This window comes from Bos javanicus, chromosome X, assembly GCF_032452875.1.
Source record: "Bos javanicus breed banteng chromosome X, ARS-OSU_banteng_1.0, whole genome shotgun sequence".
NCBI lineage: Eukaryota > Metazoa > Chordata > Mammalia > Artiodactyla > Bovidae > Bos > Bos javanicus.
Genome location: NC_083897.1, coordinates 59,661,251 through 59,805,429, shown reverse-complemented (window position 1 = coordinate 59,805,429; position 144,179 = coordinate 59,661,251). Strand labels below are relative to the sequence as shown.

Below are 144,179 nucleotides of genomic sequence, written 5' to 3'. Positions count from 1 at the left end.
TGCTCAAAATCCTTCAATGGTTACCAATTGCCTACAAGCAGGAGTAGGCTAATTTTTTTTTTTTTTTTTTGGTAAGAGGCCACATAGTATTCTTAGGCTTTGTGAGCTTATTTGTTCTCATTGCCACTACTTATCCCTGCCATTGTATAGTAAAAGCATTCATAGAAAGTACATAATACAATGTGTGTGGATGCATTCCAATAAAAGTGTACTTACAAAACCAACCGAGGATGGGGGTGGGGGGCGGGTTGCTACAGGCCAGAGTTTGTCAACCCTTGGCCTACAGAATTAATTTGGCATTCAGGACCCTACCTGCTTCTTACAACCTTGCCTTCCACTTGCTCTCAACTATTGGTTCACAGATTGGCCCCTGTACACAGAGGTAAAGCGACATCAAAAAACAGACAAAGCACTCTAGATTGGTAGATGGCAGATTTAATGAGCAAGGGAGCTTATATACTAGGCTTATCTTTGTGTATGGGGGGAGGTCTGCAAGATGCGTAGATTCCTCCAGAATCTTCAAAGTTTATATTGAGGCCTTAACTGGGTTTAGTAACATGGCCTCACCACCACATTACTGTCTAAAGGCTGTATTCTGGGGATGGCTTGTGGCCTGGGGAAGACAAGTGGAATGCACATTCCAAGGATAGGGAGGAGCCTCCAGTTGCTCAAGTCTAGATTGCAGGTCAGCTGGTGGTCATGTCCTCCAATACCAATCATCCATTGAACACTCCAACCAAACCAGATGATGCTCTGTTCTCTTTGTTTACCCTAGTTCCTCTATCTTAATTGCCCTCCTCTTCAAGCTCTGTCTGTTGAAGTCCTGTGTATCTGTATTGATTAGGTTACTTTGCAAGCAACAGAGCTAACTTTGGCTGTGGTACAGACTGCAGAAACCCATCAATATTTTCTTTTTGGATGCCCATTTAGATGTCTTTTTCTTTCTGGATGCCCATTTAGATGTCTTTTTCTTTCTGGATGCCCATCTAGATTACATTTCCCAACCCACCTTTCAGTAAAGTGTAGCCATGTAATTGAGTTTTGGCCAGTGGAATATGAACAGAAGTGACATGTGCTATTTTCCATCAAAACCTCCCACCTTTGATCCTACCAGCTGAATGTGGAGGATGCCTGTTTTAGTCAACTCAAGCTGCTATAACAAAATACCATAAACCGAGTGATATAAACAACAGAAATTTACTTCTCACAGTTCTGGAGCTGGGAAGTTCAAAATCAAGATGCTGACTGATTCAGTTCCTGATGAGGTCCCTCTTCTCTGTCTGCAGATGGCCATCTTGCTGTATTCTCACATGGTAGCGAGATCATCTCTCTTTTTTAAAGAAGTTGAATATTTGATTATTAAATTGTTTATTCTCCTGCAAGGCTGTTGCTTCACTGTATAAAAATAGCACCAGCAAAAACAGTATATTGCAAAATTAAGATAGTAATATTCTTCACTGGACACTATACAACTAACAAACTTTTCTCCACTGGCAGTTATTTCTAGTGGGAAGATCATTTTGACCAAAATCCAAGGATAGTTATAAGCAAGTTACAATGTCATATAAGGTTTAAGATAACCATGTTATCCTTGAATTACATAATTTTTGTAATTAGTTTTCCAGAGATAGTTTCAGGCATTCTGAATATTATAACTGGAGCCTAGACTAAAAATCACAGGATGCTATGGAAAACATGCACAGTGTTTATCTGAAGTCATTAGAAAGTTAAGGGGTATTTTCTTCAGGAAAAAATGTTACAAGTAGTTTCTTTTGCTAAAAGTTGCTTTTTAAATAATTATCCACCACTAATTTAAGACAACTATGCTAGATTGGAGAAGGCAATGGCACCCCACTCCAGTACTCTTGCCTGGAAAATCCCATGGACAGAGGAGCCTGGTGGGCTGTAGTCCATGGGGTCGCTAAGAGTCGGACACGACTGAGCGACTTCACTTTCACTTTTCACTTTCATGCATTGGAGAAGGAAATGGCAACCCACTCCAGTGTTCTTGCCCGGAGAATTCCAGGGACGGGGGAGCCTGGTGGGCTCCTGTCTATGGGGTCGCGCAGAATCGGACACGACTGAAGTGACTTAGCAGCAGCTTTCACACTTTTCAAAGCACCAAACTCCTCTTGTTTGTTTAACTTTGTCTCAACTTCAGGCAGACTACAGTAAACATCTCCCAAAGCTTTCTGTGCAAAATTGCTGATTCCCACTCTTTCAACACCATCTTCTGTTGTTACCCATTCGTGTTTTCCTGTGAATTTCCGCACTGACAGCACAGCGGGGCCGGTGCTCAGTGCCTGGACGGCACCCGCCCGCGGTCCCCAGGGCCGCGCGAGCAGGGCACGCTGGGTGCCAAGATGGCGCACAGGCTGCCGACCGCCGCCCGCACGCTCTGCACCCCTCGCAGCGCCATGTTTGCACGGGTGCAGAGGGTCTCCACGCTGCACCTAGAGCACTCCGGCCGGCGGGGGCGGGGCAGGCCCCCAGATCATCTCTTTTATGTCTGTTTTTATAAGGGCGCTAATCCCATTCTTGAGGGCTCCACTGTCATGAACTAATTACCTCCCAAAGGCCCCACCTCTAAATACCATCACATTGAGGATTAGGGCTTCAATACATGATTCTGAGGGGAGACACAATTATTCAGTCATAGCAACTCTTAAGACCTAGAGGAGAGCAGAACCAAAGAATGGAAAGAGCCTAGGTCCCTGAGTAACATGGAGTGTCGTCTTCCTGCTGACTGACTTTAGATTGATATGAATGAAAAATAAACATTCTTTAAAGCTACAAAGATTTAGGAGTTTGTTTATTAAATGAATATACCGGCTAATCAAGGAATACACTTGAAATGCAATGGTTTAGCTCACAGAAGGAAAAACTAAACAACCAGGTCTTATAAACAAGGCATAGTCTGGAATCTAGATAAAAGGAACTAATGGACCCACTTTTCCAGGCACCTTTGGCACTATGAATCAGCTCCAACTCTTTCCTGTCTTTGCATTGCTCAGCTCAAAATTCAAATTCCTGGGGGGAGCCAAGTCCAGTTGGCTTGGACCTCATGCCCACTTGGTGACCAGAGAATCTGTGGAGGATGGTGGCTCAGAGGGTAAAGAGCCTGCCTACAATTCGGGAGACCCAGCTTTGATCCCTGAGTCGGGAAGATCCCCTGGAGAAGGGAATGGCAACCCACTCCAGTGTTCTTGCCTGGAAAATCCCATGGACAGAGGAGCCTGGTAGGCTACAGTCCATGGGGCCACAAAGAGTCTGACACGACTGAGCGACTTCACTTCACTTCACTTTACTTCACTTCAAGTGTTACATACAGTGGGGAAGGGGAGTAATCCAAAGGGAATTCCAAGCTGGCACTGGAATGTCTGAAAAGTAGCAGTAAACAGTATGCTTTATGTGGTCCATGTAGAATTCTTAATTTCATTTATTTTATTTTTCAAGTTTAGATTTTTCACATGATTTTTTAAAAAATATATTCTAGCTTTCAGGTGACATGTACTATGTTGTCATTTATTTTCTTGAGTATTTATAGTCCCTGTCATACAACTGCAATAACTGGATCACCATGAGTCTGTTTCTATTGTTTTTTTTTCCTTCTTGGGTTCAATTATTTGTATGTCAGTTAATTTTTTAAAGAACCTGCCTGCAGTGCAGACATGGGTTTGATCCCTGGGTTGGAAAGATCCCCTGGAGGAGGGCATGGCAACCCATTCCAGTATTCTTGCCTAGAGAATCCCATGGACAGAGGAGCCTGGTAGGCTACAGTCCATGGAGTTGCAAAAAGTTGGACATGACAGTGATTAACACTTTAACTTTCACTAACTTTTTACTAACTTCCAGACTTTGTGCCTGGAAAGCCATACATGCTTTAGATGATCACATGTCACTCCAAAGAGGTTTCACCTTATTTTCTGCAAGGCAGCAGAAGGGCAGATTACCTTAATCCAATCAACCACTGAAGTGACTTGAAGCTGTTTTACAGGGTTTGCTAGACTCAGTCTGCCTCTAGTTTGCCCCATTCCAATGATGTAGCTCTCTGCTGCTGCTAAGTCACTTCAGTTGTGTCCGACTCTGTGCAACCCCATAGACGGCAGCCCACCAGGCTGCCCCATCCCTGGGATTCTCCAGGCAAGAACACTGGAGCGGGTTGCCATTCCCTTCTCCAATGCATGAAAGCGAAAAGTGAAAGTGAAGTCGCTCAGTTGTGTCCGACCCTCAGCGACCCCATCGACTGCAGCCTTCCAGGCTCCTCCGTCCATGGGATTTTCCAGGCAAGAGTACTGGAGTGGGGTGCCATTGCCTTGGGGTCCCAAATGAGAGCCAGAGGGGGAATGTTTCATAAGGACCTTCCTCCTTGAGAAGTTCTAGACTCCAACTTTTTTTTTCTCAGCTCTCTGAAACTTTCCCAAACTCCACTCTACTTTTTAGCCACTCTGCTTAACTTCTCTAATTTGTTGCCCCATGCAACTTAATTGGCAATTTTCTGAAAGGAAAAAAACCTGGGCTGAATGTCATGCTCACTTTTCTGTGCTTCTCCTATCTCCAGATGGTGGCCACTTAAGACTTTGGCACAACATAAACTCCAGTTTTTATCCCTCCAGTCTTGTGATATTACCTAAAGCTCTGATGGCCTCTCTGCCTCTTCAGAGTCATCCTCTACTCAGTGTCTGGGCCAAGAATTAACATATCCTAAGGGAAAAAACAACATGTAGGAAGTTGGGCTTACTTTGATGAGTTTCCCTCCTTTCTGGAATCTCCCTTCCCAAGTCCTGGCTCCCTGATACTTTCAAAAAGGATTTTGGTTTTTGGAATTTTACCTGATTTTTAAAGTTACTCTCAGCAACAACATTGATCTGCTACAAGTTGTTCCATCCTGAATCAGAAGTCCCTTGTATGGTACAATGTTTTCATAAGTATTGGGCCTGGAATTTTCTTGTATATTTCTCTAATTTATGTACCCATAACTGAATTGGAAACCAGATGTTTGCAATTCCTTAAATACGTAATGTTTAATGATGATGGTGCCAGTGTGACAATGTGTGTATCAGTCAGATTTTAGTGTAGGAAAGAGAAGCCACTCTAAGAACTTTAAGCAGGAATGGATGTCTTTACCTCTTTATTACAAAAATGGAATTATGTAACCTGTTTTATTAAATACAGCATATATCATGACATATATACACAGCATTTTTTTTAGTTTGATCTAAAATATCTCATAGTGTAGATGTACTGTAATGAATTTAGCCATCCTTCTATTTATGGAAATTCAGGTAGTCTCCAGGGTTTTATTTTTCTTGCCAATGAAAATAACACTGCAATAAATGTCTTTGTGGCAGTGAATCCTGATGCTCTTATTTCTGTACAATAGAATTTTCTAAGTAAGACTGCTGGGTCAAAGGGTATATGTATTTTAAAGCTGTAATAGATACAGTTAGACTGCACTTTAGAAAGTTTATAACAATTTACAGGAATGAATTTAAAACAGAGAAATGAATACTTACAAAGTTGCCAGAAGGTCTAAAGGAGGAGAGTGGAGTCTAGATTTAAAAGAATAGTTCTAAAAAATACTGAACTGAAACCTCAAGGGACCTCCTCCTTTTGATGTCACCTCTAGAGCCCTGCCAGAATCAAGGGCCTGCCATTGTCGCCTCGGTATCTGGTACAGCTCTCTCTGAGTACCCAGGGAGGTGGATGAAGAGCATCAATAACTGCGAACCAGTGATTAGAAATTACATTGAGAAACTGCTCTTGCTGCCTTTGCTGGGGGTAACTCCTCTGTTCCTCTTGATACCCAGGAAGCTGGAAAAGAAACACTGCAGAAAATCCTCATATCTATAAGCAGGGCTACAATTTCTAGCTTGTCAACCCACTTCCAGGGACTTCCCTGGTAGTTTGGTGGTAAAGATTCCACCTGCCAGTGCAGGAGACATAAGAGATATGGGCTTGATCCCTGGGTCAGGAAGATCCCCTGGAGAAGGAAATGGCAACCTGCTCCAGTATTTTTGCTCGGGAAATCCCACAGACAGAGGAGCCTGGCAGGCCACAGCCCATAGGGTCGCAAAAGAGTTAGACAATACTTAGTGACTAAAAAACAACAACAGCCTATTTCTATGTGCCAGACTTTTACATAAGTGAATCTAGGTAGGTGATATCTAATTTACATGCAAAACCCTAGCTGGGTGGGACTCTGTGGTGGAATGGACATGGAGTAAACCAATCCATACTGCTAGCTACATTCTATAGTTATTATACATTATTATATAACTAACTACCCAATTTTACATAATGCTGGGCAAGACATTAATTAGGGGCTATTCTCTTGATACCACTGGACCTTAGAAGTGGGAGAAGAGACAAAGAGACTCTTTACAAAACAGGAAATTCATATCACTTAAAGAATTATGGTAAAAGAATGTTTGAACAACTCACCAGTAATCCAAAAATGCATATTAAAATCAGATACCATTTTGGGGGAAGGACCTGTGAAATTAACAAATATAAATTTGAGACAAGATAGAGCTGATGACAGAGCAATAAAATGGACACTTTCATTTTATTCACTGTTAGAGCATAAATTGGCCCAAATATTTTGGAAAATAAATAGACCATGTGTGTTAAAATCATTATTGATGTTTGTATACTCTAACCCAGTAATTTCACTTCTGGGAATCTATTCAAAGGTAATAATCCTGATATACTGAAAAGAAGTTTATATTAAAAGATATTCATTGTAGCATCACTTATAATAGAAAAATGGAAGCAATCTAAGTTTATAAAAATAGGGGAATGGTTGAGTGAATTTTGGATCATACACAAAATTAAATATTCCACTGCCATAAAATAATGCATAAGTGAAATGATAATGATGTTAGTCAGAAACTTTCATTTTAATCCATTAAATACTAAAGGCATAATATCTAAGATCTATGACCTTTTAGGTCTATGACCTAAAAGATGATGCTGTTAAAGTGCTGCACTCAATATGCCAGCAAATTTGGAAAACATAGCAGTGGCCACAGGACTGGAAAAGGTCAATTTTCATTCCAATCCCAAAGAAAGGCAATGCCAAAGAATGTTCAAACTACCGCACATTTGCACTCATCTCACATGCTAGCCAAGTAATGCTCAAAATTCTCCAAGCTAGGCTTCAACAGTATGTGAACTGAGAACTTTCAGGTGTTCAAGCTGGATTTAGAAAAGGCAGAGGAACCAGAGATCAGATTGCCAACATCCGTTGGATCATCAAAAAAGCAAGAGAGTTCTAGAAGAACATCTACTTTTGCTTTATTGACTATGCTAAAGCCTTTGACTGTGTGGGTCATAACAAACTGTGAAAAATTCTTAAGAGATGGGAATACCAGACCATCTTACCTGCTTCCTGAGAAATCTATATGCAGGTCAAGAAGCAACAGTTAGAACTGGACATGGAACAATGGACTGGTTCCAAATTGGGAAAGTACATCAAGGTTGTATAGTGTCACCCTGTTTATTTAACTTATATGCAGAGTACATCATGCAAAATCCTCGGTTGGATGAAGCACAAGCTGGAATCAAGATTGCCAGAAGAAATATCAATAACCTCAGATATACAGATGACACCACCCTTATGACAGAAAACGAAGACTTCTTTAAAGAAGTATTTAAAGAGCCTCTTGATGAAAGTGAAAGAGGAGAGTGAAAAAGCTGGCTTAAAACTCAACATTCAAAAAACAAAGATCATGGCATCTGGTTCCATCACCTCATGGCAAATAGATGGGGAAACAATGGAAACAGTGATAGACTTTATTTTGGGGGCTCCAAAATCACTGCAGATGGTGACTGCAGCCATGAAATTAAAAGACGCTTACTCCTTGGAAGGAAAGTTATGACCAACCTAGATAGCATATTCAAAAGCAGAGACACTACTTTGCCAACAAAGGTCTGTCTAGTCAAGGCAATGTTTTTTTTTCTGTTAATTTAAATTTATATATTTTAATTGGAGGCTAATTAGTTTACAATATTGTATTGGTTTTTCCAGTGGTCATGTATGGATGTGAGAGTTGGACCATAAAGAAAGCTGAGAGCTGAAAAATTGATGTTTTTGAACTGTGGTGCTGGAGAAGACTCTTGAGAGCCCCTTGGACGGCAAGGAGATCAAACCAATCAATCCTAAAGGAAATCAGTCCTGAATATTCATTGGAAGGACTGATGCTGAAGCTGAAGCTGCAATACTTTGGTAACCTAATTCGAAGAACTGACTCATTTGAAAAGACCCTGATGCTGGGAAAGATTGCAGGCAGGAGGAGAAGGGGATGACAGAGGATGAGATGGTTGGATGGCATCACTGATTCAGTGGACATGAGTTTGAGCAAGGTGATGGACAGGGAAGCCTGGTGTATTGCAGTCCATGGCGTCACAAAGAGTCAGACAGTACTGAGAAAGTGAACTTACTGACTGACCTTTTCAAGGACCTGCAAATGTGCTTTACACTTGATGAAAATTATTGGCTTCAAATTATGTAGGTAACTGCAAAATTAAAGCCAATAAATGTCTAAGTAAATGTAAAAAAATGTAACACATTAATTTTATAAATTATTTCTTTTTGTATTCAGAAACATTATATCAGAAAAAAATTGATGGTTAGATTATATCAGTTTGTAAGAACTCCTGAGTATACATGATCTCTAAGAAGTCATAAGTTCTAAATTTCAAAAGCAGAATTTTAAAAGTTACTTCAATTTAGCAAAAAATATATTTAATGTAGGATGTGAGTACATGTTAAAAGTATAAATTGAAATATATAGAGTAGCCCTCCAAAAGTAAGAGTACATGGGGTTTAGTATGGTCTTAAAATGCTCTAAGAAATGCCATGTTTTTAGTACCTAGTGTGTGCCAAGCTCTTTATATGCATCATCTTTAATCCTCACAACAGTACTGGTTTGTAGCTCTGTTTAATCATCATTTCTTTCATAAGAGGAATTATGCAAGTATCTCAAGATCACATGGCTAGGAAAGGTGAAGCTGGAATTCGAAGGCAGGTTGGCTTGACTCCACATCCTGAACCTTTAAGTTTATGTATGTTATAGTGTTATTTTTTTTTAAAGGAGCTTACACAATTGTATATGCGGTTTGATTGTGACTTTAGAAAAAGTACAGTATTCATTAAGAACAAAATTTTTCTGATTTTTACTGTTCTGCATTTTCTAAAATATTTTTACAAGTCATGCAACACTTAAAAAAAATTGAGTTGGAGCATACTTGCGCAACAGTGACATCCTGTGGATATATGGGTCATTGCAGTCTTAGCTTTAATTTCAGTTGGGGAGCTGACTGCTTGAAGGCAGCGCTGAGCTTTATGTTGGTCAAGATTTCTGGGCTGAATGTGGCAGAAAACTTGGTCAGGATTCCACTTTTTCTCTCAAAATTGGAGAAGAAAATTTATAATGTCATTTTTTTTGGCAATTAAGTAGAGTTTAATGTGATTTTATTATATTTAAAATATTGTTCTGGGAAGGGTCTGTAAGTTTCACAAAATTGCCAGGAATCCACAGCAGGAAAAGTTCACTAATGCCTTGATTGAGTGTATTCTAGACAGGCTACTCCACTAGCTAGGTCCTGAAGAGAAGATCACAAGAAGCGGAGCTGCCACTGACTCATAGATAAATAAATAGACAGATAAATAGGTGAATAAAATACTCTCTAATAGCTTCTCTGCATCCTGAAGCAATATAGCAGTCATTACGCTCCCAGCCCTGGATCCATGTTGCCTGAATGTGACTCTAGCATTTCCTAGCTTTGTGATCTTGGCCAACTCACACAACCCCTCTGTACTTTATCTTTTTCTCCATCTCTAAAGTGAGGATAAGAATTGTCCCGTCTTAGGGTTTTGTGAGAAAGAAATGAAATAATACACTTACAGTGTCATTTGGGGGGTGCTTAATGATTGGTAATTATTATATTGCCTGCTTCCCAAAACTAACCTTCCTTTAAGAATCAGTATATAACTTGTTGAGCATTATAAGCAAAGAGAACTTTGTCACTATTACTAAATTCACAAAAGAACTTTCAGTGGGATCAGGTTTATATGAAACATTTAAAGAGAAGTTGAAAATTGCCGTTCAGAGCCTGTACTGGAATCAGGAACATCTGGCTTGAGCCCAAGCAAGTTACCTGATCTGTCTATGCCTCATTTGTCAAAGATGGAGAAAATAATAGTATGTGCGTCATAGAGTTTTTGTGATAATTGAAAAGTGAGAGTGCCTTTCATGCTTGTAGCACATGTAGAGCTCACAGCAACTGTTAAATTTTGTTGTCCTCCTTATCCTCAGTGGGGTTACATATGACATGGCAGCCCTTGTGGCAAAATGTGTATGATTGTCTAATATCATTTCTTGTAGTTTTCCTCTCCCATTCTCAGTCATCTTCCCCTACCTCCCTTGCTTCTTAGGCTCTCACATGACTTCCTGACTGCAAAGAGCTACTTGTCCAAGCCTTGTTCTGGATGATTAACTAGGAACACATCATTCTGGACCTATTTTTATAATTGAGGGCCCAGCCCTGCAGAACTATTCATACTGTGTCTTGAAAAGAATGCATAGATCCCAGGGTAATGTCATGGAAAGCCTTGGCCACTTTCCCATGATGTATATAATTGGAAGTTTCCTGTAGTGTTTAGCAGTACAAAAAAGAATGATTAAATATTAAGGGATTGTGTTTCTGCTTTTGCAGCTAAAGTTAAGAAGGAATCTAGAAATACGTGTCTGGCTTCACAATCAGTCTTGTGGGGAGAGAGGGTTGGATCCCTTTGGATCCTTTTGTTCCATGGCTCCTTAGGAAATAAAAATCATCCAGAGATGCCTGAATTCTGTAAATCACTAGGCTTCAATACAGGGAACATAGAATGGGAACTGATATAAGCTTCAATAAAATCCAGTAGAATCCCATGAACGTTTTTCAACAAGACCCCTGAGGAACAACATTTAATCAGACAATGTAACTGATGTTTCTGACACAGTGATTCTAAAAGGTCCATAGGAATGATCCCTAAGACTGTACTCATAAATGAATGTAAAATTTTTGCAATTTTTAGACTCACAAGGAACCCAAGTGGTTTTGAATCATTGTCATTTATCATCACTAATTATACTGTCACTGAGGGAGGTCTAGAGATCCAATGGATATTTTTGAGCTTATGGATAAATCCAGCGGTCTCACCCTATGATGCCTTTTAAGACACCTTGACTCTAAAGCTAGACCATTTGTTTTCACAATCTGGCTCCACCACATAGTAGTTGTGCATCCTTGGGCAAGTTACTTGACCTCTCTGTGCTTCAGTTTCCTCATCTATAAAAAGTGGGTGATAGTAATACTGCAAATCCCATAGGACTATTGTGATGATTCAGTGATTTAGTACATGTAAAGCCCATAGAACAGTGCCTAGTACATAGTGAACCTGTTCAGTTCAGTCGCTCAGTCGTGTCTGACTCTTTGCAACCCCATGAATTGCAGCACGCCAGGCCTCCCTGTCTATCACCAACTCCCCGAGTTCACTCAGACTCACGTCCATCGAGTCAGTGACGCCATCCAGCCATCTCATCCTCTGTCATCCCCTTCTCCTCCTGCCCCCAATCCCTCCCAGCATCAGAATCTTTTCCAATGAGTCAACTCTTCGCATGAGGTGGCCAAAGTACTGGAGTTTCAGCTTTAGCATCATTCCTTCCAAAGAAATCCCAGGACTGATCTCCTTCAGAATGGACTGGTTGGATCTCCTTGCAGTCCAAGGGACTCTCAAGAGTCTTCTCCAACACCACAGTTCAAAAGCATCAATTCTTCAGCGCTCAGCCTTCTTCACAGTCCAACTCTCACATCCATACATGACCACAGGAAAAACCATAGCCTTGACTAGACAGACCTTTGTTGGCAAAGTAATGTCTCTGCTTTTCAATATGCTGTCTAGGTTGGTCATAACTTTCCTTCCAAGGAGTAAGCGTCTCTTAATTTCATGGCTGCAGTCACCATCTGCAGTGATTTTGGAGCCCCCAAAAATAAAGTCTGACACTGTTTCCACTGTTTCCCCATCTGTTTCCCATGAAGTGATGGGACTGGATGCCATGATCTTCATTTTCTGAATGCTGAGCTTTAAGCCAACTTTTTCACTCTCCTCTTTCACCTTCATCAAGAGGCTTTTGAGTTCCTCTTCACTTTCTGCCATAAGGGTGGTGTCATCTGCATATCTGAGCTGATTGATATTTCTCCCGGCAATCTTGATTCCAGCTTGTGTTTCTTCCAGTCCAGCATTTCTCATGATGTACTCTGCATATAAGTTAAATAAGCAGGGTGACAATATACAGCCTTGACATACTCCTTTTCCTATTTGGAACCAGGCTGTTGTTCCATGTCCAGTTCTAACTGTTGTTTCCTGACCTGCATACAGATTTCTCAGGAGGCAGGTCAGGTGGTCTGGTATTCCCATCTCTTTCAGAATTTTCCAGTTTATTGTGATCCACACAGTCAAAGGCTTTGGCATAGTCAATAAAGCAGAAATAGATGTTTTTTTTGGAACTCTCTTGCTTTTTCCATGATCTGATGTTGGCAATTTGCTCTCTTGTTCCTCTGCCTTTTCTAAAACCAGCTTGAACATCAGGAAGTTCACGGGTCACGTATTGCTGAAGCCTGGCTTGGAGAATTTTGAGCATTACTTTACTAGCATGTGAGATGAGTGCAATTGTGTGGTAGTTTACGCATTCTTTGGCATTGCCTTTCTTTGGGATTGGAATGAAAACTGACCTTTTCCAGTCCTGTGGCCACTGCTGAGTTTTCCAAATTTGCTGGCATATTGAGTGCAGCACTTTCACAGCATCATCTTTCAGGATTTGAAATAGCTCAACTGGAATTCCATCCCCTCCACTAGCTTTGTTTGTAGTGATGCTTTCTAAGGCCCACTTGACTTCACATTCCAGGATGTCTGGCTCTAGGTCAGTGATCACACCATCGTGATTATCTGGGTCATGAAGATATTTTTGTACAGTTCTTCTGTGTATTCTTGCCACCTCTTCTTAATATCTTCTGCTTCTGTTAGGTCCATACCACTTCTGTCCTTTTTTGAGCCCATCTTTGCATGAAATGTTCCCCTGATATCTCTAATTTTCTTGAAGAGATCTCTAGTCTTTCCCATTCTGTTGTTTTCCTCAATTTTTTGCGTTGATTGCTGAGGAAGGCTTTCTTATCTCTTCTTGCTATTCTTTGGAACTCTGCATTCAGATGCTTATATCTTTCCTTTTCTCCTTTGCTTTTTGCTTCTCTTCTTTTCACAGCTATTTGTAAGGCCTCCTCAGACAGCCATTTTATTTTTTTGCATTTCTTTTCCATGGGGATGGTCTTGATCCCTGTCTCCTGTACAATGTCATGAACCTCATTCCATAGTTCATCAGGCACTCTATATATCAGATCTAGTCCCTTAAATCTATTTCTCACTTCCACTGTATAATCATAAGGGATTTGATTTAGGTCATACCTGAATGGTCTATTGGTTTTCCCTACTTTCTTCAATTTGTAGTAACTGTTAATTATCATTATTAACAAAAGAGAGACAAGTGTTTATGGAACTCAGTAAAAATATCTCTTTAGAAGTTTATATATTTTTATGTAAATTTTATTTATATAATTTTATTCATGTATTTCTCAGCTACTCCTACCTAGAAATTTGGAATCTCATGTCTATTCAGGATTTTCGAGCTTTTCTTGAATATGGCTCCTTGAGCATCCATCCTAGCCCTCATCAGAACACTCCTGTGAAGTATCTGCTAGCACTGTAGGGAGATCTAGAAGGCCCTCACTTGCATGAATATTTCCATCAGGTTACCCAGCATTCCACAATTAGGGATTGTTTCCTTTGGGTAGTCACCAGGTTTTCCTGGAGCCCCTGTTAAGATGCAAGCAGCCTTGGAGGCATAGCACAAGAGATGCATTAGTGGAATGTAGCAAGGATAAGAATGGGCTTTGTTCGAGCCAAATGGCCTTGGGTTTGAATTTTAACTACATCACTTATTCAGAATCAGACTGTCTGGGTTTAAATTCTGGCTCCACTGATTAGTGGCTGTGTGACTTTGGGTAAGTTACTTTAACCTCCTATCTTTATGTCTGCAATTCAAACAGTATCTACGTTATGGGATCACTGTGCAGATTAAAGGAACTAGGGATTCCAAGATAGGGATGCCGGCCATATCAAAGTACTCAATAAATATTATTATTGTCTAACTTATCTGAGTCTTGGTATCTTCCTTTACAGAATGGGGGGAATAATAGCTACTTTCATGGTTATTGTGAATATAAAATGAGATCATATACATATAAAAATGTTTACTATACTAAAAAAAAAGGCAGACAAATAATGAGTATTGGCAAGAACAGGTGGAGAAACAAGAACTCTTATGTATTTATGGTGGGAATGTAAAATGGTATAGCTTCTTTGTTTTCTTAGCTTTTTAAAAATTTGTTTGGCCTCCATGTGCAACTTGTGGGATCTTAGTTTCCTGACTAGGGATGGAACCTGGGCCCCCGACAGTGGAAGCACAGAGTCCCAACCACTGGATCACCAGGGAAATCTCAGGTATAGCCTCTTTGGAAAACAATTTGACAGTTTCTCAGAAAGCTAAACAGAGTTATCATCACATGACCCAGCAATTTTATGTTTAGGTATATACACAAAAGAATTGAAAAAATATGTCCACACAAAAACTTGTACACATGTTGGTAGAAGCATTATTCATACTAGCTAAAAAGTGGAAATTACCCAAATGTCTGTCCATTCATAAATGAGGGAACAAAATGTAATATATTCAATAAAGTAGAAAATTATTCAGTGATATTAATAAAAGCGAATGAAGTACTGATCCATGCTACCATATGTATGACCTTTGAAAACATTGTGCCAAGTCACAAATGACAGAATATTGTATGTGTGCATTTATATGAAATTTCCAGAATAGGCAAATCCACAGAAAGTAGATTGGTGGTTGACAATGGCTGGGAGGAGGGGAAGAATAGAGAATGACTGCTAAATGGATACAAGATTTCTTTGTGGGGGGTGGTAAAAATGCTCTGGAATTGGACAGTGGTGATGGTTTTACAACTGTGTGGTTATATATATCAAAGCCACCAGATTGTATGCTTTTAAGGAGTGAATTTTATGGTATGTGAATTGTGTCTCAATAAACCTGTTAGTTTTTTTAATGTCTGCCATGTGGTAGTCATCATTTAACAGAAGTCATTTTTAGCCACCAACACCTCAGCTCTTACTTTAGGATTCCAGAACAGTTCCCTGAATGAATGACACTCACGACAAGGAAGATTGCTAAGGGAAAATGGATAGATTTAAAGGGTGAGAGTGTGTGCAGAGTTGAGGGGAGGGAGTTGGGGGTTTCTTTTGGAAGGAAAGGCAGTGAAGGCATTCAAGGAGAACAGAAGAAGGAGACAAACTTCACCTACTTTGAATTTTGCAGGGAGTCAGCCTGCAACCTTTCATATCGTGGACTGGAATCACAACTGATGAATGTTCTGGCATTTAAAGCCATCCTGCAAAAAGGGTGATATGTGTTGTTAGAATGGAAAAAGGAAGAACAAAGAACTCAGAGGCAAAATCCGAGGGTATATGAATCCAACTTTGAAAGGTAGAAGAAGGCAGTAAGTAATCTGTTGAGGACGAATTTATCCAGAGGACTGTTTATTAATCTCTGGGTCAATGCATTTAGGTCAGCACCAACTCTGCTACAGGTAGGATCAATTTAAAGGATTAGAAGTGTCTCTAAATCCTAATCCTAGTCTTGGGCTAGGGATGCTGAAGAGTAATTTTAAAAACGGTTTACTATCCCTCTCAATTATTTACCCCATTAATGGAATTTATCAACAGACTGGAGTCCTTGGCAGGATTATGAATGCATAGAGGATGCACCAAAATGGACACACTGAGTAGCCATGCCAGAGATTTGCCTGTGCAGATGGTAAATTGAAGACATTTGAGCAGTGAATTACATGGTGAGTAGTTGACAGCTCTTGTTTATTAGAAAGATTGTAGTGGGGAAAAAACACAGCCCACTTGGCAGCTCAGACTTCTGACTGAGATACATCAGTTTTACGGCAATATGTAGTGGGGGAAAAAAAGAAACAAAATAAAGAATGAAAGAGGAGAAAGGATGAGAGAAAAGGGTTGGAAAAGGCGCTTTCAGGACACTTTAAATCAAGATTTGGGCTCAAAGGCTCTCATCCAAGTTTTCATTTAGTTACTCTCATGATTCTTTTTTATTTCTTCCTGATGTTGTCTGACACAAGCTGTTAACTTGACTCAGGCTGTAACTGCAAAGATCAATCATCCATAGATGTCTTCAGCTTGACAAGCTAGGATGAAGAACCATTTTCCTCAGAGCTATTTGTCATAGTCTTTCTTTGTACAGGTTTAAAGAACAGACATTTCCCTTGTGAAATCAGGCTTCCCGTCACATTATGAAAGCTACCAGAAATAAAATGTTGCATCCCTATGCTCTAGTTACTTTCCATGGAAGCCCGATTCCATGCAGGACTTCAAACCTGAGTTATCTGGGCAATAGCCCCAGAAGAGCTGTGGGTCAGTAGTATTCAACTTTTAAAATTTCATACCTTCAAACTTTCAGTTATATCCATATTTCCTTTTAACCTGAAGGAAGGCTTCAGCAGGCTTGTTGTGAAGGTGGTGTTTTTCACATGAGAACTTTTGTTTTTAAACCCAATGAAGAAGGCTTAGGGTATCCTCTCTCACTCCTCCCTCCCTCTTCCTTTTTTTCCCTTCCCTCCTTTCTTCCTTGTCTTCCTCTCTTTTCTGTCTTCCCACATGTTTTCTCAGACTAAGTTTGCTTCTGAAAAATTTTGGGATCAGGGATTAAGACTAAATTCTAGAGCAACACAGAACTTTCTGGTCTCCAAGGGAGTCCTAGAAGAGTTAGAAATACCACCCAAGGCATGAAATAGAGCCCAGGAAGAATGGAGGGACAAATCTTCAGCTTGGAAGTTGTTAACAAAGGGCAACACCTAGACAAATACAAATAGAAAGGTATTTTCTGACATGTGCCTTGAGGAAGGATCTATGTTGTAAATGTGTAAAATTGAAAAATGCTACACAAAAAGAGCAAAATTTTAATTTAAATTTTTATTATAAGAACACTTAACATGAGATCTACTCTCTTAACAAAATTTTAAGTGTAAAATATATACTGTTAACTATAGGCACTGTGTTGTACAGTAAATCACTAGATCTTTTTCAACTTGATTAACTGAAACTTTATATTCATTGAACAACAACTCACCATTTCCCTCTCTCCATAGCCCTCAGCAACGACTATTCTATTCTCTGCTTTAATGCATTTGACTATGTTAGATAGCTCATATAAGTAGAATTATGCAATATTTGTCATGGCTTATTTCACTTAGCATAATATCCTCCAGGTTAATCCATGTAATTGCATACGGCAGGATTTCCTTGTTTTTAAAGGCTTAATAATATTTCATTTTATGTATATACCACATTTTCTTTTCTATTTATCCACCAATGTACATTTAGGTTGTTTCTGTATCTTGGCTCTTTTGAATAATGCTGAAATTAACATGGGAGTTCAGATATCTCTTTGAGAACCTAGTTTCAATTCATTAGATATATATCCAGAAGGTGGACTACTAGGTTATATGGTAGATCTATTTTTAATATTTTGAGGAATGTCCATACTGTCTTCCACAGCTGCTACACCATTTTACATTCCAACCAGCAGTATACAAGAATTCCAGTTTTTCCGCTTGCTTATCAACATTTGATATCACTTTTTTAAAAAAAAATAACCATCTTGACAAGTGAGGGGTATCTCATTATGGTTTTGAGTTGCATTTCCCTGATGATTAGTAATACTGAGCACCTCTTCATCTACCATCTGTCTATATTCATAGACATAGCATTTGTATGTTTTCTTCAGAGAAACATCTATTAATGTCCCTTGCCCATTTTTAAATCACATTATTATTATTTGCTGTTGAGTTGTAGGAGTTCCTTGTATATTTTGAATATAAACCACTTATCAGATTTAGAATTTGAAAATATTTTCTCCCACTCTGTAGGTTGCCTTTTCATCCTGTTGATTATTTCCTTTGCTGTGCAGAGCTTTTCATTTCATGTAGGCCTACTTTTTTGTTTTTGCTTTTCTTTACTGTGCTTTTGGCATCAAATCCAAGAAGTCATTGCCAAGACTAATGCCAGGAAGATTTCCGCTTGTTTTCTTCTAGGAGTTTAATAGTTTTAGCTCTTACATATTTAGATTTTTGATCCATTCAAGTTAATTTTTGTATATAGTATAAAGCAAGAGTCCAACTCATCCCTTTTCAGTTTTCCCATTATCATATGTTGAAAAAACTGTCCTTTCCTCACAGGACAGTGAGGACAGTGTATTCTTGGCTCCCTTACTAAAGCTCAATTGACTCTATATGCATGGGTTTATTTCTATGTTCTCTATTCTGCTCCATTGGTTTATATGTCTGTCATTATGTCAACACCACACTGTTTTGATTACTGTAGCTTTGTAATGTATTTTGATATCAGGAGTGTGATACTTCCAGCTTTATCAGGATTGCTTTGGCTATTCAGGTTTTTTTGTGGTTCAATATGAATTTTAGGATTATTTTTCTGTTTCTATAAAAAATATTGTAATTTTGATGTGAATAATACTGAATCTATAGATTGTTTTGTGTAGTAAGGACATCTTTAGAATACTAATTCTTCCAATCCTTTTTCTGGGATATCTTTCCATTTATTTGAGAGTATTCCTTAATTTCTTTCATCATTGTCTTATAGTTTTCAGTGTGAAAGTCTTTCACCTCCTTTGCCAAATTTATTCCTAAGTAGTTTATTATTTTTTGATGCTATTGTAAATAAGATTGCATTTTAAATTTACTTTTTTGTATAGTTCATTGTTAGTATATAGAAATGTGACTAATTTTTGTATGTTGATTTTATTCCTGCAACTTTAATAAGTTCACCTTTAAGTTCTAATAGGTGGGGTTTTTGGAGAAGGCAATGGCACCCCACTCCATTACTCTTGCCTGGAAAATCCCATGGATGGAGGAGCCTGGTAGGCTGCAGTCCATGGGGTCGCTAAGAGTCCGACACGACTAATCGACTTCACTTTTCACTTTCATGCATTGGAGGAGGAAATGGCAACCCACTCCAGTGTTCTTGCCTGGAGAATCCTTGGGACGGGGGAGCCTGGTGGGCTGCCGTCTATGGGGTCACACAGAATTGGACACGACCGAAGCAACTTAGCAGCAGCAGCAGCAGCAGGTGGGGTTTTTGTTTTGTTTTGAGTCATTAGGGTTTTCTGTGTATAAGGTCAAGTAACCTAGGAACGGGGATAACTTTACTTCTTCATTTCCAATTTTGACGTCTTTTATTTCTTTTTTTTTGCCTAATTCCTCTGGCTAGGACTTCCAGTACTAAGTTGAATAGGAGTGGTAAGAAAGGGAATCCCTGTCCTGTTTGTGATCTAGAGGAAAAGCTTTTAGTGTTTTACCCTTGAGTATGATGTGAACTGTGAGCTTATTATATATGGCCTTTATTGTTTTGAGGTACATTCCTTCTCTACCTATTTTGTTGAGAGTTTTTTTCATGAAAGGGTGTTGAATTTTGCCTAATGCTTTTTCTGCTTTTATTGAAATGATAATGTGATTTTAATTCTTCATTTTGTTCATGCAGTATCATATTTATTTATTTATGATTTTGAACCATCCTTACATCCCAGGGATAAATCCAATTTGATCATGATATATAAATCCTTAAAGTGCTTTTGAAAAACAAACTTTTTAGAACTTGGACTGGGTAAGCATTCTGCTTAGGTGGAATGCCCTGATTTATAACTTAAAAATGCCAACCTTACAACTGGAATAGACAGCTGATCACTTTGATCTGAGAAGTGCCAAAACTCCCTTTATTTTTCTCTTCAAAAAGTGGCCCATCCCCCTTTGCCTACCTGCTACTGATGCTTGAAATTGAAATGATAATATTATAGATTAATTCCTTCATCATAAACTTCTCCCCACCCCATGTTTAAAAACAAACACCATTTGTTGGGGAGGAGAAGGGGAAAGTATCAAATATTATTTTACGTATCAGTGGAAATCACTTAAAGAGTTTCTTTCTGTAGAGTTGCTTTTCCTGTCCATTCATAGAGGGAGCAAAGAAAACCCAACTAGAAGTTTGAACACAAACTTTGCCTGCTGGATAATTTGCCAAAGCTGGTTTCTAACCAAGGCCTAAAATAGAGCCTTTTCAAGAACATGGTAATATAAAACATTTTATTTGTACTCCATGTCTCCTCTTCACTATTTTATTCAACAAATATTTTCTGAATACCTATAATGTTTCAGGCTGGGCATGGCCCTGGAGATAGCATAGTGAGCAAAAACAAGCAGGGACCTTACAAATTTGACTTTATCAATGGCACCCCACTCCAGTACTCTTGCCTGGAAAATCCCATGGATGGAGGAGCCTGGTGGGCTGCAGTCCATGGGGTCGCACAGAGTTGGACACGACTAAACGACTTCACTTTCACTTTTCACTTTCATGCACTGGAGAAGGAAATGGCAACCCACTCCAGTGTTCTTGCCTGGAGAATCCCAGGGATGGGGGAGCCTGGTGGGCTGCCATCTATGGGGTCGCACAGGGTCGGACACGACTGAAGCGACTTAGCAGCAGCAGCAGCAGCATGTTGATGGACATTATTGCCCCTTTCCTCCTGATGTGTGTATAGTTTCTTTTCCTGGTAAAATTTCTTGGCCAAGCCTTATATGCCCCCACTTTTTTTTTTCCTGGAGCTACAGGCCTGGCTTACCAGGTGGCACAGTGATATAGAATCCTCCTGCTAATGCAGGAGACTCAAGAGACATGGATTCAATCCCTGGGTTGGGAAGATCCCCTGGAGGAGAAAATGGCAAACCTTCTCCACTATTCTTGCCTGGAAAAGTCCATGGACAAAGGAGCCTGGGAGGCTACAGTCCATTAAGTCACAAAGAGTCAGACACTACTGAGCCACTGAGCACTCACACACGCCTAGGACAAACCAGGTTCTCAATGTATCCTTCCTCATAATGATGATATGATAGTGAATAGTTCAAGGAGTCCAGATTTTCAGTGTGGCATAACTCAAGCAAGGGTGGGGGGAACTTCACATTGTAAGTACTTGATAGAGGATTCTAGACCAAAATTTTAAATGATCAGGAACTGGATCTGCCAGATAGAAGCAAGTGCTAAACACTTCAGCAAAATCTAATTAGAACAGCAAAGCCTAGGGAATGTTAATGAATTCAGAAAGCAGTTTAATAGTGCAGAGGTTTAGAAAACCTCTTACAAGTACTGCTTGGAAGAAATACAGAATCCCAGGATCAATGTAGGTCAGAGGAGAAAACGACTTGAAGATCCTTTAGTTCAACTGAGGGAGTAAAAGAGAAACCTAGAAGGGGTAATGATATCTTCAATGTCATATGGTGAGTCAGTGGCAGTCCTGGGTTAAGATCCATGTCTTCCAATTCCTAATGCAGTCCTCTTCCCAAACAGCAAGGAAGAACTAGTATTTACTGAAGGACAGCTGCGTGCTCAACATTCTATCTTATTTAATCCCTTACCTCAAAGGCATTAAATTTACCTCTTATTTTGTAGATGAGGCAGTTAAGAAGGAAAACTAATGTGCCAAAGGTCATACTCCCAAGACTTCCACTCTCAAAGACTAGGATTAGCTTCATATAGAGTACAATGTGATTGGAGACCCATTCCCCTAGTTGTGCAATACTGCACCCTGAGTGAGGGGTCCCCAGGTTTGGCTGGAACACCGGTGGCAAATTTCTTCCAGTTGGATGATAAATTTCTGTTCATCCCTCCCAGTTTACTCCATCTGTCCCTCTAATTACCTATTTTATTATTTCAAGGGGAACAAGAGATTTTTAAAAAAACCACCAGTGAATCATTCAGGTTCCATCTGGGTAGCACAGAAGGTACAATAAGGATGGTCTCAGTGATTTCATAGATCAGGGGCTGTTGGCAGGCAGTGCTTGATCAATTGGGGTACAAATCCCCATCCTGCTACTATGTGCTCTTAGGAAAGTTACCCTTTCTGAGCCTTAGTTTCATCATCTGTAAATGAGGGTAATAATAGTACCTACCTCAAAAGGTTGTGATGAGTTGATTTTATTTTTTGTTTGTTTTTACTTAGTTATCACTATCATAATTTTATTTTTCATTGAAGAATAGTTTATTTACAATGCTGTACCAATGCCTGTTGTACAGCAAAGTGACTCATATAGAGTCACTTGTATACATGTATAGACTCAGTTGTATACATATATACATTATTTTTTATATTCTTTTCCATTATGGTTTATCACAGAATATTAAATATAGTTCCATGTGCTATGTGTTAGGACCTTGTTGCCTGTCCATCCTATATAAAATAGTTTTAAGTCTGCTAACCCCAAACTCCCAGTCCTTTCCTCCCCACCCACCCTCTTGACAACTACAAGTCTGTTCTCTTTGTCTGTGAGTCTGTTTCTGTTTTGTAGATAGGTTCATTTTTGCCATACTTTAGATTCCACATATAAGTGATACCATATGGTGTTTGTCTTTCTTTCTGACTTTCTTTTCTTAGTACGATAATCTCTAGTTGTTCCCGTGCATGAGTGCTTAGTCACTCAATTGTATCTGGCTCTTTTGTGACCCCATGAACTATATATAACCCACCAGGCTCCTCTGTCTATGGGATTTCCCAGGCAAGAATACTGGAATGTGTTGCCATTTCCTCCTCCAGCCAGTTGCACCCATATTGCTGCAAATGAAATTATTTCATTCTTTTTTATGGCTGAGTAGTATTTGGAGAAGGCAATGGCACTCCACTCCAGTACTTTTGCCTGGAAAATCCCATGGACGGAAGAGCCTGATAGGCTTCAGTCCATGGGGTCGCTAAGAGTCGGGCACGACTGAGCGACCTCACTTTCATTTTTCACTTTCATGCATTGGAGAAGGAAATGGCAACGCACTCCAGTATTCTTGCCTGGAGAATCCCAGGGACAAAGGAGCCTGGTGGGCTGCTGTCTATGGGGTCGCACAGAGTTGGACACGACTGAAGCAACTTAGCAGCAGTATTCCATTATATATATATATATATATATATATATATATATATATGTGTGTGTGTGTGTGTGTGTGTGTATATATACACACACATATATGTGTGTGTATATATACACACACACACACACTACATCTTCTTTATCCATTCATCTGTTGATGGATATTGAGTTTTAAAGATAAAGTAATACATGCAGAATTTACCCAGTGTTTGATACATAGCAAGAACTCAGTAAGTCTTAGCCTTTTATCTCCTAGTGCTAATTTCTGATTTAAATGTACAACTTCTGGGAGATAACCCATCAAACTAGGTATGTTTGGGGAAGAAGAGGCAGTTAATTGGCCTCCTGGCTCTGCTGCTGTCAACAGAGCTCTGCTCCCCATATAGAATGGCCTTCATTCTGCCGAATCCTGGTGGTTGAAAGAGTGAGGTCCTAAAAAGACAGATCATACAGCTCAGTGTTGTTGTCCCAGTACAAAAATAGGGACCTCTCCCATGCTACTCCAGAGAAGGGTCTGCTCCTAGACTGACCTGGCTCCCAAGTTTTATCATGCAAAATAAGGGATCAGGGCCAGAGGATGGAGAGAGAAGTGTGTGGCTCCTGACTAGAGCTCACCTTGTAGTGCTAGACTGAGAGCTCTTTGGAGGCTGAGTCCCCATCTCAACACCTTGTCCATTATAAATCTCACCCAGATGCTTTCACCAGAGCACACAGAATGCATCTATTTCAGGGGAGGAAGGTTGCATTAGATCATTTTTGAAAGTCTAGGAATAAATTTGATGTCTTTATGCATATAAGCAGTGTAGAACTACCTTTCAACACCTCCAAAGCAAAGTTGGAAGTTTCCCCTTCAAACCTACATACCCCCAGTTCATGCTGTTTTTCGAGCTGTCTCCTCAACTGTCATTCTTGACCGTCCTTTCCATGAGTTTTCACCTGCTCACAGATGATGGAGCATACTATTGTGATAGGTCTGTAAGATCCAGCAGATGTTCCTCTGGCTGGTTTCTTAAAGAGTCAAATTTTCTCATAAAATGAGGGATGAAAGTCAAGTTAATAACCAACAGACCTAGCACAGGCAGAATTGTTGCTGGCAATAAGCAACCAGTTGTGTTTGCCCAGTTCATACCAGTGCTGATTATTAGCCATGAACAGTGTCATACCATTATTTTGATCTTTGGAATTAACAATTCACTAAGGATTTTCCTCATTAGCATCACTCCCAAGCAAGTAATTCTTTTTCTTTTTATATCTAGTGAAGCTATTCTTGACCTTAGACCAAATTTAATGTTTTATTCATTGATTTCACAAACATTTATCTGGTATCTACTACATGTTGGCTAGGCATTAAGGAGATGAAGAAGATCGCTAGGAAATCCCTTTACAGGGGGCTCTGCTCCCCATAGAAAGTTGCCCTCATTGCCCACCCCTTATAGTTGAAAGTGTGAGGTCTTGTAAATACAGAGATATCAAACATTTCAGTATTCTTGTCACAACATAGACCAGAAATAGGGACTGTTTATAAATCGAAGGAACACCTTACCTAATGGGTGTAAGTATGAGGCACAGGTGGAAAAACAATGAACTCAACCTGGGGGTGTTAACTAAGGCTGAACAGAGTGGTGAACACTTCATTTGGGTTTTGCTGGAAGAAGGTTCATCAGGAGAATCTGAAAGTGGAGTATGGGAGGAAGGAGGAGGACATTCCAGGCAGAAGGAATGGCATTTTCCAAATCCTATGCTTGACAAACTATGTGATACATGTCTGTAGGACTGTAAAAATTTTACTATAGCATCAGATGAGAATAGGGAGATGGAGTATAGAGAAAAACAAGGGTCAAATGCAGAAAGGCTTTGCATGCGTTGTGTTGAAAGAGTTCTCCACATATACTGACTCCACTTCATTAATTCCCCTTCAGTGGGACTTCCCTGGTGGTCCAGTGGCTAAGACTCCAAAGCTCCCAATGCAGGGTGCCCAGGTTTGATCCCTGGTCAAGAAACTGGATTGCACATGCCACAACTAAAAAGATCCTATGTGCTGCAACGAAAAGATTCCACATGCCATAATGAAGATCAAAGATCCCTGGGGCCAACGCTAAGGCCTGGAGCAGCCAAATAAATAAAAGTAAATAAATAATTTAAAATACATTATAAAAAATTCCCATTCATTTTTGACTCATTGTGGGTCCTTCCACTTGCAGCCTTACTCTCTGAATCCAAATCTGATGGACAGATACCTTTCTATCTTTAGCTTACCTGACTTCTCAACAGAATGTGAGATGTGATAAACACTTTTCATCCTGAAAGCGTCATCTTCCTTGGATTGTAAGACACCACTAGCTCCTGGACTTTGCTGTTTTTCCATACTGTTCATGGAAGTTTTGATTATGACCTCCCTTTTCTCTGTCTGAACTTTGTGTTGTGGGTTCTCAGGGCTTTGTCTTCTGACTTCTTACTTTACTCTGCAACTCTCTTTTGTTGATCTTATACACTGCCATGTCTTCAGTTCAGTTCAGTTGCTCAGTCATGTCTCCTACTCTTTGCGACCCCACGAACTGCAGCACGCCAGGCCTCCCTGTCCATCACCAACTCCTGGAGTTCACCCAAACTCATGTCCATCGAGTCGGTGATGCCATCCAGCCATCTCATCCTCTGTCATCCCCTTCTCCTCCTGCCCCCAACCCCTCCCAGCATCAGAGTCTTTTCCAATGAGTCAACTCTTCACATGAGGTGGCCAAAGTACTGGAATTTCAGCTTTAGCATCAGTCCCTCCAAAGAACACCCAGGGCTGATCTCCTTTAGAATGGACTGGTTGGATCTCCTTGCAGTCCAAGAGACTCTCAAGAGTCTTCTCCAACACCACAGTTCAAAAGCATCAATTCTTCGGTGCTCAGCTTTCTTCATAGTCCAACTTTCACATCCATACATGACCACTGGGAAAACCATGGCCTTGACTAGACAGACCTTTGTTGGCAAAGTAATGTCTCTGCTTTTGAATGTGCTATCTAGGTTGGTCATGACTTTCCTTCCAAGGAGCGTCTTTTTTTTTTTTTTTTCAAGGAGCGTCTTTTAATTTCATGGCTGCAGTCACCATCTGCAGTGATTTTGGAGCCCAAAAGAATAAAGTCTGTCACTGTTTCCACTGTTTCCCCATCTATTTGCCATGAAGTGATGGGACCAGATGCCATGATCTTCATTTTCTGAATGTTGAGCTTAGAGCCAACTTTTTTCACTCTCCTCTTTCACTTTCATCAAGAGGTTTTTTAGTTCCTCTTCACTTTCTGCCATAAGGGTGGTGTCATCTGCATATCTGAAGTTATTGATATTTCTCCTGGCAATCTTGATTTCAGCTTCTGCTTCCTCCAGCCCAGCGTTTCTCATGATGTACTCTGCATATAAGTTAAATAAGCAGGGTGACAATATGCCATGTCTTCAGTTGCCCTCTATCAATTGATTGCACTCAAATTTATATATCTAGCTCAGCTTTCTGTTATGAGATCCAGTACATCAAATTGTTGACTTGCTACTTGGAACTTGCTACTTGGTTAGTCTACAGACAATATCAGTTCGACATGTCTAATTGAATACGATATACTTCCCACCCCTTCCTTTAGTGTTCTCTATCTTGGAGATTTGTATCATTTTCCAACCAGTTGCATAGCTCAAAATCATCTTGGAGTCCTCCTTTTTTCTCCCATTACCTTCTACATCTTATCAGTCACTAAGGTATTATTGGTTTTACCTTCTTAATCTCATTTATATTTTTAATCCTTACTACTCTCTTGGTGTGCCTCCTTTCCTTTTTTAATTTTTAGTTCAGTTCAGGTCAGTCGCTCAGTCATGTCTGACTCTTTTTGCAACCCCATAAATTGCAGCACACCAGGCCTCCCTGTCCATTACCAACTCCCAGAGTTTACTCAAACTCATGCCCACTGAGTTGGTGATGCCATCCAACCATCTCATCTTCTGTCGTCCCCTTCTCCTCCTGCCTTCAATCTTTCCCAGCATCAGGGTCTTTTCTAATGAGTCAGTTCTTTGCATCCGGTGGCCAAAGTATTGGAGTTTCAGCTTCAGCATCAGTCCTTCCAATGAATATTCAGGACTGATTTCCTTTAGGATGGACTGATTTGATCTCCTTGTAGCCCAAGGGACTCTTAAGAGTTTTCTCCAACACCACAGTTCAAAAGCATCAATTCTTTGGTGCTTAGCTTTCTTTATAGTCTAACTCTCACATCCATACATGACCACTGGAAAAACCATAGCCTTGACTAGATGGACCTTTGTTGGCAAAGTAACGTCTCTGCTTTTTAATATGCTGTCTAGGTTGGTCATAACTTTACTTCCAAGGAGTAAGCATCTTTTAATTTCATGGCTACAATCACCATCTGCAGTGATTTTGGAGCCCCCCAAAATAAAGTCTTTCACTGTTTCTATTGTTTCCCCATCTATTTCCCATGAAGTGATGGGACCAGATGCCATGATCTTAGATTTCTGAATGTTGAGCTTTAAGCCAACTTTTTCACTCTCCTCTTTCACTTTCATCAAGAGGCTCTTTAGTTCTTCTTCACTTTCTGTCATAAGGGTGGTGTCATCTGCATATCTGAGGTTATTGATATTTCTCCCTGCAATCTTGATTCCAGCTTGGGCTTCATACAGCCCAGCGTTTCTCATGATGTATTCTGCAAAGAAGTTAAATAAGCAGGGTGACAATATACAGCCTTGACATACTCCTTTTCCTATTTGGAACCAGTCTGCTGTTCCAGTCCAGTTCTAACTGTCGCTTCCTAACTGGCATACAGATTTCTCAAGAGGCAGGTCAGGTGGTCTGGTATTCCCATCTCTTTCAGAATTTTCCACAGTTTATTGTGATCCACACAGTCAAAGGCTTTGGCATAGTCAATAAAGCAGAAATAGATATTTTTCTGGAACTCTCTTGCTCTTTCAATGATCCAGCAGATGTTGGCAATTTGATCTCTGGTTCCTCTGCCTTTTCTAAAACCAGCTTGAACATCTGGAAGTTCATGGTTCAAGTATTATTGAAGTCTGGCTTGGAGAATTTTGAGCATTATTTTGCTAGCGTGTGAGATGAGTGCAATAGTACGGTAGTTTGAACATTCTTTGGCATTGCCTTTCTTTGGGACTGGAATGAAAACTGACCTTTTCCAGTCCTGTGGCCAGTGCTGAGTTTTCCAAATTTGCTGGCATATTGAGTGCAGCACTTTCACAGCATCATCTTTTAGGATTTGAACTAGCTCAACTGGAATTCCTTCACCTCCACTAGCTTTGTTTGTAGTGATGCTTCCTAAGGCCCATTTGACTTCGCATTCCAGAATGTCTGGCTCTAGGTGAGTGATATTTTTTAAGGCTTAAAAAATAGTTATTTATTTGGCTGCACTGGGTCTTAATTGAGGCATGTGGGATCTTCATTGTGGCATACCAGCTAGTCTCTAGTTGTGGCATGTGGGCTCCATAGCCCTAAGGAATGTGCGATCTTAGTTCCCCAACCAGGAATCAAATGTGCATCCCCTGCATTGGCAAGCAGATTCTTAACCACTGGACCACCAGGGAAATCCACCATTTCTCATATGGATTACTACAATAGCCTCAAAACTGGTCTCCCTGCCACCTTTCAACCCATTCTCTGCCCTGTTATTTGAGTAATCTTTAAAAAAATAGCTATCTTATAATACCATTTCTCTGCTTAAATCTATTATCCACATGATTAAATCTAAAAGCTTATAAATGATATATAAGACTCTTGGTGCCACAGACCTGAGCAGAACAAATGTCTTGGAATTCTGAGAATCTAATATCAATATATCCTTTTCCTTTTTCCACCTCTGGTCTTTACTTCATATTGTTCCTTTTGCCTGGAAGGCTACCCCCTGGCAACCCCATTCACCTGGCTAACTTTTCTTTGAAGCTGAACTCAGAGAGACCTCCCTCCTCTTCCCTCTTCTGTGTGTGTTAGTTGCTCAGTCATGTCCAACCCTTTGCGACCCATGGACTGGAGCCAACCAGGCTCCTCTGTCCATGGGATTCTTCAGGCAAGAATACTGGAGTGGGTTACCATTTCCTTTTCCAGGGGATCTTCCCAACCCAGGGATTGAGCCCATGTCTCCTGTGTCTCTTGCATTGCAGGAGGATTCTTTACCCACTGAGCCATGAAAGGAATGGCAGTCCCTCTTCTACTCCCCTGAAATTTGGGCTTGGATGACCCTCTCTATCTTCCTCTGTCTGGGCTACTTCAATCATAGCACGTTTTACTCTGCTTTGCCATTATCTATTAACATCTGCATCTGGCCCCAAGAGGGCAGTGTGGTCAAGAAAATTGGACATATTTGAAACTATAATAATAATAATATCACTAAAATAACATTAATTATGTTATTATGTTAAAATATTAAATGTTAAAAGCATTTGCTGTATGTTTTAATCCATGTAATCCTTATGTAATCCTATGAGATGAGCAGCTATTGCTGAAGTTGAATCAACAGTAATTGGGGATGGATTGAGTGAGAGGCAGAAGAAAGACTCTCAGCTGATTGCTAGGTTTCTGACCAGAGCAAGTATAGATGGAGGTGTCATCTCCTGAGATAAGGATTACAAGAACTAGAGGAACAGGAAGAGTTTGATCAGGGTCAGGGAGAGAAACTTACAGTTTAGGGACTGCCATTCTTTTCATGGCTCAGTGGGTAAAGAATCAGCCTGCAATGCAAGCAACACAGGAGACACGGGATCGATTCCTGGGTTGGGAAGATGCCCTGGAGGAGGAAATGGCAACCCACTCCAGTATTCTTGCCTGAAAAATACCATGGATAGAGGAGCCTAGCGGGCTCCAGTCCATGGGTCGCAAAAGGTTGGACACAACTGAGCAACTAACACACACATTCCTTTCATAATTTTTATTTCCAGAAGCTTCAGGAATAATGGGAGTAATATACCTTTTCTTCTGATTGACAGGCACTTGGACACCCCACTGTCAGTCTCGGAACAACAGAATCACCTTGCAGTATTTCTTCATTAGCCTGCTGGAAGCAGGAGGGCTATGTTCTTGGCACCCTGGCCTTTCTCCCACCTTATGCTCTGGTTCGTGACTCTGGGAAGACAGCGAGGACAACATGGCCTTGCATCTTTCAAGCTCCTGTGGTGTTTGTGGCTCTTGGTCCTTATGTCTCTCCCACTACAGGTGTGGGCGCCACCCTACAAGATAGGGGTGGTTGGCCCTTGGACTTGTGATCCATTGTTCTCAAAGGCCCTGCCTGAGATTGCTGCTCAGTTAGCCACTGAGCGTATCAACAAGGACCCAGCCTTGGACCTGGGTCACTCTCTTGAATATGTGATTTTCAATGAAGACTGCCAGGCTTCCAGGGCTCTCTCCAGTTTCATTTCCCACCACCAGATGGCCTCAGGGTTTATTGGACCTGCCAACCCTGGCTACTGCGAGGCAGCCTCGCTCCTGGGAAACAGCTGGGACAAAGGGATTTTCTCCTGGGCTTGCGTGAATTATGAATTAGACAGTAAAAATAGCCACCCGACTTTTTCTCGGACCCTCCCTTCTCCCATCCGGGTGCTGCTAACTGTCATGAAATATTTCCAGTGGGCTCACGCTGGAGTCATTTCCTCAGATGAAGACATTTGGGTGCACACAGCCTATCGAGTTGCAAGTGCTCTTCGGAGCCGCGGCCTACCAGTAGGGGTCGTCCTGACCACAGGACAAGACAGCCAAAGCATCCAGAAAGCTCTCCAGCAGATTCGCCAGGCAGATAGAATTCGCAGTGAGTGCTTTCTCGGGGCTCAGCTTTCAATGTGGCTTCAGTGAAAGGTTTCTAACCCTCACAGCCTAGGATAGCACATTACTCCCCAGTTCTTCATGCATTTTCCCCCTTTCAATCACACTCAGGCCCCAAGACTGTCCTGCTTCAACAGAGCCTATTTTATGAACTGAGTACAAGTACAAAGACCTCTGTGGTTCAAATGCCCTTGGGTGCCAGTGCCTGCTTTCAGCACCTCAGTGGGGAAGATTAGCATCAAGAGCAGCTGTGGCCACACACCCTCCATGCTCTTAGGACCTCGGCAGTTTCAGATCAGCCGAGAAGGGGTGTTCTTAGAGCTTTATTTTTGTCCAGTCTAGTCACTGAAGTGAGATTTCCTTTTGATTCCCTTCTGGGTACTTTCCCTCATAGGTGCCCGGTGCCCCTGGTTCATCACCTCTCACTTAGAACGTGTCTTCTCTGGACTCCAAAATGCACACCCACCCCTTCTTGCTTTCCAGTCCTTGAAAACAGGGTTTTTCTCTCTCTGCAGCATACAATGGGCTGATATGGAGGGACATAGCTGATAAAAGAAAGCATATTAAAATGAGAAACCTACCCAAATTGTAACCATTCCCCTTCCAAGAGAAGTTTTCTGTTCAAAGATGATTCTTGCAGAGACCATGGAGCAACTGTGAAGCAGCCAACTGACCCACTGACTGAGGGCAAGTTGGGTGCATTTTGGGGAAGGGGAGGACTCTTCCTGATCTTCTTAAATCAGATGGATGTGTTCTACATATACTTACTGCAAGCCCTTGTGACACTGGGTCCTGATTTTTTTTTCTATTCTAATTGTTTAATCTCCACCTTACCTTTTTCTGGAAAGTAGCAGTGATTTGTGGGAACACTGCTCATCCGCTATTGCAGTCATTCCATCACTTTAAGACAGATAGCTCAGAAACTACTTGTCAAACTGATTACTTCTAGGATTAGTCTTGGTCCCAGTCATTTCCTTAACATAACAACGCACTTGTTAGAGAATGGTCCAGCTTGGGGCTGGCCTGTACCTAGAAGCTCAGTTTAAGTTTTGAGTGTCTCCAGTATTGGACCTTAATTATGATCATTTTGGGAGGATGAGGGCAAGAATATTTAATTCCAGGAACTACAATAGTCTGCTTCTAGCTGTAGTCTACAAGATCCTATAAATGTTAAGCAATCAGTATGGCTCTGATTACTTCATAATAGAGCCTGATACTTTCAAAGCAGAGCACAAAATTATTTTCAAAGATATAAAGCCATTTCCAAGGAAGAGTCATGCCAGAAACAAGCTAACATATTTAATATCATAACTTTATAATATGTTACAAATCTTCATGAAGCCCAGTGTCTCCTGCAAGTTTACATTCCATGAGCATTTCACATCCCACCCATTCTAAATAGTGTACTCTTTAAAATGACATTTTGTTCCCTACCATGAAATGTTAAATAAATCCAGGCCCCAAAGCTCTTTGGGTTTTCAGACTGAGAGAAGTTAGGATTGAGTGCTCAGCACCCACAACTCTTTTGAGGCAGGGAGGTAGCAAATACACTTATTATCGCCCTACTATTAGAGATTCGTTCCCTTAGGTCAATGGTTCTCACTCCAGCTGCACACTGGAAATACCTGGACATCTATTCAAAATGATTGGAGCCAGAGTGCCACCTCCGGATATCCTGATGTTCTGGTGGTGAGGGCCCAGCAAAGGTACTTTAAGTAGCTTCCCAGGTGCTTGCAAAATAAAGCTAGAGTCAAGAACCATTGCTTCAAGTTCATGAAAATGCAAATAAACTTTCCCTACTTCAAGTTACCAGATATTTTTTCTTAATATGACTTTGTTTAATCAGATTGTTTTCTGTATAACAGTGTGAATCAGCTTACTAAGGGAATGAAAATTTTAAGATGGGGGTGAGACAGTAGATGGGGGCAGAATGGAGGTGGGATCCTGGAAACCTAGAGAGGACGGTATGTGGTTATGGAACAAAGGAAGACCCTGAATAGGGAGAGAAGCAACAGAAAGTGCAATAAGGACTCAGAAAGACAAAGTGAGTGAAGACAAAGCTGTGCTTGCAAGGATTTTACCCTGGGTTTCTGACAAAACATAGGCAGACTCAGATGAGGCATGCTGGGACCTCAGCAACATGAATCAGAATGTGGGTAGGTTGGGGGTGGATGCAGGGAAACTGAGCCATTGGTTGATCTGTGGTCTGAGTATGACCTCTGGCAGTTCGGTGTGCAGTATCCAAGAGTGTGTGGTACTCACACTTGGCACAGCTAGTTGTTGGTATCTGAGGGCACCCCAAGTGGTGCGTGGGATATGGTAGAAGGATTTGCAGAAGAGGAGTGAGTCTTAAGGTAAACTTAGTGTCCACTTGATCATTGACAGTAGTGTACCAGCCATTAGGAGCATGAGAAGCAGGATTCAGAGTATGAATGTAAATTGAGTATCGGGACTTTAGCCACGAAGCCTGAGGTTCAGGGCACATCTCTGGTCCCATCAGAGAATGGGAGATCTGGTGAGAAACTAAGTTGGAAGCTAAGGAGTATGGTGGTGATTTTGTCACTAAGTCGTGTCTGACTCTTGCAACCCCATGGACTGTAGCCTGCCAGGTTCCTCTGTCCATGGGATTCTCTAGGCAAGAGTACTGGAGTGGGTTGCCATTTTCATCTCCACGGGATCTTCCTGACCCAGGAATTGAACCCGGGTCTCCTGCATTGCAGGCAGATTCTTTACTGACTGAGCTATGAAGGAAGCCCCAATGAGTATGGATTGGGCCAACAGAACAAGAGAGGACAGTTACAGTACACCAGATTCAGCACATACTAGATCAAATCTCTGTTGACTAAACACACACACACACACACACACACACACAATGTGAGAGTTGCGAGTTAAGTTTTATCTGGGGCAATATGTGGACAGCAGCCTGGGAGACAGCACCTCAGATATCTCTGAGAAACTGCTCCAAAGAGGCAAGGGGAAAGGACAGCATATATGTGATTTTGGTGAAGGAGGAGTACATGCAATCAAGCACATATTTTTTTGTAGAAAGTTTCTGCTGGTCTTGGGAAGCCTGTTCTAGTCTTAAGAAACAGCCATCACCATGAATGATTTTAGTGCTTTTCTAGATACAAGGAGATACAAGAATTGGGGTCATAAAGTTAGCTCCTGAAAATATCGAACTATCTGAGGACCTGTCCTGCCAGTTTGCTGGAGCACAGAGTGCCTCATCTCTGCTTTCCACCCTGAACTCCTTCAAGGGGTGTTGAAGGTCAGCAGCTGGAGCGGCACATGATTCAATCCTTGTAGAGGTAGATGGCAAGCACCCATGACAAGTGCCAATTTGTGGTTGACATTTCTAGCTGATTTTCTAGCACCTTTTGACTGGGACTAGAAATATGGTAATACTGTATATAGTATTTATACAGTATAGTATAATATGGTAATAGTATTCCTAGCTGTTAACTATCATAACTGAAAAAGCACTAAGGTTTTTGTGGTGACCTCAGCTGAGAAGGACTGAGCAAGGCAGGACCTGGCCTCTTCCTTATTCTGCTGGATATGAAGCTACTTCTTAACACTATGGACCCGCAAACAAACCTTCAGGGTAGGACCTTTTGGGATGTACAAAATATAGTAGAAAGGGATCCCTTCCTTTGGAGAGGACTGGCAATGTTTGGAAGTAATGGAAATAGTTGGAAGACTGATTTCGTCTGACCTGCTCACAATAACAGTGACCACAGCCCCACGTGACAGTGGCAGTGGTGGTGGCATGAGACGTAGTGGTGGGGAGCGAGGGTAGAGAAAGTTAGCTTATTGCTGGCTGGTATGCCACTTCTCTTTCACATAAATTTATGTTTCTGGTGCTCACTGGGCTTCTGGGTGGCTCAGTTGTAAAGAATCTGCCTGCTAAGGCAGGAGACATGGGTTCAATCCCTGGGTCGGGAAGAGCCCCTGGAGAAGGAAATGGCAACCCACTCCAGTATTCTTGCCTGGAGAATCCCATGGACAGAGGAGCCTGGTGGGCTGCAGTCCATAGGGTTGCAAAGAGTCAGACACAACTGAGTGACTGAATATGAGCATAAGCATGAGTGCTCACTGGCACCTTACTGGAGTCAGAAGGAATATATTTCTTAGAAACCGGTCTAAATTGTGCTTATACGACAGCAAGACAATGATAAAATTTAATTGTAAAGATGATCATAACAATAATAATGGTTGTGGGCTTTCGGAAGGGGAAACAGCGGGGGCGTTATTAGAGGCTGCCACTGAGACAATGAAAACTCTACAGTTTACAAGGTATTTGCATATAGATAATGTCATTTAATCCTCTGGGTTATCCAGGAGAAAGGTATTCTCTTTTAAGTTTTACAACACCTGTGGCTCTCACATAACAAGTAGGTAGATACAGACATCACTAAATCAAAGAATGGGGTAAATGAAGTCCCAGAGAAGTCGGTATTCCGTTTCTCCCAGATTGTCAGCTCATTTCCTTTAAGCTTCAGAGGCAATTACCAATTATCTTTGTTTCTGAAAAACTCATGAAGGAGAGATATTGATCAAAGACAACGGCCTCAACTTATGGTCAGGGCTGCTGTGTGTGGTTATGGAAGTTGGCCCTACACAAGGGAACCTAGCTGAGTGGACATGAGGGCCAAAATTCGTTCACTCTCCACTTCTTAAACCATGAGTTCTGTTGGAGGTTTTGATCCAGTGGCAGGAAAAAGCATCTTTCACAGGCTGAGCACCTGTGGAATTGCAATTACCCAGAAGTTCTTTTGCTAATTCTCACAAAGACTAGCAGGAGGCCCCACTGAAAAGCTCTTTAGAGAACTTTTCAAATGGCTATTTCAATCCCTCCTCCCTTCTCCTCACCTTTTTGCCTATCAATGCTTGGCTGATTGTGAAATCCTTTCAATTTGGGTTTACCAGGCTGTTGAACCATTTGGGGATTCCTTTAAATCCTTCCAAATTGGGAATGCTTAGTTACAATATGATGTTCAGTAACTAGGACACTGTCAGAATGTCTTTCTCTTGTTCTTCAAAATCAGATACCTTATTACTACCTCATTGTCAGGGATCTGGCCAGCCTCTGCCATCTGTTGAAGATTCTTTTTTTTTAATATAAATTTATTTATTTTAATTGGAGGTTAATTACTTTACAATATTGTATTGGTTTTGCCATACATCAACATGAATCCGCCACAGGTATACACGTGTTCCCCATCCCGAACCCCCTCCCACCTCCCTCCCCGTACCACACACACACCAAAAAAAAAAAAAAAACACCAGTAATAATGACAACATGATAAAAGCTAATATTTATTGAGTATTTACTATATGTTAGTCATTTTGCAAGGGTTTTATATGGGCCATCTCATTCAATTTTTGCAACAGCCCTGTAAACTAAGGCCAATTACTATTAAATGCACTTTATGGGTGAGACTTTGGAGTCTAAGAGAGATTAAATACTTGCCCAATACCACATAACTAGTGAGTGGACAAAGGCTGGTAAAGAATCTGCCTGCAATGCAGGAGACTCAGGTTTGAACCCTGGGTCGGAAAGATCCCATGAAGAAGGGAATGGCTACCCACTCCAATATTCTTGCCTGGAGAATCCCATGGACAGAGGAGCCTGATGGGCTACAGTTCATGGGGTTGCAAAGAGTTGGACAGGACTTAGTGACTAACACTTTCACTTTCATGGATGATATTTGGAGGCTGCTGCTGCTGCTAAGTCGCTTCAGTTGTGTCCGACTCTGTGCGATCCCATAGACAGCAGCCCACCAGGCTCCTCTGTCCCTGGGATTCTCCAGGCAAGAATACTGGAGTGGGTTGCCATTTCCTTCTCCAGTGCATGAAAGTGAAAAGTGAAAGTGAAGTCGCTCAGTTGTGTCTGACCCTCAGCGATCCCATGGACTGCAGCCTACCAGGCTCCTCCGTCTGTGGAATTTTCCAGGCAAGAGTACTGGAGTGGGGTGCCATTGCCTTCTCTGATTTGGAGGCTAAGAGAGGTTAAATGGTTGCCCAATATCACGTAACTAGTGAGTAGGAGGGCTAGGCTACGTATTCAGGTTGATCTAAAGTAGTGCCTCTTAAACCTAAGTGTGGGCAGAATCCCCTGGAAGGCTTACATCCCTCCTCCAGAGTTTCTGACTGGGCGGGGTGGGGGGGGGTTGGGGGTTGGGGGTTGGGGTGGGGAAGTGCTGGAATAGAGCCCTAGAATTTGCATGTCTAACCAGCTCAAGGTAGTGCTGATGCTGATGGTTCCGGGATCATACTTTGAGAATCACTGGTTTAATGAAAGACTTAAGCTCTACTGCCTCTTATGTACTTGAGGAATGCCCCTAAGGCATACTCACTTCAGATCCTGTGTTCCATGGTGTATAATGCAGCCCTTCCATTTTTCTCTCTTAACTTTTGGGCCGACTGATGAAATTCTTTTAAGTGCCTCCAAGTGATAAACATTATCCCATTTTTCCTACAGTAGTAACAATAGTGATAGTATAATACTATGACCAAGAACCTTAGTGCTGATAGGGAATTTGGTGTAGTTAATGTAAATCAATGTGAATGGTGAAAGGACAACTTGCTCTCATGAATGGGTCCACTATCAGTGATGATATAATTATTGAAGACCCAGCCCAAGAGAAAATCTATAAACATCTAGGCTTCCTGCATTTAAAGCCCTCATCTGGGCTTCCTTGGTGGCTCAGTGGTAAAGAATCTGCCTTCCAATGCAGGAGACACGGGTTTGATGCCTGGGTCAGGAAGATCCCCTGGAGAAGGAAACGGCAACCCACTCCAGTATTCTTGCCTGGAAAATCCAATGGACAGAGGAGCCTGGCGGCCTATAGTCCATGGGGTTAAAAAGAGTCGGACACAACTCTTGTGTGTGTTTGAACATACACACACACACACACACACACAGATCTGCATAGCGGTTTAGGAAAAGTTGAACAAAACATATGTTGCAAGATATGAAGGAATATTAAAAATGTAAGCTGGGCAGTAATGTGAAGGCAGTAAAAGTACTTGTAATATCAGTTTTACTGGGTATGAAAAAGCATGATCTAATACAGACAGAATGGCCATTGAATGTAATATGTGTCTGACAGCATGCTGAGCTACTTGAACCAGTTCAACACTGGTGGCAGTTACGTAAGTGGTGGTCTCAGGACTTAAGGCTAAAAATGTGTGTGGTGTCCTTAATTGATAGAAATAACCACACATCATGTACTGTGGTGTTCTAAAAGTATGGTTTTTGGGGGCATCCTGCACTGAATCACACTTTGGGGTGGTGGTTGGGAAACATGCAGATTCTAGTTATGTATCCTTTTTATAGAGTGGGTGGGGGAGAGCTAGAGGAGAATGGTGTGAATCTGCTTCTATCAGGCTGTGGCCTCATGGGTGTGAATCCTGGGGGAATGTGAGACCTGGGATAAATCACACTGGATACCCCCTTCCCACTCTGGACTGCTTATTCTCTCCCATCTCTCTCAATATCCGTTAACATGAAATAGGTTAAGATGAATGCTAGTGGTAGGAATGGAGAAGGCAATGGCACCTCACTCCAGTACTCTTGCCTGGAAAATCCCATGGATGGAGGAGCCTGGTGGGCTGCAGTCCATGGGGTCGCTAAGAGTCAGACAGGACTGAGTGACTTCACTTTCACTTTTCACTTTCATGTATTGGAGAAGGAAATGGCAACCCACTCTAGTGTTCTTGCCTGGAGAATCCCAGGGACGGGGGAGCCTGGTGGGCTGCCGTCTATGGGGTCGCATAGAGTCGGACACAACTGAAGCGACTTAGCAGTAGCAGTGGTAGGAAATGTCACAAAAGGTTAAAATGAAAATCAAGGACAGTAGAATGGAGGGTTTCTGTGGATTGGGAGCAGTGTTGTAGGCTCAGGGTTGTAGGTTATTCACAGTGTGAATAGGACTTCTAAAGAACTTCTTCAGCACTAGCTAGTGAAAACATTTTCATCTCACAAGATGTGAGACTGGGCTCAGATTTCTCCACTAAGCACTCTATAGCCAGGAATCTGGGAGAAATAAACTTTGCTTTTGGAGAAACACAGTTTCTATATCTCAAGGAAGTATTAGATAGAGTATTTTAATATAGGAAGAGAAGTAGGAGTTGAGTGACTTGGGAATTAGCTTCTAGAGTTTCATGACATTTCCTGCTGCTAGCATTGAAGGGTTCTGAGCACCCTGCCATAGTGTGTACCACAGTATGAAGACATAGCTGTTAGACAACTCAAGTGGGGCTCAGGTGGCTCAGAGAAAGTGCTAGTATCATATCCTGGTGAGATGGGAGCTCAGGAGGATGTGTTTCCTGGTCCTTGTTTAGGCCATAGAGTGGCCTGACAGTTAACAATCAGGACGGAAACTTACAGATTAATATTATTCAATGATTACCTGTTGACCTAGACCTTGCCAAGGATTTAAGGTTTCTGTCTACTAATCCTTTCCTGACAACTTACAGGTAAAATCCCATTTTAATGAATGTCATTTTGAGATAATAAAGCTATTTAGTAAAATAATCATGTAGAACAGGTGCATCCATAAATCCTTATTCACGAAGCACACAATCTATTAAATTAAGCTGGTGTTGTTTGAATTCAGTATTTATGCTTTCTGTTTTAATCATGTTCAATAGCAAAGTCTTACCTTGCAAAAAATAGAGTATACTGTGATTGTTCCCTCTTGAGTCTTCCATTTCATCATCTGTAAAATGATGAGGGAGTAAGAGGAGGTAGATGGTCTCAAAGAGTCTTTCCAGTCATAAAAATTCTGACTCTTTGCCTGAAATGACCTCCGTGTGGGCCAATGAAAGGAAAATTAAAAATAGAGGTTCAGGTTGAGGGTAAGGTCTTGAGCATAGTTAATGGCACAAGCATTAAAGACAGGCATGTTAGTATCTACCTGCCCAGCAAATATCCCTTTGAATTGTTCCTCCACACTAACAATCTGAAATGCCCATGTCTCACATCTCAAGGAACCCACAAAAGATACCCAGTTCATAACTTCTGTTTCTGAAATTTTCAAATATTCATTGTATACTTGGTGCATAATTATGTACCAGGATACAGAAATAAATAAAATACAGTTTTTTTTTTTTTTTTTGCTTCAGGGAACTCATGGTTTCATAGTAGAGGCTGACATAAATAAATAAGGGCAATACATCTTGTAAGTGCCATGATGGATGTCAGTTCAGTGTACAGTGGGGATCTAAACCAGTGTCATAAGTTGGTACCCTGGAAAAAAAGTATGGCAGATGGAGATTTGTCTGCAGGAAGCTTATTGGGGGATTGCTTTCAAGGACAACGTCTGTGAAGGAGAGACAGCAGTAGGGTTGGAAAGAGAGAAATTAAACTGTCATGCAGCCACAACAAAGGTCCCAGCCAGTCCCAGGGGGAACTCTGCAGCTGGGATGGCCTTTCAGAATTGTCCAGAATTAAGGAGTGTTGGCCTTTATGCCTCCATATTGACCAGTCACTGGGCATAGGCTGATGCAGAGAAAGGCATGCAGTGTTGTTGACTTAAAAAATACAGTCACAACCTGAAAGTAGAGAGTTATTTTATTTGGTGGGAATGTTCAGGACTCTGAGCCTGGGAGACAGCATCTCAGTAGCTCTGAGAAAACTGCTCCAAGGAGGCAGGAGGGGAAGTCAGGCTATATGCAAGTTTGTGACAAGGGGAGCAGGCAGTCTGATCATCAAAGATCAGGTGTCAAGTTAAGGAATTTAGCATTCTGTGTAAGGGCAGATGCAAGCCTCTGGGCTCGCTGGATTCACTCCCTTCACATGCAGCTCAGCCTTTGGGGGCAATCCTGTGTCCTTGTTCACCTTGCTTCTTGCATCCCCAGCTCCTCAGCAATCATGGTGGGGGGCGGCAGCATCCGGTGGATTGCAGTTTTGGGAACCCTCATTCACATTTGGAGGCCAGAAATCGCTGATGGCTGTGACATTTCTTGCTGATTAATATGGCAGGAGATATTTTCATTTCACAGTGTGATAATAATTGTTTAACAGCCAGTTTATGGGGGAGGAGGGAAAAGCCCTGATTTGTAGCATTTGCTGATTCCCATGGTTTTGTAATGCCCACCATGGCCAATTTCAAGCTACCAACATGACATTAACTAGCTCAGAAAATCCCTGAAAATATAACCATTGGCTCTTGTGAACCAGCATGAGCCGGCTCCAGTACACTACTGAGGGGATACAATCTTGGGAAAGGTGGTTCTCCTCACCTGAGACCAGTTCCGAGGGAGGTATCAGCTATTATCTCCAAACAATCCCAAAAGCTAGGAGAAAGAATGTTTCATTACTGAAGGTTGCATCTGGCTGGCACACTGCAGCACCCGGTACACATAGTGTATGTTAAAATATTTGTTGTATTTCAACCAACACAAAGCACTTAGTTTTATATGTTTTCCATTCAGTGAAGTAATTTTAATATTCCTTTCCCAGGTGGCGCTAGTAGTAAAGGACCCGCCTGCCAATGCAGGTAGACATAACAGACCTCAGTTCAATCCCTGGACTGGGAAGATCCCCTGGAGAAGGAAATGGCAACCCACTCCAGTATTCTTGCCTGGAGATTCCCATGGACAGAGGAGCCTGGCGGGCTACTGTCCATAGTGTCACAAAGAGTCAGACACGACTGAAGTGACTTAGCTCAGCATGCATGCACAAGTTAATTAAATGAATTTTATCTCTCTTGGGTAACCTTGGTCTCATCAATTAATCTGTCTTTGTAGAAGAAAGATGCCAATACTAACCTACTTGCCAGAGGTACTGTTGGAAGAACTGGCCAGCTACCTGAAGCACCTGACAAAACTCAATTTCCCCCTCAATGGACATGTGACTGTACCAACTTGACCACAGTGATTCGTATTTAATGGTATAGCCAGATTTAGGGAACTCTGGACCTTCGGTCCTATTTTTTCTTCTAAATCCAATCATTGCCTTGTCAGACCTCCCTGCCACTCAATTTCCCCATTATACAATGTGTGATTATGAATCAGGGAGGTTGAATTCCTTGTGTGGTTCATGAACTAGCTCCCAAGATATCCCTAGAGTCTTCAATGGAAAGTTTGTGCATCAGAATATATGTAGAACCTCTCAGGATAATAATACTGAAGGAGCTAAAAGGTCATTTGAAAATTCAAGTTATGGTGTATGTGTGGGTGGGTGTGTGTGTTTGGTGTTTAAATCAACTTCATAACTTACTAGGTATGCCTTAAAAAATGAAGGATACTAGCTCTACCTCAAAGAAGAAATTTTCTGGGGGTATTTAACAACTGCAAAGATTTTTGAAAATAGAGGAAGCAATATGTAAATGCCCAACATCAGTCATTGAACGTAGTTTAAGCATACTCAGTTCCTGAGATTAAAGTTTCCATGTAAGCATGTATAATTAATATTTACCAATGGCAGTAGGGTCTTTGCCTTTCTTCAAGGAGCTCAGAGTACTTGCCAGGCATTATCTAATTAAACCACTCAATGTACCTGTGAAATGCATTGGAATCTACATTTTAAAGATGTGGGCGCTGAAGCACAAGGGGACTTAAACTAAACTCATTTAGCGTGCCAAGGGCGAAATTGGATATAAGACTTTCAGTCTCATTATCTAGCTGCCATTCTTCAACCGTGGCCAATCCACTCTATTCTAGCATAGCCTTGCCAAACAACATAGTTTCATAAGTCTAGGAAGAATTGGAGTGAATGCAGAGTAACTCCAATTATAAGGAAGTGGGATTTTCAAAAATTGAACAGATCACCTGTAATATTATAGCAGAGTATGAGTTAGTGCCATTCATGTTCTATAATGGCCTTGGTAAGTGTGGGAACACTTGGTCAACATCTGTTAGAATGTATGTTTGTTGGAGGTAGGCAATAAAAAGCAACAGTGGCTATGGGAAAATCTCCCATCTTCTTCTAGGTGTTTTATTCTTAGGTATAATAATAGTTACCATTTATTGAGGGCTTCCCTTGTGGCTCAGCCACTAAAGAATCTGCTTGCAATCAGGAGACTCCGTTTCGATCCTTGGGTTGGGAAGATCCCCTGGAGAAGGGAATGGCTACCCACTCCAGTATTCTTGCCTGGAGAATTCCTGTGGACAGAGGAGCCTGGTTGGCTACAACCCATGGGATCGCAAAGAGTTGGACATGACTGAGAAATTAACACACACATACACCATTTATCAAGCACTGTGTGTTAAGCCCATTATATGGATTCCTCCTTCAGTCATCACTACTATCCCCTGAAGTAAATATTTAGGCAGAGAGAGGTTAAGTAACTTACCAAAGGGTGGGCATACAGCTAGTAAGTGGTGACATTAGGATATAAACCTAGGTCTTCTAACTCCAAAGCCTTTCATTATGCTACCTCCCACTTGGTAACTTTGTTCTTATTCCCGTCTAGTGTTCGACACTGCAGCCTGTAAACACGTCTGATTTTTCCCTATTGCCTAATCAGAGTCCCTGAAAATACCTCAGCCTCAGCTCAAGGTTTCAATATCTTGCTCATCTTGAAGACATAAGATAGATATCATTTACAAATTGGTTATAGTACATTTATTTGTTTCTCCCAATCTGTAGTGTTTAGTTCTGTATCTTACTAACATTTTGCCGCCATAACCTCCCTGCTTTGTTGGTTTCAGTAATCATCATGTGTATGCATTCGACTTTGATTGGGGGAGAGACTCAGACGCATCTCTTGGAATGGGCTCACGATCTGCAAATGACTGATGGCACCTATGTCTTTGTTCCCTATGACACCCTGCTCTACAGTTTACCTTATAAGCATACCCCCTACCAGGTTTTAAGGAACAACCCAAAACTCCGGGAAGCCTATGATGCTGTGTTGACCATCACAGTAGAGTCCCAAGAAAAGACCTTCTATCAAGCCTTTGAGGAGGCAGCAGCTAGAGGTGAAATTCCTGAGAAGCTGGAGTCAGATCAAGTAAGTGCAGATTCACAAATTAATCATGATCAGAAAAACTCAAAAATCAGGAAGGTAAATATTTTTCCTATCAAGTGCCTCTATTCCTGAGGAAACTCAGTCAGTAATAGGCAACTGCACACAAGTTAAAAACACCTTTTGTTTGCAAAAAACTTTTGTAAAACAAAGACACATCATTGGAGTTTTTATTTTTATTTTTTATCTTCAAGCTACCCATAATGACAGCATACAACCATGAAAAAGAAACAAAATGTGTTTAAGAATAGGGACACAAAACTTTAATATATACTAGTGCTAAAATACATATTATATATATATATATATATATATATATATATATATATATATACACACACACACACATATACATATAAGTGCCGTTCAAAGGAGCCTAGTAAAAATGAATCCTATTTCTGACCCAAGTTCTGATCAATTCAACAATAACAGCTGGTATGTAAGAAGATACTGGCTTTATTATTGATAAAGCTGGTATTGGGGAATACAGCTTCTGTCTATGTGTATTAGAGTTTCCCACTATTGAATCTGAAGATTGATCAGCCTTCTCCATCTAGTCACCAGCATTACCAGACCTCTATATTCCTGCCCCATGAGGGCATGCCTTTCATTTAAATGTGTAACCTAAAAGAGCATAGTGGAGTATGTACTCCCTATAGGGAGCTCACTCTTAAGAGAAAGAAGTTAGGATGGCCTGGGATACACATGTTTAATTCTGTTTCCAAATGGATCAGTCAAAGTCACTCCTCCTTTGTGGGAAGGAATGAGTAAGGTGGTGAAGAAGTTAGGTGTTTGTTTTGCTAGTAGGGCTGTCTGTATATGAAAGGAATCTTTGGGAATGGGGAAGAATTCCTCCCTAATAATATATAAGAAATAATATATATAGATATATATGTATAGTTGAGTATATATATAAACATATTTCAGATTCAAATCACAGCCAGAGGGACTAGTGGAAGAAAAAATAGTGGAGACAGGAAGAAAGCAGAGAAATGAATGGACAAAAACAAAATGGATCAAAAAATGGACAAAAGACAAAAACAAAGAGGGAGAAATAAAAAGAAGACAAGGAATATGAAACAAAGATGGGGAGGCCAAAGATAGTTACATCAGAAAAAATATAGAGGGAGTTTTTGTTTGTAGCTTAGAGGCCAGACATAGAAGGCACTCATTTTTAGAAGTATTTAGAATGGCACATAAATAAGTTGAAAAGTTCTAGCATTTGCTAGCATAGTGTATTAGTTATAATGCTCTGGCTGTAACTAACAGAAAGCTCAACACAAGATAACCCAAGTAATTTTTTTTTCCAAAACTGGAAGATATGGGGACTTTAGGGTCAGTTAATTCAGCTGTTCAATGACATTATCAGTGAACCAGGTTATTTTCACTTTTTCACTTTACAACCATTGTATGCTGGCTTGCCCTCATGCTGGTTACTCTCCTGGTCCCAAGATGACTGCTACAGTTCCAGACAGCACATCCAAGTGGAACTGTCTACAAACGGAAGTGAGAAATGTCCCTTTCTTGTGTCTCTTTTTAAAAGTGAGGAAATCTTGCCAAGAATCTCTTCAAGCAGACTTCTCGCCATACTTTCCTGATCAGTCATGTCCCATACTCATGCTAAATTGAATAATTTAGAAAGAAGAATGAGACCATTGTGACTGACCCTATGGTTGCTGAAAAAGTATGCACAATTAAAATTGAGATTCAATTAGCAAGGAAGAAGGCTGTCGTGTAGGCAATTGATTGTGCCTAACACATTCTCCATGATCGTCTCCTTTGTGTATATTATTTATTCCTTTATTCTGTGCACTGCCTTTCTATCTGAATGGATAGAAAGGTCAACCCTAGGTTTTCTTATCTCTTTCTGTCCTGAGTATTGATAGCAAAGATTTTGCTGATTCTTGTTCTAATAAAAAAAGTAACTAGCACAGATATTAACAGTTTTGGATTTGAACTTTATTGCCACTGATAAGTTTATAATAAATCTTTCTTTTAGGAGACACACATATATTTATTAAAAACAATTCATTGATTTGGTAAAGAGTGGCAAGAATCCTGCAGACTGCCAAGAATGGTTGCTCAAGCCAGTTGTTTGGTGTATTCACAGGCAAGCAACCAGATGGTGAATTTTTGTACTTTTTATCCAATGATATGGTATCATATAGATACAAGACTAAATCATTTTTTTTTTTACTTTAATCACAGGATTGAGGGACATAGAAAGAAGTGTGTGTGTGTGCACGTGCACATGGGTGTGTGTATCTGTGTGTGTAATACGTGTATGTGAGCAGATATTTTGATACAAAAATTTCAGACCTTTTGCTCTTAATAGTTGATCCAATCTCTTTGAGCTGTGGAAAACATAAGGTAATTAAGGTAAAAAAAGACACCATTAGTTTGGTTGCTAGGCAGCCTGTACTGTGCTTTAGACAAGGAAATAGAGCGAAAACAAAGACTCTAAAGCTTATATATAAAGAAAGCTTGTTTAGATGCATTTCTGCCCCCACTTTGCAGGTGCCTTGGCTTTGCCTTCATAACCAAAGAGTGATAGAAGTGTAAGATAATTATTTTCGCATCTCTGATAAACAAAAACCCCCTTTCCCCTAAATTACCTTGCTAAAATGTGTTTTTAAAGGCAGCTAGTATAGCAGAAAGAGCATATGGTAAAGAGTTAGACAAACTTGGTTTAAATCTCAGCTTTTCCTTTTGCTAGCTGTCTACCCTTGGGGAAATTACTTAGATTTTTGAGTCTCAATTTTACCATCTGTAAAGTGGGTTAGTAATCTACAGCTGTTAGGATTGTTGGGAAGATTAAACAAAGCAATATGGGTAAAGTGACTAGCAGAGTGCTTGACTTACAGCTACTTCCTTTTCACCTTTTGTTTTTGGTTAATGACCTTATTGGTTGATGGTGACCTAGCCTCTAAGTTACAGTCTGACTTCAGCTTCCTACTCTCTTGAAGTTTTACGATTATTGGCAAAGAATTGCTCAATAGTTCCTTTGCTTACCCCTGGACTCCTGTTTTTTTTTTTTCTTGTTCAATCAACAGATCAACAGCTATTTATTACGCACATACCATGTGCCATGCACTATGCTGAACTTCAGATAAGAGTAAACAAGACAGGATTTTTGTCAGTAGAATTGGAGCCAGTTCATAAAAGCCAATTGTGTGCCTCTTTTCCCAACACTGTGTTCACTGGCATCATATTGGTAGATTGAATCAGGCGTTGAGAATATTTATGCCACATAAATTGGTAAATGCTACAAGTAAGAGGTAAATGCTACAAATAAGAGGTTTTTCCCCTTCTCTTAGAGCTATTGCTAATATTTACTAGCACATTAATTGTTTCCAATCTTATGGGGCTTAAATTCTAATGAAAGAGAAATTGTAAATGAGTAAACAAATATATGAGAAAGGTGGCTATATTTTTCCCTTGCCCAATAACTTCCAGTGGAGTTGAAAATTCAAAATATAGAGGCTATATTGCTTAAAGCAATGGTTTGCATCCTTTTAGTTTATACAATTGCATCTCCAAAAAATTAAAAACAAACAAACAAAATTATCAAAGCAATGCATGCACATAGTTTTAAAAGTCAAGAAATACTAAAATGTTTTGTATCAACAAGGAAGTCCCTAGGCCTTCCTCTCACTCTTCATCAGAAACAACTACTTTCATGTCTTTTAGTTCTCTCTTGTGGTATTTATATTTCTAAATATCACACTGCTACTGGTTTCTTGATTACTCTACTTTGGATATTATTTGCTCATTTCCTATTATAGTTAAAGATTGTTAGCTCTTATATACTTTCTTACCCTCCTTCAGACTCTCAATACAATTATGTCACACCTTTTAGTTAAATTCATATTTTATGTTTTTAATATTTTACCTGTCTAAATATCACTCATATATAATCCATGTGGTATACTATAGTAAGAATTCATTTCAGTTATAACTTTTGATTTTTACTGGAGTTAATAATTGTTTTATTTTTATTTTTTTTCCTTAATTTAGATTTCCAAGTCTTTCTGCACTGTCTGATAAAACTATAGAATCCTTTCAAAACAATTTTATACATGGCAAAATCTGTTAAATCCCTTATCAATTTCATTTGTTTTTCCCAAGGCTCTCTGTCCTCCTATTCCAATCTAAACTTGTTGCTCCCTAAGGTTGCTGTACAACTATTATGATAGGATCTTCCTTTTTGCCACTTTGGAAATTCCTTTTTCTCTTTCTTCTGTGTTGGATTCACTATTCATGACTCTCATGACTCCCATTTTCTTGTTTACGGTCTCATTTTGGTGGAGCACATCCTTTAGCAGATTACGAGAAAGATAAACGGGAGTTAAACTTTCAAAATTTTACACTGTGAACTTTTATTCTAGCTTCACTATTGATTGATAGTTTGACTAAGCTTGTCATAAATATAGGTTGGCTTCCCAGGTGATGCTAGTGGTAAAGAATCTACATGCCAATGCAGGAGACTTAAGAGACACGGGTTCAGTCACTGGGATGGGAAGATCCCCTGGAAGTAAACCACTCCATTATTCTTGCCTGGAGAATCCCCATGAACAGAGGGGCCGGGTGGGCTACAGTCCATAGGGTTGCAAAGAGTCAGACACAGCTAAGTGACTTAGCACTTCAGTCATGTCCGACTCTGTGCGACCCCATAGACGGCAGCCCACCAGGCCCCGCCGTCCCTGGGATTCTCCAGGCAAGAACACTGGAGTGGGTTGCCATTTCCTCCTCCAATGCATGAAAGTGAAAAGTGAAAGTGAAGTTACTCAGTCGTGCCCGACTCTTAGCGACCCAATGGACTGCAGCCCACCAGGCTCCTCTGTCCATGGGATTTTCCAGGCAAGAGTACTGGAGTGGGGTGCCATTGCCTTCTCCCAGTGACTTAGCACAGCATGGCATAAATATAGATTAAAAATTATTTTCTATTCGCACTTTGAAGACACGGCACTTTGTCTTATTTCCATCATTGGTGTTGAGAACTCCAGTGTCATTCTTATTCCTGATCCTTTTATGTAATGTGTTTTTACTCCTCCTTATCTTCCCTGGAAACTTTTAAGGTTATCTCTTTATTCCTTATGTAATGAAATTTCATGATTATGCCTGGATTTTTGACATGTATTGTGCTGTACATTTGGTAGGGCCTTTCAATCTAGAAGTTCCTTCTGCCTAGAAAATTTTCTTTCTTTTTTTTTGATAATTTCCTCAACAACATTGTCTTTGTACTTTCTGGAAATACCACTAGTTGATATAAGATTGCCTGGGTTGATTTTTTTTTCTGGGTTGAATTTTTAAATTGTCTTATTAGTTCCCTTGTATCACTCGTATCTTTGTTGTTAGTGGTTTTTCCTGAAAGAGTTCCTCAATTTTGTGTTCTGACTCTTTTACTGATTAAATTTTTTTGCCATCATGTTTTTAATTTCCAAGAATTAATTCTTGTTTGATTCTATTTTGTTATAGCATCCTGCTTTTGTTTCAAGAATATATCATTTTCTCTTATTTCTCTGAAGATACTCATTATAGTTTCTTTGAGGTTCTCCTTTGCTCTTTGTGTCTCTCTCAGTTCCTAATTTTTCATACTTCTTTGTTTTGGTCTCTCTATTTAATCTTGGAAGCTTTCCTTAAGTGATGATCCTGGCTGTCTGGTTATATTTAACAATGAAGCTTTAAAAGAAGGATTTGAAGGTTTATGTCCATGGAGGGCATGTTGACCTGTAGGTTTAAGTATCAGGGAATTGACTTGCCAGCTGTTTTTTTGTGTGCGTGTCAATATCTGTAGATCTTGCCTCTTGGGCTAGTCACTTTCTTCAGAGAAGAATGCTTCGATCTCCTTCTGGGAGTTGTAATCCTGGTTGTCACTGTTCTAGGAGCCATGTTGGGAGAAGTAGACTGGGATTTTCATCATTAAGTATGAACACTTTAGCTTCATAATTCATTTTTCTATGGCTCACCTCATTTTCACTGTCCTTTGGGTCAAGTGTTCCAGCTCTGGAGCTGCTCTGAATCAGTTTAACCTGTTTCCTGCAGAGATTCGGCTCTCCTTGGTAGAGGTAGATGGCAGAAATCTAACTGTTCTGTACACACACATTCAAAGCTACCCCTCTTTTAGTGCTCTGCCTAACCCCCACTTCTGTGCATAGCGCCTCTAACTCCTAAGCCCTTCCAGGTTTCACAGGGGCAAATCTCCTTGTTGCTTACCAATATTCCCCTCTTCAGGTACTTAAATTTAATCTCCCTCCAGTCTGCTAAGCAGGTTTCTATCTTCATATTCTGTGGTTCAAGATTATAGATGTCTCCTAATACCATTAGTGGAGAAGGCAATGGCACCCTACTCCAGCACTCTTGCCTGGAAAATCCCATAGACAGAGGAGCCTGGTGGGCCGCAGTCTGTGGGGTCGCTAAGAGTCAGACAAGACTCAGCGACTTCACTTTCACTTTTCAGTTTCATGCACTGGAGAAGGAAATGGCAACCCACTCCAGTGTTCTTGCCTGGAGAATCCCAGGGATGGGGGAGCCTCGTGGGCTGCCATCTATGGGGTCGCACAGAGTCGGACACGACTGAAGCGACTTAGAAGCAGTAGCAGCAGCAATACCATTAGATGTGGAGGTTTACTGTTTCTGCTTCTTGTTCTCCTTGGTGTTTGGGAGTGATGTTTGAGAAGGGGAAGAGAGTGAAGAAAAAAATTTGATTTTTCTGTCTTTAATAAGGAAGCCATGAAAGGAAAATAGAAGTTACAAAAGGTATACATGATACTCTTTTATTGGTTAGTTTACCATCCATTAATTAATTTAGCATGTATTTATTAAGCTCAGTTATAACATGGTAAGTAAGAGCATGGGCTCTGAGGGAAAAGTACTGCAAATTTACTTAAGCTCACCATATCTTCACTAATTTTAAATTGGGAATAATAACAGTACCTACCTCATACAATTATTGTGAAGATTAAATGAGTTAATACACATAAAAGAGCTTGGCTGGCACCTAATGACTCCTCAATAAATGTTTATTGTTATTATTAATGTTGTTATTTTTATGATGATGATGGCCTAGGCATTCTGCAGGTAATGTAATGGAAAGCAAAATAGAAACAAGATCTTTCCCCCAATAAGGTGAACAGGTTTACCATTTCAGGATGCTAAGGACACTGGGTCTAAAACTGGGACTCTGTTATTTATTGGTGATGAAATCAAGACTGGAACAAGGATCTTGAATACTAACTTCTAGGACGATATTACCAGAGCCCTGTGCTCCTCTTCTGAAATACAAGCAATAGCAGCTATCATGTAGTCCACGCTTATTTTGTAGCAGGTAATTTACATAAATGGTCTCATTGAATCCTCAGTCCAAGCCTATAAATGAGGTATTATCAAGTGTATGGGGTCGCAACGAGTTGTCATGACTAAGCGAGTAAACTGATTGAAATCCATATATGGGTGATGAAACTGAGGCTCAAGGTAACTTGTCCACCGTCATACAGCTGGCAAGTGGCAGAGCTAGGATTCCAACTCAAGTCTAATACCAGAAGTACCAGAACCTGACCATTCAACCACACAATAGCCTTTTAAAAAATTAGATCATTTCCCATGTCTAGTACTTTACTCAAAGTAACATTACTAAGAGACTCATACTTTGATTTGAATGGATTTATTGGATCTGTTGGGGCTCCTCTGGTGGCTCACTGGTAAAGAATCTGCCTGCAATGCAGGAGACGCAGGAGACATGGGTTTGATCAATGGGTTGGGAAGACCCCCCTGGAGGAGAAAATGGCAATCCACTCTTGATTCTTGCTGGGAAAATCCCATGGACAGCGGAGCCTGGTGGGGTCGCAGTCCATAGGGTCGATGGAGTTGGACACGACTAAGCACACACACGCACACAGACACACACACATTAGATTGTTTTCCTCTAATAGAGGAGGTGATAGGACATTATGGAAACATGTAAAAATAGAAAAATAAATCTGAATGGAGAGATTGGGGGGTGGGATATCAGTGACAAAATTTCTAATTTGGTCTCAGCATGACTGGACAAGGATTACACTTTGTACCTTTATATATTGGCACAAAAAGACTTCTGAAATAAGGTTTTAGTTCCTGCCTTCTTCACTTTCATTGTATTCCCAATCCTTGTTTTCAGTGAAATTCTATTGGCTACAAATGCATGTTTCTAGAACACATATTTTGAATATTTTTTCCAAATGTGACCTTATTTGGCTAAGCAAAAGAAGTCCTCTGGATTTCTCAGCAAGCCCGGGGGACCTGAAGCTCCTACACGTATTGTTTTCCATTACTATAGATATGGGTGCTTAGCAGGGGGCTGCTAGGCTGATGGGGATGTGGTTAAGACTAGAGCTTTCCAGGATGGGGGCCTACCAGACAGGTTGTCCGAAAAGGTTGCCTGCCGCTCATAGTGGCTACAATTGTCTTTGTGCTTTATTCTATATAAAATAAGAGTGTGATGTTTATGAGTATCATGCCAAACAGATTAGGCTATTAGCCATTTCTTGGCTAAGTTCAGGAAATTCATTATTGGCGGTACCACCTTTAATTACAAGAATTCAGTTACCTTTTGGTTTCTTGATCTCTGTATGCACCTGGCTTTTTGTTCAAAGGTAATGTTGCCATTTTGTCCTTCAAATGGTGCTTTCCAAGCCAGGTGTGTATATATATATATATATGTGTGTGTGTGTGTGTGTGTGTGTGTGTGTATTTTAATGTACTTCCAAAGTCAAAATTCTTTGGAAGCATTTTGTGTCTTTTAAGCACAGTAAATCTGAACTGATAATAGTCAACTTAATGACAGCAAAAATCATTACACTGAACAAATTCAAATATCACTGCTCCTGACCCAGACCTTGATTTCCTGGACACAAGCTCCAGAAGGCCTAGGGTAGCTAAAATCACTGAAAGTCACTCAGTTGTGTCCAACTCTTTGCGACCCCATGGACTATACAGTCCATGGAATTCTCTAGGCCAAAATACTGGAGTGAGTAGCCTTTCCCTTCTCCAGGGGATCTTCCCAACCCGGGGATCGAACCCAGGTCTTCCACATTGCAGGTGGATTACCAGCTGAGCCACAAGGGAAGACCAAAATATCTGAGTAACAATGAAAGATTAAATCTCAATTATCATTCATTTATTCACAGTTCATTCATTCTGATTCAGGTCTATACAGTAGTCAAAACCAATAGGCTGAGTGGTTTCACCATTCTGATCTGTGATATAACAAGGTCATCTGCCTGACAAGTAGGTCCTGCTAATCCTGTCTTGCTTCTTTGGAACTATAGTCAGAAGCCAACACAGAGGGTTGTAAAGAATGTTCTTACTTCCCTTGTCCCATCCTTTACTTTTTCTTTTCCTCATTATGTGCAACAGCTGCAACTATAGAGCTTTTGCTACTAATGCTAACAGAGTATGCCTTTGGCTTACGGGAAGGGGCAGTTACCATTGTTGAAGGCACAGCAGGTAAAATGGCAAAACCAGCTAGAACACAAATCTAAGCCCTCACAGCGAGAGTGGGTCATAGTGACAGCCCCTCTTTTGCAAATGAATGCTATTGCCACAGCTGTGTTCTTTCCCTTAGCTTCAAGTCCCCCTACCATACTTTTTGTGGCTCTTTGTGTGTGAGTATGTGCATGTGTGTGTATATGTGTGTGATATGTGGTGGAAGCTAGAGAATCCTGCAGGATAAGCTTCAGGTTTCATTCATCTTGGGAAGTTACTGTCAGTGAGTTTTAACAGGGGTCAATCCGAGAGATCTGAGGGCAGCGAGGGCTGGTCAGCTGAAAATCCCATGGGATGGGTCAGCCTTGAGGTGAGGATATTGTTTTTAAGAGTTCAAATCTTTGCTTTTGGTGGTAGGTTAGATGCAGTCCCTTTCCCAGAAGGCTTTGTACCTTTCGAAACAGAATACTAGCATTCTCCCTGCTTTCAGGGACTTGCTGCCCTGTGGGTTTTTACTCATTTGTTTTACTAGTATTGATTTTATCCTCTACCTTCCAGCCTTCACTTATTGTCATAACCTACCAAGCCCCAGGGAACAGGCAGACTCTTGCAGAAATCCTAAATACAATTAACTGGAGCATCTGAAAATGTCAGGAGGGAGAGTTAGTGCAGCCCCCTAAAGGGGCCTCAGTGTGTGCTAGGCAACTAAGTGTGGATGCCTTAGTGGCAGCACATGTCATCCATTCACCATGCTTATTTCTATAGTGTGTGTTAAGGTAGGGTGGTGAAGGGGGATCATTGGAATAAAGCTCAGAAAATTGAGATGTTGGTTTCTTCTCTGCTATTAGTTAGCTCTGTTGCTGGGGCAAGGTCTTTGGCTTGAACAACTGGAAGAATGGAGTGGCTTTTAACAAAAATAGGAAAGCCTTGTTGTAAATGGAGCACAAAGATTTGAGATAAAGATCAGGAGCTTGATTTGGGAGAGATACCAAGTAAGCAGTTGACTGTATGAGTCTAGAATTTAGGAAACAGGTCTTAACTGGAAGTGTACATCTGGGATTTATGGCATAGAGTGGTATTTAAAGCCAGGAGAGCAGAAGAGATCACCAAGGGAGTTAGTTTAGATAGAGAAGACCAAGGACCAAGGACTGAGCTGTAGGCACATCAATGATAGAAGGTCAGAGGAATTAAGAAGAACCTATAAACAAGCCAAACAAAAAAGTCTGCAAGCCAAATTGCTCCCTGAACTAGATCATGATTTGGGAAGTTTCACAGGAGTTCAGAACTAGAAGAGACCATAGAGAATATGTATTTCAATCAAGAATGCTAAAATGAACAGAATCAACAGACTTGGGTTCTAGTCCTGATTTTATGCCTAGGTGAGTGACCATGACCCTTGCAGGACATTTGATCCTGTCCCAAATATCCGTAAGAAATTTGGTCCACACCAAAATGTCCTTGATATTTGGTCATGACCAAAACACCTATCTACATTTGGTTCATAATACATTTGGTCCTTGCCAAATGGTCCTTGATATTTGCAGGACCATATAGTCATGTTCAAAACAGCCATAAGATGTTTGGTCCATGCCAAACGTCCTTGATATTTGGTCTTCTCCAGAACCATTTGACATGGACAGAATATGCTCATGGACATTTTGGACAGGAACAAATGGTCCTGCAAATATCAAAGAGCTTTTGATGTGGACCAAAATCTTATGGCTGTTTTGCTGTTTGTTTGTTGTTTTAGTTACTAAGTCGTGTCTGACTCTTGGCAACCCCATGGACTGTAGCCAGCCAGGCTCCTCTGTCTATGGGATTTCCCAGGCAAGAATACTGGAGTGGGTTGCCATTTCTTTCTCCAGGGGATCTACCTGACCTAGGGATTGAACCCTGGGTTCAATCTTTACCACTGAGCCACCTGGGAAGCCCATATGACTGTTTTGAACAGCAAACCAAATGTTTGCTAGTCGACCTTGACCAATCACTTAACATTTTTGGGACTCCTTTTCATATCTAGGAAGTAAGATAGACTGGATGACTCCATTCATGATTATGTATCCTCAATTTAGAGAGGAAGAAATTGAAGCCCAGAGAGGGGAATAGTGACTTGTGCAACATATGGCATTAGGAAAAGACCCACAGGCCAGTGTGTCTTCTTCTATACTGTTGGTCTTGAATCCTGTGTGAATATTAAAATTTCTGGGGAGCTTTTCATAATTCTGATTACTGGGTTCCTAACCTAAAGTGTTTCATTTTGTTAGCTGGGTTGGGTTTGGCATCAGTATTTTTGACATTCCTTGGGTAATGCTAATGTGCAGCCAGGGTTGAAAACCCCCTGCTCTTCATTTTCAAGACATGACAGTGTTTTGCTAGCTGCTACACCTCTCTGCATCTTCATTTGTATTTCTAACAAAAAAAACTAATTCACTCAATTTTAAACCCTTTTATTCAGATGAAGATTGTTACAGGAGGATAGCTTTCTAGACTTTGTGAAACTGAAGCAGCAAATATTGGCTTTCCCTGAAGCTCAGTAAAATGGCATGACCATAGCTTTCTTGAACTCCATCCTAGAAGTGAAATGTTATGAGAAACCATGAAGCCAGTGTTGGGGCAAGGCGGGTGGGGGGGATCATTCACTTTTCTTATCCACCTTTTTGGAAAATGGATACAAGGTTTGTTCCAAAAATAAACTTTCAAGGTTAATGAGTGAGGTATCAGACACAATAAACAAATGCTTTTTTAAAAAATCATATTTATGTAGGAGGAAGAATCATGTTGTTCACTGTAGCAGCCTTACTGCTTTACAATGGCTTCTCACCAAAGCTTTGCCACTTTGCACAGCAGTAGATTATGGGGTTTTTTGATTAAAAGCCACCTTCGCCAAACACAACAACATTCGGCTCTGTATTTGTGGGTGTGTATGTGTCAATATGTATGTCTGCATGTGTACGTGTGGGGGTACATGTTTAAAACTGTATTGTAGTGTTAACTTTCTCTGGAGTGCATGTATCTAAGAGAATAACCATTTTGAATAAAGTCGGGACAGAGACATGGACTATGGAGACACATTATTTACAGTCTTACCACATATACCAACCACTCTAGTAGTCCCAACCAAATGATTTTACCATGCATAATGCCCCGGTAATTAACCTGGTAAATTTCTTTTGAGTGCCTCTTGTCTATTTCATACTTTTTTTAGCCACTTTATAACTCTAAATCACTTTCTTAGTTTAGAAGCATAAAAATATATTGTGTATGACTTGGTTTGCTCATAAAATTGTCATATTTAATATATTTAAAGATGTGAAGGCCTGGGGGAGAAAAACAGAAAAAATCAGGGGAGAAACCAAGCAAGTCCTGAGAAACAATTGTTGTTTTTTTTTCCCCCTCTGGGTCTTCATAGCTCACCTCCACTCAGACGTGCAGCCCATAATAATGAACACAGGCTTGGAATATACTCTGAGATTGCTCTAGGGCAACTAGGGCTCAAGATAATTGTAATTTTTAAAAATAGGTTTCGCCGTTGTTTGGAACCATCTACAATTCAATTTACTTTATCGCACAAGCCATGAATAATGCTATGAAAGAAAATGGATGGGCTAGTGCTGCCAGCCTGGTTCAGCATTCCAGAAACATGCAGTTCTATGGATTCAACCAGTTGATAAGGACAGATTCAAATGGAAATGGAATTTCAGAATATGTAATCCTGGACACCAACTGGAAAGAATGGGAACTCCATAGTACCTACACTGTGGACATGGAAACGGAGCTGCTACGATTCGGAGAGACCCCTATTCACTTTCCTGGTGGCAGGCCCCCTCGAGCAGATGCACAATGCTGGTTTGCAGATGGGAAGATCTGCCAAGGAGGTAAGGAATGGAAAATCACAGTTAGTCAATTTGGCTCAGCTTGGGTTACAGGGAACCTGTTTAGGGGAAGGCATGTTTTAATGTTGGGACACTACAGAATCAATCATTTGCAGTCAGGTGACGTAAACAGCTTGGAACTCTATGTAGTTAATTTAAAATAATAAGGACAATGAGAGGTACTTTGCAGCCTTGAGTAACCATCCACAATTTAAAAGCTGCTCGCAGTCATTTTTAAAAGGATTCCACTCCCAAAGAGATTTTTCTAGTAAGAGGAAGGCATGATGCTTTATCTTGGTCTTTTGTATGCTATGATCTGCAATTGTTTCCCTTGCTAGAAAATTTACCTGTCCTTCCCTTGATGTATCCAAATCCTGTCAATCAGGTTCCACCATGGAAATACAATTTCTCCACCCTCTCCTCTCTGAACTCCCATTTAACTAAAAGTCTGCACCTCACAGCTTAGTACAAAATTGCTCTCCAATTGTTTCTTGTGTATTGATTGTGTCTCTTCCTCCCAAATGGACTGCTCCTGGAGGGCAGGGACCAGAGCTAATAATTCTTATGCCCCACCCTCAACCACCCAACACGGTCGGCATCCCATAATACTGGCAGTTTGATTGACTGATGGAAACCCTCTGGTTTGTGGAGGTGGGGACACTCCATCAAATCTCCAAGAGCCAGAGGAGAAATTTGGAAGGATCTATATTATTCCTATGCAGGTATACCCCACACCTTTCTAAAACCAAATGAATCTATTTGAATTAGACTTCAACTTCTCTTTTGCTTTAGCACCTCGCTACCTCTTCACTTGCATCATTTCCCTCTGAAATCTTAGTAATCCATCCAAACACTTAGCTTTTGCAGAGGACAATTTACATCCTAGTGAAAACAATAATTATCAAAACCAGGCTCAACCTTGAAGGACAAGTGCTACATTTTTCATCTATAACTCACAAGGTCTGTGGGCTTGGGTGGATTAAAAAGATATTTTATTTTATGAAGGCAACATAATACCTTTCACAGATGAAATAACATATTTATTCTCAAGAACTATATCGCTGTTCAACTTAAATTAAGGTACTCAGAGTTTTCCATTCATGAACTTTTTTCTCCAAAGAAACACCTGGGTCAGCCTTCATTCATGTGATTTGTTATTGTCAGAGTGGTGAGTAGTTTTGCTTCAGAACAGTGAAATTGCTTTCTGTGTTCATAAAGTCAACAAGACAGACTGTATTGGAAAAGAATAGAAATAAGTTAGGTAGATGTAGCTTGATTTTAGAGTCACCAGAAAGCATGAGGAGTCGCTCCGTGGTGCCCTTTATTTACAGCCTCTTTCTGATGCCATTCTTTCCCTTCCTTTTCCTCTCTGCAGGCATCAGCCCTACTTTTGCTTTGATGGTCTGCCTTGCTTTGCTTATAGCCCTGCTGTCTATTAATGGATTTGCTTACTTTATAAGGTACTCTTTTTTTTTCTTTTTGTATATAAAACTACAAGCCCATAATAGCCTTGTTAATATTGATTTCCGGGAAGTCATGTTTCAGTACAATTGCCTCATTACATGACCCACTGATTTTCTTTTTTCCATAGTGATTTACCATCCCTACCGGCTCCATTTAGAGTGAAGTGTTTTCATGATGCCAAGAATAACTTCCTCAGCTGTGATTGTCAGTGTTGTTGCCTATGAGTTGATCTGGCTCTCAACGGTATCGTGAAATAAGAGAGCTAGTACTTTAGGGACTGCTTACCCCGATCTGTGCTCCCTTTTCCACTGGCAGAGTCTCCTAGAAACACTTCCCTCCGCAAATGGTATGGACTGGGATATTTTAACAAGTTCAAAGAATTAGGCAAACTTTGGCTAGAATCTAAGATTTAGGAATAATGGCATAAATTCACAGGACTGTAAAGGGGATTAAATAAACCAAAGCCAATAAAGTACCTAGAACAATACCTGCCTCACAGTAGGTGCCCAAGAAATGGTAAATCTCAACTCTTTCTCAAGCACATGGAACTCTCCTGCTGATTGTTAGGAACCCAGAATCCTTGCTTTGAGAGTCATCACTTTTGCCCAGGGTATCCTATTGCAGATTTTTACTATCATTCTTGCTTGGACAAAATCTGTCCTAGCTAATCATCACCATCATCATTAACATCAGGTCTTTATCTTTCTTCTTCAGATCCTTAAGTTCATGACCAACTATTCTGATGAACTAATTCAGGATCAGGGATAAATGGCTTAAGCTGGCTTTATAATATGACACCCCTTTCTTATAATCTTCACACTTCAACAGTTGATTCCTCCCCACAGTAGGATGATTTTGGAAAAATTAAATCAACCACAACTCTCCCACGTTACCCTTTCTACTCTGCAAGCCGCACCTTTGTTATCTCTTTGTAAGGGTGGTCCTAACAACAATATGACAAGAACTTGGTGGGGAATGGGGTGGAGCTATTTGCATAAATTTCAAGGAAAAAAGTGTCTATAGAGTGTCTTAAGTATCTGTGTAAATTTGGACAAGACACTATTTCTCTTGGCCAGAATTTTCTCATTTGTATAATGAAGGACTTGGATTAGATGATCTTTAAGAGCCCTTCCAGCGCTGATATTCTAACAAGTATGTAAAATCCTGGATTGAAACTGACAGGTGTTATTCCTAGTGTTTAGTATGTTAGCATCACTGTGAAAAACTACTATTATCCAGTCTCCACAGTATTAGAGACTTGATAGAGCCAAACAAAGTTGTAGGTAGCTTATGAATTGTTAAAGCACACTGGATAAAGATGATAGTTTAAAGTTTTTCTTTTGATTTCTGTGACGGTGACATACCCCTACTCAGAACAGAAATTTAATGTTTAGCTGCTGCCAAGGAATAAAGTATTTAATTAACATCATGAGCTACTTTTAGTGAATATAAATACCCTCCAATCAAAATCTTCCTCCTCTAGAGAGATTTGAAAAGGAGTAGGCTCTAGCTCCCCAATGGCAAAAGATGGCATGGCAGGGTGGAAAATGGAGTCACTCAGCTGCTTATGTTATTTGACAACTGCCCCCCACCCCCAGCAAATGACTGATCTGACTGGTCTTTCCCATGAAATGGACTGTTCTTTGGGCTCAGAGGGAGCCTGACCTGTAATTCTTAGGGAGGGAAGAAAAAAAGAAAAAAAAAGTCATGGAGGGGGGGATTTGTTTGGAGCTTGTAGGCTGAAGGGCAAAGAAGACTGGAGAGGGAGATGATTGGAGAGGGAGATGATTAGAGAGGAAAATGATTGGAGAGGAAAATGAGTTTGAGACAATTGGTACTTCAAGTGGTCACAGAAAACTCAGAGACGGGAGAGAGGCACATCATTTCCCAGAGTCACTTGGGTCTTGGTTCTTCAGCTAACAAAGCACAAAAGATGCCCTCTCTTCACTGCCTTCCTCCCTCTCTCTGCCCACCACGGCTGCAATCAGAAGAGCTGAGCGGCTGATGAGTTTCGGTAATAGATGGTGATTACTTGCAGGAGAGTGGCTCTCTGTTCCTTCCTTTTCTCTGTGTTTTGATTGTTTAAGTTTTTTTTTTTTTCTTTTCAAAAAGAAAGACGTGCAAAGAACCCAACCACCCCAAAACAAAGGATTCTTTGAACTCCTCCTTTCTCTTTACTCCGAACCAGATTGCCTCGCCTTTCTATAAAGCTCTCCCGTGCTTTGTAATACTAATGATGATAATGGTAATAATGAGCTCTTATACTTTCATAGTGCTTCATGCTTTTCAGAGCACTTTCACATATATTATCTCATTTGGTTTTCAAAACAACTCTGTAAAGCGAGTAATGCAAGGACTATTATCCTGCTGAAGAGATGAGGACACTGGTGCATGAAGAGGTTAAATTATTTATCCAAGGTTATCTGGTTAATTAATGACAGAATCTGCACTGCATCTCAGATCTCTGGATTGGGGGGTCCAGTTGTCTTTCTACTAGAGTGTATTCTGTAGCATGATTATTTTTACAGGTGTGCCTGCCTTAAGACAATTCATTGCACATATGAAATAGATAAGTTAGGGAGTGATGCTTTACTTTGCCAAAAGATTCATGTGCTCTACCCAAGAATTCACTACAGGGCTCTTTTAATTTTCTCTGCAGGGCAGCAGCTTCCACAATGATAAGGGACATATTTGTTGGCAGACAATTAGAAACACATTAATTGTTTGTTTACAAATCAGTGGAATCACTGAGAAAAACTGTCTGGGTTGTTGGTACTTAAAGCTACAGTGACACCTCAGACTTCTTAGAGAAACCTGACAAAGCATTCTTTTTTTCTGACAAAGCATTTTGATTCCCCCCATTCTGGCTGTCTGCTTTAATGCATTCCACAGGGTGACCGTTAAGGGATTATGGAAAAAGTGAATCCAAACTAGCTATCAGAGCCCCCAAGATGAAACAGAACAAAACAACCACACGAACTAATCCCAAGATTCCCTCGAGATCCTCAGGTTGCCCAGTTAGCTCAGCTGAGGACCTACCTGACACTGTGGGTAGACATCATAAACTTCTGTGTCTACTAATTGATTTGTTAGAAATAATTGCATTCTCCACAAATTAATGGGCATGTTTGGAGAGAATCAGGTTTAAACTGTGTCTATGTAATGCTCAGACAAGAGACCAATTCAGTCAAAGGAAAAAAAAACCAGTCAGCCCATTTGTTTGGAATCATGTAGACAAAGCAGCCAACTGATTGAATTTTTCCACTTTTCAACCTGTTGCTTTGGCAACTTTGCAAGACAAGTGGTCTTGTGGGCAGGAATCTGGGCCCACAGCCAGACACCCAGGATTCAGGCTCCAGCTCTGCCTCAGGCAATGGTATCTCACACAATTTGCTTAATTTTGTTTTGTTTCTTTAATATTTTTTTGTATTTGTAAAATTGAGATTAATGATTCTTGGCCCTGGTATCATTAGAATATATGGCAAATAGAGAAATATAGAATATATGGCAAATGAGAAAAGGTGTTTTATTCTTTAAAAGTATTCAGAGGTGTTGTTTTGAATGTGCCCTTGACACGGAATCACTGTTTTAATCGTCTGAGATACCCATCCCTATGCAGCACCCTCCCTTCTGATACTTCTTTAATAGCATTTTCACTTTTCTCTTTCAGTCTTCATAATATTGAAAGTTATGAGGCCCAGACTTGCTCTCTCTCTTTGCTGTGGATATGTGGTAAACATCCCTGTGTGTTTACTCTGTCAATTATCTTGTATATTTTTTTAACTTCTATCATAGGGCAAATTTACCCCATGGTTTGCAAAATATCCAACCCCCATGACCTTCTGACTTTATGCTTGTTTCAGACATCGTATAAATAAAATCCAGTTGATTAAAGGACCCAACAGAATTCTACTGACTTTGGAGGATGTGACATTTATCAATCCCCACTTTGGCAGTAAGGTAAGGAACATCCCTTTCTCTTACTGTGTGGCCCCTGGTGGTATCCATAAGCCACAGGTGACTTTCAGGCACTTTGCATGTGGCTAGCTGAATTGAAATGTGCTGTAAGAGTAAAATACATGTTGGATTTAGAGGATAGTACAGAAACATGTAAAGTATTTAATTCTAATATTTAAAAATATTAATGACATGTCAAAATGATAATACTTTGGATATATTGGGTTAAATAAAGCATATTACTATATTACTTGGAAGGAAAGCTATAACAAACCTGAACAGAGTGTTAAAAAGCAGAGAATCACTTTGCCGACAAAGGTCCAAATAGTCAAAGCTATGGTTTTTCCAGTAATGTACAGATGTGAGAGTTGGACCATAAAGAAGGCTGAGTACAAAAGAACTGATGCTTTCAAATTGTGGTGCTGGAGAAGACTCTTGAGAGTCCCTTAGACTGTAAAGAGATCAAAACAGTTAATCTAGAGGAAATCAACCCTGAATACTCATTGGAAGGACTATTGCTAAAGCTTAAGCTGCAATACTTTGGCCACCTGATGCAAAGAGCCAACTCATTGGAAAAGACCCTGATGCTGGGAAAGATTGAGAGAAGGAGGAGAAGGGGGTGACAGAGGACGAGATGGTTGGATGGCATCACCAACTCAATGGACGTGAGTTTGAGCAAACTCTGGGAGATAGTGAAGGACAGGGAAGCGTGGAGTGCCGCATGGGGTCTCAAAGAGTCAGATATGACTGAGCAACCAACTCAACAACAACATTACTGAAGTTAATCTCATCTGTTTCTTTTTAGGTTTTTTAAATGTGACTACTAGAAAACTTAAAAGTACACATGTGGTTCATATTACATTTCTGTTGGATAGTGCTGGCTTAGAACAGTTTTGAGAAAGTGAAGTACTTTGAACAATAGGGTAGCAATGACTTTATATACATTTGTATATTGAGTACATTTGGACTCAACACGTGATTGCTTATTCCCCAAGGGCGGAGGTACATCTTTTGTTTTTAATGTCAGCCATAGCGCCTGATGTGGTGCTGATAGTGTAATAGGTGCTTTTAAAAGCTTGGTGGATCAATCAACTAGTGAAAGAGATTTAAGTGTCACAGGATGGTGTTCTGATTGTGATTGTGTTGTATTGGCTATTTGCATTTAATGCCTGCTACTATGTCCTGGCCTTGGGCTAGGTTTTGTAAGAGATGGCACATAGTCCCTGGCTTCATGGAGATTACAGTCAGAGAGACAAGTTATACCATACAGAAGAGTCAGTAGATGCCATGTTGCACAAAGGACACCAGACATACAGTAGAACTTCAGAGGAGATAGATTACTGGAGGAAGACTTCTCAGAGACCCAGAACCAAATCTGGGTCTTAAGAAAGGATGGGCTTTGTCTAGGTCCCAGGTCACAAATTGGTAACCACTTTTGTTTGATCTTTATGGTTATAAAAATTGTAGCCAGAATTTTGGAATCATGAGGTTACACATAAAACCTTGGATTTTTGGGTATTCCTTACAAGTTGGAAGATCTATCAACTTTGGGTATCATTGTGGCAATTGGCTGGAACTCTGCAGTAGTTTGCCATTTTGGAAAAATTTATAAAAACAGTGTCTGCCGTTTGGCACAGTTTGCATCGCTCTCCATTGTCTTCTGCTCAGCTTATTGGGGCTTCCCCGATGGCTCAGCGGGTAGAGTCCATCTGTGATGCAGGAGACACAGGAGGTGTGGGTTCAATCCCTGGGTCAGCAAGACCCCCTGGAGGAGGAAATGGCAACCCACTCCAGTATTCTTGCCTGGAGAATCCCATGAACAGAGGAGCCTCACAGACTACGGTCCATAGGGTCACAAAGAGTCAGACACGACTGAGCCATTAAGCATGCATGCACTCAGCTTATTTCATTAATTTATATTACCTGCCTGGCTCCGATAGGCATCCTAGGCAGAGAAAACAGCATAAAAAAGAGTTTGTGAAAGAGAATGTGTAGGAAAGAGTTTTGTTGAATTTAGCTAGTAGTGGGAGAGTGTGCCTCTTTGTAGGGCTTCCCAAGTGGTGCTAGTGGTAAAGAACCCACCTGCCAAAGCAGGAGACCTAAGAGACACAAGTTTGATCCCTGGATTGGGAAGGAGGGCATGACAACCCACTCTAGTATTCTTGCCTGGAGAATCTGATGGACAGAGGATCCTGGCAGGCTACAGTCCATGGGGTCACAAAGAGTCAGTCACTGAAGTGACTTAGCACATAAGCACGCACGTGCCTCTTTGTGCCCAGTCTGTGTGGTTGAAATAAAGACAGTAGTCTTTGCAAATTCTAGTATGGTGGTGGCATGGTGTCCGGAGAGGATGCACACACCTCACATTGCCCCCATGTGCTATTTTTGCTACACCAGCATACAAGATCTGAGAAATAATTATCTCTGACAGAACTGATCATTTGCTTAAATGTGACACTAAAAAGCATGCTTTAACTAGTTGTCTGGGTGAGAATGGATTTACAGGATAATACCTTGTGCATCTGGAATCAAATGAAATGTTCAGCTGTTTGCTTTAAGTCTCAATTACCATCCTAACCATTACGTGTGTAAATCACCGGATCCTTTTGTAAGGTTGACATCATGTTCCTGGAAATGTATTGCTGAATGCTAAAGTGATCACAGTGGCTGAAAGGTACATTCTATTCTTATGCCATCAAAGCATATTGATGTTAGTTTCTAATTTTGAAGCCACTAAAGGACCCTGGAACACATGTGGTGTAACTTGTCTAGATTTGTCATATTCAATATAGCTTGTAGGAAATTTCCTACCTCAATTACAAAGGGTAGATACTGAAGTACAAGCTCTAAACCAAGCCAACTAGATAACCTAGTACTAAGAGAACAAGGATTCAATTCTGTGACAAAGTATTTTATCCTGAAACGGGTGGTCAATAATAAGAGCAGATGGCTAGTACTCATTGTCCAAATGAAGCAATATATAGTAAAGTTTTGGTCAAAGGAAATAAACTTATTTTAAAAATCCGTACTTGTTTATTGGTCAGTCAGTTCAGTTGCTCAGTCATGTCAGACTCTTTGTGACCCCATGGACTGCAGTACTCCAGGCTTCCCTGCCCTTCACCAACTCCCATGAGCTTGCTCAAACTTGCATCCATTGAGTCAGTGATGTTATCCAAGCATCTCATTCTCTGTCATCCCCTTCTCTTCCTGCCTTCAATTTTTCCCAGCATCAAAGTCTTTTCCAATGAGTCAGTTCTTCACATCAGGTGGCCAAAGTATTGGAGCTTCAGCTTCAGCATCAGTCCTTCCAATGAATATTCAGGACTGATTTCCCTTAGGATTGACTGGTTTGATCTCCTTGCAGTCCAAGGAATTCTCAAGAGTCTTCTCCAACACCACAGTTCAAAACCATCAATTCTTTGGCTCTCAGCTTTCTTATGGTCCAACTCTAACATCTGTACATGGTTATTAGAAAAACTGCAGCTTAGATTAGATAGACCTTTGTCAGTAAAGTAATAGCTCTGCTTTTTAATACGCTGTCTAGGTTTGTCATAGCTTTTCTTCAAAGGAGCAAGCATCTTTTAATTTCATGGCTGCAGTCACTATCTGCAGTGATTTTGGAGCCCCCCAAAATAAAGTCTGTCACTGTTTCCATTGTTTCCCCATCTATTTACCATGAAGTGATGGGACTGGATCCCATGATCTTTGTTTTTAGAATGTTGAGTTTTAAGCCAGCTTTTCCACTCTCCTCTTTCATTTTCATCAAGAGACTCTTTAATTCCTCTTTGCTTTCTGCCAAAAGGGTGTGTCATCTGCATATCTGAGGTTGTTGATATTTCTCCCGGCAATCTTGATTCCAGCTTGTACTTCATCCAGCCTGGCCTTTCACATGAACTCTACATATAAGTTAAGTAAGCAGGGTGACAATATACAGCCTTGACATACTCCTTTCCCAACTTGGAACCAGTCTATTGTTCCATGTTCATTTGACATTTGAAATGTCAAAATGACAATTCATGTCAATTGCCTAGACATTTTGGGCCTAAAGTATCAAAACAATAAACAATTTTGAACTGAATTATCCTTTCCTTTGTATAGGCCTTGCGATGGTCCAGTAAATATAAAACCTCCTTCAACTATGCCTTCTTTCTTTCCTGTGCATGCATTTATGCTCAGTCATGTCCAGCCTTTTGCAACACCATGGACTATAGCCTGACAGGCTCCTCTGTCCATGGGATTTCCCAAGCAAGGGTACTGAAGTGGGTTGCCATTTCCTCTTCCAGGGGATCTTCCTGATCCAGGGATCAAACTTTCATCTCCTGGGTCTCCTGCATTGCAGGTGGATTCTTTACCATTGAGTCCCCTGGAAGCCCATTCTCTCTTTCCTGCTAAGACACAAAACATGTTTGGCTTTCATACTAGTCCCCAGAAAACCACCATAAATAGCAGAATAGTGCTACCTCCAGATGAACAAAGTACCTAAGGTTTTAAAATCTTGTTCATGATAATAGATCTTTTCTTTCACTTGTGCATAAATTTTGACATAATGAGAGTTAAAACAATAATCATCACTTTTCACCATAGGCTTAATAAAAATGAATAGCAACAGAAATAGATAGTCTCAGAGGGAGTGTTCTTCTTCTTCTTGACTATATTGGTCCAGGTAGAAAGGGATGGTGTTACCATAGGAGAACGTAGCTCTTAACCTCCACATCCTTTTTGGCACTTGGCTTGAATCAGGGGTTCTGATGGGAAAAGATGGGGAAGCATACATTTTCCTTAAATGTTGTGTAGTCACAAACTTGCAGCTGGCTGGGTCTAATTGGTCAAAGCCAAGTCAAGAATTCCATCCAAATGGAATGTCTGAAAGTATAAACTCTTGGTGAATATAAAATCAATTCAGTCTAGAAATATTGCAGGTCAGGAGAAGTCAGGTCAGGAAAGGAAATTTTTGGAAGAAAGTGAAGCTGAAGTCCAAATGTATGTGGATTTTGGCAGATTCTCTTGCTTTCTCCTTTGGCCTTTGTGAAGAGGTCTATAACTCAATATACTAATCTAAGTGCTCCTGCTGAGATAGGCAAACAAAGACTGAAAGAGAAGTAGATTCTTCTCTGGCCTTGCTCTCTTGAGGAGGGTTCAGGTTGATGCAAGGGTTATATGAAGAGTCAAGTTTTCCATCTTGTCTGAATCTTGAGCTGTTGGGATATCAACACATTAAGGGCTGGGTGTAGTTTACCATTGCCTTGGAGCTTTGTGATAGTCTTGTCTTGGTAGGATGAACTGAGCTTGGGGCTAAATCAACTTGTAATTTTTAGTTTATCAAAGACTATTAAGGGCAGAGTATGTGACAGTACTTAAGATTAATTTTTATTGGCAAACAAGAGTGAAACAAAGCATGATGTGGTAGAAAGAACACACAGGACCAGAAATATAACATCCACATTCTTCTTCCAGTCCCTAGATCTCTGTTTCTTCACTATAAAATGAGAGTGTTGGAGTTGGGGGTGGGGAATAGCCTAGACAATACCCAATGTGACTACTAAGTCTGCATTGCTATAATTCTAAAAAGGCATATTTGGAGACATGGAGAAGAATATGAGGAACCTGTTGATTTATTGGGCTTCCCAGGTGGCACTAGTGGTAAAGAACCTGCCTACCAATGCAGGAGATGTAAGAGACAAGGGTTCAATCCCTGGGTCAGAAGATATTTGTTTTTTAAGATATTTCTTCATATAAAATAAGTCTGCTGGTTCAGGTGAAAATATTAAGTTCAGTTGAAGATGTTCAATTTTAAAAGTTAACAAAGATTTCAGACAATCCTTCCTTTTGTCATTTAACTGCACTTCCTAGCCCTCTTTTATCAGACTTATGTGTGTGCTAAGTTGCATCAGTTGTGTCTGACTCTTTGTGACCCTATGGACTGTAGCCCACCAGACTTCTCTGGTGGGATTCTCCAGGCAAGAATACTGGAGTGGGTTGCCAAGCCCTCCTTCAGGGCATCTTCCCAACCCAGGGACTGAACCTGCATCTCTTACATCTCCTGTATTAGCAAGCAGGTTCTTTACCACTAGCACCACCTGGACTTACAAAGCATCAGACTTATAAATCATGGGCAGATGATCTACTCTCTACCATCTTATTGCTTTCTGAGATGCCTTGTGTCATGAAGCTTGCCTGCATAGAAAAAGGATGTCATTCAAGATGGTATGGGCTTCCCAGGTGGTTCAGTGGTAAAGAATCTGCCTGCCAATGCAGGAGATGTGGGTTTGATCCCTGGGTTGGTAAGATCCCCTGGAGAAGGAAATGGCAACCCACTCCAGTATTTTTGCCTGGAAAATTCCATGGACAGAGGAACCTGGCAGCCTACAGTCCATGAGGTCACAAAGAGCTGGACACGACTGAGTGACTGAGCATGCATGCAAGATGGTGTAACATAAAGAGCTAGGCCTAACAGCCAGAAGGTGGGATTCTGTCCTAGTTCTGTGCCTGATTTTTTCAAAATATTAGATTTTCATCTTTTTCTCATTTTTGTCTGTAAATGAGGGTGCCACACTGAATTATGACTGGTGTTCTTTCTTATCCCCCTGAATCACTCTAACTTCTCTAGGAGATGAAAATATCTGCAAAGCTTTGCCTTTCTTTTATGGCATATGGAGGTGAAGCAAGAACCAATTCTAGCATAAAAAAATGATGGCAATAGGAAAAATTAATAAATGTCATGTTTATAGAGCTCAACTCAAAGAGTTACTTTCTTCGGAATAAAAAAAGAAAAAAAATACCAGATAAACATAGTACCTATATCATAGCTGTGTGCTCCGTCCTTAATCGTGTTAATTTTGTTCATAAACTTTCTTTCCTAATCCTTTCACAGAGAGGAAGTCATGCCAGTGTAAGTTTCCAGATCATGTCGGAGGTCCAGAGTGGAAGGTCCCCAAGACTCTCCTTTTCTTCAGGGAGTCTAACTCCAGCTACCTGTGAAAACTCCAACATAGCGATTTATGAGGTAGGATATCCAACAGCTATCTAATCTGCTGCTGTCTTGGGTTTTAAAATGAGGGAGTGACTTAGAACTTGCTTAGTCTCTGTGAAAAAATGTTGAGGCTTTGGTAAGTTTCCTTTTGGTAAGTTTTTTGTCCATTATCCCCTTACAGACTCATTCAGCTGACCAAGATTTTCTTTGGCAACTAATCTACTTAATTTACAGCTTCACTGATCTTTCCACACTGTTTATTTACTAGGAATGTGGAAAAAAGTCTGTGAGACTCAGACTTAACACTTAACCATGTCACTCATTCCAGAAGACATAGGTATAATAATAGAAGAAATGATTTCCTGAATGAACTGTTTGTGATGTGATGTCTAGAGATATGCTTTATATAGAGTAAGGGTTGGGACAAGCTCGTCTCTTCATATTCTGGTTCTTCTTCCTATACCTGTTATCCTCTGATATTATGGAAATCTTTTAAAAATTATTCATTTCTTTTCTTAGTCTGTACTGACTCTTGGAGTAACAGGTTACCTTCTGCTGTCTAAAATAGAAATCCTTTTTATTTCACTTACATTTCTGTCTTTCAAGCTTTGAAAGACCATATCCAACCCCTTGATCTAAAATACTGGCATTTGGTGACCAGAACAAATCTCGCATTGGTTGGAGAGATGAACTGTTTTTTTCTCAGCAGTAAAGAGTTAATGTGAAAGTCGCTCAGTTGTGTCCAACTCTTTGCAACCCCATGGACTATACAGTCCATATGGAATTCTCTAGGCCAGAATACGAGAGCGGGTAGCCTATCCCTTCTCCAGGGGATCTTCCCAACCCAGGCATCGAACCCAGGTCTCCCTCAGTGCAGGTGGATTCTTTATCAGCTGAGCCACAAGGGAAGCCCAAGAACACTGGAGTGGGTAGCCTATCCCTTTTCCAGGGGATCTTCCTGACCCAGGAATCGAACCAGGGTCCTGCATTGCAGGCGGATTCTTTACCAACTGAGCTATCAGGGAAACCCAGGAAAGAGTTAAGCAGTGGATAAAAGGGAAACCAGACTGCCTTTCTGTCCCTCCAAAGTGAGGCCTTTCCAGTGTAGTTTCCTTGTTTTGTTTGAAGATACTCCCCAAAGCAGCAAACACTCGCAACTTTAATAGTAACTACAAAGAAAGTCCAAAACAGGTCAGAATGAATTTTTAGGTTCTCCATCATTGGATTATCCAAGTTGAATGCTTTCATCCATTTGATAAATAATTTATAGCTACTTAAAACACCAAGGTTAGTATGGTATATCTTTAAGGCAGTCTCTTGGTTTTTCATCTGTAAATTGAGGGGTTGAACTAAATTCTTAATCTTGGCTGCTCGTTAGAATCTCTTGTGTGTACATGTGCTCAGTCACTTCAGTCGTGTCTGACTCTTTGCGACCCCATGGACTGTAGCCCACCAGGCTCCTCTGTCCATGGGATTCTCCAGGCAGGAATACTGGAGTGGGTAGCCATCCCTTTCTCCAGGGGATCTTTCGGACGCAGGGATGGAACCTGTGTGTCTTATGTCTCCTGCATTGGCAGGCAGGTTCTTTACCTCTAGTACCACCTGGGAAGCCCTGTGGGAAACAAAAAACTGCCTATGAGGCTCCACCCCTAGTAACTCTGGTTCAGTTGGTTTGGGGTGGGCCCAGGCAGTGTTATTTTTTTTTTTAAGTTCCCCTATATGTGCAGCCAGGGTTGGGAATTGCTGAACTGAGAGAACTCTGGGGCCTCTTCTGGCTCAAATGTTCTATGATTCTCTGATTCTGCAGAAGAGTTTATGTGTTGAATTGTGGTATGTTTTATTTGGTGGGGCTGGAAGGTTTTAGTATAGAATGAAGAAGGAGAAAAAAATAAACATCTGTATATAATTGGCCTTTAAGAATCTGTCAGATATTTCCTCATTTTGGAAGGAGGCAGACAGTTGAGTTAGTTGCCATAATGACCATTGTTGGTCATTCAGATTATGGGTATTTCTGAACTGCATAGTCCATAGGGGAAGTTTATCTGCACAAAAGGAGGGTATTAGTGAGAATAATACCACACCACAAGGTCAGCATGCAAAGGAAGACAGCTGAAGCTAGAAAACTGTCTAGCTAGAGTTGAGGAGGACTTTGGGAAAGAGCAGAAGTCAATCAAATCAACAGACCAAACAAAGAGGTCCAGTATGCCTTCTGAAAGGGCCCTCTATTAGGCATGTTTTAAAGAAGATTCATTATCTAGTTTCTGTTTAAAGAGAATTTTCATAAGATTTTTTATTGGAATATATGGAAGCTCCAGATGATGTACCTGGAGAAGCAGATACCTAATAACAAAGGACAGGCTTCTCTAGGAGGTGCCTTTCTAGTCATTGTAATACACTGACACAGATTCACAGATTGATGGGACACACGGGTGCATATCCTCCGGAACTGTCCAGGAAACTCAGCCCTTATCTCAGAGATACACTCAGAGATGTAAAATAAAAGCTAGCTAAGCAGGCTGCTTGGGAGAAAGAGCTGTGAATGGCAGATGCAAAGGGAACATGTCAGGATCTGTTCTGATAGCCACTGTATAGGGAAGGGTGAGGCGAGCAGTAGTGCCACCCTGACACCCTCAGAGAGAACCCACTGAACTGTTTCTTCCTCTTCATTCTCTGACTCCTTCTGCCTCTCCACTTCTCCCTGTGTTTTTCTCTTTGTCCCATTTCTGTCTCTCCCTCACACATCCTCCACATCCATCTCTCTTTCCCAGAGCCTTTTTTTCTATCTTCCCACCTTCTAGATCCCAGGTAGCTCTCTCTCCACCCCTTTCCTTTCCACAGCCATCTTCTCTCTCTCTCATCACAGAATCAGATCATCAAAGCTGAAAAGGAGCTTAGAAATCATCTAAGTGGTCCAGCTCTATTGGTGTGGAAACTGAGACTCAGGCCAATGAGGTGATTACCCTAAGCATGCGTGCCTGCATGCTAAGTCACGTCAGTTGTGTCCGACTCTTTGCAACCCCATGGTCTGTGGCCTGCCAGGCTCCTTTGTCCATGGGATTCTCCAGGCAAGAGTACTGGAGAGGGTTGCCATGCCCTCCTCCAGGGGAACCTTCCTGACCCAGGGATTGAAACTGTGCCTCTTATGTCTCCTGCTTTGGTAGGCAGGTTCTTTACCACTAGCACCACCAGGGAAGCCCAGCTACCCTAAGGCCACCCTTGAATTTGAGACAAAGCCAGGTGTAGAACCTAGTTCTCTTGGCTCTTAGTTAAAACAACATGGCCTTAATGCAAAATTTATGGACTTTAAAAACTTCAGTGAATAGAGTTTGATGTTTCTTCCTCTTAATTAAAAAATGCATGATGAGTGAAGTATTGATATTTTATCATTCTTTCTCTTAAAAGAACAAAACAAAACAAATGGTGCATGTGTGGTAAAAATAAAACCTGCCCATATCCTCCCTTTTCCTCATTATTAATAAAGTAGGACACACACAGACTCAATAAAATTTTGCTTATAAAGTTCGTGAGAAGTCTTTAAATCTTAAAATAAACACACAAAGCCCCCAAACTAAAGAAAGCCCATGGGAAGAAAGAGCAACAAAGTGGGAGATGGAAGACCTTGCTTCTGTTACTACCTAGCCTTCTGACCTTGGGCCAGTCATTTAATCTCTTCAGGCTTTAATTTCTTTAACTATGAAGCTCTCAAATTTGGTGATTTGGCAGGAAAAAAGCTCTGCTTAACTACTTATTAAAAGTTAATAAGCAAGAGAGACAGCTAAGCCATGTCTGTAATAGGGCTGATTCCAGGAAGAAGGTAGCAGGCACTGGCTATAGGCAGAGTCAGAGCTGCCAGTACTGATGCTCAGGTGTACACTGCACAAGGGGGCCACATCTAAGAGGGTACTGTTCACATTGTAGACATATACTAACTTAAGTGAGAGTGGTGCAGGAGTGAGCAGAGACATTCTGGCCTCCCAGCCTAGTTCTGGAATGAGGTGGTGGGGGCAACTTGCATACGTATCTACATATATACCAGCATACCTGACTATGCACATACATAGTCACTGGTAAACAAATATGCACCTGACTTTGTGCTACCTTGACAATACCCCTGGAGTTTCTTGAGATTACTTCTTTCTCCTGCCTAATATTTTTATAGACCCGATTTCAGCTTCTCACCAGCACCTCTACAGCCTGACTCCAAACCTGCAAAGAGGCCTTACCTGGCAGGCAGTGTTTGTTGGTATCCACAGTATTGAAGCTGCTGGGGGAGTGTGTTTTCTGGCATCTGGAGGATGTATGAGTCAATGAGAATGTGGTATATGCATAGATACATACAGCTGGGGCTGCTACCCAGCATCACCGGGCTTCCATAGGCTGCAAAATAATAAATAGTCTCACACAATTATTATTTTAACTTGAGGAAAGCACCCTTTGCTAGTTAACACAAAGGTGCCATAGATGCTAGCAGTGATCATGATCCAAGTAATAGAATCGCAAAGGTGCTGGAAGGCATTAATGACCATCAGTGTATAACCCACACATGGGCTGAGTTTGTAAATTCCTGTTAGAGTTTATTCTTTCAGTTTAAACTTCAGCCTTTGATCCTGGGCAGAGTCCTCTGAAAAGGAGCAGGTAGCTCAGTGGTAAAGAATCCTTCTGCCAATGCAGGAGACACAGAAGACCTGGGTTTGATCCCTGGGTCAGGAAGATCCCCTGGAGGAAGAAATGGCACCCCAGACCAGTATTCTTTCCTGGAAGATCCCATGGACAGAGGAGCCTGGAGGGCTACAGCCCATGGGGCCACAAAGTTTTAAACAGAACTGAGCGACTGAGCACAAATGCACAAAATACAAAGTCCTCTGAAGGCTAAAGCTTTGAGGTGTCAGGCCCTCATGACTCCCATGACTAAGTGAGTAAGTGTGGGGCCTTAGAATGGGCCTTTGTAACCAGTACCTTTTATTTTTTTAAATAAAAGATCATTATAATTGTAAGCCATAATGAAACATGATTAACCTAACAATATAAAATAATTGCATACAATTCGGAGGGTTAAGTACAGTGATGTGGTAAGTGCACACGTGAATATGTTTTCATCCGCCCAGCCAGTCTATGTCTTTTGTCTAACCAGTTCCTTGATGACTGTGATATAGCTGGTATGGGGCCACATACAGGGAGTTGCTAGGCAAGAGACCAGGAATTGGTACTTTGACCATTCTAGTGCAGACAGGCACTGTTCCTAGACTACCTTTCTGAACTTTGTGAGCATGAGCCTGATTGGCCTAGTTCTGTTCAGCTGCTGAAGGCCCCTGAAAGCAAGTTCCTAGTTAAAGGGTTTTGAGTTCCTTGGCTAGAAGATGCCCTCTGACACACAGTAGAGGCAAGTAACTCAGATGCCCGCAGCTCCTGTTATTAGCCTTCGCCTCCGGCTGGTCTCCAGATGTAATGCCACAGCTGGATATATTCCTTAATAAGAGACTGGCTACACTCTCTTATTCTTGGAATTTGACTGTATAGAGCTCTCTGCTTTATTATCTCTACTTGATGACAAATTGGTGCAGCCTGAAATGGAAGCTCCAGGCTATAGGTAATAGATGTGAAAGCACTTGGAAGAGGAGAGAGCGCTGTGCAAATGTCAGGCATTATTATTATTACAGAGAAAAAGGTATCTATATATGTATTGCTTTTTTTCAAATTTAGGTTGGACAGAAACTAAATAGGGCTTGGTGACTGATGAATCCTTGAGGCTGTGCATGTAGGAGAAAATTATCTAGCAGGCACCTGTGTTAAAGTGAAGACAATAAAATAACTGTTGTTTTTGACTTGACAGGCAGCCTTTGAAAATCACTGTTTTGTGCTTAAAAAGTCAGAAATAGACTTCTGAAAGAGTCTAGATTACTCATATTACTGTGGTCGTACACTTGTACATCCAAATGAAAAATGTTTAATTGGTGTTGAAGCCAATTGGTTTATGATTAAAGCATAAAAGGCCCCCAAATGGCCTGTCCCATGAGAGAAAAATGGATCAAGGTGAATGCAGGCAACATTTGCTGCACTGCATCTCCTGCCCTACATCTCTCACCACAGACGCCTCAAGGCAGTCAGAATTGCAACCACTAACCATAACCATTAATCGCAGGAAACCTGGTGCTACATCACTTAGCTATGAATGAGTGAAATGACCCAGCACTTCCTGCAGTGAGTTCAGGTAGTTGTATCATTCCTTTCCTGGGGTCTGCATTCCTGCAATTGCTTCCCTGTCTTTAGTTAATTGGAATTTTAAACTGCAACTTGTCTGTATGACATCCTTTTTAGCTTGGAATACAGAATATCCATGGGGTAGAGGGTGAGAAAGAGGAGCAGAGCTTGTGTGTGTTGATGGTCTAACTATAAACTCTTAGTGTGGAAGGGAAGAGTTGCTCTAAAGCTGTTGGCAACTAAGGCTCCTCAACACTCTTTATCTTTTCTTTCTAGGGTGATTGGGTATGGCTGAAAAAATTCCCCTCAGGAAATTTTGGAGACATTAAATCCGTCGAATCAAGTGCAAGTGACATATTTGAAATGGTACGAGAAACTCTGTCTTAAACATATTCCCGCTGAAACCAATCATTTCTCCAAAGTAACAAATACCAACTGTTAGGAAGATCTTTTAACAAATCAGTACAGGGAAACTACAGGGAGGTGACTGACTTGTTATGACTATATGATGAAATGGCAAAAGTATGGGCTCCGGAGTCAAAAAGACATGAAGGATTCAATCCCAGCTCCGCCACTTAAGAGGTATATTAACTTGAGCAAATCACCTAAACTCTGAGCTTTACTTTCCTCAGTTGTGAAAGGAGTATATTAATGTCTGCTTCCCAGGGTTAAGATGATACATATATAGTGTCTTGCACATTTCCTGACATATAGCTTCTTTGTAAAATGGTAGCTACTATGATTATTATTAAGTACATATCCCATAATCTTTCATAATCTCTAGCTGCTATACCTAGAAAAGTCATCTGGTAATTTCTATTTATATAAGACAAATGGTGACTTCCCAATCCCACCAATTATATTCAGAAAGTCCTTGGATGGGTTAAGGAAGCAGCCTATAGATGAGGCAGAGATGATGATGCTCCCTCTCAAACCATTTAAGATCAGATCCTTGAACTTTGAGTTCATAAAAGATTTGTGGAGACCGTCTGGTTCCTTCAGACTCATGAAAAGGGGATTCCTAGAAGATAATGATGGATTCCTTCACATTCTGAATCAGGCAAGTTCAAATCAATCCAATAGGTTTGAACGAGGCACATGCTATATTCAGAACTAGTGAGAAAGCAAAGGAAATGGGGACATGGAAGAGGTGTGGCCTGTGGGAGACCAGCTGTGACCCATGGATCCCAATGAGATGTTATGATTTGGTATTTCCCTTACATGTAGTTGTTTTTTTTTTTTAATTATTTATTCATTTTTCACTGTTCTGGGTCTTTGTTGCTGCTTGGGCTTTTCTCTAGTTGGGACAGGTAGGGGCTACTCTCTAGTTGCAGTGCTCAGGCTTCTCATTACAGTGGCTTCTCCTGTCATGGAGTATGGACTCTAGGGTATGCGGGCTTCAGTAGTTGTGGCTTGTGGGCTCTACAGCACAGGTTCAATAGTTGTGGTGTATGGGCTTAGTTGCTCCTCAGCATGTGGGATCTTCTGGGATCAGGGATCAAAACTGTGTCTCCTGCATTGGCAGGTGTATTTTTTACCACTGAGCCACCAGGGAAGCCCTGCATGTGGTTTTGATGCCTGGAGCTGAAGGAAAAATAATGAGGATGAATCCAGAAGGGAGACCAAGATCAGAGCTAGAATAGGTAGTTCCACACCGGTTTGATGATCTGGCATGCCAAACAAAGAGCTAGATCCGAAGTATGGAGCCAAAACGGCCAGACCTAGGGGAACTACTAAGCTAGAAACATGGAAATAAGAAGGCCCAAGGTAGAGTGCATCCATGATATCTTTTTTTTGGGTAGTTTAAAATTCTGATGTGATTTCAAACTTACAGAGAAGCTACAAAAATAATTTAAGGAACTCATGTATACCCCACCCGGGTTGTTTACATTTTGCCTAGTGCTTTTCATTGTCTGTTTATAAATTTATGTACCGTTGGCCTTCAGAATCCACAGGTTCCACAACCCCAGTTTAACCAACCTTGACTTGGTTGAATATGCAGGTGTAAAACCCAAGGATATGGAGGTCCCACTATACTATTTTATATAAGGGACTTCAACATCCATGGGTTTTGGTATCCTCACAGGTTCTGGAATTAATCCCCAGTGGATACCGAGGGATGACTATATACTCATTTTTTCTGAACCATTTGACTGTGAGGTGTAGACATCATACCCTTTTACCTCTAAATATGTCAGTGTTTATTTCCTGAAAACAAAGACATTCTTATTTGGATGTGCATGATATTAATTTTGATCACTTGGTTTAGGTGGTGTCTACCAGGTTTTGCCACTGTAAGGCTACTGTTATTTTTCTCCATTGTAATTAATACTTTGAGTCTGTATAAATATCCTGTTTTTCATCAAATTTTTACTACTAATTTTATCATCCATTAATGACCCTCTAACTCTAGCATTCTTTCTATGTTTATTTGTTGGGATTGTACAGTAAGAAAGAGCCTTACCTTCTTTACCATTTATTCATACGTTTATATCAGTGGTTTTAGTTTCATTCAATCTATCGATAGATCTATTTATCTATGTATATGTCTATGTATCTATCATATCTAATACCTCCCATTATAAATGAATGCCACAGAGTTCATTCTATTCTTTTCCTTTTCATATTTGTAACTCCTTTCTCCAACAGTTAGAAAACTGGCTCCTATTATCCTTATGACATCTTTTTGTGCCCCCTTACTAACTTGTGTTGCCATGTCAGGTGCAGGTATTAACTCAGTCCGAGGGTGTATTTAACTTCTATGCAGAGTACATCATGAGAAACGCTGGACTGGAAGAAGCACAAGCTGGAATCAAGATTGCCGGGAGAAATATCAATAACCTCAGACATGCAGATGACACCACCCTTATGGCAGAAACTGAAGAGGAACTAAAAAGCCTCTTGATGAAAGTGAAAGTGGAGAGTGAAAAAGTTGGCTTAAAGCTCAACATTCAGAAAATGAAGATCATGGCATCTCCCATCACTTCATGGGAAATAGATGGGGAAACAGTGGAAACAGTGTCAGACTTTATTTTGGGGGGCTCCAAAATCACTGCAGATGGTGACTCCATCCATGAAATTAAAAGACACTTACTCCTTGGAAGAAAAGTTATGACCAACCTAGACAGCGTATTCAAAAGCAGAGACATTACTTTGCCAACAAAGGTCCGTCTAGTCAAGGCTATGGTTTTTCCTGTGGTCATGTATGGATGTGAGAGTTGGACTGTGAAGAAAGCTGAGCACTGAAGAATTGATGCTTTTGAACTGTGGTGTTGGAGAAGACTCTTGAGAGTCCCTTGGACTGCAAGGAGATCCAACCAGTCCATTTTGAAGGAGATCAGCCCTGGGTGTTCTTTGGAAGGAATGATGCTAAAGCTGAAACTCCAATACTTGGGCCACGTCATGTGAAGAGTCGACTCATTGGAAAAGACTCTGATGCTGGGAGGGATTGGGGGCAGGAGGAAAAGAGGACGACAGAGGATGAGATGGCTGGATGGCATCACTGACTTGATGGACGTGAGTTTGAGTGAACTCCGGGAGATGGTGATGGACAGGGAGGCCTGGCATGCTGTGATTCATGGGGTCTCAAAGAGTCGGACATGACTGAGTGACTGAACTGAACTGAGGGTGTAGAACAGTTTTTCAGAATTTACCTTGTAAAAAGTCTTAATTCCTTTCTAGTACTTCTATGTGGAGAAGGAAATGGCAACCCACTCCAGTATTCTTGCCTGGGGAATCCCAGGGATGGAGGAGCCTGGTGGGCTGCCATCTATGGGGTTGCGCAGAGTCGGACACGACTGAAGTGTCTTAGCAGCAGCAGTACTTCTATGAAACAGGAAGGTGATCTGACGATGCTATCACTGTGAGTCCAACACTGCTTTGACTACTTCTATGCTTTCATGACCTTGAAAGGTTGAGGTCTGGGAACCAGGTGCCAGACTGGAAAACACATCTTGGTGAGCCAGCTACAGAAGGGAGTCCTGTACAGTCAGATCAATGTTCCTGAAAGAGAAACAGCTGGAGTCAGGAGCCAAAGGACTGATGGCTTCCAACATCTTTTAGGGTCCCAACTTCTGCAAAGGTGTATGTAGGAAAATCAAGCTCTATCTGTCTCTCAGTCTCATGTTCTTTCCCATCATGTGGAACTGAGTAGCATACGCCCTGTATCATCTAATACCTTGGCTACTTAGTTCCTTGCCATGTAATCTCTGATCATCTTCTCTTCCATTTCTCTTTAGCCACCCACTGCTATCATTATGCCTTGGGCTTTGTCGTTATCTATAATTGCTACTGAAAATGCTTTAGTTCCAAAATCATAGATTCAGACATCACACTCTCTGACTATAGCCTTCTCTTCTTTGAACTGTACCTATACTTTCATTGGGTCTTCCAGACCTCTACTGTCACCCACCGCATAAGCCCTTCTTTCATCTTCTTCCAGGTCCACCTTAGATTACATAATTGATCATTTGAAAACATTATTTCTGTCTTTTTGGTCAGGTAAATTTGTAAAACTCATATTCTGGATGACCCTAACTCTTGACTTTCTTTGTGCCTGCACTTGAACAACCAAGCATTATGGCAGAAAGTCATGCAAAGTATATTGTTTCCACTATAAATTCATGTCTCTCATCTTAAAATGCACCTTAACATTGTCCTTTAAGTCCATTACAGTACTTCATTGGTTTCTACAACCCATATTTCAAAGCTTCTCCATTTTCCTTAAACCTCCTATGTTCTTCTCTTCCTTTATTTTTACTGTTATCATCCTGGTCCAAGCCCCCTTCATCACCCACTAGAGCTACTGCTACTGTCTTTCTTTTTAAAGAGAGAATTTTGGGGGAACAGTTTTAGGTTCACAACAAAACTGAGCAGAGTAGAGAGTTTCCATCACCCCCTGCCCCCACTCACACACACAGTTTCCCACACTGTTCAGTATCCTGAACCAGAATGGTACATTTATTATAACCCATGAGCATGCATTGACACATCATTATCACTCCAAGTCCACAGCTTACATTAGGGTTCATATAAGGTAGTACACCCTATGAGTTTTGATAAATGCATCATGACATATCTACCATTATATTGACAGTAACATATAGGATAGTTTCAGTGCCCTAAAAATCCTCTATGTTCTGTCTATTCACATCTTTCTCCCCCTAACCACTGGCAACCACTGGCAGTTTTTCTTTTTTTTTTTAATGCTAAGCACATCCATTTTCACCACTCACTGGTGATATCTTTTCTCCACACTGCAGTCTGAATCAAAATAGAACCTGATTTTGTCAGTTCTCTGTTTAAATCTCTTTAAATATAAGAACAATATTCCTATTGTTCTTCTTTTTGTGTGGAGATTTTAAATTACAGGTTCAATTTCTTAAATAGATATTGGACTATTCAAACTTTCTATTTCTTCCCATACCTGTTTTAGTAAGTTACAGCTTATAAGGAAACTGTCCATTTCATATATTTTGTCAAATTTACTGGCATAAAATTGTATATAATATGTTCATGCAATCTTTTAAATAGCTTTAGGATCTGTAGTGATACTCCCATTTTCATTTCTGATACTGATAATTTGTATTTTCTCTTTCTTGATCAGTTTTGCGAGAAGATTATCAATTTTATTAATCTTTCCCAGATATAAACTTGGCTTTGTTGATTTTTATCTTTTGTATGTCTGCTTTCTATTTCATTGATTTGTATTGTGATTGTTTATTTCCCTTAGTTTCTTTGTTTTTAATTTGTTGTTTTCTTCTAGTTTTTTTTGAGCTGGAAGTTTTTATAATTGATTCTTAATTTCTAATACAGTCGCTTAAAGCTAGAAATTTCCATTTAAGTACTGCTTCAGCTACATCCTAGAAGTGTTTCTCTTTAAAGATGTTTATTATGGAAAATAACAAACACATACAAAGTAAACAGATTAATATAACTAAATTCCATATGCCCATCACACACCTTAAACAATTATCAACACTCTACAATTATTATTTCATCTATACCTCCACTCACTTCCCACATCTCTGACTTGGTTATTATTATTGTTGTTATTTTTTAGTTCTGTATCTTTGAGGTAAAATTACATACATTGAAATGCTCATATCATAGATATATAATTTTGATGAAGGGATATGCCCATATAATCTAGACATCTATTATGATATAGAATAGGGCCCCTGGCCTGTTTTTTACATCCTGGGAGCTAAGAATGTGTTTTACATTTTTAAGGGTTGTAAAAAATGAAAACAAAGATTATTGCAGCAGAAATCATATATAATCTGCAAAGCCTAAAATATTTACTGTATTTACGTTTACAGAAGAAGATCACTGACCTCTGATAGAAAACATTTCTTTTTCTCAAGTAAGTTCCCTTGTGTTCATCAATAAAGTATTTCATGCTCCCTCCCATCCTTGCGACACCACAAAGGAAACCACTGTTCTGGGTTTTGGGCCTATCTTGAATTCATTTTGCTTATCCTATAACCTTATGTAAGTGGAGTCATACAGTGTACTGACTGATTCATTCATGTGATATATATAAATAGCTTGTTCTCATCATTGCTGAGTAGTAGTCAATTGTATGGATATAACACAATGTATGTATTTTTCCTACTGATGGGCATTTAGGCTGGTTCCAATTTGGGCTATTGTGAATAAAACTGATATGAACGTGCTTTTGATAAGTCTTTTTATGGACACATATTTTAATTTCTCTTGGGTAAATACCTAGGAGTGGGATTTCTATGTTAAAATATGTGTGTGTGTGCTAAGTTGCTTCAGTCGTGTCCGACTCTGTGTGACCCTATGGACTGTAAACTGCCAGGCTCCTCTGTCCATGGGATTCTCCAGGCAAGAATAATGGAGTGGGTTACTGTGCCCTCCTCTAAGGATGTTATAATATAGTACATGTTTAACTTTATAAGGCACTACCAAACCTTTACTATTTTCATTTCCTGCACACAAGTTATGAGAGCTCCCTTTTACTCTACCTCATCACCAATGTTTCATATTGTCAGTTTTTCTGGTTTTAGGCATAATTGGTTTCTATGGGTATCCCATTGTGTTTTTCAAAATTTTTATTTTAATTAGATAGAAACAACAAAAATTACCATCTCTAGGTGTTAAGTATATTCACATTATTTTACAACAGATCATCACAGCTTTACATCTTGTAAAACTGAAACTCTATACCCACTAAACAAAACTTTTCTTTTCCCCACTCACCCTCAATACCTGGTAGCCACCAGTCCATGTTCTGTCTCTATGAATATGACTACTTTAGATACTATACAGAAGCAGAATCATACAGCATTTGTCTTTGTGTCACTGGCTTATTTCACTTCCTGTAATGTCTCATTGTGTTTTGAAAATACATTTTTTTGTTGTTGTTCAGTTGCTAAAGTGTGTCTGACTCTTTGTGACTCCATGACCTGCAGCATGCCAGGCTTTCCTGTTCTCCACTATCTCCTGGAGTTTGCTCAAATTCATGTCCATTGAGTCGGTTGGTGATACTAACAGTCTTATCCTCTGCCGCCCCCTTCTTCTTTTGCCTTCAATTTTTCCCAGCATCAGGGTCTTTTCCAACATATTTTTTATTTAGGTATAATTAGATGGTCTGTACAATGAATTTTGATAATTGCATTTATCTATGTAACCATTCCTCAAAACAAGATACAGAATATGTTTATCACCCCAGAAAATCCCCTGTTTCCCTTATCAGTCAATTTTGTTTTACCCTGGAGGCAACAATTGTTCTGATATCTATCACCATGAATTAGTGTTTTATTTCTGTTTTTGAATTTCATGTAAATGGAATGATAGAGTGTACACTCCTTTTTTCTCTCAATATAGCACGTTTTAAGATAAATGCATGTTTTTACATGTATCGGTATCAGTTCATTTTTAAGAAATGCTGAGTAGTATTTCATTTTATGAATATATCACAGTTTGTTTATAATTTTCTTGTTGATGAAAATTGGGCTTCTTTCTAGTTTTTTTGGCATTATGATTAAGGCAACCATACATATTTGTTTAATTATGAAAAGCATGTTATGTAAATTTTACCATCTTAACAATTTTTAAATGTACAGTTCAGCAGTGTTAAATATACTCGAATTGCTGTGAAACACATCTCTAGAACTTTTTCATCTTGCAAATATAAAACTCTGTTCCCATTATATAGCAACTCACCTTTTTCCCCTCCTTGTATTTCTGGATAGCCATTATTCTACTTTCTGTTTCCATGGATTTGACTACTTTAGACACCTTATATAAGTGGAATAATATGGTATTTGTCTTTTTGTGACTGGTGTATTTCACTTAGCATAATGTCTTCAAGATTCATCCATGTGGTAGCGTGTGAATAGTTTTCCTTTTAAAGGCTGAATAATATTCCATTTTATGTTATTCATTCATTTCTTGATGGGCATTTGGGTTGCTATGAATATGTATATGCAAATATCTCTCTGAAATCCTCCTTTCAATTCTTTGTGTATACTGGGGAGTGGAATTTCTGGATCATATGGTAGTTCTAATTTTAATTTTTTGAGTAACCTCCATACTGTTTTCCATAGCAGTTGCACCATTTTACAATCCTACCAACAGTGCACATGAGTTCTAATTTCTCCACATCCTTGCTGACACTTATTATCTATTTTTTAAAAATTGTATAGTAGCCATCCTAGTGGGTGGGAGATTTGCATTTTTCTGATGATTAGTGTATTGGGTTGTCTTTTCATAAGCAACTGTAAACATTTTTGCACAAGTATTTTTGTGAACATATATTTTCACTTCTCTTGGGTAAGTACTTAATAGTTTGAGTCATAGAGTAGATGTAAGTATAACTTACATGAAACATACAAACAGTTCTCCAAATTGGTTATAAAATTTTATTCTCTTGTTAGAAATGTACAAATGTTCCAGTTGCTTTAAATTCTCAGTAACATTTGTCTTTTTGATACAGATTTCTGATACTGCAAAACTTTCCAGTGTGTAGAAAATGTTTTATTATTGTGATTTTAATTTTCATGATAACTAAAGTTATTGAGCACCTTTTTAAGTGCTTATAATTCATTTCTATATCTTCTTTTTTATTTGTCTTTTTATGTTTTTGCCCATTTTTAAAAAATTGATAGTTTTGTCTTTTAATTGTTGACATGTAGATATTCTTTTATATATCCTGCTTTTGGTCAGATATATGTTTTACAATATTTTTTATCAATCTGTGACCTGTTTATTTAATGGTATCTTTTGATGAGCAAACTTTAATTTTGAGGAAATCCAATTTATTATTTTATTGTATTTTGTGGCTCAGAAATCTTTGCCTATTCCAAGATTTTAGATATAGAGTTATGATCCATTTTGAATTCATTTTTATATACGGACTGAGAGTAGTGGTCACAGTTAATTTTTTTCCATAGAGATATCCAGTGTTCCAGTAACAATTGTTTACAAAAGGCTATCCTGTCTCCACTTAACTTTTCAACTTGATGAAAAATTAACTGACTATATATGTGTGGGTATGTTTTTGGACTTTCTACTCTGTTTCATTAACTCATCAGTGTATCCTACTGCCAATATCACACTGTCTTGATTATCATAGCTCTAGAGTAAGTCCTGTAGTTAAGTTGTGTAAGCTCTGCAAATTGTTCTTTTGCAAGATTGTTTTTGTTAGGGTAGTTCCTTTTAATTTTCAATAAGTTCTTAAATCTACTAGTCTATTACTTTAATAAACCCTTCTGGAATTTTTCATGGGGGGTTATATGAATTTATAAATCAATTTAGGGAAAATGGATATCTTAACAATATTGAGTCTTCCAGTCCATTAATGTGGTACAGATCTTTGTTTAAGTTTTCTTTAAATTTTCTCACCAATGTTTTGATACTATTATACAATATTGAGTAGAAATGGTGAAGGAAGACATCCTTGTCTTACTCTTGACTCTGGAGGGAAAGAATTTAATGTTTTACTATTGGATTTGATATTACCCGAAGGTTTTTTCACACATGTCCCTTTGACTCTTTTTTTTTTTTTTAATGATGAGGTTTTTGTATTTTCTCTGACTGCCTGCAAAAGTTTAGATTTTAGGAGTTTGATTATGATGTGTCTGCTGCTGCTGCTGCTGCTGCTGCTGCTGCTAAGTCGCGTCAGTTGTGTCCGACTTTGTGTGACCCCGTAGTTGGCAGCCCACCAGGCTCCGCCGTCCCTGGGATTCTCCAGGCAAGAACACTGGAGTGGGTTGCCATTTCCTTCTCCAATGCGTGAAAGTGAAAAGTGAAAGGAAAGTCGCTCAGTCGTGTCTGACTCTGTGCGACCCCATAGACGGCAGCCTACCAGGCTCCCCCGTCCCTGGGATTCTCCAGGCAAGAACACTGGAGTGGGTTGCCATTTCCTTCTCCAATGCATGAAAGTAAAAAGTGAAAGGGAAGTCACTCAGTTGTGTCCATCTCTTAGCGACCCCATGGACTGTAGCCCACCAGGCTCCTCCATCCATGGGATTTTCCAGGCAAGAGTACTGGAGTGGGGTGCCTTTGCCTTCTCCGATGATGTGTCTAGGTGTAGTTGTTCTCATCTTACTTGACCTCTCTGGTATTTATCGCATTTTCCTGAAATTCCTTCCAGCATTTATCTCACCTTCCTGAAACTCTTCCTGTGGTGTTCATATTGTTCTAAATAAGCCTTTCTCTTTAGTCTCATTTCTAAGTGTTTATGTGGGATGTTCTTCCCTTCCCCATCCTTTACATGTTGAAATTCCCTCCTTTTCTTTTTATTCTATATACTTCCTTGGGTTATCTCATTCACTCCCATTAATTTCATTTACCATTTACATGTTTACAATTCCCAGGTCTATTTATCCAGAATACACTTTTTTTCTGAGCTTCAAACTCTGATTATCTCCAGCCGTCTTTGAAATATTTCCAACTTGATGTTCCACAGGCCCTTCATTCTTAACATGTCTCAAACTGAATTAATCAGTCTTGTCATAACCCAAAATTTGTTTTCCCACTTTCTTAGGTCAGATTCTCTAAAAGCTGAGCCTGAGATGGGAATTCTTGTTCAAATTACTCATTGAAAGAATGCTCTCAAGAGAAAGGGAGTGGAATGCAGAATAAGGCAGTTAAAGGGAGAGGCATGCAGGATAAGGCAGAAGTCAAAGCTCGGCAAGTATGTGATCTCAGCTTGAGACTAGCTTCACTATGATCCTATGGGAGAAATACTGCCACACAAGTTATACCATGAGTTCCCCTTTGAGGCTAGGGAGTTGAACTTTTGTACCACTCCCAGTCAGTCAGTCATTACCTGGGATCTGTGGGTGGGCTCTAACATTTTAAGTAAGATAGCTCCCCTTTGAGTTGGGCTCTAGGACAATTTTCAAGAGAATGGAGCAACTGTGAATGATCAGCTAATATTTACAGCAGCTGGGAGATGCACGGTAAAGGGAATATGGGTGGGGTACCAACATATTCACTACTAAACCTCCTGAATTCCTTATATTGAGGTATATCACAGCCATCTATCCAGGAATCCAAGAAGAAATCTAGAAGTAATCATGTAACGCTTTTCTCTCTCATCCCCCATTAAATAGTAATAATAATAGATAACAATTGTTTAGTGCCCATAATATTAATTTTAAATTCTATAGTAGAGTTCTCAAAGCTGCACAGGATGTGGCTCCTGTCTATCTTTCCAGCCTTGTGCCTCATATTCTTTCCCTTACACTGTGTTCTGGCTACCCTAAACCTGTTGCAGTTTCCTCAGCATAACACGCTCTTCCTCTTGGGTGCCCTGCCCCCTGCCACCATGTTACCTTCATGCGGTCAGCTCTTACTTCCGCTTCATGATGGTTCAGACGTTACCTCCTCAGGCAAGCCTTCTCTGACCGCCAAGGCTGAATTAAACACTTCCCATCTGAGCTCCACTAGCATCCTGCTCTCCCTTTGATAGGACCTCGTTTCACATGGAAATGCGTCAGTCAGTTTGTGTGTCTATCACCTCTCTTCGAACGTGAGCCCTGTCAGGGCACTGATTTCAGTTTGTTTATCTTTGCATCACTAGCATGCAGTCCAATGCCTTGGACATTGTTGGGACACCCTAAATGTTTCTCATGTTAGTGAAAAAAATGAACGGATGCGAAGGCAAAATGTTGTCCAAATTCTAAATATTTCTTCTGAAACAAATTTTATGAGCTTTGGCCTGATGTTTATAGAAGCTATTTATTTTAATAGATGCTGCCTAGATGAATATTCACAGAAAGACAATCTATTCCACTTCTTACTGTACTAACCTTTTTAGTATTCCTAGGTCACTGAGCTCCACTCTGTCAGAGTCCCTAAAGAAACAGGAAGAAGGCCCCAACTCCAACTGAGACAGAACAGCTGTGACTCTCTTCTCTCCCTCTGTTTCCAGATGAAGGACCTGCGTCATGAGAATATTAACCCTTTGGTGGGCTTCTTCTATGATTCGGGGGTATTTGCCATTGTGACAGAATTCTGTTCCCGAAGGAGCCTGGAAGACATACTGATGAATCAGGATGTGAAACTAGATTGGATGTTTAAATCATCACTCCTGCTGGATCTCATCAAGGTTAATGGAAAGACTGAAAATCCAAGATTTTCCCCATAGATTAAAGCTTCAATATTTGGGGATGTTTTATTTTCCTTCGGTCATTTTCCTTGGATCACCCTCCACCTTCCTTCCCCGTGTTGGCCCCCACCTCTTCTCACAGCACCTTTGTTATTTGTTTTATATATCTGTTATAAGGTCCTGATAAAGAAAAAATTTGTTTGTTCCCCCCACTACCAATTTGAGGGCCAGATTTATCTGTACTTCCTATAGCCATTGGGCTTCTCAGGTGGCTCAGTGGGTAAAGAATCTGCCTCCAGTACAGGAGACGCAAGAGATGTGAGTTTGACCCATGGGTGGAGAGTATCCCCGGAGAAGGGCATGGCATTCCATTTCAGTATTCTTACTGGGAGAACCGGACAGAGGAGCCTGGTGGGTTACAGTCCATGGGGTCGCAAAGAGTCAGATATGACTGAAGCGACTGAGCATGCACGCCTATAGCCATTGCGCACTCTTCTGCCTTAAGCACTCCTCTTCCATCCCATTTGTCTGCTTTCTGGATGTGGGGATAGGCTCATTCCTGGGCTCTTTAGTTCTACTTAGTCCCATTTCCTGGCTTTCACCTTCTAAAAGGTGGTTCAGGTTAGAAATAGGTGATAGGTCTTTACATCGGTCTATGACATAGTTATAGATGTGGAACTCAGCATGACCAGACAGCCAAAAAGACTATTGATTCTCTCAGGCATCACTTCCATTCTCAGAGGCCAGGACTGTTAACAGCCAGTGGGGTTCACAAATGGGTCCATGTGTGCAATTCAGTGGAATCCATGAAATCCCTGGAATGATACGAAAATCGTGTCTATGTGCACCTGTAGTGAGCTGATCTGGATAATCAATGACTGGTTGAGCTTTCTGTATGTTAATCAGAGTCTTGACCCTTGTATTGTGGCCTAACCCTTTTTAAGGTAGCTTTATAGACATTATCTTGTTTCAATTTTGCATAAAAGAATTGTGATTAGCCTCCTTTTATGGAGGCTCTGAGAAGCAAAATGAGGGTTTTTTTTAATATAGTGTCTACCACACATAGTAGGTGCTCAGTAAATATTTATCAACCAGCTATTAAGTGACAGAACTGATAATATAATTTAAATCTCCTAATTCCTATTCTAATACTTTGTCCACTCACTCCGTAAGCAAAGTCCCATGAGTTAAGGGAGAGTCCTCTAAATGAGTCCTCTGAGGCCCATGATGAATGAAACCCAAGTGTCTTGGGAGAAATCTCACCTACTGTAGACTCTGCTTGGAAGTACTGGGGACTACAGAATTTCCAGGATGCAAGATGTAAAGTGTACAAATGCAAAGGAGTGTCAAGTTGCAAAATAGAGACAGATATTGAAAAGGACTCAGCATAAACAATCCTGAGATTACTGCTCTAGAATATGGGTGAATTTGTATTTGAATGATTAAAGTCATCTGAAAAAGTCCCAGTACATCACATTTGAATGTCATATAAGATTGCCAAACAAACTGCGTAGTATTCGGCTTTCTTTTTTATTGTCTATTTTAAATTATAAAGACATATAAAATAAATTGCATATATTTTATATACTTATATTTTTTATGAAAGTTATATATTTTATATGTTATGAACATAAAACAATTCTATTTATAAAAATAATGTATTCAATTAAATTTGAAAGTCAAATGATATAAATATATATGGGAAAAGTATTGACAATTACTCAACCCTCTTTCATATCCTCCCTCCAACTTCATCACTGCTGATCACAGTTTGGTGATTAGGCTTGCAATTCATTTTGTGTGTATTCACATACATTATAGATTTTGTTTGCTCTTTAAAATACATACTGTCACATAGTTCTGCAACTTCCTCTTTTTTCACTTACTTTGTGACTTAGATATGGTTCCCTATTAGTACATACAGGTTTGTCTTATTATTTTTTTAGCTGTTGCAAAATATTTCATAGTTTGGATGTACCACAGTTTGGATATCCCTTCTTGATAGCTGTTGATTGTATATCCAAGTATATAATATAAAGCAGAGATGCAAAGAACATTCTTGTGTGTGTCTCCTTGTGTACATGTGCAAGCATTTGACGAAGTAAAATTTCCAGGTCACAGGGTATGTATGCATATACTTTCAATTTTGATTGCTGTTTCCAAATTACCCACTCAAAAGGCTGTGTCAGTTTCCATTCCTACCAGTAGTGGATGAGAGTTGGGCTAGACCTTTGGGGGGACAATCAGAATCTTCCATTTCTTGGCAATTATATGTGTATAGAGCCATCCTGTGTTTGAAATGTCAATAAATCTTGCCATAACATACAGTTCTTTACATCCACAAAATATGATTCTTCATCAAAGTGTAAAATTTTAGCACTAAAAGGGACCTGGAAACAATTCTTGCTGTCAAAAGTTTTGCTTTGCCTGCATATAAGAGAAAAAAGCTGAATTCCAGAACACAGTAGCTGTGAACAATCTCAGAAAGTGGCTCCAAAAGCACAAAACAGTTAAATAAGCTGCTAAATAAATCTTGTTTGTATCATCTGCAGGGCATGAAGTACTTACACCACAGAGAGTTTGCTCATGGGAGGCTGAAGTCTCGGAACTGTGTGGTGGATGGGCGTTTTGTACTCAAAGTGACAGATTATGGCTTTAATGACATCTTGGAAACGCTAAGACTCTCCCAAGAGGAACCTTCTGCAGAAGGTAAGCAATGTATTGTACCCTTGTGACGCACACAAGGTACTCCGAAGTTCACATGAGAGCCAGCCTTGGATTAAAGCCTCAGGCTGATTCAACTCCTCACTTTTGTTGAAAATCAGCCTCATTTCCAAGCCAAAGGAGTTGAATGAAATCTGCAGGCCGTAATCTCCACACAGCCCAACCTTCTGAACAAAGCCAGTGCAATAATGTTGAATTCCTGCTGGGGCAGGATTAGGTTATATTGTCTGGAGACCCCAGGTGTCCCTGGAGGAACTTGCTGAGTGCTAGGCACACAGTAGGTGCTCAATAAATACTTGTCAGATTGAATGGAAGGTAATTTGGTAGTTGGACTCCCACAAAGCCCGTTCTGGAATGGGATGTCACTAAAGCCTACCTTCGCTGTCTCTGTTTAGAGAGAAGAAGCAAGGAGGGGGCCCCCCAGCAAGTAAATGCTCCATGGGTTGTGTGGGATGGCGTCAGACGGAACTATGGCCTTCTAGGAAATCAGTAGGCATGGCTGTAATGCCCATATTGTGTTTTTGTCTTCTATTTGGTGCACCCTTGGCAGCACCAGACAATGCCTGTAGGGGTCATAACAGATCAAAGAAACAGGAGAAATCTGAGACTTCAGAGCTTGGGAGTGAGTGAGTGAGAGCTAGGAGGGAATGAACTGATGGAAAGGAAAAAGGAAGGAAGAGAAAGACGTAAGGAGAGAAAATGAATAGGGTTAAATAAATATAGGAAAGTAGCACATTAAATGTTTTAAGCAGTATTGCAAGGGGGAAGAGGGGAAATAATGACACAAAATTGGAAAAGCAGACAACCCAAAAGAGACAGAGAGAGATTCAAAATGACAACATATGCTCATATTCTTAAAAGAATCTTTGGTGTTAAAACTTTTAAAATTGCTGACTTTATAGGAGAAATGAAGACTGAAGGACACACAGTGACACATGCACAGATAGAGACACAGTCCAGTCATCAGTGACATCATTTTTGTGCTTAATAAAGCCAGTGGAATATGAACCTTTAGGGAGTCATCTGGTCCAACTCACCCATTTTACAAATGAGATAACTGAGTCTTAAGATTTGCTCAAATCGTGCACCTACTTAGCAATATCAGTTCAGATCTTCTGAAGACTAGCTCCTATACCCAGCTAAATGAAAACATTGAATAACAATTTCCTCTTTCTCTGACCATCAGTGCTTTAAAGGACTTGAAGCTCTTGGTAATCACAATAGAAACATGTGCTATTGTCTTTCTTTATGTCTCTCTCTGTCTCTGTCTCTTCTTCCCTCTCTTTCTCTCTGTGGACCTGTTCTTGTTGACAACTGAATCCTATGGTTATTATCTGGCTAATCCTAATTTGAAATCTTGGAGTAGTTGCCCGGTGTTAGGACTAGGATGTTTGGATGACAGCTGCTGAGTGGGAAGTACTTATCTTCCTGTCAAAATTACTCACCTATAAAATGAAACACAATGTCCAGCTTCCTAGAATTCCATTCAACTCACAGGTTGACAACTTTCAAACTTAAGAAACTCTAGTTTTAGAGTAAGGACAGGGTACCTGCAGTGGTTTTTTTTGTTTGTTTTTGTTTTTTTGGTGTACTGTGTCTGTCTCTTTCCCTGTTTCTCCCTCTTACACTTTCATTCCATTCTCCAAATTGCAAGGGCAATCTGGATGCTCAATCCATTCTTCACACACTGAAGCCAGAGGGAGTTTCCTAAACTGCAAATCTGATCATGTTACAGTTGTGCCAAAACTCATTGAATGGCTTCCCATTGCTCTTAGGATAAAGTTCAAACTCCTTTACATGGCCTACAAGTCCTTCGTGGTTTGGCATGAGGACCTCTCATGCTTAACCACTGTCCCTATATTCCAGCAGTGCTGACTGCCTTCCAGTTGTTTATTTGCACTAGGTTCTCTCTTACTTCCAGAACTTTACATATACCTTGTTCATTGCTTGGAACACTCTTCCCTTCCCACTGTTACCCACTCATCTGAGTCTGGCTAAATTCTACTCCTTCCAGAAGGCTCAATTGATTCAAGAGGCTTCTTACGATTCCTTAGGCTTGGTGAAATTATCCTCTTTATGATCCTTTAAGGCATTGAACTTTGTTTTAATACCACACTTTGTTGGTAATACATGTTTAATTAGCTGTCTTCTCTCCCTCCCTAAACTATGTCTTGCGAAGGCAAGAAATAAGTTTGCCTCCCACAGTGCCTTTCACCGTACCTGGTGGAATAAATGTTTGTTGAATCAATGAATGAAAGAAATAAAGAAACTTGCTTCGCTCTACCTTAGATGACAGGGCTAATCGAATCTTACGATTGGAAGGTCTTGTAGATCGTCTGGCTCAATTTCTATTTTACAGATGGGGAAGCCAAGGTTTAGGAAGGTGAGCTGATTAGTGACCCAGTTGAAATTGTGAACCCAGGATTCTTGACTTTTGCTCTGTGTTCTCTTGTATCGCATCACTGGCTCTCCAAGGTTGATTTTATCATCATAGCAGGGCTGAGAGTTAGCCCTGGTTCCAGTAAACACAAAACAAGCCAAAATGATTTTTTTTTTTTCCTGAGAGTTCAAGTCTAATGGTAGGCAGTGGCTCTTACTGGGCTCTGGAATGGGAAGGGGGAGATGGGGGCATGTTGTAAGTGTATTCATTACTGCCTACTCTCAATTACATAAGTATAGTGCAGAAAAAGCATTTTAGCCATTAGCAACATACATGTAAGTGCTCTCTGAAAATAGTTTGGTAATGATTATATTTAATCACCCAGCTTTTTAACCGAGAGTTGTGTCCTCTTTTCCCTTCTTGTGCTGTTAAGTGTGCAGAGGGAGAGGATGCCAGGAACAAGCAGCTGCATACCATTTTCCCTGCCCCCCCCCCAACAAACATGCCTGAAATCCCATGGTCAGTAATGTATTCCTTTGACTAAAGTATTGTTCGGTCTTTTCAGTTTTATTTGCAAGCATCAGTTCACCTAGGCAAGGTGACTGATGGGCAAAACACTCCAGGAGTGGGCAGGGGAATTGGGGGACAAAGGCTGGGGACACCTGGAAGACAAAATGAGATGAGTATGTGCTTGGGGTAAGGCTAGAATTTCCTGGACCACCATTTAGATCAGAATGGGCTCCAAATAAGAATTTCCAGGGTGAGTTTCTCTTTCCTGGGTTTCAGCAACAAACCAAAATAATCTGATCTTTTATCCTCCTCCCTGCTTCCTAGGGCCTTGTCCTTTGGGCTCTCTTCCCAATACCCCAAATTTGACAAGCTGAAAAGTTAGCCAGTGTTTTTCCCAGCCACCCCCACCCTCAACAGACAGTCTTCTCCAGCCTCCCTGTCTGGTTGTCAACCTGTTGTTTATTCCACCTCTCTCCCTCGGAGGAGCGCCCTGTCCCTTCCTTGTCCATTTTAACCTTCGTATATAGCTCGGTCCTCATCCTGCTGCTGTCACCCCTTGCACCTCACCTCTGGCTCTTACTGTAATAATTTCCTAGCTGGTTTCCCTGATTCCAGCCTCTCTCCTCCTTCAATCCAGTTTGTGCAGGTTGCCAGATTAATCTTCGCGAACACAACTTTCATCAAATCCCTCTCCAGCTCCAGCACCCCTACTGCCTTTTGTATTCACTCCAAATGCCTTCATTTGGCTCTCGGGGCCTCTCACCTCCTGCCCTCATTCTTCCAGCCACCCTCCCTCCCCACTTCATCAACCTCATTTCTCATTTCTCATTATTCCTTAACAGAGCCCTTCTCTTCAGCCAAGCTAATCTGCTTATCATCACTCCCATCCACAATTTGCTCCTTTCTATCTCTTGTTCTTTTGCACGCACTGTTCTTTCTCCCTGCAAAGCCCTTACCCTCTCAGCTCTAGGAAACTGCATCCTTGACCTTCTTAACAAGCTCCTTTAAGATTTAACTTTTCCAGGAAGCCTTCCTGGAATAATTTGATCCGCTCAGTTTTTTTTTTTTTTTATTAGCTCGAATCTCATGGAATTGCCAATATTGAACCATTTTTTGAGCTACAGAAGTAGCAATTTCACATTGTTCAATGTAAAACATTCCCATTTTAATCAGTATTTCTTTATATATTGCTTAAGGAGGCTTGCCCCCAAATTTCTGAGTCTCTGATTGCCATAACTCTTTGAAAGCAGCATGTGTGTATGTGCTAGGTCTCTTCAGTCATGTCCGACTCTGTGCAGCCCTATGGTCTGTAGTTTGCCAGGCTCCTCGGTCCATGGGATTCTCCAGGTAAGAATATAGGAGGTGGATTGCCATGCCCTCCAAGGGATCTTTCTGACCCAGGGATCAAACCTGAGTCTCATAACTCCTGCATTGGTAGTCAGGTTCTTTACCACTAGCATCACCTGCAGAGATTATATTTTTTTAATGGGTGCTTAATATTGGCTTTTAATAGATTTCCTTCCTTACATTATAGAGCTTCCCAGGTGGCTCAGTGGTAAAGAATCTGCCTGCCAATGCAGGAGCCACAGGAAACATGGGTTCAATCCCTGGGTTAGGAAGATCCCTTGGAAAAGGAAATGGCAACCAACTCCAGTATTCTTGCCTGGGAAATCCTCTGGACAGCTGAGCCTGATGGGCTATAGCCCGTGGGGTCACAAAGAGTCAGATATGACTGAGTGACTATGCATACACTATACAGTGGCCCACATCACCATCTCTGTTGTATTGTAGTTAGGGGTACACATGTGTGTCTTGCCAACTGGTCTGTGAACTCTGCAAGGGCAAAGGCAAGGTCTAATTCATCTCTGCCACTGCCCCATCCCTAGCACAGTGCCTCATACATAGTAAGTCCTCAGTAAATACTTGTGGAACTGAGTTGAAGGAATTGCTGCACGCTTTTGCTCTGCAAGGAACAGAGGAGGCTTGGGGATCTTCTAATCTTCAGTTAAGACCTGGAGAAATCAACTTGTGAATCCCCTAGCCCCAGCACATTCAAATTACCAGACACATGTAGATCTCAGCACACAGCAAATCCATGGCAACCAGTCTGGCAGTGTATTCGCCTTTCCCTGGCAGCTGGCCAACTGCTACTTGCAGGCTCAACAGAGCAAGAAAGCCAGCACCAGATAGTTTTTCTATTTCGAGCTTCTGTGCCCTTCCCCACACCTCTGCTGTGTCTGCCTGTATGCTCCTGGGGTGGGGAAAGTAGTATGCTTTTGCTGTGAGTAATTCCTAGATTCATAGATTCAGACCCTGGGGGCGGGAGGGCAGCACTAGCATGCCAGTCTGTCTTAATAAAAATATAAAGCAGTCAATAAAACAGCATCCTTGGAGCCCTTGAGGGCATTGCAAATGCTGTCAGTTAATTCTCCCTGGATTCATTACACAGTGCTTTCTTTTCAGAGTTGCTGTGGACAGCCCCTGAACTGTTGAGAGCCCCGAGGGGCAGCAGGTTACGTTCTTTTGCAGGAGACGTCTATAGCTTTGCCATCATCATGCAGGAAGTGATGGTCCGGGGCACCCCATTCTGCATGATGGATCTGCCTGCCAAAGGTAAGCAGGAGATGTGAAAAAGGTACCAGGACCCCACCATGATCCAGGTCGTCAGGCCAACCTAGGCTGTTGTGATTTGCCAAAAGAGTGAACACAATCCTGTGTCTGTGCTAACTGCCTGCTGGTCTGCAAGCAGCCTGTGCTGTGCGCAGGTGGCACTTGGAGCCAGAACGCTTTAGGCATTTGGAAGGAATTCCCCCCACCCGAGAAGCTGGTCCTTTTCTGAACTATGACATAAGCCAAGAGCCCACAGGACTTTTATGTTAGCTTTTTTTTTTTTTTAGCAGCCCCCTACCATTCCTTTCAGATACCCCCTGCCAGAGATTTCAGTGCCCCCTCCATGATGCTACTGGATGTCAGAATCCTCCCGTTTCCTTGTGACCTGCCATAGTCTTTCATCCTTATCTCCCATCAGAATCTTTGGCTACCAGGCAAAAGTTTGAGGGGAAACAGGATGCTGACATATTCTAAAAGTATGAACTGACTAGATATTAAGTAATTAGGAATGGAAAAATAGTAAGTTTATTAGTGGAGGACCCTGCTGACACTGCTTTAACCAAGTGATCAAGGAATATCAACATCATGTCTCCCCTGCCATAATGCACTGAGAAGGGCACAGTACCACCCTTGTGGTCTTCTTGCCCCCAAATGCATAACCTCAGTCTTACCATGAGAAAACATCAGACATAGCCCAACTGAGAGGCATTCTGACTGGCCAGTACTCATCAGAAGTATCAAAGTCATGAAAGACAAGGAAAGAATGGGGAACCATCACAAACTGGAGGAGACTGAGACAGAACAATGAAATATGATATGGATGTTGAATTGGGTTGTGAAACCAAAAAAAAGGATATTAGGGGGAAAATAATGAAATTCAAATAAAGACTCTAGATTAGTAATAAGCATTGTACTGATATTAACTTCCTCTGTACTGTGATTTTATAAGTTGCTAACATTAGGGGGAAGCTGAGTAAAGGAGATATAGGCAATTATTGTACTTTTAGTTTTTTACAAATTTTCTGGAAGTCTAAATGTATTTCAAAATACAAGATTTTAAAAATGCAAAATCAAACCAAACCTAAAATACTTAGTAGTGTTTTGCCCCACTCAAAGCTTTATTTCTACTTAAACCCCCTCCCCAACAGTTCCTTATCACAAGTTAAATGAAGCCCAGTCTCCTCACATAAGACGCACAATCTGGTCCCTAGCTGCGTCTCTAGGCTTATCTTCTATCATTCTTCATACTCCAGCTAAGCTATGTGACTGGCAGTGCCTTGAAATCACCACCATCTCTCCCACCTTGGTGCCTCCACATGTGTTGCCTGTGCCTCGTCCCCACCTTGTCTCATTCAACTCATGTCACCTTCATTGGGAAACCTTCTCTGACCTTTTAAGTGTGGGATGGATGTCCCTTCTGTGCTCTCCTGTACATATGCCTGCTAGAGCACTTATATCACTGGTCCTTGTTTATCTTTCCAATTGAACTGTGAGCTCCTCAAGGACATGAACCATCTGGGCCTAAAGACAGAGGTGACCTAGTTCACTTGTCAGTATTCTGACACAGGGACAAGGGAACTTGATGGTATTCTGAGAAAGAGACTCCCTGTACTAGTGAGTTGGGTGGGGAAGTTGCACTTCATAGGGTCAATTTCCATGGAATTTATTGCACTGGGGCCAGGGTGAGAGATACGAAGGAGAAACCATCACCATATGGGCCAGCCTGAGTTAGCAGAGCAGAAGGTGTCATGTTACAAGGAGCAGAGGCAACAACTGAAATTCTTTCATGAAGACTAGGTGATACTTCTTATGTAGTATAAAGCCATACTGCTGGAGGGTTTTAGCCAAGGCAAAGGTAGGAAAGACACGCTGGTGGTGCCAGCAAGGTTTGGTTCATGATGAGGATGTGAGAGTCAAGGGTGTGAAGAGGGGACTAGGGATAAGAAATGAGCTGAAGAGATAGTCAGGGCTTGGATTTTATTCTGTGGGTAATAAAAATCCATAAAGAGATTTCAAGCAAAAAAATGACATGGCCAAATTCATGTTTTCAGAATGGTTTGGAGAAGGCTAGGCTGGAAGCAGAGAGACCATGCAAAGTCTGATACATAGTAAATGTTCCACTCAGAGTGGAAGTCAAGTGCTAGCAGCCAGGAGGATCCCAATGAGGCCCTGAATGATTTAATGGTGATCTTAATTCCCTTCCCCTAGAGACCAGGCAGGGCCCATAACCTGGGCCTTCAGTGGGGGCTCATTGGGTCTACTGTGGGGATTGAAAGGCTTAGATATTTGGGGGTGGGTGAAAGGAGCCAGATCATTGAAGCAATGGATAAATAACAAGGTCCTACTGTATAGCACAGGCTTCCCTGGCGGCTCAGTGGTAAAGAATCTGCCTGCCAGTGCAGGAGATTTGATCTCTGTGGATTTGATCCCTGTGTCAGGAAGATACCCTGGAGAAGGGAATGGCAACCCACTCCAATATCTTGCCTGAAGAATTCCATGGACAGAGGAGTCTGGTGGGCTACAGTCCATGGGGTCACAAAGAGTCAGACAACTGAGGGACTAACACTTTCATATATAATTATGATATATACCAGAAATTAACACAACATTGTAAATCAAGTATATCTCAATAAAAACATAAATAATATATAGCAGAAGCAGAACAAAGCTGTGCTTAAATGATTTTTGTTGTTGTTTAGTCATTAAGTCATGTCTTTGCGACCCCATGGAATGTAGGCCACCAGGGCCCTATGTCCATGGGCTATCCCAGGCAAAAATACTGGAATGAGTTGCCATTTCTTCCTCCAAGGGATCTTCCTGACCCAGGGATCAAACCTGCATCTCCTGCATTGGCAGGCAGATTCTTTATCACTGAGCCACCAGGGAAGCCTGCTTAAATGATACCAAATACCTCAGTTAATTATTAATAGTTTCTCACTCCCTTTCTCAACTGATTGATATAGCCTTTGCTCAGATATAATTTATATTCAGGCCACCTAAGGAGAAAGTGAAATAGATGGCCTTTTTGTGGTTTCTCTTGCCCAATGTCATTCTTGTTTAAAACTCAATTATCTTTACCAAATCTCGGTACTTTCCCAATTTGTAGACCATTTTTTTTTTGCTTCCTAACAGAAATCATAGAAAGAATTAAGAAGCCTCCTCCAGTGTACAGACCAGTGGTTCCTCCTGAGCATGCACCCCCAGAATGTCTCCAGCTGATGAAGCAGTGCTGGGCTGAGGCTGCAGAACAACGACCAACATTTGATGAAATATTTAACCAGGTAAGGACTCTGTGAAGCTTAGCACTGCCCAGAAGCCATCCTGAAGCCCGCCTACCAAAACGAACTTCTTGGGTTCTCATTATACTGTGGAAGGACCCTCTCGCAAGAGAAGAAGGCATTCGTCATGGGGATGAAGCACGGAACTGGCTATTTGAAGGCCCTTTGGTGCTGGATCATCTCCAGTACATCCCCCAAGAGAATTAGGATTCGTTTTGGTCTCTCCTATATCTGAACCTCTGCTCCATACCATCCACAATCTGACCTAACTGACCTTTCAAAGATGAACTTGAACCACTAAGCATTTGCAAGGCAATGTCATTGAGACCATTAGTAGAAGGAGTAGGTGGATCCTGGAATAAATGGGGACCCTCATAGAGCCCTGTTTGCTTTGGAAACTCCAGAGAACTCTGATGTGTATCTCGTTTAAGTGAAGCCAGATTGTTTTTGGAGGGTATGGAAAAATATGAGTTTGAAAGGGTTTTCAAGATGGAAGGAAGTGCAAATATGGAGTACAAAAGCAGGAGATTCCTTTGGTTCCTAGGGAACTACTTGAGGCAATAAGCCCTGTGTGCTCAGTCATGTCTGACTCTTTGCGACCCCATGGACTGTCACCTGCCAGGCTCCTCTGTCCATGGAATTTCCCAGTCAAGAATACTGGAGTGGGTTGCCATTTGCTTCTCCAGGGGACCTATGCAGGGATCAAGCCTGTGTCTCCTGCACTGGCAGGCGAATTCTTTACCATTTAGCCACCTGGGAAGCCCTACGTGAGGCAATAAAGCACATGAAAAGTGGTAAGTTCCCTCCTTAAGATACTGAGTTTCTAAAGAGCTTGACTCCCTAGCATTCAGGATTCAACAGGGAAAATGAGGAGCGGAGAGAGAGCCCTGCTAAGGGAGCCCTGCTAGGGTGCGGTTCCTATGTCAGAGCATGCACTTGAGGGCTTTGTTCAAATGAAAGGATACCGAAACTGAGGGAGTGCTGTGTTAGCAGCGGCGGAGAGGCTTTTGAACCTGGGTGGTGTACCGCACTGAGATGCTCAGTGAGTGGCAGGTATCTGAGGTGGAAAACAGAAAGAGTTGGATTGAAAGCCTGGGGGGCTCTGAATATTAAGTCATCCATGTCCCCGTCTCAGAATGCCTCCATTAGCCTGACTGAGTCTCTTGAGGACACTCAAACAGGTGTTCAATAGTAGTAGGGAAAAGGCACACAACTATGGAGGTCAAATTTCTGAAAACTTACCATGAGGCAGGAAGAAAAGCATTCACCCTGGTGTTGATGCTAGAGATGTTATTTCAGAAGGCAGCAGAAAGGCCAAGGATAGATAGAAGGAGTGCACATCATATGACTTTCAAACAGGATGGCTTGGGGCTGCCCTCACTGAAATGCCTCCCCAATCCCTGCAGCTAAACCAACTGAAATTGGAAGAGGAGGAGGCTCCCTGGGTTAGGCAATAGGGGACTTGGAAAGATCCCCTGTAGGGGGGCACAGCAACCCACTCCAGTCTTCCTGCCTGGAGAATCCCATGGACAGAGGAGCCTGGCGCACTACAGTCCATGGGGTCACACGGAGTCAGACACTACTGAGCATCTGAGCACCAAAGCATCTGAGTTGGCTCCTGTGATTACCAACAGGACCTCGGTGGACAGGTAGATGCAGACCAGGCTCAGAAGGAAGCTCACAGTGTTAGCCTTGGGGCATTGAGTGCTATGTAGAACACGTGTGAACCCTTATGTGTATAAAAGGGTTCATTGGGACAGATTCCTAGGTATTTGTTGAGCAGAATTACCACCAGTCTTCTCTTGGTGTCAACCCAGCCTTTTGCCTGCTTTTATAGCAGTAAGAAGGGGCTACCCTTCATGAAGATTGAAGGCAGGAGGAGAAGGGGATGACAGAGGATGAGATGGTTGGATGGCCTCACCCACTCAATGGATGTGAATTTGAGCAAGCTCCAGGAGTTGGTGATGGACAGGGAAGCCTGATGTGCTGCAGTCCATGGGATTGCAAAGAGTCAGACACGATTGAGTGACTGAACTGAACCAATGTTATGACAAGCTCCTTGTCCCTGTAGATGAACAGGGTCCAGGGAGGGCATATTGCAGATCTGTGGCATGCAGCCACCTCTAAAGGATCAGGGGCAAGACCAGTTGAATTTCTACATGACCCAGACATGAAGGCCAAGTGTTAGGAGACACCGTTATTCTTGGGCCCCATGGTAAGAAATAAGGATAGATCTTACCATGTAGATCTTACCAGGCTTTCCTGGTGGCTCAGATGGTAAGGAATCTGCCTGCAATGCAGGAGCCCTGGGATCGATCCCTGGGTCGGGAAGATCCCCTCGAGAAGGAAATGGCAACCCACTCCAGCCTTCTTGCCTGGAGAATTCCATAGACAGAGGAGCCTGCAGGGCTACAATCCATGGGATCACAAAGAGTCAAACATGACTGGGCGACTAACAAATATAGAAAAAAAAATGTATATCTTGGGTCACATTTAAGAGGTCAAGGAACCTCCAGCTGACCAAGAACTGGTAACATGGTGGCATTAGAAGACAAGTATAGTTTTGTAGGTTGATGATCTAGAAGAGTAAAAGAGCCCTCCTCTTTCTCTTATCCCACTTCACGACTAGCCTGAGCTCCAGACCAAATCCTCTTGCCTTTGAAGTGGCTACTGCTTCAAAGTGTTAGCATCTCAGAACTGAAGGATACTGACCAGAGAGCACCTTTGCTTAGACTTGAAAGAACCAGAAGGGTAGCGGAAGAACTACTCAGGGAAAAAGAGCCTTGTGAATGGGCCAGGGTGACAAAAGAGTGAGAAGGGACTTTCCCTATTTATACCTGGCTTTATCTCTCTTGCCCTGGCGTTTTAGAGGAAGGGTGATAAAGGGTCTTGCTCCACCACCTCTAAGCTTAAGGAGTAAGGATTCTCTGGCTCTCTTTCTGCTTTACTTCCAGTTTAAAACTTTCAATAAAGGGAAGAAGACTAATATTATTGACTCTATGCTTCGGATGCTGGAGCAATATTCTAGCAACTTGGAAGATTTGATCCAGGAGCGAACTGAAGAGCTGGAAATTGAAAAACAGAAAACGGAAAAGCTCCTAACACAGATGCTCCCACCGTATGTGTGAACACCTGAGGAGTGTGAATGCTTGTAACTGTGTTCTATTAAAAATAGAAAAAAAAAGTGCTCATCAGCTAACTGCTCCCTCCCTGTGTCCTGTACCCTCTCTACTCCCAGTAGGTTTGAGTCACACCTTCAAATCAAAGAATTGGAAAACCCAGGGAGCAGAGCACACTTCCTAATTTTCCACTTCTTGTGGATCATGCTAGTCATTTACATTTTTGATGCCTTGGTTTTTCTATTTGTCACTTCATGACTTTGCCTGGAAGTTGACCAATTAAAAGGAGACAGTTTTTTGAGCTCCTAGAGGGAAGTAGCTGGGTTGTTTTTCTAGGCTTTTCCTTCCTTAGAGTGAGAGCCTTATGTGTTGCTACCGTTTCCAAATTTTTCAAGTCCCCTTATCATGATCTGCTAGGAGATAATCAGGGAAGTTAGTTTCCTGCAAAGGCAACCTCCTGGGAACATTTTGTGCCCCCAGGTAGGGTGGAGTGGGTGGGTCGGGGGAAGCAGAGAGAAGGATAGAGAGTTGGAAAAAGTCCACAAAGGAACAAACCAGGACTCTGCTCAATGATGTATTCCAGCACCTGGCACATTGCCTGGCACATTGTAAGCACTCAATATCTGTTTGTAAAATAAACCAAAGAATGAGTGTTTGCATCCCAGTGACATTTTCTTCCTTCTTACCTACATGGCAGTGAATTTTGGAGAAATTGTGTTCTAGCAGATGTGGCCTGGAGGGAAGCCTGTGTCCTCTGAGGAATGTCTGTGTCTGCTTTTCAGATCAGTTGCTGAATCTCTCAAAAAGGGCTGCACAGTCGAACCGGAGGGCTTTGACTTGGTCACCTTGTACTTCAGCGACATTGTGGGCTTCACTACCATCTCAGCCATGAGTGAGCCCATTGAGGTGGTGGATCTTCTCAATGACCTGTACACCCTCTTTGATGCCATCATTGGCAGTCATGATGTCTACAAGGTACGTCACTTAGCAAGACAATATGTTCCAGAGAGCAATTTTGATATGAGGCCCACCTGTGTGTACTCCAAAATTGAAGGAAGGATGCAATTTTATCAAATGCTGTTATTTAGGAATTAAAATTTAAATAGTATACCACTTCCATTGGTCTCCCTTTGAAAACGAAGGCCAAATAAAATTCATATAATGTCACATTTTTCAAAATAACAAGCTCAACATGGCAAGAGATTGCTGGTCAGATTTCTTTTGAGCTGTTTTCTAGAACTGGGACTAAGAAGAGGTTGAGACCAAAAAGTATTATTGTTCTTCAGTTTCCAAGTACCCACAGGGCAGGCACGGAAGGGCATACAGAAGTGATAGTGTTTGGCCCATAGTTGATGACTAAGTTCATCTTGGGAAAATTTGTGTGTATATAATACATGGTGTTAAAATTTGGTTCCCTCCTTTAGGTACTGTTTTTATACAGGAGGAAACTCGACTTTGGACCTGAGGCTCTCTGGGATTGCTACAGAGTAACCTAAAGCCCACCTAGTGGTCTGAGGTCTCAAGAAGTGACTAATTGTGAGGTTGTAACCTGCTGCTCCCCAGAGAAGGCAATGGCACCCCACTCCAGTACTCTTGCCTAGAAAATCCCATGGAAGGAGGAGCCTGGTGGGCTACAGTCCATGAGGTCGCTAAGAATCGGACAAGACTGAACGACTTCACTTTCACTTTTCACTTTCATGCATTGGAGAAGGAAATGGCAACCCACTCCAGTGTTCTTGCCTGGAGAATCCCAGGGACGGTGGAGCCTGGTGGGCTGCCATCTCTGGGGTCACACAGAGTTGGACACGACTGAAGCGATTTATCAGCAGCAGCAACCTGCTGCTCCCACTTGCCCTGATGCCTCCAGCATGTCACTTTCCACTCTTTCTATCAAAGGTGGCAGAAGATGAGTGGAGAACAGATGACTATATTCACTCATTTCGGTGCCATGCTTCTTTCCCCTTGATTGTATGTGTTGCCCTGTCTCTAGGCAGAAAAATGACTAAAAATCTCATAGCAGTGTAGGAACGTGTCCATGTTGTCTGCAACATCGAAATTTGTTTTAGTGATGGAAAAAGATGCCCCAGGCATCCCACACTTTAGACAGCTCCTCTGTCCCAGGAAACCAGCTGAAGCTGGAGAATGAGTAGCTCCATTCATTGGATCCTTCACAGTAGCCTGAAAGGTTCCAATTCTCAAATCACACACAGGGCAGTGTGTCTATCTCAGATTAGACAGGGCTCTTTCAGGTTAAGTAAAGAGCCTCAGGGCTAGGCCAAGCTGCCTAAATAGGGCTCAGAAACAGGCATCATGCCTGTCAATCAGCAGAAGCTGCAAACTAATCAAGAAGCACACATGGAAACCATGGTGCAGGAAAAATCCATGGAATCAGACTACCCGTCTTGTTGAATTCAAGCAGCCTGAAGAGAAAAACAAATCACTGAAAGCTAATTCAGTTGAAATTAAAATCAAAGATGATTCATTGTGGGCAGTAACACAGCCACGAGTTTAATCAATCCAGCTGATATTGTTCAGACAATTGTTGGGGGTCTTGGGAATGAGGCTGTTAGGTATTTTGATACTTCATGGCTGCAATAGGAAGGTAGCAGGCTGTTTTCAGGACAGAGTAGGGCTATATGAATCCAAATATTACATCTAAGTATTCAGTCCTTTTTAATAAAAACAACACAGTACAGAGGAAATAAAAATTGAACCAGTGGCGGATCACCAAATCCGTTTGTGTTTTCATTTTCTTTACCTATAAAATTGGAATCACCTCCCCTGGCACTTGATAATCTGAAGTGGAATGAGAAGGCTGCTGCAGAATCATGAAGTTGGTGATTTGTTCTCAGTTTCAGTTCCTACTACCACCCCATCTTAACCAGACCTTTTCTATGCCTCATCTACCCTTTCTGTGTCCTTATTCTGGTTTATGCAACCCATATTCCCCACATCAGTGTCACACCAAGGCCAAGAAGCACCCATGTTCCCTGTCCTTCTAATTTTCTCATCCATATCCGTGGGGTCTCCTGGGTGACTGACTCGGTAAAGCTGAAGGATCAACCACCAGTCAATGATAATAGCCAGCCAGTGAGTTTCTCCCTCCCGTACATATAGTATTTGCATTGTACCATTGCCTTCTTCTGTGTGAACAGGCATGCTTATTTATCTGAGAGCAGGAATCCTTTTCTCAAATTGTATCAGGTAAGAGAGGCCCTGAATGGAAGTATCCTGAGGTACAAAGCCCCATAGGCGCAAAAGATCACTATAGAAAGTCATAATGTGGAGCCTATTGCCAAGTACTAAATTTTATCTGGAACTGAGTCATAGGCACAGTCCTATGGTTTATTTCAAGACATGTCAGTTTGGCTATAATGATGATGATCGTGATGATGATGATGGTAATGGCTGGCACTTATCATCCCCCAGGCAGGTTTTAATTGCTTTGACATTTATTAAGTTATTTTGTCCTTAAAACACTCTATGAGGTGGGTGCTCTCATTGTCCCTATTTTACAGATAAGGATACTAAAGCACAGAGTGGAAAAGTTATGTGACTACGGCCACACAGTTTGTAAAATGTGCATCTGGGATTCTAAACAAGGCTGTGTGACTTCAGAGTTTCATGCTCTTAACCATGGCGCCCTGTGAGTGCAGTTATTTAGGAGAACATAGATTTTTGGGGCCATTTAAGACAAATTATTCATTTTAATTAAAGGATAATTGCTTTACAACATTGTGTTGGTTTCTGCCACACATCAACATGAATCAGCCATAAGTATACTTATGTCCCCTCCCTCTTGAACCTCCCTCCCACCTCCCACCCCATCCCACCCCTCTAGGTTGTTAAAGAACCCTGGGTTAAGTTCCCTGAGTCATACAGCAAATTCCCATTGGCTATCTATTTGCCAAATGTTAGTGTGTATGTTTCCATGTTGCTCTCTCCATTTGCCCCACCCTCTCCTGCCCGCCGTGTGTCCACAAGTCTGTTCTCTATGCCTGCGTCTCCATTGCTGCCCTGCAAGTAGGCTCATCAGTGCCTTCTTTCTAGATTCCATAGATATATATGTCAAGATATGATATTTGTTTTTCTTTCTGACTTACTTCACTCTGTGCAATAGGCTCTAGGTTGATCCGCCTTACTAGAACTGACTTAAATGTGTTCCTTTTTATGACTGAGTAATAGTCCATTGTATATGTGTACCACAGCTTCTTTATCCACTCATCTGTCGATGGGCATCTAGGTTGCTTCCATGTTCTAGCTATTGTAAATAGTGCTGCAGTGAACACTGGGGTACATGTGTCTTTTTCAGTTTTGTTTTCCTCAGGGTATATGCTTAGTAGTGGGATTGCTGGGTCATATGGTAGTTTTATTCCTAGTTTTTAAGGGAATCTAGGAGAATATAAAGTTTTAACTGAATGGAAACTTGTACTAGCAGAGTCTGACTGGCACATTTCATAGACGTCCCTTCAGCTTACTTATCTTTTGGATTTACTTGCAAAGCTTCACCTTACTAGTCACTAGAAAGAGTGGATACACTTCTGTGGGGAAGATGAGGATCACAGAGTCACCTTTATTCACGGGTGTCCAGCTCTAACTGCCACCTGCAAAGCAGTGGAGGGCTAGTACTGCTGCTCCTTAGAGCGGTAGTGCTAGGACAGGGAGCTGGTGGGAGAAGACAGTTCTCACACCCGAGGAAGCTGCAAAACTGTCATATTAGCAAGGTAAAGCAGAAGGAACAGACTGTTTCACTTCCTTCCTTTCCTTTTCCCTATATTTGCCTTAAAGCTACCCTAGCTCTTTGGCCCCAAATGGTCTAGAGAAATGCTTTCTGGGAAAGCACCTTCTCCAAGGGTGCTCCCCAATGAATATCCATGGACAGTCCCATAAATTTCCCCTTTCCCTTGCCCCAGGAATTATTTGGAGCCAGATAGTTCACTAGGGCCAGACAGGAACCTGAGAAGTAACTGTAGAATCTATGGGTGTAAGACTTAAACATCAGTGTGTTTTAAAATGAAGTTTCTTAAGTGATTCTACTGTGCAGCCAGGCCTGTGAAACACTGAGAGTCTCTTTCTGACTTCCTCACTTTACAAGAAGAACACTTAGCGTCCATCATACCCTTTAACTGTATGAAAGGTCACACGTGCACTCATATATGCATGCTCACACACACACACACACAGACACACACATTATTTACTTGCTAATTCTATTTCCCCTGATTTCCAGGTAGAGACTATTGGAGATGCTTACATGGTGGCCTCAGGCCTCCCAAAGAGGAATGGTATGAGGCATGCAGCTGAGATTGCAAACATGTCCCTAGACATCCTCAGCTCTGTGGGTACCTTCAAGATGCGGCACATGCCAGAGGTGCCGGTCCGGATTCGAATAGGCCTGCACTCAGGTAACAACCAGCAGCTAAAGTGGGAGAAAACATTATGCACTTCAAGGGAAGGCTGGAAACAGAAGGAAGAGGGTAGCTCTTCCCTGATTATTGGCAGCTGGATTATCCAGGTGTCTAGTGCTGCATCATTCCTTTTCATCTCCCCATTTCCTCTCCTTCCAGCACCTGCCCTACCCCAGTGGGCAGCAGCTCTTGTTCTAAGTACCAAACCTTTCCAGTCCACCTTTCTTGTTAGAGCCAACATCTCTGTGTTTATGATACAAGACCAGCCTGCGTATGTAGTATTTAAAGGATCATTCCTTTAATTCGTTGAAGTCTCAACTCCTGGAGTATTTATTCTCCCACCTTCCTCCTCACTTGCTTGAACATCTTCAGGATGCCCCTCATTGTACCCTTTCCATCTGTCTTTATACATTCCCAGGTATCTACTCAGGTCTCTCATCTACTAGCTTCTACTCACCTCCTGTTTATCTTTGCTCTTCTAGCCCCCTTTTCTTCTCCCATCATTTTCATCCCTTTCCTACCAAATTTTGTAGAAGGATGATTGACGTTTATCACACCATTTCTTCACTGTCCACTCCCTCTTTAGCCCCTTTGCCATCTGGCTTCAGCCCTCATCACTTTTCCCAGTCCTAGTCTGCCCCTATCTCTGCAGCACTTGGTATTCTTAACAATTCAGCACCCCCCCACCACCACAATTGGCTTTTATGACCTGCTCTTCACTCTCTGAATGCTTCTTGTCCATTTCATTTACTGGCTCCCTTAGCAATCCCTGCTCTCTAACTGCTCCCACATTTTCTGCAAAGCTCCGAGCTGTGATCTCCTTGCTCTCTGTATGTCCTAACCTCAAATTCATTTCTCAATTCACTCCAAACTGGCTTTCATTTTCTACCATTGTCTGATAATCTCATCTGTCTTTGTCTGTGTGCATGCTCAGTTGTGTCCGACTCTTTGCAACCCCAGGGACTGTAGCCCGCCAGGCTCCTCTGTCCATGGAATATTCCAGACAAGAATACTGGACTGGGTTGCCATTTCCTTCTCCAGGGGATCTTCTGCATCCAGGGATCCAACCTGCATCCTTTGTACTTCTGCATTGGCAGGCAGATTCTTTACCACTGTGCCACCTGGGAAGCCTTCTGTCTTTATCTATATTGATATGCTCCAGGGTTCTGTCCTTCATCCACTGTTTCTCTCCCCTACTGTGCTCTTCTGGGTGATCTCATCCATATCTGTGGTTTAACTACCACTTGTGTACTGATGACTTTCAACTCTACAACTTCAACACCTGTCTTCTTCCTTAAGCTTCAGCCCTGTATATCAGACTTACTGCTGACATTTCCATTTGAATGTTCCACACAGACATCAGACCAACACATCCAAAACAGAGTGACTTTCTACCCATATAAATGATCTCTTCTTCCTGTATTTATTTTCTATTTAAGTTGGTGTCACTACCATTCACCTAGTTATTCCAGTTCGTCTTGAGAGTCATCCTCCTTGACTCTGCCCTCACCCTGATCTTCACCATTTAGCCAATTACTAAGTCTTACCTTTTCAATATTTACATTCAATATTTCCATTTTACCTTTTCAATATTTCTTGATTCTGTCTTGTCTCTTCTTGTCTCTCACTACTCAAGTCTAGGCCACCAGCATCTCTTGCCTGGATCACTGCCATAGTATCTTCTTGCTTCCACTCTTGCTTCTTTCTGTCCATCCTTTTCATAGTTATCATCACAATCTGTCTTTGCTTGCTAGCTTATTAAACTATAAGCTCCTTGATGGCAGGCACCAGATCTTACTCATGTTTATATCCCAAATGCTTAGCATATAGGTGATTTTCATTACTTTTCTTTTAAACAGGAGCCTTCGTCTCTCATTGCTGCTTCAGTTTCACATCAACAACTCCCCTTGGCACAACTCTTCTTGGATGATTTACCATTACTTCAAATCTTGCATTTCTAAAACTTCAAGTCATCTTTTCCCACAAACCAGCATAAGTTCCCAGGCCCACATGCTAATTTTCTCATGGTTGTCAATCAGCCAGTCAACATGTCTGTTGGTTCTCCTTCCCTAATGTCTCTCTTTTATTACTCCTTTTTGCCCTCTATCATCACCTCCTTTCCAGTACTTACAACTTTGTGCTTGAGTTACTGTAATAGTCACTTAACTGTTTTCGCTGGTTTTACTTTCTCCCCTTTCAGTGCATTCTATACACTGATGCGAGAAAAAAAGAAAAAGAAATTTCATTATGTAATTCCCTGCTCAAAATTCTCTAGTGGTTCAAGGTCCACCATCTTGTACAACCCAATAGCCAATCTTGTCTCTAGTTTCTCCCCAGGCACCTGAACTAAGCAGACTGCTTTCTATAAGAGCTTCCCAAAATTCCAAACTCGAGCCCAACCACAAACCTTTGATTTTTGTCCCTTTTCTCCTACTCAAATCCAGCTCACTCATCAAGATCTAAATCAAACCCTACCTTCTCCATTGGATCTTTTTGGACTGAACCAAGCCTTAATAAGCAACCCCTCTCCTATTTTCTAAACTATTAGAGCACTTCTGCCTGTACCATTTATCTTGCCTCAACCATATATTGTCTTGGATTGTTGCTTAATTGCTTCTGGTTTGGTAGTCTCCTCTCTTCAATTAAGCTCTGAATTCCTACAGAACTGAGGCTATATGATACATTTCTTTTTTATTCCCCTTGGTGCCTAGTTCGGTGCTCAGTGAATGCTTCTTAATGGGTGAGACATGAATTATAATACGAAACATAACTTTTGTAGTTTTCTTTTTAACTTTTATTCTTACAAATGAATGTTCAGAAGGAATTTTTTAGAGCAAAAATAATTATTTTGTGTGTGCGTGCTTAGTTGCTCAGTTGTGTCCGACTCTATGGGACCCCATGGACTTAGCCCGCCAGGCTCCTCTGTCCATGTGGATTCTCCAGGCAAGAATACTGGAGTGAGTTGCCATGCCCTCCTCCAGGGGATCTTCCCAACCCAGGTCTCTCGAATTGCAGGCAGATTCTTTACCATCTGAGCGACCAGGGAAGCCTTCTCTAACTCAGGAAACAGCAAAAAGATAATGCTGAACAATTTTCACTTAGAACAGAGACCAGAAAGGTGAAGTTGGAGACATTTCTAGATCTTTTTGAACTAGATTTTCAGTATGGTTGCTGAAATTTCTTTCAAGTAATGTTCATTCTCTGAACACTTAGCATGGTTGTATTAAAATGTAAAAGCAAAAACCATTCTTAGGGCAAATAGAAAATATTCTCAGATTATCTGTATATACTACCCTTCTGGAGAAGGAAATGGCAACCCACTCCAGTATTCTTGCCTGAAGAATCCCATGGATGGAGGAGCTTGGTAGGCTACAGTCCACGGGGTCGCAGAGTCGGACACGACTGAGTGACTTCACTTTTCACTTTCCATGCTCCTAACACAAATGATTGAATGTCAACTATACTTCTTTTCAGATTTTCCAACTGTCTTAGCAATAATTCTCTTTATAGACACAATTTGGGAGACAGATAGCCCCCTGGATACCTCCTTCCAACCCTAAGGCACAATAAAGACTCACATTTTTCCCTTGAAACAAACATGCTTGGATCCTGAATCCCTGCCCAGGCTTTCCTGATTGGGTTTAATGCTTGGTTGTCCCTACTGACAGATATAAGCATCTTGGGTGTAACTGTTACTTGGAACAAAGGCATCAATCAGAAGGGTAATCATTTCTGCATTGTCATAAATTTGTTTTCTTGTAGCGCAAAGAATGCATTACTCACCAAAAGACTTCCTTCAGAGTCCCAGAGCTATTTACTGGCAACTTTATTCTTTCATGTAGCTACATTCCTTCCCTTGGCAGTGTCCCTCTATTAGCATTGGAGTCATACCTGTTGACTATAATCCTGATTACCTGTGTTCCTCTATAGGGCCGGTTGTTGCTGGAGTGGTGGGCCTCACTATGCCCAGATACTGCTTGTTTGGAGATACTGTGAACACAGCTTCTCGGATGGAATCAACAGGGTTACGTGAGTACCTCTAGAGGGATGAATGGGATGGTAATCTCCTGCTACTGGGAAAGTGATTCTTCCTCAAGAGAGGGGAAACAAAGCAGAGAGATGTTTGAATGTTTCAAAGAATTATTAAAAGGTAATTTGAGAATCTTAAGGGGATGTAACACACAGGTTTTTGTCTCTAATGGCAAACCAGTAGGGGGTGATGTTGGACTGAGCATGCACCTTTCTTGTTTTAGAAATTAAGCTGTAGCTAGGTGACACTGAAACAGCCAGAAATTTGATCAAAACAACAACAACAAAATCCTTTGGGTAAAGGAAAAAATTGGCCAGCCTGGTGGGTTTGTGGGCATCATATTGAAAAAAGAAACAGGAAAGGCATTGACATTTTTTTTTTTTTTTAGTTTTCTGAATGTTGAGTTTTTTTTTTTTTAATTTTTAATTTAAATTTATTTATTTTAATTGGAGGCTAATTACTTTACAATATTGTATTGGTTTTGCCATACATCAACATTGTTTTTTCAACTAGTTTGTAGAGACACACCCAGAGTCAACTACCTCCCAACCAGCTGATGTTTCCTGCTTTAGTCCTCTTTTGAACTAGTTAGGACCCCAGGAGTTCTGGCTTCATCAAAGCAGCCTCAAATTTAGCTAGCAATAATGCTTAAATCTGAGGAGCTTAGAATTCTGAAATAATTTCAACTTGCCTGTATATAAAACTCTTAGCTTCTATCAAACCAGGTACGGTATCAAAGATGCCATTTCTCCCTCATTGCTTTGAGAAGAAAACTATACAAACCATTATGCCATTTGTCTGTGGCTGGCAACACTTTCTTGTTTATTTCCTATCACTCCTAAGGCAATGTCAGAATCACAATGTGCTTTACCTATATCATAGTTAGACAAAGTGATTTATTCAAGCTAGTATAAAAAAACAGAGACAACAATAGATTTTATATACAGTTTTCATGGATTACATATTAGAAAAAATCACTTAAGCCCTTAGCAGCCCTGGCTCTGACAGCTACTAAGCAAGACAAGCTCTTCCCAAACTTCAGCAGTGTATGCAACCTAGTCCCTGATGATACGGTAGCCTACATCACAGTGGGTGGTGCCCTGTCTGACCCCACGTCTCATCACTCATGTGCCGAAACAGACTTGTACAATAGGTCCAGTCTTAGTCAATCTAGCCCGTGCAGCCATGATAAAGGAGGCAGCACGGAACTTAGAAGCTGTTGTCAGAATAAATTTTCTGACATCTGGCAAAGTCTTCAAATGTCGCAGACATGGCAGAGGCCATGGGAGTAGTCATCCAGGAACTGCTGCATGCATGTAACTTTGCTCTGGAAGTGCAACCCAGGAGGAAGTGAAACTGGCACAGTACACTGGACTGATGTAAGCCTGTAGAACAGTGAAGTCATATTCTGGTCTGCACTAGGGAAGCTCCACACATTTCGTGTTGGAAATACAGAGCTGAGAGTGGAAAGTAGATTTTCAGATTCAGTCAGCACCTTGTCCAGTGATCAGATGGGAAGTAGAAAATGGAATGAATCATGCACAGCAGATGTATATGAAGCACTGACTCTGTAAGGAAGGCATTGTGAGGGATATAGAGAAGTATACATATGTAGTCCCTGTACTACAGAAACTGGTTAGAGTGCTTTTCTGGAAGCTAATGACTGTGACTGAAACATGACATTAAGTGCTACTCCTGACTGAAGACCTGTAAAGAGGTAGCTTCTAAGTTCGTGTTGGATATGAGATTAGGACGCATCATAGGTCTATTTAAAAAAAAATCCGTTTCATCAACACCTCTTTTATGCTCAGTTGAATCTACTGATTCTGAAATGGAAGTGAGTAGTGACCCAGCCCTGGAGTGATCTTCCTTGCCACATGACTGGATGGTGGTTGGAATCAGCTATCTTTCTGTGTTGAACTGTGTGTTCCCCATCAGTAGGATTATTCTATTGAGATATTCCCTCATGACTAGATGCTAGTGGAATGTCACATATAGTGCTAGCTAGGGACACACTAGGTGACTTTTAAGAACCATTTGGAGTGGAGGTTTGGGGATGGCCATGAAGTAGTGATGAAGACACAAATGACAATACTGAGCTGTCAAGAGAAGGAAAGTCATTGAAGAAGACAGCAGAAATTTCTTGCGGTTCTTTTCACTCATGCCATGCTACTCGGATTGTACTCAGATTATAAAAGAATTATTGGGAACATTGTAAATCAATTATATTCCAACAAAAAATAATAAATGAAAGAAAAAGAATTATTAAGTTAGCCAATAAGTTTTCCACTAGATCTTATGCAAAGACCTGAACGAACTTTTTGGCCAGCCTCAATACTTATCTCAGGTGTGTGTTGAACTGTCTTGGACTTTTATTGACTACTCAGCCTGAACAAGATCTTACTTCATGGGAAGACAGTTTTCAGGACAGTTAAGGATCCTACCTCAGTTAAATGATTGCTCTTCACCAAAGAATTACACTTAATTTCTGAATAGACGTTGTAGTCATAGTTCCCCAGTCTCTTATCCTAAGTTGGTATTAGTTGGAAAATCATTCATTCATGTGTGTACACAGCTAGAGGCATCTGCCAAAAAGACAGCTATGGATGTAGTCACCACACAATGTTGGCAGAGGTCTTGGGACATTTCTCATTGATGTCTCATTTTAAGTACAGCAGTGTTGAAAGGTAGTTGGATGGATGTGTATGGAAAAGATACCCTTTTGTCTCTTAAGTATGATATGCCAACCTTGAGGGTTCAGCCCCAGCAGCAGCCTGTGAGACTGTAACTCCCCTCAGAGGAGGTAACGTTTCAGCTGAGGGCAAGTAGTGGTTGCTGTTTTCTTCATCTCAATCATTTCTATTGCATGGTCTTTAATCTGAGATAGTGTCTAGAAGGCTGATAGGTGCTATAGCTAATGCTTTATTTGGGCCTGGTGAGGAAGACCATTCCTTCCCCTTACCTCCTCCTGTGAAACCCTAACTAAAGCGTACTCTCTCTCTCAGGGAATTTGCTTAGGGTCTCGTCCATTTAGAAGTGGGAGCATTTATGACATTAATATCCTCTCACTGATTTTACCTGAAAGGACCCAAAGTCATGCCTCTCTTGCTTTTACAGCTTATCGCATTCATGTCAGTCATAGCACAGTGACAATTCTTCGAACCCTGGGTGAAGGCTATGAAGTGGAGCTTCGAGGAAGAACAGAGCTCAAGGTATAATGTCCTTTTGTTTTCTGAGTCAAACCACTTGGACACACCTGCTTCTGGAGAGGTCATGGTCTGCTGAAAGAGTTTATCTGGGTGTCAGAGCTGTAATTCAGGCAGAATTCTCAATTCCATGTGTGGTTCTGCAAAGATCATTCCCTTTGCCTCAGTTTTCATCTCTTTAAAATATGGCTGCAGTGAGAAGTATCGTTAAAATTCCCTCTGCATTTTTCAGACTGTGAGTTGCATTTTTCTCTCTTAAAAAATTGCCCAGAATTTTGCAGTATTATTTACATTGTCTAACTTCCATCTCATTTAATATCTGGCAGTGCCAGGTGTTGTTCAATAAACTACACTACTGGAGAGTTTGGATTTTCTGTCCATTGGCTTGGTGGCCCTCCTTTTGCATTTTTCATCCACAACATTGATCCCCTGTGTACAGAGAAGCTTTATCTATTTCCCCAAGGACCAAGAAGAATGAAGCCAGTTCTGATGAAAGACAAACAGCACCTTTTCTTTGTGAGGACTATCACTTGATCTAGGATTCAGGATTAGACTAATATCTCTTTTTCTTTTTCACCATTTCCACTGGATTCTTTTCATCTTCCTCTGGATGGCCCTAGGGCCCCAGGTGGTCCCAACTGTAAGAGACTCTAGAGATTTGATCATTTAACTCCTTCAAATTTCAGATGAAGAGCCAAGGCCCAAAATGGTAAAATAATTTGATCAGGGTTACATAGTCAATTGATAGGCAGAGTCAAGCCATAACCCAGGAAGCCTGACTTCTCCTTCATTAATAACAATGTTTATTTATTTATTTTTGTCTGTGCTAGGTCTTTGTCACTTTCTCTAGTTGTGGCGAGTTGGGGCTACTCTTCATTGCAGCATGTGGGCTTTTCATTTCAGTGGCTCCTCTTGTGTAGCATGGGGTCTAGGGCATGTGGGGTCAGTAGTTGAGGCTCCCCAGCTCTAGAACACAGGCTCAATAGTTGTGGTACATGGCCTTAGTTGCCCTTCTGCTTGTGGGAATCTTCCCAGACCAGAGATCGAACCCATGTCTCCTGCACTGGCAGGCAAATTCTTTTCCACTGAGCTACCAGGGAAGCCCTAGTAGTCTTTCTATGTTACCATTGTGCATGAAAATTGTTTTCTCAGTGATTATTCTCTGTGTTTAGTTGCTCAGTCATGTCTGACTCTTTGTGACCCCAGGGACTATAGCCTACCAGGCTCCTCTGTCCATGGGGATTCTCCAGGCAAGAATACTGGAGTGGGTTGCCATTCCTTCCTCCCAGGGGATCTTCCCAACCCAGGGATCGAACCCAGGTCTCCCTCATTGCAGGCAGATTCTTTACTGTCTGAGCCATCAAGGAAGCCCAAATCTCCGGCAAAGCAAAATCTGGGCACTGAGTGATGCGTAATTTGTTTCTGTCAGTGGTATGCCTTCCCTAGATAGTTGCAATTTACATATAAAGGAATTTCAGAAGTCAAAGATTGAAAGGCCTGATTATAGTTGATCAGTTAGTTCCTTCTATGGCTAATCCTAGATTGTCCCTTCCTTAATGTCTTCTAGCAGGGGGAATGGATCACTTATTAGGGGACAGAGGTTTCTTTCCCACCTCTGCAGAGAACACAAAGATATGATGGGGTGGCGATATTACATGGGAAATTAATCAAGTCACCCAAGGCTTTTGTGATCCCTCTATATATTTGGTCATTTCTCGGCAGAGGAGGACAAAGGTGGCTTGGTTTCCTGAAGTGCTTGCCTCCCTATGTTACTAGACACAAATTCCCTCATTTAAGAGAGAACTTAAGGACTGAAGAGGTGCCACTTTATGCAACTGAAAAGGAAAAATATGCCTTCACCGCCTCCCCCCCGCCAATTTTTATCGCCTCCCCCCATACTGGTTAGAAGTAATCACAACTTTGGGTGGTTCATAGACAAAAGCAGGACTACTTCAAAAGGGCCCTTTGCAACTTCATAGTTTCCCCTATCCCAGGGAATGTGGAGGAAGAGGCAGCGAGAGGCTGCCCCCTAAGGCCAGCCACATCAGGCCTTGGTTATTGGGTTATCAGGGGCTTCCTGAGGAAGAGAGATTGAGAGGGAGATACTGAGAGAGAAGAAGTGAGAGTGCCCCAGGGGAAAGGAAGGGCCAGTGAGAAGAAAGATAAGGATGGGAAGTAAGACCCAAAGGAAGGAAGGAAGAAGAGGGGAGATATTTTCTGTCTCTGAGCCTCCACCTCCCCACCAGGGAAAGATATTGACTATCACCTAGTAGGGACTGGGGGACAGAGGATTCCTTGTCCCTTGAGGATATGCAATATATTTCAGCATACTTCAGAAACTCTGTTTCAACATTTCCACCCCTCATCCACTCTGTGCTGCTGGAAAGCATGAATTGCTCTAGTACATGGCTCAGAAGGACCACATTTGATGGGGAGCCAGGTATGATTTCAAAGTTGATGGCCAAAAACATCCTCTCCTTCCAGCTGGCTGATGCTTTAAATTCCTCCATCAGAGCCTCTTCTCTTAAGCTCAAGGCTTGGATCCATCATCAACAACACTCTCCCCCGCCAACCCCATCCCCTCTCCATTGGAGTGATGACGCTTTACGTTGTTTCTCTTAGTGGGATCAAAGATGTGGGTTGGATTGGCTGAGAGAAGAAAACACAGAGCAGTTGAGTAATTGGGTGGGTGAGGGGTACAAAGAGAGACACCAAAATAAGGAAGCTTCGAAGACACATTGAGAGATGAGAAGCTCATGCTGTCTAGGAAGTTGTCCCACTGTCCACTCCAACCCCCTCTTGTATTGTGCTTAGTTGCTCAGTCGTGTCCAACTCTTTGCGACCCCATGAACTGTAGCCTACCAGGATCCTCTGTCCATGGGGATTCTCCAGGCAAGAATACTGGAGTGGGTTGCCATGCCCTCCTCCAGGGGATCCTCCCAACTCAGAGATCGAACCCAGGTCTCCCGCATTGCAGGCAGATTCTTAATTGTCTGAGCCACCAGGGAAGCCTAGGAATACTGGAGTGGGTAGCCTATCACTTCTCCAGGGGATATTTCTGACCCAGGAATCAAACCAGGGTCTCCTGCATTGCAGGCAGATTCTTTACCAGCTGAGCTACCACACTGGCACAAAAATCATCAGTGCTTAACTGGCTATTTCTGTTTTTTTGCAGTATTTTTCTCCAAGTAGCCTGGTGATAAATCATCTTATTACCTCTTCTCTTACATGAATGAGTTCTGCTTCACTTATCATTTTTCTGACAAGTTTGAAGCTCCTTGCTGAGACTTTGTATATGTCTAGGCTTATCACATGCTTTTGCCAGGGTGTCTCAGGTAGATTTACATTCTAAAAAGATTTTCCCAAATGGTTGTTCTCAGGTGGTTTCTGTTGTCTTTGCCAGAGGTGGACATTTACACACCAGCAATTGAGCTAAGAAGTAATGAAGTTGCACTGACAGAGTCATGATGGTCAGAAGGTCTGGTCTGTAATTCTTGTCCCATCGATGACTCAGTGTGTGACATTGAACAAGTAACTTCATCTTCCCTGTGCTTCCATTTCTCAACATAGAGGCCTCTTCTGACCTGTGGTTATCAGGAAGCTCATTAATCACAAGCTTTAAAATTACCAACAGTTGCTTTTTGGTCGCTAGACCTGCCCCTTGACTCCAGTGTGTGGGAAAAGCTATACAGTGGAGAGGGAAGAACATTTAAACTTTGGAGTCTACGTGTTAACTAGACTTATTGTTGTGATCCTGAAACTAACATAATTGTTTGTTGTTCAGTCGCTCAGTCGCTCTTTGTGACCCCATGGACTGCAGCAAACTTGGCTTCCCTGTTCTTCACTATGTTATGTGTTAATTCCACCTCAATAAAATATAGAAAATCATAGTAAAAAATAAATAAAGTTTATAGTCTAGCAGAGTTGGGATCAAAGTCCCACCTATGCCAAGTCATTTTATAATCATAAACAAGGGCCCCATTTGCAGAATGAAGTGAATAATAAACCTGTTTTCCAGAGTTTTTATGAGGATTAAATAAGACAGGAGATGTCTTTAAAGTGTCGGGCCAAAGGAAGGTGCTATTATTTGGGAGATCTCTGGGACTGCCTAGGGATTGATGCTGAGTCAAAGAGTTCGCTTTAGGCTTTAGTTGTTGCTTACTTGTTTCCCCAATCTCTCTCTCTCCTTTCAGCAGGATTTTGGAGTAGGGTGGGTAAACAGAGAGCTAGGATTCTAAGAATTCTCCTGGATGGCCTCCAAAACCTCAGAGCACCCTTGGAACTCCCCAGCATATTCTTTGATTTGGAAGCTTGCCTGAGTCCCTAACACTCCCATTCTATTTTGCAACCATTAGTTTTGGCATCCCAGCATGTCCCAGGACTCACCCAAATATCTGCACAGTCCTGGCATCTGCAAAAGTTCCCTTGGGTATTGGCATGCTGTCCTGATAGCTTCTAGAGCTCAAGAAAAACAGTAGACTATGGCTGGGGCTTGGGGTCAAGTTTTGAGAGTATGTTTTACCAAAGCGAGGTCCAATGACACCATGAGTATTCCAAATACCCAAGGGATTAGAGTGCCAGCGAATGGAATAGTCTCTGTTTATTGAGCACCTATTCTATATGAGATGCTGAGCTAGATTCTGTGAGGAAAAGAAACTGCTTAAAAGGCAGAAGAGTTGGGCTTCTGTTTAGGGCCCAAGACGTGGCCTGATAGTTGTTTTTATTTAACTATACTGTGAGCTCCTTGAGGACAGATCCATCTCTGTATTTTCAGCCCAGGCACTATGAGGGTGAAATAAATTTAAGAATGAGTGATATGAGCATATTTTCAAGTTGCTCACTTCTTCTGGTCCCAAATAGTTCAATTATGTGAGTTTAGGGTGGGTTGGCTGTCTGTTCAGGGAGTTTGGGCTGTTGTGGTGTTCTCTTCCTCATAGAGGGCTCGCTCAGTCTTGAACCAAATATTTGTGAAAAGTTTTGAGATTCTCCAATTAAATATGCTAATAATTATTATGGTTGTTGTTATGATTGTTAAGGGATGAATACATGTGATACAAAATAGAGAATAATGGATTTGATATTTAAAGGGGCAAACCTAATTGGAATTTCTAAGTTAAGCAATTTAGAACTATTCCAAATAAGATCTGCTGAGAGTGAGACCATATTTCAGATTAATGAGTTGGAAACACATCCCATACTTTTCTCAGTCTTAGTAAACACATTTTCCCCTTATGGATTGGGGGAATTGGGAGGACAGACAAAACAGAATTGAAAGGAGGAGAGAGAACCATGTTGTTGAGGAGGACTGATTGAAGAAGAAGGGATGGTAGGGCAGGGGCAGAAAATGTGGCTCTTTTGAAGTCATCACTCAGGCTCTGGGGCAATGAACTTGAGTTTACATTTGCTTTCTCTTCTCAGACCTGTGGTTCTTGACAATCGACTAGTGGGGCTGTAGGTGGAGGCCTCCCTGGGGTCTCTCTCTAACTGTAAGACTCCCTTGGCAGGAAGAAAAGAAACACTGCAGAATGCAGACTTCTCAAAGCAGCCAGGATGCCCTGGGCTTAAGAACCAAGTTGCATGGTGTGCTTTCCATTTTTATTCCCTTTTTGGTTTTTGTGAGAGCCATTGGATGGTGGAGGGTTGGGGGGAGGTGGACTCTGAATGTATGTACTCTGGATACAAAAGACAACGGGTTGACTAATGCCAAAAGATCAGGGCAAAAATGACAGACAAAATCTTCGATTGAACATACAGTTCTTTGGTAGCTGTGAAGCAAAACAGCCACATATTCCCAAAGATGGATCTGTGTGGCGGCGGGTAGGCAAACATCTGGATGACAACTTGAAATGCTGTTCGCTTTTCATCTAGCTGCGGTGGCAGCTTATGGAGCTTGTCTGTGTGTGTGTGTGTGTGTTAGTTGCTCAGTCATGTCCAACTCTTTGCAACCTCATAGACCACAGCCCACCAGCTCTCCAACCCCCCCCTCCCCCTGTCCATGGGATTCTCCAGGCAAGAACACTGGGTTGCCATTTCCATGTCTGAGCCTTGGGTATATATGACAAAGAAGCCGTATTGGAAGGAAGATGCCAGGGAGTGGGGACAAGGGGAAAACAGAGGCAGTTTCTGAGCTAAATGGAATGTTTGTAGACATTCCATTCCTATTGACCAGAAAGACTTCTTTAGAAAAATTGGTTATAGTACCTTTAAGATTTTCCATCTTTTCTCTAATAAGGGCAAAGGCACAGAAGAGACCTTCTGGCTGGTTGGGAAAAAGGGCTTCACGAAGCCCCTTCCTGTGCCCCCACCAGTGGGCAAAGATGGGTAAGTGGAGATCACACTTAATTAGCATCTTCCCATGCCCCTCTCTGCCACATCCTCTTCGCTAACTATTTTTGTGTTGCTCCTGCTCCACAGGCAAGTGGGCCATGGCCTTCAATCAGTAGAGATTGCAGCCTTCCAAAGAAGAAAAGCAGAAAAGCAGCTGGTGAGAAACAAGCCATAAGGTAATGGCCAGCAGGGAAACAGAGCCCAGAAGCTGGCCAGACTTTCAAAGCTGGGGCTCCCTTTGGCATGGGTGCCAGTGTCAGCTTTCACTCTGTGGGCAGAGTGTGATGGAGCTGGCGAAATTCCAAGCTCCCCTGAGTTGTGCAAAAACCTTGTGAGGAGGCCTGTTGCAGAGCGAGCTGCCTCAGAGGGAGGTTGGCTGCCCCAGCCTGAGAGATATCCTCGCCTCCTGCGCTGATACAGTGTTTGAATGTTAACAAGGCTGGCCTTGTTATCCAGTTCTCAGGCAGGTGCACCCATCTCTCTCATTGTCCAGCACCTGGGCCACGTGGTGAGCCACCTCAGGCCTTTAGAGATACTCTTCTATCTAAGCCACACAGCAAGACGCTTATGTCCTTTCCTCTGGCGCCCTGCCCGATTGCTTCTGAGGTTGGTCTTGCCAACCAAAATAAGACTGGCAACTTCTTAACTGCCTGGCTTGAATTCAGGACAATTTCCTTCATCTCTTCTCCCTGACAAGAAGGGTATCATTCCCAAGCAAAAAACAATAGACCAATTATCAAGGATTCTCCCTCATGTATCTCTCTCGGAGGACTCCAGTGCCTTATTGGGCTCCTGTCAGTGTCTCTTCTCTTATCTTGCTTTCTTATTCCTTCTTTCATGGAGACACTGACCCTCAGACCATCGCTCCCTCCACATAGCCTTGGAAATCACAAGATTCTGAAGTAAATGTTACAGTGTCTCCACACACTCCTGTTTCCTTATCTTTTTAAACGTGTTCCAGAATAATCACAATTCTAGCTGCTATACAACGACCAAAGGCCATACACTTCCTCTATTCCCAGTGGCCTCTGTTGACTTTGTCCACCATTGATAACTGCTTTTCTCCTAAGAAAGCCAAGGTATCCTCATTTCTGTGATGATCACAGGTACCCTCTCTGAGTTATAACGTTTATGCTTCAGAAATCTTCTATACTGAGCACATGGCTGCCCTGTAGCCTGCACCACCCTCTGCCACCCTGCTACCTGGACCTGGGCTCTGTTCTTTTCTGATGACCAGTACAAGCAGATAAGCAACTGGTCTCTGTCTCTCTGACTCTCTCTCACAGCAGAAAAGGGTTTGGAAGCTCTTGAAGGGTTTTTTTTCCCTTTGGTAGGGTGGCATGGGCATTGGAGGTACTGTACAAGAACCTATGCCTTCCTAAGAATGTGTTGGAGTTGGCAGCAGAAAACACTGCAGCAGGCTTACCATCATTGGCTGTGTGCTGGGTAGCGCTTTCCCAGCATTGCAGCTGGGTGTGACTGAGGTCATTTACTCATCTGGGTCCCCTTGCTAGAGGGGAAGATGCTGTGGGCTGTGAGTCTATGGGACAGATTGAAGCCAGTTGGCTCAAAAGTGAATTTGACTACTGGCCTCATTAGCATGGGCTTCCCTGGTGGCTCGGTGGTAAAGAATCTGCCTGCAATACAGGAGATACGAGTTTGATCCCTGGGTTGGGAAGATCCCCTGGAGAAGGGTATGTCTACCCACTCCAGTATTCTTGCCTGGAGAATCCCATGAACAGAGGAGCCTGGTGGGATACAGTCCACAGGGTTGCAAAGAGTCGGACACGACTTAGTGACTGAGCAGGCACACACTCATTAGCACTTGGGCTTTAATTAGCATGTTAATTGACCACAATGGCCTTGTCAGGTTGTGCAAATCACAAAATCCTCAAAAAGAGCAGCCCCAATAAATTTTAGAAGGCTTGACCTAAATCCAAGGGTTCCCAGACATTTCACTTACCTCTCATTAAATGTTCTATGTTGCTATCACCCAGTAACACCACTTATTCCAGAATGTTTCTAACTTTTTATGACTTTTCAGGTTGACCCTTAGTGAGATAGACCCAACTTATTAAAGACCTGCAAGACCATGGGAGCCATTGAGGAGAAACTTGAAAACCTTTAGAGAGCACTGTGGTGTCAGACACGGTGGGAGGAAAGATCCTGAGAAAGGGGGTATAACTTTGGTGAACTGACTACAGGACTTGCCTTTCAGTCTGTGCCCTGCTCTCTACTATAGCTCCTTCCTCTTGTCCTCCAATATCTACCATTTCCTAAAACTTCCTTGAGGTTATTACTTTATCTGTTTACTTTCCCTTAAATTTCATCAACTGTGGTTCATGTGAGATTGACAAGCCTCCTCTTAGATATACCATTAGTTAAGTGTTGCTTATTCTTGTCCAACTCTTTGCAACCCCATGGACTGCAGCCTGCCAGGCTGCTCTGTCCTTGGGATTCTCCAGGCAAAAATACTAGGGTGGGGAGCCAGTCTCTCCTCCAGGGGATCTTCCCAACCCAGGGATCAAACCCAGGTCTCCTGCATTGCTGGCAGATTCTTTACCATCTGAGCCACCAGGGAAGCCCAGATAAACCATAGACATGCCTTTTGGAGAGGAAGGGGCAATTCATCTAATATTATAGTGAAGTTGAACTGAGTCTCATGCTCAGGAGGACTGGGAACTTTCATTTTCATGTGGACTAGGAGAAATGAAGAAGTTGGCAGTTTTGAAGAATGAAGGATCACAGTTGAGGTCTTGCGACGAGACAAAAGCAGTGAATCCCTAGGAGATGGAAGAAGGGTGAAAACAAGTATGAGGGTGGGAAAGTCTGTTTAGATTCCCCTACTTTCAAAACTTATGCTTTGGGTTTTCCTTGGACCCAAAGAATGGAAAGAAAGCATGCTTTTCCTTCTGCTCTCAAGACCTAGGACCTCCGCCAGAGAGCTAATACAACTCTGCTTCATGTGGGTTAAATCAGCCTTTGTGGACTGGCCTAGAAACCTGACCACCACATATGTAACAGCTTCCATGCAGCAAGGCATTCCAAACTCTAAATCATTGACTTATAAATGTTTAGGACACATCTCATTAGTTAATTAAGAATTACCTATACATTAATATGCCTCCTCTTTTGTGTTAAAATTGGTAAAAACAAAACAAAACAAAACAACCTTGTTAATAGCAACATTATGCAACTGTAATTATGCAGTCCTGACAAATGTAATGATGTTTATTTGTTCAACGATCCAGGCAAGTTCAGCAATTTGCAAGCTGCTGGTGGAGTAGCATGGTATTGCAGGGTTGGAAACATTCATATTGAAATCCTATGAAAGGCCTAGGATGGGGAAGGTATACTTACTGTTTCCTCTTTGTCCCACCCAGGAGTGAAGGGCTCCATGATTGGAATCTTCTCTTGGTGAGGCAATGGAAAAGCTTGCTCCAGTTCAACAAACTGATCTGCCTGGGCAAGAAATTAGTGAGCAATGTTACCTCTGAGGATGACCAATCTCTAGGGTTATTCAAGCCTAATTCTACTGAAAGGGGGCCCCTGGGAAATAACCTTAATAAGCTTTGCTCACTATACATCTATTCCCAAAAGGCCATTTGAATGTATACTACAGTGAATGTGAACCTTAAAGAAGGGCAGAGAACCACCTCCAAGTTTAGTTATTCCAGAATAGCAGGCCCTACTTGGACTAAGATAAGAAGGTCTCTATTTTCACAGAAAAAAGTAGGAGGCACTTTGTTTTCTTTTTCATTTCATTTGAATCTCTAGAAAGTATTTAATGAGCATAATTTATAACTCAGATACTATGAGATTAGTGCCAGGAAAAAAAAATCTTCCAGCAAACATACATCTGAATCCCAGTGCACTGTGACCTCAGTTGGCTGGAATGCATAGGCAGGAGGAGGGGAGAGAAGGATCTGGTTAATTGTGTTGTTTGGATAACTGAGGCTAAAAAGAAGTTCCTTTGTTTTCTGATCCTTTATTACTCAAAATCTTTCCAAAACTGTCATGGTCTCTTTTCTTGTCTAAGTAAGGAGAATTTAGGTAACATAATTGAATTGTCCTTGCTAGATAAGTAGCTCACTGGGTCTCATGGTCACATTCTGAACATTGACAGAGCAGAGAGATGCAAGAGATACTGTCAGGGTAAAAGATATAGAAGTCATAGACTGACTCAAGCAATTCCCTTAAAGTGTGGTACTTTCCTTCCCTTTTCCTGCCCACCCTGCCTTTCAAGCCCACCCTGCCCTTAAAATAAATCCCTCTGAACATTTGTTTTTACTTTCTGCTTTTAGTTTTCCAGAGTCTACTTTCAAGGGGTTGTTGGCAGTGGCTTGCCACAGTCACATGGATTGAAGCAATAAGGCTTAAGTCACAGGCATGTTTAAAATAGTTAAGCAAGCTTTTCCTCTCTTTTATTATAAAAAATAATCTCTTTATTAAAACAGCTGAACCCAAACATATCAGCTAGTAAAGCAGTTAATTCTTTTAGAACAAGCCTTTTCAAAGAAAGAAATGCCTAAGGTATAATTTGATACCTTTCTCACTAATATTTAATTTTTCCATTATCAACTCACCCTAAATCTGAGGTTAGAGTCAAAAGCTCTTCCCAGCAGATTTCCCTTAGTCTTCAGTCAAAGCACCCTTGGACTATTTCTCTCTTCACAGAAGCTCACTTCTCCCAGCCTCGGGGTGGTCTATTTACTATGCTAAAGGTCTTCAAGAGGATGCAGAAGAGGCTCAAGTTGCCTTTCAATCTCCTTGAACTGAGTTTCTAATCCCCTTTTCTAGACATGGCAGAGGAGGAGGAGACATGACATATCATCCTCTACCTATGAAAAGCGTCAGTCCAAAACTGAACTTTTAAGGCTTCTAGAAAGAGGCAGAGCCTAAGGGAAGTTTCAAAGAAAAGTATCAACTCAAAACATGACTTGACTTCTAGAGGAGGTGCAACTGCCCTCTTCTATGAATATGGAAAGATTGGGGGGGCAAGGGAGGGGCAATGAGACTGCACCTGTAGGCACTATGGATCAGGATTCTCCTAGACATAGTCTAGTGCTTTAACCCTAGGAACTGTCTAGTCCCTGGGCTGAACATGTAAAGTGAGGACTGACCAGCCATGGTGTTTACTGAGCCATAAGATTAAGAGTGTGGTTGCTAGCTCTGGATCTAATCCTATCTACCCTTTAGTTCCCTCCTTGGTATTTCTGTAGTCCAGCATACCAGCCAAGCCTACCTTGTCTAGCCTGCTAGTCCTGTCTTGGTCGTGATCACATCTTCCTTTGCTTGATTCTATCATGAACCTCTATCTAAAATCACTCCCTCCTTTCTTGGATTCTTTTTCATTAAAGCCTTCTGCATTGACCAAAACTAAGCTTTCTTCAATTTGCCTTAGTGTTTTTAATTATTCATGGAGAAGAAAAACATTCTACTTTCAGGTACCATTTGATTTATTTAGTGGAGTATAGCCTGATTCTTGTAGACAACCAATTATTTCTCTATTCGTCTGTTGCTAATAACACAGAAGGTTGAGTTGGTGGTTAAGAGGGACCAAAATGATTTTTTTCAAAATGATGTTTTTCTAAGTAACCTATATTCATTTGTACAAAACAACTTGGAAAACAATTTAGACAAGGTTTTAAAATAGATATTTAAATTAGTTTTTTATCACATCTCCTATATCTGCTTGCTTTCTTATGATTTGCTTCTTCTCAAGATGGATTATTTGAAAAAGAAAGCCAAATGCTGATGAACTACAAGTTGGGCTCTGCTTACTTGAGGTTTTACTGTACTCTACAAATGTAACGTAACAAAATGGTCATTCCATGGGGATTATTTAAATCCATTCAGGTTTTTTTCTTTTCCTTACTGATCTCAACAGCAATATGTGTTCATTGTAGAAAATTTAGAAAACACAGAAAGGCACAAAGGAAATTAAAATTGTTTAAAATCCCTTTAGATCCTTTATTCTATTTTATCATTCCTGTGTGGGCTCACTTAATAGATTATTGCATGTTATTATAACATTCATCCATCCAAAGAACACCTGAAGTCAGTCTGATTCTCAAATTAGTCCATTTTACTTTTATTGCTAGCAGTGTTACTCTTATTTTCGACAGTAGAAGTGAATCTGTTTAGATTGTGGGCAGCTTTCAGTGATCCACTTGTTTCTTCTTTCACATGGTGTAGCTAAGCAGGAGGAGATAGCAAATGGCTATCTACCTTATCTGTAACTCGGTTTACTACACAAAGCTACTCAACCAAAAAGTGTTGTCCCAAGGACTCCCATTCTGCCTACATTGTCTTAGTATAAATGATTTTATTACCCGGCTACTCATCTCATCACATTCTTGTCCTTAATCCAAGTGGAATCTACTTGCAAGGAGTGGGAGGTGGCAAACAGCCAAATGGTAATACTTCGTACACTGGGCGGTCACATCTATGTGACATCAAGCAATTGAATGTAACTTGAAAACTCGGTAAGCGTTAACTATACAAAAGGCCACAATGGATTTGTCCTTTTATTTTAGCCTCCTCTATAGCCAAAGCTGGCTGACCTAACCAAGCCCATTTCCCACCTGGCTGGTTATTTTTAGCCCATTAAAATAATGAAATCTGCAATATGATTCTCTCCTACCCTTTCTCTGGTCCATGTCATCTTCTCAGGTCAAGATGATTGATAGGTAGATCACAGACATAGATACAAGGTAACTTTTAACAACATAGATCTGTTATTTGTGAGTTGTTTGGGTTTCTTTGGAGTGGTTTGTAAAAACCCTGCTATTTTACCTCTTTTCCAGTTTGGATTTGCAGCTGGCCAAGCAATAGTGAATCTCTTTCAAAGAGGCACTGAGAGCAGAGGTGACCATTAATCTATATTCTGACTTTGGATCACTGCAAATTAGATGCCACTAAAGATTTTTCAAAGGTGACCTAATTCCAAACAAATGAATGTGCACATAGAGTTATAGAGCTGGTGGGCCTTGGAGACCATCAACCCTGTTGAAATGTGGAAGAGTGTATTAGGGTCCAGAGAGGAGAAGCCATCTTCCTAAATTCTCCATCTAGTTAGGAAAAGAGGGGCTATTCTTAGAAAATCAAAAAGAGATCTGAGTTATCAAGGACAACCCCTGACCCTTAGGAACACCTCTTAGAATTCCTGGGGTAAGACCCTTAACTGTATAAATGAGCATAAGCTTGGTAGTAATACTTTGGTTTGGGGTGTTTTTGAGCTAGTTGACTGTATTGACATCAAAGTTCAGACAGAGAGAATAGCAGATTCCTTGGTCACTAAATCACCTGTATCACACAGATAGGATCTCATCCAGAGCCATACGTGTTCCAAAGTTGATTTGGTCTGAGTAGATAGAAGACAAACCTCCAATTCTGTCCAGCCTCATGGATTTATTTGTAGTTGATAGCATATGGTCTTAGTTCTATTTATATAATTAAAGTCTCAGAAATACCTGAGAAGAGGCATGACTTCAGAGGACATCTTAGGGACATTTTCACTGTGCCGATCATCCAACTAAGAGCTCCAGTATATAATGAGGGAAGTCAGAGGAGAACCAAGCCTGCAAACTTCAAAGCAAGATAAGATTCAATTCTGATTACTACTGTCGACACCACCTTTCTCCTCCAGAGTCATGAAATCTGCGTTGTGGGTACAATTCTGTACCCAGTGAGAATAGACTGGCCAGGGAGGGACTTTGACCCTGCACTTACTGGCTCCAGCTGCTTCAGGGAGATTGACCCCATCATGGGCAGTAGTCCCAGGTAAATTTCTCATGATCATGCTTTTCTGGAACGAGAGATCAAAGGAAAAGCAATTGCCCTGAGCAATTGCTTAGAATCCTCTAGGGAACTAGCTGATGGAGGTAGGTTCTTTATAAATGGCAGTATATTAACTTGACTGGGACATATTTGGTATGATTAAGAAGCAAGACCTGCTTGTTCTTTTGGGTATCCCTTGGTCCAGGAGCAATCTAGGGTCAGATTAAATTCATTGGGATGGTTGTGAGTCTGCAGAATCTGTCTCATTGATCAGATTTGAGTTGACTTGGTCACTGACCCCAAAGGACAAACGTTAACATGAAATATCTTTATTTATGTCTGTAAAGTGCAAAACTGATGGTTTGTTGTGACAGTATTCCAAAAGGGTATCATATGATGGTCATGTTACTCTAGAGAAGTAAATTTTTTCCCTCTCTGTGTATATCTCCATCTAAATTTCAGTGTACTTTTCTGGGATTAAAGTTTAGATCTTATAATTTTCTTTAACTTCCTTCTACCATTTTATGCTCTAGCCCAAACCTATTGCTTGCTCTTTCCCCTGAACTTTTCTGATTCCTTGACTTTATTCATAATTTTTCCTCTACCTGAAATTTCCTCTGGCCTTCTACCACCACAGGAGGCCGATCCTTCAACGTCTAGTCAAATATCACTTCCTCCAAAAAGCCTTGCCTGTTCCCAATAGTGATATGTCCCTATTTCTCAATTCCTGTAATAATTTTACCTGTACTTCTTTAATGGCTATATAACATTAACTTGTTTTATAGCTATTTGTATACTTATTGTCTTTACTTGGATCTCAAGAGAAAAAAATAAATGTTACAAGCTTCTTGATGACAGGAACCATGTTCAATTCATCTTTGTACTCTGCACACTGCTTGACATATATAAAAGGCACTCAATAAATATTTGTTGTATGAATAAATGAATGTTTCTATGCCTCTCTGTGTATCTTCCCTCTATGCATTTTCATCTCTTTTCTTTTTTTATTTAATGTTTTTCTGGTATTCCCATCCATCTTTCTGTCTCCTACCACACTTCTCTCTCTGTATCTCTATATAAATATGTATATGTATAATTTAATTAACCATTATAAAAAAGCAAGATGTATTTTGTATTTGTTGTGTTTATTAAGTTAAGGTTAAATACCTTGCTTTTCATTTAAAAAGTAGTAGTGTTTTCATATTCCCGTCATAAAATTTCCAAGAGATAAATTAAGCCACATTTTCATTATGCCATTGTTGGTTAACATTTTTTTCTTGATGGCCACTGACCTTTGATAGCAAAACTGTTTCCCATTCATGCATTGAAAATAATCTAATTATTGTTTACTACAGTTTTCTCTTAAGGCACTGAGAAGGGCCAGTTTTAGGAATTATAATACTTAGCCAAGAAGACTAAAGAATAAATGGGGGTCATGATCAGCTCAGTTCAGTTCAGTCACTCAGTCGTGTCCGACTCTTTATGACCTCATGAATCACAGCACGCCAGGCCTCCCTGTCCATCACCAACTCCCAGAGTTCACTCAGACTCATGTCCATCGAATCAGTGATGCCATCCAGCCATCTCATCCTCTATCGTCCCCTTCTCCTCCTGCCCCCAATCCCTCCCACCATCAGAGTCTTTTCCAATGAGTCAACTCTTCACATGAGGTGGCCACATTACTGGAGTTTCAGCTTTAGCATCATTCCTTCCAAAGAAATCCCAGGGCTGATCTTCTTCAGAATGGACTGGTTGGATCTCCTTGCAGTCCAAGGGACTCTCAACAGTCTTCTCCAACACCACAGTTCAAAGGCATCAATTCTTTGGCGCTCAGCCTTCTTCACAGTCCAACTCTCACATCCATACATGACCACTGGAAAAACCATAGCCTTGACAAGACGGACCTGTGTTGACAAAGTAATGTCTCTGCTTTTGAATATGCTATCTAGGTTGGTCATAACTTTCCTTCCAAGGAGTAAGCGTCTTTTAATTTCATGACTGCAGTCACCATCTGCCGTGATTTTGGAGCCCAGAAAAATAAAGTCGGACACTGTTTCCACTGTTTCCCCATCTATTTCCCATGAAGTGATGGGACCGGATGCCATGATCTTCGTTTTCTGAATGTTGAGCTTTAAGCCAACTTTTTCACTCTCCACTTTCACTTTCTTCAAGAGGCTTTTTAGTTCCTCTTCACTTTATGCCATAAGGGCAGTGTGATCTGCATATCTGAGGTTATTGATATTTCTCCCAGCAATCTTGATTCCAGCTTGGGCTTCTTCCAGCCCAGTGTTTCTCATGATGTACTCTGCATAGAAGTTAAATAAGCAGGGTGACAATATACAGCCTTGACGTACTCCTTTTCCTATTTGGAACCAGTCTGTTGTTCCATGTCCAGTTCTAACTGTTGCTTCCTGACTTGCATACAGGCTTCTCAAGAGGCAGGTCAGGTGGTCTGGTGTTCCCATCTCTTTCAGAATTTTCCACAGTTTATTGTGATCCACACAGTCAAAGGATTTGGCATAGACAATAAAGCAGAAATAGATGTTTTTCTGGAACTCTCTTGCTTTTTTGATGATCCAGCAGATCTTGGCAATTTGATCTCTGGTTCCTCTGCCTTTTCTAAAACCAGCTTGAACATCAGGAAGTTCAGGGTTCACATATTGCTGAAGCTTGGCTTGGAGAATTTTGAGCATTACTTTACTAGCGTGTGAGATGAGTGCAATTGTGCAGTAGTTTGAGCATTCTTTGGCATTGCCTTTCTTTGGGATTGGAATGAAAACTGACCTTTTCCAGTCCTGTGGCCACTGCTGAGTTTTCCAAATTTGCTGGCATATTGAGTGCAGCACTTTCAGAGCATCATCTTTCAGGATTTGAAATAGCTGAACTGGAGTTCCATCACCTCCACTAGCTTTGTTCGTAGTGATGCTTTCTAAGGCCCACTTGACTTCGCATTCCAGGATGTCTGGCTCTAGGTCAGTGATCACACCATCATGATTGTCTTGGTTATGAAGATCTTTTTTGTACAGTTCTGTGTATTCTTGCCACCTCTGCTTAATATCTTCTGCTTCTGTTAGGTCCATACCATTTCTGTCCTTTATCGAGCCCATCTTTGCATGAAATGTTCCCTTGGTATCTCTAATTTTCTTGAGGAGATCTCTAGTCTTTCCCATTCTGTTGTTTTCCTCTGTTTCTTTGCATTGATCGCTGAGGAAGGCTTTCTTATCTCTTCTTGCTATTCTTTGGAACTCTGCATTCAGATGCTTATATCTTTCCTTTTCTGCTTTGCTTTTCACTTCTCTTCTTTTTCACAGATATTTGTAAGGCCTCCCCAGACAGCCATTTTGCTTTTTTGCATTTCTTTTCCATGGGGATGGTCTTGATCCCTGTCTCCTGTACAATGTCACGAACCTCAGTCCATAGTTCATCAGGCACTCTATCTATCAGATCCAGGCCCTTAAATCTATTTCTCTCTTCCACTGTATAATCATAAGGGATTTGATTTAGGTCATACCTGAATGGTCTAGTGGTTTTCCCTACTTTCTTCAATTTAAGTCTGAATTTGGCAATAAGGAGTTCATGATCTGAGCCACAGTCAGCTCCTGGTCTTGTTTTTGTTGACTGTATAGAGCTTCTCCATCTTTGGCTGCAAAGAATATAATCAATCTGATTTCGGTGTTGACCATCTGGCGATGTCCATGTGTAGAGTCTTCTCTTGTGTTGTTGGAAGAGGATGTTTGCTATGACCAGTGCATATACTTGGCAAAACTCTATTAGTCTTTGCCCTGTTTCATTCCATATTCCAAGGCCAGATTTGCCTGTTACTCCAGGTGTTTCTTGACTTCCTACTTTTGCATTCCATTCCCCTGTAATGAAAAGGACATCTTTTTTGGGTGTTAGTTCTAAAAGGTCTTGTAGGTCTTCATAGAACCATTCAACTTCAGCTTCTTCAGCATTACTTATTGGGTCATAGACTTGGATTACTGTGATATTGAATGGTTTGCCTTGGAAATGAACAGAGATCATTCTGTCGTTTTTGAGATTGCATCCAAGTACTGCATTTCGGACTCTTTTGTTGACCATGGTGGCTACTCCATTTCTTCTGAGGGATTCCTGCCCTCAGTAGTAGATATAATGGTCATCTGAGTTAAATTCACCCACTCCAGTCCATTTCAGTTCGCTGATTCCTAGAATGTCAATGTTCACTCTTGCCATCTCTTGTTTGACCACTTCCAATTTGCCTTGATTCGTGGACCTGACATTCCAGGTTCCTATGCAATATTGCTCTTTACAATATCAGACCTTGCTTCTATCATCAGTCACATCCACAACTGGGTATTGTTTTTGCTTTGGCTCCATCCCTTCATTCTTTCTGAAGTTATTTCTCCAGTGATCTCCAGTAGCATATTGGGCACCTACTGACCTGGGGAGTTCCTCTTCCAGTATCCTATCATTTTGCCTTTACATACTGTTCATGGGGTTCTCAAGGCAAGAATACTGAAGTGGTTTGCCATTCCCTTCTCCAGTGGACCACATTCTGTCAGACCTTTCCACCATGACCCACCTGTCTTGGGTGGCCCCATGGGCATGGCTTAGTTTCACTGAGTTAGACAAGGCTGTGGTCTTAGTGTGATTAGATTGGCTAGTTTTCTGTGAGTATGGTTTCAGTGTGTCTGCCCTCTGATGCACTCTTGCAACACCTACTGTCTTACTTGGGTTTCTCTTACCTTGGACGTGGGGTATCTCTTCACGGCTGCTCCAGAAAAGTGCAGTCATTCTCTTGATATATGTGAAAGGATACAATGGAGAGCAAAGTTTCACTTTGCTTTATGAGGTCTCAGGAGATAGAATCTGTATCAAATGACAAAAGCTAGAGACATAAGGTCAACATAAGGAAGAATTTTCTAGAAATCAGAGCAGTGTAAAAATGAATGTTTTGGGCATCAGAAATAGTTCTCTGTTATGAGGGGTATTCAAATAGAGGCTGAATGACTGTGTGGTGGGGAGAAAGTAGGTGCTGTTTCTAGGATTGTATGGGGGGTTGCTATAAATGATCTTTAAGATCTCTTCCCACTCTGAGAGTATTTGGGTCTATGATTCACTAACATGCCTCCTTAAAATAGACGTAAGCAGTTTTCAAGTTTTAAGAACATATAAGAACAGATTAATTCAAATTGAAAACAGAATAAAAGTTTATAGGAAACAGAACTAGAAAGTTAAGACAGCATTATGATAAATTACTGTCTTTGACCACTAAATTTTACTCTGAGTTTCTTGGTAGTTAAAGTAAAAAATGGAAGAAATCAACAAAATTGAGTCACATGGTTCTCTGTCAAGTTAAAAAAAAAAAAAGATGCCTGTGAGTTCGTCTGCCCAAACAGATATTTTTTCCTGCCACTGAATTCTAGGAGGAATTTAAAAAGCAATTCCTTGTATCAGATCAGATCAGATCAGTCGCTCAGTTGTGTCCAACTCCTTGCAACCCCATGAATCGCAGCATGCCAGGCCTCCCTGTCCATCACCAACTCCCGGAGTTCACTCAGACTCACGTCCATCGAGTCAGTGATGCCATCCAGCCATCTCATCCTCTGTCGTCCCCTTCTCCTCCTGCCCCCAATCCCTCCCACCATCAGAGTCTTTTCCAATGAGTCAACTCTTCACACGAGGTGACCAAAGTACTGGAGTTTCAGCTTTAGCATCATTCCTTCCAAAGAACACCCAGGGCTGATCTCCTTCAGAATGGACTGGTTGGATCTCCTTGCAGTCCAAGGGACTCTCAAGAGTCTTCTCCAGCACCACAGTTCAAAAGAATCAATTCTTCAGTGCTCAGCCTTCTTCACAGTCCAACTCTCAAATCCATACATGACCACAGGAAAAACCATAGCCTTGGCTAGACGAACCTTTGTTGGCAAAGTAATGTCTCTGCTTTTGAATATGCTAACTGGGTTGGTCATAACTTTCCTTCCAAGGAGTAAGCGTCTTTTAATTTCATGGCTGCAGTCACCATTTGTAGTGATTTTGGAGCCAGAAAAATAAAGTCTGACACTGTTTCCCCATCTATTTCCCATGAAGTGATGGTACCAGATGCCATGATCTTCGTTTTCTGAATGTTGAGCTTTAAGCCAACTTTTTCACTCTCCACTTTCACTTTCATCAAGAGGCTTTTTAGTTCCTCTTGACTTTCTGCCATAAGGGTGGTGTCATCTGCATATCTGAGGTTATTGATATTTCTCCCGGCAATCTTGATTCCAGTTTGTGTTTCTTCCAGCCCAGCGTTTCTCATGATGTACTCTGCATATAAGTTAAATAAACAGGGTGACAATATACAGCCTTGACGAACTTCTTTTCCTATTTGGAACCAGTCTGTTATTCCATGTCCAGTTCTAACTGTAGTATTTATTATCATGGACAGTGTGGTTTTACAAAAGATACAGATATAATCTTTAAATGGAAATGTCTTTTCTTCCCCTTCAAAAAAGACAGTGTCTGTAAAAAGTCAAATCTTAAGCCAGTAAGGCTCTTTTTCCTCTCAGAAAGCTAAGATATTATGGTTAAGTTGCTTTCTGTTGATCTGCCTCAATATGGAGACCCAGTACAGAAAAACTAGCAGAATGAATAGTTAACATGACCCTTATCTGCTCTCAAGTATATCCTATATTAAGTGATCCTTTGGATCACAGACAATTCATTGTTGAATTCTCTGAGGGGTTGCTTAAGGAAAATTGATTAGGAGCTTAAGGATGTGTGGTCTCTGCCAATCTTGCGTGTGTGCTAGATTACCTCAGTCATGTCCGACTCTTTGCAACCCTATGGACTATAGCCTGCCAGCCTCATCTGTCCATGGGATTCTCCAGGCAAGAATCTCTGGAGTAGGTTGCCATGCCATCCTCCATGCACAAATAAATGTGCACATATGGTCCTCCTGACCCAGGGTTCAAATCTGTGTCTCTTACATCTCCTGTATTGGCGAGCAGGTTCTTGACCACTAGGGCCACCTGGGAGACCCCTCTGTTAATTCAGTTCAGTTCAGTCACTCAGTCGTGTCCAACTCTTTGTGACCCTATGGACTGTAGCATGCCAGGCTTCCCTGTTCCTCACCAACCCTCGGAGCCTGCTCAGACTCATGTCCATTGAATTGGTGATGCCTTCCAACCATCTCATCCTCTGTCATCCCCTTCTCCTCCTGCCTTCAATCTTTCCCAGCATCAGGGTCTTTTCCAATGATTCAGCTCTTCACACCAGGTGGCCAAAGTATTGGAGTTTCAGCTTCAACATTAGTCCTTCCAATGAACATTCAGGACTGATTTCCTTTAGGATTGACTAGTTTGATCTTCTTGCAGTCCAAGGGACTCTCAAGGGTCTTCTCCAACACCACAGTCCAAAAGCATCAATTCTTTGGTGCTCAGCTTTCTGTATAGTCCAACTCTCACATCCATACATGACTACTGGAAAAACCATACCTTTGCCTCTGTCGGCAAAGCAATGTCTGTGCTTTTTACTGTGATGTCTAGGTTGGTCATAGCTTTTCTTCCAAGGAGCAAGTGTCTTTTAATTTCATGGTTGCAGTCACCATCTGCAGTGACTTGGGAGCCCCCCAAAATAAAGTCTGTCACTGTTTCCATTTATTTGTCATCTATTTACTGTTCCCATCTATTTGCTATGAAATGATGGGACCAGATGCCATGATCTTTGTTTTCTGAATGTTGAGTTTTAGGCCAACTTTTTCCACTATCCTCTTTCATTTTTATCAAGAGGCTCTTTAGTTCTTCTTCACTTTCTGCCATAAGTGTGGTATTATCTGTGTATCTGACATTATTGATATTTCTCCCAGTAATCTTGATTCCAGCTTGTGCTTCATCCAGCCTGGCATTTTGCATGATGTACTCTGCATATAAGTTAAATAAGCAGGGTGACAATATACAGCCTTGACATACTCCTTTCCAGGTTTTGAACCAGTCTTTTGTTCCATGTCCGGTTCTATCTGTTGCTTCTTGACCTGCTTACAGATTTCTCAGGAGGCAGGTCAGGTGGTCTGGTATTCCCATCTCTTTAAGAAATTTCCGCAGTTTGTTGTGAGGCACACAGTCAAAGGCTTTGGCGTAGTCAATAAAGCAAAAGTACATGTTTTTCTCGAATTCTCTTGCTTTCTCAATGATCCAATGGATGCTGGCAATTTGATCTCTGGTTCCTGTGCCTTTTCTAAATCCAGCTTGAATATCTGGAAGTTCATGGTTCACGTACTGTTGAGGCCTGACTTGGTGAATTTTGAGCATTACTTTGCTAGTGTGTGAGATGAGTGCAATTGTGCGGTAGTTTGAGCATTCTTTGGCATTGCCTTTCTTTGGGATTGGAATGAAAACTGACCTTTTCCAGTCCTGTGGCCACTGCTGAGTTTTCCAAATTTGCTGGCATATTGAGTGCAGCACTTTCACAGCATCATCTTTCAGGATTTGAAATAGCTCAACTGGAGTTCCATCACCTCCACTAGCTTTGTTCGTAGTGATGCTTCCTAAGGCCCACTTGACTTCACATTCCAGGATGTCTGGCTCTAGGTGAGGGATCACACCATCGTGATTATCTGGGTCATGAAGATTTTTTTATATAGTTCTTCTGTGTATTCTTGCCACCTCTTCTTAATATCTTCTGCTTCTGTTAGATCTGTACCATTTCTGTCCTTTATTGTGCCCATCTTTTTATGAAATATTCCCTGCTAATTACTTGCTGGCAAAGTGAGAGGGTAAGAGGCAGAAAAGGAGGAAATAGACTGCAAGTGTCAGATGACATTCTTTTTCTTTCTCTATACAAAATTAAAAGGAGGTTTCTTTTACAATTCTATGTTGCCATGACGACACCTGCTTCCACCTGAACTTAACTTTCTGCAAACCTTGAGCTAACCAATGTGTTTTTCTTATGGAAATGTTTTTCTTAGGCTATGTTAATGAACTATGTATTTACCTTAGACTCTGTCTTTCTTCAAGTTGGTTCAGCCTAAGACTCAGAAGCGATAATGGCTCAACAAACCAGTATGTTTTACTCATGGAAATGTTCTCTTAATCTATGTTTATGAAACTATGTATTTACTTGGAAATCTGCCTTTCTTCAAGATTCATGTCAATTGTTTTATGGCCCGGGATGACTCACCTTGTGCCAATGTTATCTCAAAATGCTTGTTGTGGGTGAGTGGCCTGGTGCCACTCTCAGAGTTTTGAGACATTTGCTTTCTCTAATTAGCAGCTTGCTGATAGATATATAACTTCTTGCTAAATACTAGCAAGGGGGCACTCTTTTGGCCCCCTCTATGTCTATGTCAGAAGCTTTCTCTATCTCTTTTATACTTTAATAGAACTTTATTGCACAAAAGCTCTGAGCAATCAAGCCTCATCACTGGCCCCAGTTAGAATCCTGGTGTTGTTCACGTCTCATAGTTTTGCCAAGCAGCAACCTTTGAAGAGGGCAATAGAGATATGCATCCTGGTCCTACCTCTCAAATAGAGATGCCCTGAGGATGGAAGAAGAGAAAATACATGTCAAAGCACTGTAAGAGAAAGTTGCAATATCTGAACCATATGTCAAGGGTGAGAGATATAATGTTATTGCCACCAGACTGCATCTCACCAGGGCCTAAGCCTCTGGCAGGGCTTTGGTGGTTAGCAACTGGGAAAAGTCAGTTGGTCAGGTTTGCTATGAAGTGTCATTGCACATCTACAGGGGCAAGGCATCCAACCTCATGGAAAGATGGTTTTGAGAAATTAATGAAGCTTTGATAGAGTAAGGACTCTCATTGTCCAGTATCAGAGTAGGTCTTAGTCAAAGACATGTGCTAGCAACCAAAAGTAATTTCAAAATAATTCAAATTCTCATGCTAATCAAAAACCATGAAGGGGATTCAGAACAACTCATTGAATACCCCTTTGTCTCCTGTGGTTTTTTTGCATCACATTCCACAGGTCTCCAGTGTCTCTCTCCTTAATTTGTCCCCCACACTTCCAACTTTTCCAAGACTTTCAGGCAGAACAGTTCTCTTTTCTCAATATTTCCCTCTCTCCAAGTACTTCGTTATGTGTATTGGCTTAGAATGCAGCCTAAATCCTTTCCCTCTGCTTCTCATGTATTCTTGCTGTCTCTTCTTGGTTGTGTATCACAAAAGGCCAAAAATTAGTTTGTCAAACATATGAGAGAGATATTGTAATGTTGAGAATCTGAGAAAATAAAACTCAACTTCTCCTTGCTGCACTGGGAGAGGGAGAAGATTGTTAACATATACACATGAATAATTTTCACCCCATTACATGCCACAACGTGGAAATTCAGTCAATTCTTCATTATAGACAGATGGATCATCAGAATAACTCACTTTCACTCTTTTGTTATTAACTCAATTTCTCTTGTTTTTCACTCCAACTTATAGAAACAGATTTTCCCACAAGAGTTGGAAACAAAAACCCTTGGAAACAATAGCTAATTATCACAAAACCTCCTTGTGGATGTGGTGAGTAAAGGAATAAGCCTGGTGGAAAGGCAGGGGTTCCTCCTGGACTAGTTGTACACGTCATTCTAAAAGATGATCTTTTGTGTGCAGAAGGAACAAGGAAGAGTGGACTAAACCTCTCAGTGCTTCCTATGTCTTCCCTTTGCAATGTAGCTTCTCAATATTTGGCTTGTGGTATGAAATTCCCAAGCTTTAGGAATACCTCTTCAAATAAAAACCCAACCCCAAATTCTAAAGCCAAACATAAATATTTTGGTAACTGATCACACCATTCATTCTTGTCTATTGGCAAAGATTCTGGTTGAAAGACAGAAACTGAGTTGAAAGCCCCTTAATGGTGTGGAGAAAACACCTTCATCCTCTCATTTATGGCTCTAAAACACTGGCTACAGAGTTAAAGAAATGTCAACTTCTGTGTATTTTAGAAAGACCCAGGAAGTATACAGTATGACTAGATTTCTTCAAAATCCCACCCAGATTAAGACTGTAAATCATTTTTGTGGTCCTTCTAAACTTACTATTTCTTGTAAGTCATGGGATGCCAATAGCAGATGAGATATGCCTTCTGATTATAGATATGGGAAATAGTAGTTTGCATAAATGTATACATGAGAATAACTCAGTGATTCATACCAGTGTTGGCACAATGTCTAAAGCACTTAGCAAAGGCTCTGGCATGTATTAATAAAAAAGCAGGTCAAGCTTAATGGTGATGAAAAGGATATTCATCCTGAATCATCTACCCAAATATCTCACCTACAGACCCCTCCATATACAGTTTTCATACTTTGTTGCTTGTTTTTTTTTTTTTTTTATAGTGCCAGAAATTAGATTCATAGAATTTCAAAGCTGGAAGGGACCTCAAAAATCAATTAGTTCAACTTCTTATTTGATAGACTGGGAAACTATCCCTAGAGAAGAAAGACTGGGAAACTACTCCTAGAGAAGAAAGTACCCTCTCTAAGTTTGCACATCTGGTTAGTGGCAGAACTGGGACTAGTACTTCCTTTTTCCTTGTTTCAGGTGCATCAGTCAGTTCAGTTCAGTCGCTCAGTCGTGTCCGACTCTTTGTGACCCCATGAATCGCAGCACGCCAGGCCTCCCTGTCCATCACCAACTCCCGGAGTTCACTGAGACTCATGTCCATCGAGTCAGTGATGCCATCCAGCCATCTCATCCTCTGTCATCCCCTTCTCCTCCTGCCCCCAATCCCTCCCAGCATCAGAGTCTTTTCCTGGTTACTGTTAAATTCAAACACTGGCTATTGGCAGAGTATCCACTATTGAAAAGGCACCAATTGTCCTCCATAACTCCTGTGCTTCAATATATTCTGACCCCTTTCCATTATGAAGCTGATGAAGCCTTAGTAATTAATTAGATCTTCATGTGGCACTATCATTTCTAACCTGCTCCATGATCTTGCATTTTCTCCCTTCATCTTTGGCACCAATTGGAAAAGCTACACAAATTATTTTTTTGGATGAGCTCAGTTAGTTACATCACATCAGTAGAAAGGAAAGACCTCGACTTTTGATTATTTAGTCTACACTCTTAAGAATTTCCTGACTTATACTTTCTAAATGGACTTAGTCTTTAGACCTTACAAGGAAGTAAATCATGCTTATGTGAGTAATGTATTTAGTCAGTGCTCTCCTCCCCCATGGGAAAGAGGCTTGAATTTACCAATCTATGGATCAGTTTAGGATCACATCAACCAATTAGTTTCCAAATCCACTAACCCAAATCTTCTGACTGTGAAAGATTACAACTAGAACGAGAATATGTTAAGAGCTGCCAGATCTCCCACATAACAGTTCTTCAGACTAGTTAAAATAATGCTTTCATTATATTACATTAACTGATATTAAGATTCCATCTTGTATTTATGCCAGTGAGTTCTAATTCACTTAATTAAGGCACTCACCAGAGTGGTATTATCTATCTTAAGAGAGAATTGAATTTATTCAAAGTCAGTTGTAGGCAATGGGGACACAACTTCAATGGAACTGTAGTTCTGACCTGTCCTTCTTGTCCTTTATAAATATAAACTTAGCTTCCAGAAGGATGATTTAATATATTGAATGTGAACCAGTAAATAGGCTAGTACAGAGGTCTAATACACCATTCACTTACCCTAAAGCAACAGAACAATTTGGAATAGGTTGTTGTCTAGCTTCTGTCCAAGGCATTACTCAGTAAAGTAACTAATTCATTGGTTAATCTGCATCCTGTGAGATCAACTGGATATTCATACAGCCTGGCAATCTTGAGCATATGCTTGGCAGTTTCTTCAGTCATTTTAAAATCATAGTGTCAAAGAGGTACTGGCAAATGGGCAATAGATGGCGTTTCTTTGCCGCTTCTTTTTCCAATCTCATCTCTGAACCAAGGAATCAATGCAAGAATGACACATATGGCAAAGAGATCTGGGCAACTTCCCTATTATTCAAGTCTGCAGAAACAGCCAAACTAGATCCCCAAAGTGGATTTTTGTTTGCAGTAGGGGTGATGAAATGATCTGGGTTGTCTACAAGAAATCAAATAACTGAGGAATTTTCAAAGCTTTAGCTCATCATCCTTGGAGTAAACGTCAAATGTGGCTATTAATTCTAGGCATCATTAGATTTCTGATGAGCCAGATAACATGTCATGTTCAGATCAGAAAATTGCTCATCTATTCCTTTTGGCAGAAAATCTCATCATCATAAGCACTATCATTGTGTACCTACTACGTGGCAGAAACTGTGCATACATGATCTTTTCCGATCCTCACATCAGTCTTGGGAGGCGGGCACTATTATTAAATCCAATTTTCAAATTAAGAAACTGAAGCTCAGAGGGGGTAACAAATTGCCCAAGATTACATGGCAAGTAGAATCAAAACCAGATTCACATTCTACTGTACTCAAACGATGCAAAATTATCCAAGGAGACCAAATAACATTTTCACTGCAGACTTTGCAAGGCAGTGGACTATTTCAAATTCTGAGTTCTAGGAATTTATTTCCCACTTGAGAGAACAGTTTCCTAAGTTTGAGGCTTGGTTCAACAGATAGTTGATGGATGAGGCAGCTACTAGAGAACACACAAGGGTGGGGGGCAAGCGTATTCAGAGTGTGTGCTCCTTGTGTTTTGTCTGGCTGGGTAGGTAGAAATGACTTCCTTAAAAATGTGAAACAAAATAAGCAAATACAAACCATTAAATCACTTTGCTCTTAACTGAAATTTCAGCCGTTAGAGAGATTTTGTTTTAAAACATTGGTCAAAGGAAAAATTATCTACTGAATCAAATTTTTAAAAAAAGTTTCATATCACTGAAACTATCAATGCTTCAAGACCTTTGCTTATAGAAGGGCCATCTGATGGATGTTGAATACTGGAATTTGGATGAAACCAAACCAAGAGCCAAATACCAAGACTGGCCATATTCATTCGCTAAGCCATACTTCATCAACTGAAGCAAAATATTCTCACTGAACTGTGACCTGAACCAAAGTTTGTTGTTATTGTTTTTTTTTTTTTTCTTAAACAGTGAATTGATTCAAACTGAAACCAATGTTGTATATTTTCTGAAATGGTTGAACCCAAACTAACACCAAACTTCAAAATATATAATCTTACTATTAAGCCTAACTTAATTGATATACATGTTAGTCCGGTCAATTTCAGGCCTTGATTGATAATGCCACTGAGGTTGCAGAGTTAGAGCCCTACTCTGTGCTCAGAGAGCTCATCTCTGCTTTGGCTGAGCAGTTCAGTCAAGACTCTTGCATCACATTACCCCTTAACTCACCCACAGTCTGAGAGAGTATGAGCAACAGACTGAGGTGCAAGTGTTGTCTGCTTTCGAATACAATAGG

General features: G+C 41.2%; 1 protein-coding gene across 1 annotated transcript; it reads left to right on the top strand.

Moving 5' to 3' along the window:
* The first annotated feature begins 30,166 nt into the window (after positions 1-30,166).
* On the top strand, positions 30,167-122,293 carry GUCY2F (guanylate cyclase 2F, retinal). Its single transcript, XM_061409412.1, has 18 exons — positions 30,167-30,953; positions 43,634-43,935; positions 56,933-57,287; positions 58,660-58,744; positions 62,612-62,708; positions 69,577-69,708; positions 76,150-76,239; positions 88,283-88,459; positions 91,012-91,168; positions 96,537-96,686; positions 99,816-99,964; positions 102,916-103,079; positions 103,863-104,055; positions 108,311-108,485; positions 112,419-112,517; positions 115,636-115,730; positions 121,957-122,045; positions 122,139-122,293. The coding sequence occupies exons 1-18, from the start codon at positions 30,224-30,226 to the stop codon at positions 122,224-122,226; spliced, it is 3,327 nt and encodes a 1,108-aa protein (XP_061265396.1). The 5' UTR covers positions 30,167-30,223; the 3' UTR covers positions 122,227-122,293.
* The last annotated feature ends 21,886 nt before the right edge of the window (positions 122,294-144,179 follow it).

Bases quoted from the DNA above. Each gene is read 5' to 3' on its own strand.
- GUCY2F (XM_061409412.1), top strand. From the start codon at position 30,224: ATGTTCTTGGCACCCTGGCCTTTCTCCCACCTTATGCTCTGGTTCGTG. The intron at 88,460-91,011 runs GTTAATGGAAAG...TATCATCTGCAG, and splicing joins TCCTGCTGGATCTCATCAAG to GGCATGAAGTACTTACACCA. The intron at 96,687-99,815 runs GTAAGCAGGAGA...GCTTCCTAACAG, and splicing joins GATGGATCTGCCTGCCAAAG to AAATCATAGAAAGAATTAAG.